We start from the raw sequence: 144,179 nt of genomic DNA on the forward strand, positions 1-144,179 counted from the left end.
GCATCTAGATTGGAAAGGATAGAGTACAACTGTAGTTGTGGATGATATGACCTTCTAATTAGGAACTCTGCAGAAATCTGCCAAGCAAACAAACAAAAATGTCAGAGCTAATAAGTGAGGTCAGCAAGTTTGCGAGAAATAAGATCATCAATTATATTTTATACGCTGGCGATGAACAGTGCAAATATTGAGTTAAGAAAATAATTCCATTTATTATAGCAACAAAAAGCTATGTAGATGTAAATTCAACAAAATTACTGTAAGACTTGTTCACTGAAAATGATGAGACAACTTTGAAAGTAATAAAAGACATAAATAGTTAGATATCCTGGATTTATGGATTGAAAGACTTGATGGTGATATTTCCCAAACCGATCCTACAAATTCAAGACCTTTCCTGTCAAAATCGCAGTTGCTTTTTTTTCCCCACAGATACTGACAAGCTAATCCAAAAATTTATATAGAAGTACAAGTGATACAGAATAAATGAAAATGTTGGAAGTCTCACACTCCCTGATTTCACAGCTTACTACAAAGCTACATTAATCAAGACAATATGGTACTAACAAAAAGACAATTGAATAATGAAATATGATTGAGAATCTGGAAATAAAGCCACATATCTATAGTCAACTGAGGGTAAAAGAGGAGAGTGAAAAAGCTGGCTTAAAACTCGACATTCAAAAAACTAAGATCATGGCATCCAGTCCCATCACTTCACGGCAAATAGACGGGGAAAAGTGGAACAGTGACAGATTTTATTTTCTTGGGCTCCAAAATCACTATGAATGATGACTGCCACCGTGAAATTAAAAGACACTTGCTCCTTGGTAGAAAAGCTGTGACAAACCTAGACAGCATATTAAAAAGCACAGATACCACTTTGCCTACAAAGGTTCATATAGTCAAAGCAATGGTTTTTCCAGTAGTCATGTATGGATGTGAGAGTTGGGCCATAAAGAAGGCTGGGTCCTGAAGAATTGTTGCTTTTGAACTGTGGTGCTGGAGAAGATGGCAAGGAGAGTCCCTTGGACCACAAGGATATCAAACCAGTCCATCCTAAAGGAAATCAGTCCTGAACATTCACTGGAAGGACTGATGCTGAAGCTGAAGCTCCAATATTTTGGCCACCTGATGTGAAGAGCCAACTCATTGGAAAAGACCCTGACATTGTGAAAGCTTGAAGGCAAAAGGAGAAGGCAGCAGAGAATGAGATGGTTAGATAACATCACCAACTCAATGGACATGAGTTCCAGTAAACTCTGGGAGATAGTGAAAGACAAGAAAGCTTGGCATGCTGCAGTCCATGGGGTCACAAAGAGTTAGACACAGCTTAGTGACTGAACAACAATAACATAGTCAGTTGATAGAGACACGATGCTGAGATCATTCAATGGGGAAATGTCAACAAATGGTGCTGGGACAACTAAACGTCCACACGTAAAAGAAGAAGCTGGACCCCTTCTTCACATCATATGCAAAACTTAACACAAAATGGATCAAATCCCTACATTTTAGAGCCAGAACTACAAAACTAAAAAAAAAAAAAAGGCCCCATGACTTTGTATTAGGCAATGGTTTCTTAGATACAATACTCAAAACACAAAACGACAGAAAAAAAAATAGATAAGTTGGAGTTTATCCAAATAAAAACTTTGGTGCTTCAAAGGACACTATCAACAAAGTGAAAAGACAGTTGACAGAATATAAAGTAAGTTTGCCAATTATACATCTGATAAGGCACTAGTATCTGGAATATGAAGAAGACTTACAGCTTAATAATAAAAAGACAAATAACTCAATTAAAAAAATTTTTAACGTATTTGGATAGACATTTCTATTTAATTTTGACAAATAAAGGTCATTCTGAACTCTTAATAAAATCTATATACTGACTTGTCAGAATTCGAGAGTCTCTGCTTTTGCTTGCTTCCTCCTGCTTGCTGCTTTTATTCACTCATTTAACTGATGTGTCAGGATTTTACCAAGAACTACCAGGGTCAGACAGAGGTCAGAATGAAATTGTTCAATTTTTCTACTTACTGGAAAAAAAACCCAAGAGTTTAATAGAGTCAAAAGTGATTATTCAAGTGTGTTAGAGTCACCATATGGACCCTGACTCTCTGCTCTTTTCCTGTTGCTCATCATGAGAAACAGATAAAATGTATGTGAATCTTAAAGCTATCTGTAAATTATAACTTTAAAATGTCCTTACTGACAAAATAAAAATGTTATTTATCTGCTGTAATTGAAATACAGATTAAGTGATTAAAAAATAGCTCTTGAAAATGCGAAGTGAAAGTGTTGTAAGTTTCTTAAAATTGCATGTGTGCATGCTCGGTCGCTTCAGTTGTGTCCGACTCTTTGTGACCCCATGGACAGTAACCCCCAGGCTCCTCTATCCATGAGATTCTTCAGGCAAGAATACTGGAGTGAGTTGCCGTTTCCTTCTCTAGGGAATCTTTCTAACTCAAGTATCGAACCCTCATCTCCTGTGTCTCCTACATTGCAGGTGGATTCTTTAACCACTAGGTTACCTGGGAAGCCTCTCTTAAAGATCAGGTCTCTGTTATTGGAACAATCTTTTTTTCCCTGTTTATGGGAAAGAGACAACTTGAGTTAAGAATGTGACTTTGCAGTTGGATAGATCTAGGTTTCACTTTTGGCTCCACAACTTTCTCCCTTTGCTGAAAAAGGTGAAATGTTACAACAATTATATAATTATTGAGGGATTGAGGTGGGAATTAAATAAGATACAGTTTGTGAAGTGCTTAGAACAGGAGCTGACATGGGATGACTGCTTACTGAATGGCAACAATAACCTCAGTATGTATTATTACTGTGTCTACTTAATGGTGGGCTTCTCTGATGGCTCAGCAGTAACAAATCCGCCTGCAATGCAAGAGACCTGTGTTCAATCCCTAGGTCAAGAAGATCCCCTGGGGGAGGACATGGCAACCCATTCCAGTACTCTTGCCTAGAGAATCACACAGACAGAGGAGCCTGGCAGGCTGCAGACCATAGGGTCGCACAGAGTCAGACACGACTGAAGCGACTAAGCCACAGCAGCAGCATACTAATGGTTCCAGGAACAAACATGCTAACTTCATTTATCTAACACAGTCAATAGTGAAAATTTGTTTTTCTTTGAACAATTAATTTGGCTAAACACTCATGAGAAGAATTTAGTAAAATAATTTAATTGTTAGGGACAGAGGATTGAATGATTTAATGAAAGGTCTTTGTAAATTTTTTTCCCAAAGTGAATGGATGGTTGTGAATAAGGAACTTATGTGTCATTAAATTGCCAACATCAACTAAAACATAACAGAAGAAAAGGTTCAGAAAGTTGTATCAGATATCCTGAAAAAGCCTTTGTGGAAAGAAACCAAACATAATTTTGTTTAGGAAGAAGTCATCAGTACCCAACCTTATCTGAGAAGACAAGTCAATTATTTAGCCTCTTATTAGAAGGCAAACCCTGTGAGAACAGGGTTCCTTGTTTTGTATAACAGAAGTTTGTATTAAAAAAAAAATTCAGAATAACCTTATTTACATTTAAAAACATTTTTTTTTTTAAATTAGGGAACCATGAGCTGAACATGTCTCTAATACAGTTTTAAAGCAAATACATCTTAAGTCTCTTCGGAGAAAAAATAAATGCCAAGGCCAGAGGTCACTACTGCATCTTCAGTCATAAAATTGTAACTATAGATAATACCGAAAGACTTTTACTTAAAAAAAAAAAGTACAATTAAAGCAAGTATTAAAGAGAATAATTGATGGGACATTTGCCAACTTTGAATTAATTAGATTCAGTCTTAATTTTTAAAAGTGTTGGCTGCAGCAAAATGATAGAGTAAGACATTAATGTTCCCATTATGATTCATTTCAAATTTGAACTCTTCCCAGCTCAAATCTGTTTGGTTGGTTAAAAATGAAGTGATGGTTGCAAATAACAACAGTATCCAGAAGACTATACTGGGTTCTAAATTAGCCAAATGAAAGGTGTTGTTCCCATTTCATTGTTATGAAAATCTAACTGACAGGTTCTCTAGTCTTAGTTTTAGCTTTATGAGGTGCATGTGTCTGAGTGCGTGTGCATGAACAGGAATGCCTGCTTTTAGTGAAATGGGCAGATATGAGATATATTGATTGGGTTCTTCCTGCCATTGCCTGAGTAGAAAACCTGTCACTTCTCCAAGTAGTGAATCATGTTGACAGAGAGCAATACATTTTACAAGGTTTTTTTTTTTTTCCTTTGTTCAGATCATTTGTAGTTGAAGCACATTTGCCACCTTTTAAAAGTGATCTCTGCAGCATTCCAGAGCCATTGAAATATTCGTCTTGACCTGGATAGTCAGTTTCTCTGCTAGCACGGAAGAAGATTTTTAATATGAACGTGATTTTATCAACCACTCTTTCCTTTGGACTCCTAACTTTGTTATCTGTAATGATCTTTTTAGAATCGGTGCATGGGGTGCCATATTTTGTTCAAGGTATGTACACATGAATGTAAAATTCTACAGGTAGGTAAATAATCCTTATCCTATTTGCGTTACTTTGATTTTTCTATCATTATGGCAATAATGTTTTAAACATCAATATAATTTAATCTTCAGACAACACTTCAGTAGTTGCTGTTTTAAATTAAATGTAATCTGTGATGCTGTTCTCAAGTTAATTAATTTTAACTGACACTGTACTAAATTAATTTCAACTGCATTTGTCTTTAATCAAAGGAAATCTTTTTCTTATTTCTATTTCATTATCAAAGACAGGGATGTATAAATAGTAATATAGTGCAATGCATATTTCAAAAGTATATCTTCAGGGGGAAAAAAGAGTTTCATCCAGTGAGATTACTAATAAACCACTTAAAAAGGAGAATGACTCTGAGAACATATCAAGATAACACTTGTATGTGCAGAGACCTGGGGAGAATGATACATTGGGAAATTTATATAGTACTTTCAGGAGGAGAATGTTAACACCCACATTATTCACTGACTGTAATCAGATTTCTAAATACTTAGGGTACTTATATTAAATGAAATAATGTAATTTTTGACATCTACAAATACCATGATAAATTTAGAGAAAATAAGTTTCTATTCTGGTCATATTGGAACTTGATCTTTTAAAAAAATTTTTCATTGCATTCTGTAGTGGAAATAGCTTTTAATCTGGCAATCAGTGGAGTTAGATTTAATGCTGACTTACTAGGCAAACAACCTAACCTCATTGAAACTTTTATATATGTCTTTACCTTTTAAAAATAGTAACTTAAAAATAGTGCTCTTTAATATCTCATCCAATTTGAATCTATCATCTAACTGACCTCTTTGTCAGGAAGAGGGAGGGAGACAGCCTTTGCTTTTGCTTTCTTAGGGAAACCAAGACAGAATTTAATAAATTTTGTTTACATGACTCTGGGTTGAGGAAAGGAATTAAGTTTCCTCTTTCAGATCTAATCCAACTTTACTAGACCATTTTGCCTCAAATGAGACTTTAAAAGTCAATGGAAATTAGAATAGTTCTTTTGAGAGTGGAAATAAAATTGCATAAACCCTTGTTATTTATTTATAGGGATTTTCCCTTTGAAAAACAAATACAAGCCTGGGACCTAACTGCAAGACCTAAATACAAGCTTGGGGATGAAAGAATCTGGATTTTATCCCTGGCACTCACATTTTGACTTTGGCCAGCCAAAATCATTGTACTTGGTAGGCCTTCATTGCTTTTCCTATGAAATAATGGGATTTTCAATGTTCTTCACAGCATAAATGTGTGAGGAAGGAAACATCTGGCCACTCACAGAAGACTCTGCAAAATGAGGATGTTAGTGGTAACAGTATTATAACTTCTGATATCATGTATGTGAAATACAGAAAAATCCAACTCAAACTTTTTACAAGATTACAAATAGATAACATCTCTGACCCCAGAATACCACACACTGATGTCCATATATCATTGGCAACATATAGGAAAGGTTTCTCTCTGGGACCCCTTGATCTCAGTTTCATTATACGTAAATAGAGAAGGCAAGTTATTGGGAAGTTTATTTTCTAATCTAAATTGTCCAGGATTAGAGTGAACTTCTCACCGTTTTTCAAAGCAACTAAACGTTTGACTTATTTTAGTCTTTTAACACACTGTTTTCAAATAAGCGTTTGTCCACTGACAGACCACAAAGGTGGGGTCACCATCCTCTGTGTCAGATACCATCCAAGACCAAGAACACAGTCTGCCAGCTTTCCTCTGGTTTTGGGGTCACATGAAAGCATAACTCATAAGCCTGAAACTGGACAAATTGCCCACTGTGAAATGAACAGCAGTGAATGTCATGACTAGAAAGACTACTTAAAAATTTTTGGTATATTATCATTTGAGGGTGTTCCAGGTTTCTTTCTGGCAAAATTTCTTATCTATATCTCATAAAAAGTATCACATTCAAATGTCAAGCAAGGATACAACTGCGTCTTTTACGCTTCAGTGTCTCAGGTAGTAATGAGTCTTTTCTTTTTTTTTTTTCCTATATATTGCAAAAGTAATCACTCTCTCATTTCTGAGTAACTTTGCCATCCTTTTTGCTAAAGGGACATCGGCACTTGGGCAGGTTTTTATTCAAACAGTTTCTTTATCAACGCTAACTTTTAGTTCAAAGACAGAAATATTAAAATTACATGCATTTTTTCTCTTAAAGCTGTATCTGTTTTAAGACTAAAAATAAAAATGAGAAAAAAGACTTATTTTCTACTATTTTTCTTATCTTTCTAATGTCTTACTTTAGAAAAAAAAATTTTTTTTAATTTCTTGAAAAAACTTCTCCTCAGAGTTTCCTACAAAAGGTGGTTTTCTTAAAAGGTAGTGACAAGAATTACTGAGGACAGTGTGTAATCACTGGAAACCAAATGGGTAAAGAATGGTAAATACATTAATTTTCTCTTTTGAAAAATGTTCCACTTAAACACACAGAGAAGGGGACTGTAAATTAAGCCAACAAAAGGTTCAGAAGGTAACATTTTCTAGTTACCTTCCTCCTAGTTTTATAAATTCCCTAAATTGAAGGCGAGGAGTCTGTTTCTTTTATCACAGTTCTCTTTATAAAACAAATAATCATTATCACCTGGCTACACAGTGTTCCTCATTTTTTCAATGAAAGCATTTTAAAATTATAATTTAACATTTTAATAAATAGCTATAATAAAAATTGCTACACTATTGCATAGTCATATCTTTCTCTTAAACTAAATTATTCCTGAGGGTCTTTGTTTAATTGATGTTAAGCAAAAGTTCCACTGATAGTCTATTATTTTAACTACTCAAAGAAAAGAGTACCCCAGAATTTCACAAATAATTTCTATGCCTATGAAGTAATGGAAATTGAGGAACTTTAAAATTGAGGAAATTGAGCAACAATAAATGTGTTTGTCAGTGTAGAAACTTTTGATGATGCCACCTACCCCAAGTCATTGTATTGTCTTTCTCAGCAAATCGTTTATTCCTTTAATTAGCCATTTAGTTATTTGAGTTCATTAATTGACATTTTGGAGATGCAGGGAATAGGAGACAATTTAAAGGAAGAGTCTAGTTAAATTATGAGCCATTTCTCTAACTGAAGCCTCAATATTCCCGCTTTTAAATTTTAAACTCACTAATCTATCTTTTATCCACACAATATCAGTTATTATGACTGAAATGGAGCAGGACCTTGTGGTCCTTGACCCCCAACCCCCTTGCCCATGTCCTCAGACTTCCTTTTTTTTTATGGAAAAACTTTAGACAAAGAATAAGTTTAGTCGGAGAACTGAGAAAATGAAGAAACAAAGGGAAACAGTCAAAGGAAGCCCAATAATAATAATGTAGTCTTTAAGCATAACCAAGGACCTTTAGTTCCTTCTCAAGGGCTATAGATAATATTCTGAGCCATATCCTGTGAGCTGTCTTATAGATACTGAAATATCAGGTGGAGAAATTAACTACCTGACGACCAGACTGTAGTCATGAGATAAGCAGCCACAATTCTGAGAACTGGCCTCAAAGAAATGGAAACAAACTGATGCTGGAACTGAAGATTAACAGTACCTAAAATAAGCAAGATTACACTGGTCAGACCACTGATAACCAATTTCAAAATGACTATCAGAGCTGACATGTTTATGCGCGTAGCCCCCTCCCTCAGCCTGTTAAAGCTCATGCCTCCTGACAATCAGGGGGCAGTCAGACATTGGACAGGTCTCTGCCCTCCCCAACCCTCCTGGTTGCTGGCATCCAAAATAAAGCAAACGTTCCTTCCACTAAGCTGGCCTCTTTAAATGGCTTTTGAGTGGCAGAAGCTAGACCTGGGTTTGGTAACATGAGGAGAAAAAGAGAGGGAAGACTGATCCTATAAAAATTATATAATAAAGGTTTGATTATTTTAGGCCACCTTACAAAGTTCATTTTGTTTATAAGGCACTAATTATTATTTTAATTGCATTACAATCCTGTTGAATCTTCATTTTTTATAGCTTGAATAAAGTCTATTGTCCTGATTTTTACTCCAGAATCAAAATATTTAGGAAAATTTGGTTGATTTTTCTGTTTTTAGAGTGCTGAGAGAGTGGGTTAGGAGGTAAATGGACAGAGATGTAAAGCTATGATCACAGAAAAACTAGGCGCCATCTGACCACTTCCACAAGGTTGCCTTCGATGGTTCAAGGCAATTCCCAGAATACAAAATGGCTCATATTTATATGTGCATAAAATCTCAAAGTCAAATTTTATATTTTTATCTTAAAAACAACTTTTAATTTATATTTCTTATGTTAAACACAATAGTAGAAAAAAATTTTAAATACAGATGAAAAAACAGAAAGTACAACTTTCTGTAATTCTACGAAGGCAGAAATAATTACGGGTAAATTTTAGACTGTAAACTTCCAGATATATTCTCCATCTCTGCTTCTTTCTCTTTCTCACAATCTCTCTTTGAGTGTTCATATACATTCAATGATTTTTAAAACAGCTTGTCTTTTTATATTACACATCTCTCTCTATACACATTTTATTGGCAAGTACACACACTTTCCAGGTTGTGCAGTGGCAAGGAATCTGCCTGTCAATGCAGGAGATACAAGAGACTCAGGTTCTATCCATGGGTCAGGAGGATCCTCTGGAGGAGGAAATGACAGCCCACTCCATTATTCTTCCCTGGAAAATTCTATGGACAGAGGGACCTAGGGGGTTACAGTATAGTCCATGGGGTCGCAAAGAGTCGGACGTGACTGAGCAACTGAGCACACATACACCTTAATAGTTACCTGTGGAATCTATTTAATCAGAAAGACATTCAAGTGACACAGATTGAAAAGAGCTTTCACTACACTGAGGTAATTATTACAGGAAATGAATTGCTTCCAGATAAAGAAGATGCAGATGGTGAAGAACTATTGCTGGCTCTACTGAATAAAAATTTTGGCTTCCAAAGACCTTCCAACATTGGTGAGTTAAGAATAATGTCAAACATTATTTATTCCATCTTCTGACCTGTTTTCTCTACATGTTAATTTATACTAAAGAAAGCAATAATTACTGATTTAAAGCTGCACTAAAGGCTCAAGTGTCTGTTATTTCATATTCATGCTAAAAACAATGGCGTTATTAAAAAACATTAAAATCTTGTTTTGTTCAATTAGAGTATTCTAATGGGATTAGTAATTGTCGAGTTACAAAACAGTTATCTTTACTTATATTTTTCCCTCTCATCTATGTTACTCCCCACAGGTACAGTTAATATTTTCTTTTACTAAATGCTTCCAGGGTATTATTAAATGTTTTGAAATAAGTTTCCACTAGAAATCTCTCAAATTAACTGTGGTTTTGTGGCACTTATTTTGCAATCAGATTCTTTCAATTTGGGAAATGACTGGAGTAGAAACCATTGAGAAATTTAGGCTCCACCAAAGTTTTTATTTATTTTTTTTCTTTGAAGTACAGGATAATCTGATTTACAATTACGCAACAGATTGGTCTCCAAGAAATGATAGATATTGTCAGAAATTTAGCAAGTCTAACCCGAGAGACAGTATGACAATATGATAATGTAGTGCTCTCTCAGAAAACATCTGTTCTAAAAAAACTGTCTATTCATGGGACAGGGTACTGGTTAAAAGATAAATACTTAAAAATACAGGATTTAAAAATTAGAAATAAGATGTTTCATTGAGGAAATTGAACATGATTATAAAAAGAAAAATCTGTACTCAAATTGTAAAACCCAGAGACATTACTATTAGTATTTTGGGAAATTTCCCTCTTGATTAAATTTTACAGAAAAGATTTGTGGCCTGCCTTTTTTTTTTACTTAAGATTTTTTCATGAGAATGTCCCCATGCCAGTGTAAAAATTTACTTCTAAATAGTAGTCCTTATTAGAACTATGGAAAGTCCCTATTTAAGAAAACTCTGTATTTATGATAGAAATTAAATGCTTGCTCATTATAGTACTGATTATATTTCAACATTACAGACACTGAAAACATATTCGGGGCTTTGTATGAGAGATACATGGGTGATCTCAAATCATACAAAAAAAAATACCTTGTCTTTCTGAATGTGTGACCTGAAGTGAATTAAATATTACTTGCAATGTATACTTTTCATATGACAAATGTGTCTTGCAGATATAGAACTGGCTGACAAATTGGAGGAACTTAACCAGGTGAGAATGTGAAACACATAAAATCTCAATTTTCATAATTATTATAAGACAATTTATTTTGAAACAGTAGTTTTTAAAATTATTAATAACTGTATTTTAAAACTATTATTCTTGCTAGAAAAAGAGTGAAGTAATTCACTAGGAAAAACAATCAAATTCTACTAAAAAAGGAAGAAAAGGAAAACAAGACAAAACTATAACTGAAGTGATCATGGGATAAAATGTCTAGAAATCTGGATTTTAGATCCAGTTCTCCAATTACCTAGGAGACCATGGAAGAATTAAAATTCTCTGGATCTAAATCTCCTCATCTGTAAAATAGGAGACTATAATTAGATTGGTGGTTTTCAAAAGCTATTATTACTTTGCAAAGTGGAAATATTTTTCTCCAAACAAAATTGTATGTGTTCCCAGTAAATGAAACATATAAAAGTGGAGCTGTTCTGCTTGAAGCAGCTAGTTTGGGAGGAGAGGGAATGAAGTGCTGCATTCTTGACCTGTCTTTGGCCTTGGTACAGGGAACCCCTTAGCAACCTTATCCCCCAACTTCTCTCTATGAGGAAAATTGGAAAATTGTTGCATTAGATTGTTTCTTAACTCTTTCAAACACAACTGCATGCAAATTCATTATCATATAAACCATGTGGCTGTGAGAGAGAAGTATGCCCCATCAATTATTAGCAGCTAGGACACGGATACATGCAGAAGCTCAAGCTGAATTCTGTTTTGATAGTTAGATCTCCAGGGTTTAGGCAATCAGTGATCTTGATAAAGATCAACTTGGCTTACACTCTGGATGGAAACCTTAGGGTCTTAAAATACTCCTTTCCCACTAGGAAGGACAAATATTTCAGGAAATTCAAACATACACATAAAGTCTTTGAAACTCCTTGAAAAGGACTGGTCATTTTGGGTGACATCAAATCAAGTCCAGCTACACAGGCTGTGTTTACAGGCTTCCCATTAATGAACACTGAGACTTGACTTCCTTCACCATAAACCTGTTTGTTCCTGATTGTCTGTTGAGTCATGGACCTTTCCAGTCAGTTTCTAAATGCAAGTTTCCTTTTATTTTTCTGTTTAATTATTTTTATTTTTTTATTACTCTTATTTCCTTTTCTGTTGCTTTTTCCTCCTTCCTTTTGTCCATCTTTCCTTCTTCCTCCTTTTCTTGCTCTTTCTTCTTTCATAGAAAATGGTATTGTTGTTATTAAAGACTAATAATTTTCATATTCGATTTTTAAAAGCTGGAAAAGCTGAAAGAGCAGCTCATGGAAGCAAAGGATGCTGAGATGTCCTATGCGATAGACGGTCTATCTTCTTCCCATCCTAATAAGCGAGGTAAGTTTTCACTTCAAAGTCTTAACATTGAATTCTAAGATTACTTTTGCAAGTATTTCTGAAAGGGAAGAAATTAAGTTGACACTTCTTTATCTTATGTTGATGATCAGATCAAAGCTCTTATTAAAAAAAAAAAAAATTCCAATGAAGGCTTCCCCAATGGCTCAGACGATAAAGAATCTGCCTGCAATGTGGGAGATTGGGCTTCAATCCTTGGGTTGGGAAGATCCCTTGGAGAAGGAAATGGCTACCCACTCCAGTATTCTTGCCTGGAGAATTCCATGGACAGAGGAGCCTGTCGGGCTACAGTCCATGTGATCTCAGAGTAGGACATGACTGAGTGACTGAGTACACAGACATTCAAATGAAGGCATTAAATGTCTGTGAACTCTGTCACGCATACAACATGGTGAGCAAGGTCATATATTCCAGATTTAAGTAAAATTAGACTTTCATTGTTTAAAACTGTGTCTCCCCCTTGCTATTTTGCTTTAACACTGGAGAGTAAAGAGTACTCTCATTGCTATAGCACTTAGTCCAGGTTTTGATTCATAATATTTAATTTTAGAAAGATCTGTCTTTTGGATCCCTATTTCTTTTTATAACATTCCTGGAAAATTCTTGTTTATGAAAAAATTGCATATATGTCTCTTTATTCATGTTGTGATATGAGATTTGCTAAGGCATGTTTTATTCATTTTCACTTGTCCCCTTCCTCTCAGGTTTGTCTTTAACTGCTGTAAAAAAGCGGTTTTTACCATGGAAAAGGATGAAACAGCATTCTTTAGACACAGCATATACCAGACATTTTATATTTTACTATCTCAGGTTGTTATGGTTAAGTATATAGAGTCTAAAGTTAGACAGCCTGGGTTTAAATTGTAATATTGATATATCCTATATGTGTGACCTTGGGAAATTATCTAACTTCCTGTGCCTCATTTTCTTTGCCCCCAAATACAAATAATAATAATCATTTTTATGGGATTGTTAGGAGGATTTTATAAGTTAATATATGAAAGTCACTTAGAACAATATCTGGCATGTAATCAGTACTATGTAAGCCCTACTTTAAAAATTCATTTTGATCATTATTACTATAATTATTATTTTATTTTCATCATAATCACCATAAGATAGCTATTACTATGCCTATATTATAGATGGGAAAATTACATCTCAGAGGGGTTAAGTAGCATGCTGAAAATAACCCAATTACTAAGTGATTTAACCAGAGAGCCTGAAGGACATTGGTAGAGGATATATTGGAAGGTGGAAGGGAGAGAATCTTCCGGCTTTTTAAGGACTTTAGCTTTTATTAACGGTCATACTGGGTAAGACTGAAGCAAAATGAGAAAGGGGTGGCAGAGGATGAGATGGTTAGTTGACATCATGGACTTAATGGACATGAATTTGAGCAAACTTCAGGAAATAGTGGAGGATGGAGGAGTCTGGTGTGCTTCTCTCATTCCTTATAATCAATTCATATAATCAGAGTCGGACACAACTTAGTGGCTGAACAATTATCATATGGGAAATCACTGAAAATTTGGGGCAAGTGAGTGCTAAGATTCAACAGAACCAATCTTGATGTTTAGTGGAGAATATACTGCTGCTGCTGCTGCTAAGAGTCGCTTCAGTCATGTCTGACTCTGTGCGACTCCATAGACTGCAGCCCACCAGGCTCCTCTGTCCCTGGGATTCTCCAGGCAAAAACCCTGGAGTGGGTTGCCATTTACTTCTCCAATGCATGCATGCATGTTAAGCAGCCCACTAAGCTGCTCTGTCCATGGGATTCTCCAGGCAAGAACACTGGAGTGTATTGCCATTTCCTTCTCCAGAATACACTGCAAAAAGGAGCAAAAATGCAAGCAGAGACCTTTAATGAGGCTAACTAAGGATCTAGATAATAAATGGTGGTAACTTTAATTAGGGTGACAGTAGTGAATTGATAAGAAGGAGTCTGATACTAGATATACTTTGAAAAAAAAAAGTCAACAAAATTTGCTCTAAAATTATATATGAGTTGTGAAAAAAGAGGAAGGTTTGTAAAAGACTCCAAGGTTTTGTTCTAAGTGACTAGGGATAAAAGGGCAATTTCTGTTTATTGAGGGCTTCCCTGATGGCTCAGAAGGTAAATAATCTGCCTGCAATGCAGGAAACTCAGGTTTGATCTCTCATCAGGGAAGATCCCCTGAAGAAGGGAATGGCTACCCATTTCAGTATTCTTGTCTGGAGAATCCCATTTCAGTATTCTTGTCTGGAGAATTCCATGGACAGAGAGTTGGAGGAGGCAACATGGTGCAAGGGTTTGGTGATGGAAAGAGTTGGTATAGAGATTTGTTGAATCTTTTCATAGTCAGTATGGCCTAGGCTATGATATGTTACAAATTTTAGTCCAAATCTCAGAGACTTAATATAAGGAAATCCATAAAGTTCAATGTACATAGTATTAATACAAGCCTCTTCTATTTTGTGACTGTGTCATCTAGATTGTTGCTGTAACTTGACTGCCTCCAAGATTACCAAGATGAAGGAGAGGGATAGAGGCTGAATCTCAGCCCTTAGTTGCCTCAGTTCAGGGACATGCATCACTTCTACTGATCCACTGCCTTTAATTAGTCACTTGAGCTGCCACCAACATATTGGAAGAACAAGCTAATAAAAGTTAGAAAGCACTTATAAAAGTACATGGGGAGTACCACCTCCACCACAGTCAATCCTTTGGTCTTTTCTTAACCACATAGACTGTACTCAACTGACTCTCTATTAGAGACAACCCCAAATTCCTTTCACTGCTGCACCCTGAACAAAGAACAGGCTCTCCAGGAGATACTAATTTTTGTCAAATACAATGTGGCTCCACTTCATTCACAGACTTATTAGCTAAAAGGACAAATTCAGTAATTAGCATGGGAATAGGGAAAGGATAACAACAATCAGTCATCATATTCATAAAGGAAAAGAACATGAGACATGAGTGGTAACCTCTAGCAATTCTGAAATCCCACAGGGCAAATATTGTACAGGTCTCTTACTCTGGAGATGGAGAAAAGTTTCTTGCTTAGGACCTACTAGTGTGTAGGAGGAGTCTTCTGTCCATTGTGCTGTTTCCCCTGGCTCCATCTTTTCCGAAGTTTTGCTTTTTTTTTTTTTTTTTCATTTTTCATCCCTCAACACAGCTTATGTGCGTTTAGGGAAGTATTCTCTCTGAGGCCTGAATGGTTTTCTCAGGCCTCTTCCTACTCTCACAAAGTTGGAGGCCCAAGGTTTATTTCATTTTAAAGTGTCAAAGATGTTTCTAGTTCTAGGGTTTATGGTGTCTTTGACAATGATTTCTTGTACCAATTTAGACAGCCTCTCAATTATTGCTACACAGTTTTTAAAAAACTATTTTAACTATTTTGTATTATCACCCCCAACTGAGTTGCCTTGAAGAATATATTTTGAAAAGTAACACTTAATCTAATTTTTTGCCCTGAATTCCTTATTTCAATTGATACTTACCTGACTTCACTCAGAATCATTTTAAATCCCTTTTATAGTTTTGGTATCTAGAAACAGCTCTTGAAATATTTCAAGGTCTTATATTTCTGAACTACCTTTGTTTCATTTTTATTTATTTGTAAAGACACCATTTCCCCCTAAGCTTACTATTTCTTGTAATATCTGGCTAAGTGTATCCACCAGAAACCTAAACATACTGCCAATGTTCTATTTCCTTACCTTTTTCTTCTAGAAGTTCCAGAGGAACACATTCTGAATCTGAACTGTTATAGATGTCAGTTTTACCACACATTTTGCTACTTTGAAAAATGACTCTTCTTGTTTCCAGCCTGTGACATCAATTTCCTTGTCTGCCATTAATCAGTTGCTGAGGCTGTGCCATGACTTAGCTTCCTCTTAGAGTAGCACCCTCCTTCAAGTTATTAAGGTATATTTGGGATAAATTAGGCAAACCACATCAGCAAAATAACCTTAATATTTCAGTGGTGTAACTTGGTTTAAGATTTATTTCATGTTTACATGAAGCCTTGTGTACCTTGGTTATTTTCCTTCACTTTGTGCCTGCACCACGTGTTCCGATGGCAGGATAGGAACGATATGGAGGAAAACGCATCCTTACCTTCCCAAATTAGGCACATGTTTTCAGTCTAACTTAATGGGATTAGGGGAGCACCTGGAAAATGCTCAGAAACACAATGAACAGTTGGAGAATCCTATCTCTACTATAGACATTTTGAGCTTGTTATGCCATGTATAACAGAATCTTCCCAGTAGTAATTTGAGTAAACCCCTGAGTATATAAATGTGGAGCTTAGGGAAGTAGCCCAGACTGGAGATCTAAATATGACAGTTACCTGCATGTCAGCATGGCTTGGTATTGTGATGAAACTCTCTAGGGAATCACTCTAGGTAGATATAAAACAGAAGATATTGAGGACAAGTGCCAGGTCACACCAAGGTTAGAGACTGGGCAGATGAGAGAGAATTAGCAAAACAGACTGAGAAGGAGCAGCTACCGTGGAAAAAGGCCACAAGGAGAAAAATGCCTCAGATGTCAAACAGAAAAACTGTTTCCAGAAAGACATAGTTCAGCTGTTCCTAAAGCTATGGTAGGTCCAGTAAAATGAGAGTTGAGACTTTTCATCTGAACAGGAATGGGAAGGGTTTTAATTATTTCAACAAGAATTATTTGATGGACTTTTGGTTAAGGAGAATATGATAAAATAACAGAAATGACTAACAACAGACAACTCTTTTGAGGAATTTTGTTCTGAAGGGTAGTAAAAGTTGGAATATTAGCTGGAGTAACTTGGAGGGGTCAAGGAAGCTTTGTGATTATTTTTAAGCAAGGAGATATTAAAGCATTTATGCATGTACTAGGAACAAATTAAATATTTGTAGTGATAAACATATGAATTAGATGCCCAGGCTGGGTGACAGGAGCAATCCACATCACATCTGTCATTTTTATTGGGATAACTAGAAACAGTCTACCATGAACAACAATATATGAAGGTGAAATGAACTCAGAGATTCAGCTTAAAGCTAGAGTATCTTAAATGTCTGTGAAATAATGTTATCTGTTTAATCATTTAATATATACTTGACAGACACCTGGTAAATCCTTCCTTTCATTAAAGATACAACTGTCCAACACCAAGCATCATGCTAAAACAGGAATTAGAAGAGAGAACCACAAGAATGCTGGCTAGGGTGTCCCCCCCCCCCCCAACATAAATGATAAATGATAGATAAGCAGTGAGGAGTTGGTTCTACTGGTGATATCATTCATGATTTCCTTCAACTGGGAAGTATATTCCAGTGCACCAGAACCAAGCTGCTCTTGAGATGCAAGTCTTGGATATGTGTAGATTTATATTTTCCTTCTTGATTGAGATATCCAAAGATATCCAAAGGGACAGAAAGGGACTTTCCAAAATATAAAAAGAATATTGGATTAGAGGACCAAGCTCCTCAATTTACTGTCTGAAAATAAATTTCTGCTTTCATAGGATTTGAGTGTGTTTTGTTGAAAGAAAACTCTGGCTCTTTTAGGAATGAAAAGTAAACTCTGAGTACTATCGTAACACTCTGTATATATGTGGTCATGAGCACTAAGGCAACAGTTTAAAGAGTAAGTGGAGTTAGGGAGAGATACCCGGGCAAGAAGATAGACTTTTATTATTTATGGCAAAAAGTGTCTTAACTGTCCTATGAATTTTCAACTCGTTTTTATTGTGCATCCCATTAATCAATAGTGAATCAAAGACCTATCTCCCCAAGGTCTTCATTTTATAAAACATTTAGTTTGAAGGAAATTAGAGAAATTTGTAATTAATTAGATGAAGCTGACGTTAAGTCAGACAATTGATTGGGAACAATCCACAGAAGATTTAAAATCACTCATTCATGCATTTAAAGATTAAAATGCTGCTTGAATTAGTTTGACTTTTTTCTGAAGAATCACTTTATGATCAGAATGTGAGACTCAATTTGACAATCAAATTACATAAATATCATTTGGTGGTTTGCAAAATGAAGTTTAAATTCTCTTCCTTCTTTTTCCTCCAGTAAATAGAAGCGTATTTATCACTGATTTTGCTTATTTGCTTAGTCCTCTTTGGGACTTCAGTTCAGTTCAGTCACTCAGTTGTGTCCGACTCTTTGCGACCCCATGAATTGCAGCATGCCAGGCCTCCCTGTCCATCACCAACTCCCAGAGTTCACTCAAACTCACGTCCATTGAGTCGGTGATGCCATCCAGCCATCTCATCCTCTGTCATCCCCTTCTCCTCCTGCCCCCAATCCCTCCCAGCAACAGAGTCTTTTCCAATGAGTCTTTTTTCAACTCTTCACATGAGGTGGCCAAATTATTGGAGTTTCAGCTTTAGCATCAATCCTTCCAAAGAACACCCAGGACTGATCTCCTTTAGAATGGACTGGTTGGATCTCCTGGCAGTCCAAGGGACTCTCAAGAGTCTTCTCCAACACCACAGTTCAAAAGCATCAATTCTTTGGTGCTCAGCTTTCTTCATAGTCCAACTTTCACATCCATACATGACCACTGGAAAAACCATAGCCTTGACTAGACGAACCTTTGTTGGCAAAGTAATGTCTCTGCTTTTGAATATGCTATGTAGGTTGGTCATAACTTTCCTTCCAAGGAGTAAGCGTCTTTTAATTTCATGGCTGCAATCACCAACTACAGTGATTTTGGAGCCCAGAAAAATAAAGTCTGACACTGTTTCCACTGTTTCCCCATCAATTTCCCATGAAGTGATTTATGCCAACTCTAAATAGAAAGTAAAAGTCGCTCAGTCATGTCTGACTCTTTGTGACCCCATGGAATAGTCTACGGAGTTCTCCAGAATACTGGAGTGGGTAATCTTCCCAATCCAGGGATCGAACCCAGGTCTCTCCCAACTACAGACAGATTCTTTACCAGTTGAGCCACCAGAGAAGCCCTTCTAAAATAGAGGAGTGCCTCTAGTAGGATGGCCTATTGTATTTTTTGAATTGTATTACATACATTATAATGTAAAACAGAGCTGTCCATTAGAACTTTCTTTAATGAGGTGACCGTTCTCTAAATTTGCACTGTCCATTATGGTCATCTATTGAGCACTTAAAAGTTGGTCTGTATTATAGAGAAGCTGAATCTTCAAAAATTTATTTAATTTTAATTAATTTAAAGATCCATATGAGGCTGACTACCACTAAATATCTGTTTTAGAAAACTTCCTCATACTCAGGCATACTTAAACTATTTTATTTAAATGTAATATTTTTATCAAAACTCTTTCTAATGAAGAATTGTTTTGTTTCTTTTTCAGCTTGTTTTTGGAAATACTGTGTCTAAAGTTTTTGCTCTGGGTGCAAAAAAGGATTAAGAATTAGAAAAAGTTATATATCTGCCCACTCTACTGTTTAAAGATTGAAGCTATTTTAAGCATAAAAAAATAGTGGCAGTCTATAAAGTTTGTTACATGCTCAAAGTTTATGTTGCAAATCGTAGTGACAAATTAGCTGCACTTGAATGGCATGGACTATCAGAATGACTCTGTAGAGCTAAAGTTGAGAGTGCTGTATCTATTGTATGCTTTCCATAAATTCATTGTCTACATGTCATTTTGTTCAGTGATGACTAAGCTGTTGAGCTAGCAATTAAAAAATTTAAAAATTGCTTTGGAAAATTATATTATATTGTCTGAACCTATGTGGAAAATATGTATCTTTATTCTTTCCCTTTTTTGTGTGTGTGATTCTGCTGGCTACTATCTCTTTTCTGTTCATTAGGATAACTGTCAATAAGACTCCTACTACCAAATGACTGCATTACTAGGAAGCAGAAGTCTTGTTTATCGGACTCTAGGAAAAAGTAGTACTAGGTGTTTGAGAGAGAGATATTAAGAAAATTTTCTTACATAACAATTTGCCTTTGGGCCCCTTAATTCTTATCTCTGCCTTCACCACAGTATCAGAAATTGAGACTTTTAGCATGTCAGTGAGAGACTAGATTCACTGTACTAAAAACATCAAACAAAACATAAAACTCTTTGAGTTTTTTTCATTCATTTCTTTCTCACATCTTCACATTAAACTGCTCTTATTTATCTCTGAACAAACTTATTTAATCAGTTCAAGGCTGGGAATCCAACTTCACTTTTATTTGCCACCTGTCACTTTTATTTGACACCAAAACATTGTCAAAGGAAGTTTATAATTAAAAAATATCAATGGTAGACTATCAATGGCCAGATAGTCTATGGGCATTCCTTTATATCACAGTACAAGGGAAATGTAGTTTATCTACATATGCTAATTGTGTGGTTCTTAACAATAAAACTATCTCATGACCTAGAATGAGCGATATTAAGTGAAAAACAATTTAAAAATTCATAAATCAGACCAAGTTGAGTAATATACCTGTAGTGCTTTAAATAAACTTGTTAGGAGCCACTTGAATGTACATAAATACACAGTTGACTTAATAATGCCTGAATGTTTCTCACATATTTACATCTGCTGTGAACACAAGCATGATATTATTGTAAACAAAGATAAAATGTCTGTTTTCATCATCTCATGTTTATTAACTTTGGTGCAGTTGAATGATATTCAAGCATTTTTAAACGTTATGGGTAATGTTATTTAAAAAGTTTCTGATACTTTTTCCTTTTAGAGAAAGTTATTAATAGTTTTTCTTATAATTTGTTATTTTTTTAAATTTGCCTTAAGAAGTTTAATTCCCCAACAATATCTGTAAAGTAAAGGTAGAATTCCCTAGATATTTTTTGTTTTTGTAGTCAGCAATTAATATCCCCCATGAAAAATTAGTTATGTAATCAACACCAAAATTCAGAAATCCCTATTCACTTCTCCATGAAGCTTCACACAGGAACAAAGAGGAAGAAAAGGTAATCTATTTCTTTGAAACTAGATGAAAAGTCCCTTTAAGCTGGTAACTTTCAATGACATATAGCTGGGTTTAGTAATACACAATACATTATACAAATTGATGAGATGACTTGTCATATTCTTAAGAGAAATTATGACTTAATTTCCTGGTATGTTAAACAAATATTTTAAACTAGAATACCGCTCATGATTTTCTACTCTATATAAAGTAGTGGTAGAAATTAAAATATGAAATCAAATAGTTACAAATAGAGAAAACATTTTTCTTTTTTTCTTCATGTAAGTCTGGTGTATATGCTATGAGACAAATGCATTACACATTAGAACAAAGTGTAAATCAATATATTGTGACTTCTTACTTTAGTTAAAATGGAAGCCCATAAGCATAATTTTGAATTTAAAAATTAAAGTAGATAGGAAATCAATTTTTTTAATCCAACTTTAAGTCTTTACCATGAGAAATTTTTAGGCTACACTAGGTTTTAATACCTTTTGTCAAAGCATGAAGCAGCAGCACCCAGTTGGATTGGAATAGAGTGGAGTGTTAATCACTGACATGTCCAACTCTTTGTGACCCCATGGACTGTAGCCTGCCAGTCTGCTCTGTCCATGGAATTCTCCAGGCAAGAATACTGGAGTGGGTAGTCATTCCCTTCTCCAAGAGATCTTCCTGACCCAGGGATCAAAGCCAGGTCTTCTGCATTGCAGGCAGAGTCTGACAAATATCCAAATGGAAGAAAAATGAAAGAGTTGCTAAGGAATAGGATACATTTCTATAAATCATCACAAAGTTGGGCAAGATAAATTATAACTTAAATAATTCTTTCAAATAGTAAGTCCTGCAGGATCTTTGTCTGTGTACCACTGCTAAATTTCTAGTGCAAGACTATGAACAGAAATCAAAGAATCTGTGAGCTTTCTCAAAATTTACTTTTCTTTGCTAAGGTTCCTCTTTTACAATTCAAAGAATAATTCATTTTCAGTTTTTTTTTTTGCCTAAATTAAATGTAAAGATTTTCAGCAGTTAGAAAATTTCTCCCCCAAAGAAACTACATACAAAATCACTTTGTGTACAATGCTAACTATATATGGTCATTTCTGTGTTTGAGTTTATTTTATTCTTTGGATTGTATGTTGATTTATTTTTAGTTAAGATCAACAACTACTCACTTCTCTCTTCTTCCAGTATAACTGAACCTTCTCATTACACTCTTCCTTTTTGGCTAAAATAAACCTTTCTCTACTGGTCAAACTTTTTTTTTTTTTTTCTCACATATCAGGTCTGCTTGACAGTGATTACTAGAGTTTAAAGAAGCATTAGAGGCTTTTTCAACTTCTGCTAATTTATGCTAAATCTCTTGTTCAAGTGATAAATTCTCTGTATGTTTTTAAAGCATATACAATGCATAATGGACTTAGGCACTTAAATTACAGCAACAATGCAGTTTTTGCTGAGGACTGCTTTGCAGAATACCAAACCTTGTGCTTTCATAGGCGAATTAAAAATAATTTGAATCATTTTAAAGAAATCATTCTCAAATGTATTATACTCTTCAATGCTTTATTAAACACAATATATGAAACAGATTAAATGGATTCATAGATGGGTGGTTAACATTAAGAAGAATTATTGTAATGTGCTAAAATGTACTGTGCTTCAATTAGGTGAATTGAACTGGCCCCAAGAGCTCTGGTGGTTTCCTATTTGACTTCCTCCACAATTTCATCTGTTATTTCTGTAAATAGCTCTCCTAATCAGCCACCGCTACTCTTAATTAACTGTAAGTTATAATTTAGAGAAATGGAAAGCTGTTAGGGGACACGAGATAGCCAAACTTGGCAAATGAATAATATTATTTGATTCCTGATTCTAAGTCAGTGTGCTCTGACCTGCAGTGTTTTTCAATTTATTGGGAGAATAAAATTTATGGGCTGAATTACTGCTGGTTTTTCTTGCTCAGAGAGTTTTTCTCTTATATCTGGAACTGGGATTGTGTTTTAGTTGGTTGAACCGAATTGACATTTGAATGTAAAAGAAGCCTAATTTCATAATCATTACCCAAGAGGCTCACAGAGAAAAGATAAGAGAGGAATAAAAGTCTTCAAGAGAAAATACACAGCATTGTCTTTCCTTGTTCCCCAGTGATGATCAAATGGATTGTACCTAAATTCTACTGAAATAAATCTGTCAGTCTTTAGTTATTATTCCTCAATTTCATATATGTAAATGGTAAAGGCACACAGAAAGCATTATCACTGTATTGTGTTTGTTAAAAAGTAATGTTTAGGGTATAGTAACCACTCATGAATAACTAAAATATATATTTTAAAAATATCCATGCATTGAAATTATCTGCACAATTTAATTGAAGTTATAACAATACTGTGATGTGATAAACAGAAGTTCAAGCTCTGGAAAGGATGACAGAAGTTTCCTTAGAAGTTTAATCATTAAGAAGTGTGAAGAACTTCACCAAAATATCTTCCATGTTTCTGTGACATTTCACCCAAGGAAGTTGTGTCTGCAAAAATGAAAGTTGAAAATGTTATAGCTAATGAGACCTCTGCATAAGGGGAAATCCATCAACTTGAGAAGAGCTAAAACTTTAATTACATGAGGTTTCATTATAGCTTTTATTTAAGTGCCATGTCTTTTATTGCAGAGACAATAATGTAAAATGATAATTTCAGATAAAAATTTATTAAAAAGTGTATTTTAAATGTAACAAGTAGGTGCTTATGCTGAACCCACACCTCCTTTCTTCTCCTACCTCTATTTCTTTTGAGTTTCCAATCTTAGGTCAAAGGATGTTGCCATTACAAGGGAAAGATAAAGAAAATTTGATTACTACTTTCTGTTTATTGTTAACATGTCGATAATTGTTGTATATTTTGCTCTTTTTAAAGGATCCAAATATATGCTGGCATTTAAACATAATATTTCTGTTATTTGAGAGGTATGTTGCTTTGTCAGAATGATAGTGTGTCAATATTGTTCTAAAATAAAAATTGTCAGTATATTGCAACAACATGTGTTTTACATTATTAAAAGTCTTAAGGCACTGTGGCAGCAAGGGGTAGCACAATTAATGATCATATTTACCACATTTCATTAAGTTGGCATCTTGTTTCAACAGCAGAGACCTAGAACTTTGCTAACTGCAGCTAGAGAAGCTACAGTGCCTTACCACTCTGAATTTGAGTTGCTTAGAACTGAAACCTATTAAAAACTCAGAACTTTGGTCCTATATATTACCAATTTGAGAAGGACATTGTGTAAAAAGCAGATTAGGATCCTTTCCAAAGTGTGTATCAGGAAGAGACGAACATTTATTCTGGAAACTAAGTAACACACAGCAGCTGTATCTAGACTTGACCTCAAACCAAGAAAAACTTCCATGTTAGTACCAGTTTCGTTATTAGTGTGAAGACTTACAGTGAAACCCAGAAGGTGAAAACCCACAAATAAAACTGCCCCCAAAGAGTGTATATCAGCTCTCACAGAAGTGAAACAAAGATTTTCATAAAGTCTGAGATACTATTTCTGTTTGTTTAAGAGATGGATAATCAGTGAAGTCAACAATAACAATTTAGCACACAGATCTTATGGGCTATGAAGAAAATGTTGGCTTACAAGTCCAGAGGCTGAGACCTGGAGCTTGCTTTGTCCAAAAGTGTGTAAAATTTTGGGCAGATCAGATTCTTCTCAAAGCCTGTGTTCTTATTCATTTACAAAAATGATTTAGGTTGAAGGAGACTTTATACTCTTGAATCTCAAATGATTTCATTGCGTGATTATGTGAAAATTATTTAATTATTCATATTATCTATTAAATGATTCACATATTACATCTATTTAATTCACAGGAATATTGTGACAATAAGAAATAACACAGCAAAAATAATTTTGAAAAGTTAAATGGAAATTAAAAATGTATTTTCATAGCCTTTATTATTCTTAAAATATAAAGACATGAAACTTTACATGAGGAAGTCAAAAAATGTCTGAGAAATCTTGGTGATAGTGGCAGGCAGTAAAGAATAGAAACAATGGTTGAGCAGGTGAACCCACAATGATTGAAGAAAGGGAAAGAGAAAAATGTATGATATTAAACTCTTTTCTCAACATATTTTTATGATGTTACTATCTTTAGGTTTTAATAATAAGGACAGTGATGGGGATCTTCCCTAACCAGGGATTGAACCTGGGTCTCCTGCATTGCAGGCAGATTCTTTACCAACTAGGGAACCCCTTGATGCTCTATAAAATCTATTAAGTAAGGGACATAATATATTAATTTGGATTTCACATAGCAATGATTCAGAAAACATTAATTCAACTCCCTTTGCATAGTTTAATAACTCTCTGGAGTTTTTATGGTCTAAAACATATGTAAAATTTATAGGAAAAATGAACTTCCTATATGACTTTTATGTCATACATGAGTTTTGGTTAAATTCAGAAATATTAAAATGGGTGATAACCCAGAGTTGCAAAGGTGATGGGATATATGTGGAAACCAACTGAATTTAATTATTTTAATCTCAGTGTCATAATGTTCTCAATATATCAAGAAACTGCAGGGTTGTGGTCCCGATTTCTAGGACTTATTTAACTTTTAATAGCAATTAGTTCCTACTCAAATATAATGTGGTGATTTTTTAACATCCCTGAAGAGTAACCGTTCTTAGTATATCTCTAGAAATAAAAAAATTTCAACCTGAGTTTTGAAGATGGTGCTGCTCGAAAGGCAGTGTCATTGGTTATTTTCAGTAAGTCCTCCAGTAGTTATGGACATTCAGTAACTTTGCCACTTCACTGACCAATGATTCCATACAGGGAAAAATTATTTTAATTGCCATTCTGTGAATGAGATAGTTGAGGTAAAATACTGATTTTTCATTGTGATTGACAGTATTTGATGAGGAGGCAAAACAGCATGACAAATTAAGAGGGTCAAGGTTAATGTGATGCTCCTGGGCCTCTTCATCATTGGTCTGAGTATTATCTTGAGAAAAGCAAAAAGCAGAGTTTTCTCTCTGTAGTCTGAAATTGTCAAAACAGTTCTGAGCTGTCTTAATATGTTTGGGAGATAGGATGCACCCTCTCTGTAAGCCTTATTGGGAGTGCCTACATTGTGTGTCCAAAAAATATTTACTGTTTAAAACATATAATATGTACAATTAAATACATTTAAAATATAAGCTAATGATTTAAGCTTTCTGGAATTGAATTCTACTTGTATCACTTACTAGCTGTGGGGCATTGTGAGTTAATTAATATAAGCTTTCCACTTACTTGTACAATAATAATAATTATTATTGAGCACAATTCTAGGTGCTTAATGTATACCAATTCATTTATCCTCAGGACAATGCAATGTGGTTGAAATTATTATTATCCTCATTTTATGAAGGAGGATTTCAGAATTTAAGCAAGTTGCCACAGCTAATAGATAGATGACCTAGGATATGAGCCACAAAACCGGACCTGTCCACCTGGTATTTTACCCCTTATACTGTACTACTTTTCAAGATATTGGAATAGTAATAGTACTTACTTTATGGAACATGATGAGTAAATAAAACTAAGTATAGGGCTCAGCAAAGAGTTAATTTTCAGAACTGTAATATAAGCTCTTCTCACTTGCACATATTATGTGTCTAATACAATTTAGAATTAGTACAGGCATCTAATTTAATCTTCACAACACCCTTAATGTTATTATCTAAATGTACAAGCTGCAGAGAAATAAATTATTTTGATGGAAATGAGATAATGACTGACAGACCAGGATTTGGATTACATGTCCTGATTTCATGCCTGATACCCTTTCTGCTATATCATTTTCTCTCCTGGTTCATGATGATAATTGGGTAGTTTAGTTATAAGCAACAAGATGTATATCACCAGAATGTGTCTTCTTAATAATAGAGGGATTGCTACATGTTTATTTATATTTATGAAAATGATTTAATGATAATTAGGACTTTAATCTTTGTTTGCATATTAGTATTTAATATGCAAGTTTGTGAGAATAAGTTTTCTTTTTAGGGCAAAGTAGATCTAGGCATTGTTTTTTAACATCATTTAAATTATTTAACATCAATGTACTAATCAAGTACAGAAATGTTTGAAAAACTGAGTTTATAAGCCAAGAGATACAAAGGGGGATTTATAAACCAAGATGGATCAATTAGCCCACTTTGAAATATTAATCAAAGCTTGCAGGTATTGTTATTTCTTCAAATTTTACTCACGATTGGAATCCATTAGCCTCTGGAATTTGAAAGCCGGTTTCTTCCAATCCGATCCATAGGGATACCAAATCGCCTTTTTGGATGATCTACTACTTTCCTGAAATAAACCAAAAATAACATATTTAAGCTAATGTCCAATTAGTTTTGCTCTTTTATTTCCCGCAGACTTGGGGGCTTTCTTCTGGAGTAGGAATGACTAGTAGTTCTTATTCATCAGCACCCAGTATGTGTTAGACACTATCTCTTATCTTTTGGACATCTGTTGAAGTAGGTATGCCCACTTCCATTTTACATCTGAGGACACGGATGCTTAGAGAAATTAAACGACTTATTCAAAATCAAATAGCCAGATGAAAAATAAGATCTTACCAGCATACCAATCTGATAAGTGCTTAGTTTGGGTAAGTCCCTTTCCCCTCTTCAGATTTTGGTGTGTTCCTCTGTCACTTGAGGGAGGTTGCACCAGGTCAGTCGTTTTCCCTAACCTCTTCCTTACAATGGTTTTCCTGGGGAAGGATGCTGGTGGAAGAGGGACAGATGCTGAAGCCAAGACTGGATATGGAGTAAGTGTGCCCCTCAGGTCTTCACTCAGATTTTACGTAGAGAAGCTTTGTGTGTGATAGTCTATATTTGTTATATATGTTCAAATATTGTTTTTGGGGAAAAAAACTTCGTTATTAAAATAAAGTCAAAAATTTTACAAGAGGCCTTACAATTTGTGTGTTTTATGAATTATCTCTTTAAAAAGACACATTTTAATTTGATTTGTTATTGCCATTACTTAGTTCTATCAAGTCAAAATGCTAACAGGAAAGGTCCCAGAGCTGTGAATGCATAACTTTCACTGGCCTTGGATTTTAAAGACGTTTTTATCTTCTTAAGAAAGATAGAAATAGGGAGAAACTAAGAAAGCCATGTAAGTAAGTGACTTGTCTCACAGCTAAGGGGAATTGACTTAACAGATTTGTTGGACTTTTTATTGACATAATATGCATACAGAAAATAGGATATTTTGTAAGTGAACAATATGAGATATATACAGATTATAAACATAATTACTACCCAGATCAAGAAATAGAACATTACCAGAAATCAAATATTTTTGAATAGGAAAGAGTCTTAAAGTTAATTCTTACACCAAACATAAGAATATCAACTCCAACTTTTGATCAGCGATGACACAGCTTATCACTTGAAAATCTCAATGAAGAAGATCTAATTGCCTCTCAAGACAACTTCGTCAATATTCAACAGCTTAAAGAGTTTCAAGATTTGTTTCAGAGCATTTTCAACAGTTTTGTTTTTTTTTTGGTTCTTTCTAATTACTTGCATTATATTGTCAGTATTAGACTACATAATTTAAACACTAAAACTACATCATCTATAAAGGCTTCCCAGGTGGAAAAGCGGTAGAGAATTCAAATGCCAGTATAAGAGATGCAAGAGATGTGGGTTCAGTCCCTGGGTTGGGAAGATCCCCTGGAGGAGGAAATGCCAACCCACTCAGGTATTCTTGCCTGGAAAATTCCATGGACAGAGGAGCCTTGCAGGCTACAGTCGATGGCGTCTCAAAGAGTCGGACACAACTGAGCGACTGAGTAAGACGATATACTGCCCTTCTGACCTAAACAGTTGTAAGATAATACATAAATTTGTGGGTTTTTAAACCCAGATGTTTGTGTTAATTCATTACCACAGCAATAAAAAACTGAACATGTTTGTTTGTATGATTTAGGGTTGATGTCTGAGTGTATTACAGCTAATGCCTAAAAACATGAAGCAAATGTGATTTTTATTCCTTGAGTCCTCAAATTCCTTCATGAACAACTCCCATTATAACTCCAGGGAAGAGATGAGGTAGAAGCCATCCTGGGATAGAGAAGAATGCTCTGGGGAAGTCCCAGACGATAGAAGAGGAAGTGAGAAACCAGCACTTCCAGGTGTTTAAAGGACTGATGAGAAGAGAAAGGAAATGGCAGCTGGGGAAAGAATAGTGGCCCACATGTGAGCTGACCTCTGAAAGCTTCTGTGGAGTGGATACTGTCACCAGAAATAATCCTTTTACTTTTCTAGAGAAGTGTGATGGTTTCAGGGCTTCCTAGGTGGCTCAGTGGTAAAGAATCTGCCTGCCAACGCAGAAGATGCAAGAGGGGTGGGTTCGATCCCTGGGTGGGGAAGATCCCCTGGAGTTGGAAATGGCAACCCACTCCAGTATTCTTGCCTGGAGAATTCCATGGACAGAGGAGCCTGGCGAGCTGAAGTCCATGGGGCCGCAGAGTCAGACACGAGTGATCACTGCACAGCACAATGCAATAGCATGATGGTTTGGTTTCATGCATTATTATAAATTAGAACAGAACATGTATGGGTCCATATTACCGATATATACTTTCAAAAGTGAAAGTAAAAAAATGAAAATAACATGTTTTTCTTTCTGTATTACAGTTAATCTACTTTTCCTGCTCAGGTAGATGGGAGGGCGCTACAGGCTTTCCTGGTGGCTCAGACAGTAAAGAGTCTGCCTGCAATGCAGGAGATCCAGGTTTGATCCCTAGGTCAGGAAGATTCCATGGAGAAGGAAATGGCTACCCACTCCAGTATTCTTGCCTGGAAAATCGCACCAAAGGAGGACCCTGGCGAACTACACCCCATAGGGTCACAGAGACACTACTGAGCAACTAAAACACACAATGGTGTGATAAAAAGAAAATAAACTCTTTCTCCTTCCATCTTCCCTCAGTCCCTGTTCTTTCCTTCCCTTCTTTCCCCCAGATTTGATCCAAAAAGTATTAGAAATCAGGAGATATTGGCTTGTATTCTATTTATTTCTTCTACTTACCAAAAATGAGAATAGCTAAGTCAAATAATTTCTATATACTTTTCTATCAATTCAGAAGCAAAATGGCAATCTAACATTTATCTTAACATTTTTGCTGATATGAAATATATATAACAATACTACACTCTTTAGCACATACACTGACATGAATGAAGAGTGTGTGAAACTTAAATGCTAACACAGAAAAATATTCTTAGGACCAAAAGGGAAAGCCATACTTTCTAACTATCTAGTCCCTCTTGTGACAAAATAATGGAATGACACGGCTTATATATTTATTGAAAACAGTCCATCTTTTCCATTCTAAAATATTCTGAAAGTAGTTTAAGGATACAGAATATAGAGCAAAGTAATATAATGAGGATGGATTACTTTAAATATAACTTTAAACTTCACACTAAAATATAGACAGAGTCATTTATATTCTTTGATAATTCAATTTCTAAAGATGTTCACCATTCTAAAACAACTGTTGGAAAGCTTGTGTTTATACTTTTTGTTTAGAATCACACATATCAAAGATTCTATAAATTTATCTATGTTCAGTGTAAAAAAATAAAACAAACATCCTTATTGATAGCACCAAACTAAGAAATAAAATATTACCATTACTTAGAAGTCCTCAGTGTTCTTCCTCCCAAATTGATTCCCCGCCATAACTTGGTCACAGAGGTAATCTGAAGGATGAATTTTTATCTAATAGTTCCCTTGATTTTCTTTATAATCTATATGTATTCTTTAAAACTCTCTTGGTTAGTTCAGACGGTTCTAGAATTTTATTTGAAAGAAATGATGTGTGAATTCTTCTTGACTTCTTTCAAAAAATGTTTCATGTTTTCAGATTTGTCCATGTTGACTTGTGTAGATATAGTTCTTTTATGTTCACTGTTGTATAGTATTTCATTGTATGGATAATAAATATGCACAACTTATTAACACATTTTACTGATAGTAATTTGAGGTATTTCCTTTTTTTGTTATTATTGTTATGTACTGTTCAGCTAATTTTTTTCATTTACATGCCTTTAATGTACATTTGAGGATTTCTCCATAGTAAATTCTTAGAATTGCTAGCTATTCTTATACTTAATTTTGTTATATAATGCCATACTGTTTTTCAAAATGGTACCTATTTACACACCAGAGAGCAGTGTATGACAATTTCTATTGTTTCAAATCTGTGCCAGCCTTTGCATTGTGGACTTTTAATTTTGCCAGTAAATTTATATCTGTAATTATTGATGGAGTTATACTGTAATTTTCTTTTCTTACTCTTTTTACTTACTTTACTCTTACTCTTTTACACACATGGTTTTGGTGTCCAAATAATGCTAATCTCGTGAAATGAATTGAGAACTATACCTTCTTTCTTAGGTATTATTTTGTTATTTATTTAATTGTTTTATGCTCTGAGACTATGTTCTGTATGAAAATCAAGACTTTAAAGATGTTAAGGCTTATTTTGTGAACAGATACTTATTTAACAGTTGTTTCATGTGAACTTAATCAATTTTTCTCACCAATTGTAGGATACACAAGAACTTTTATTGATTCTGCTTAAAGTTTTGAGTTTCAAAGAAAGAAACTTAGGAATTAAGTTTAGTGGAGAGAGTGTTCTCACAAAACAATGATTTGCTGCTACATCTTAAAAGGACAATAAAATATCTGGACTCTTTCAAGAAGGGCATATAGCTCCACCAACATTGAGTAACATCAAAAAGGGAAAATACAGTAATGGCTAACAGAGGATGCTCATTTAAATAGTTCAGTAATTGGACTTCCCTGCAGATTCTGAGGTTCCACTTAGCTCCCTGGTGGGAGAACTAAGACCCTGCATGCTGTGTGGTGTGGCCAAATAAACAGTTCAATAATTTAAATTAATAAAACACAGAAGTAAATATGTATAAAGTTTAGGTGCATATAGTAGCCATGCTCCAAGATAAACTCCCATAATTCTACTATAATGCAGTCTCCTTCCACATTGAACAAGACGGACCTCTGTCATCAGTAGCATATTGTGGAAATGATTTCTAGAGCTAAGTAATGAAAAATGCTGCAGCTTCTGCCTTGCTTTGTTGGATCTCTAGGGGAAATCACTTGCCACTTTCTAAGGCCATCCTACGCTCCTTCAGAGAGGTTTACATGACAAGGACCTAAGGCTTCCTGCCAAGAGCTAGCAAGGGCCTGAGACTTCCTGCCATTAGCCTTGTGAGTGGGCCATTTTGGAAATGGAGCTCCCCAGTCCCCATGCAGCCTTCAGTTTATTGCAATCCTGGTCAGCTTCTTCATTGTAACCTTGGGACAGACCCTAAGCCAGAATCACTCAGGCAAACTTTTCCTAGATTTGTGATGCACAAAAACTGAGTGAGAACATAAATGTGTATTATTGTCTTGCTGCTGCTGCTCAGTCACTGAGTCATATCCAACTCTTTTTAACCCCATGGACTGTAGCCACCAGGCTCCTCTGTCCATGGGATTCCCTAGGCAAGAATACTGGAGTGGGTTGCCATTTCCTTATTGTCTTAAGCTGCTGTATTTGAGTAACTTGCTTGCATAGCAATAGACACCTAATACAGTAAGACTCAAAGGGCTGTGGGATTCCACAAGAGAAGAGATCATAGCCAAATTTGAGGGTTCCAGGAGGAACTTATGGAACATATGAAAACAATAAAACAAACGGTGACCCCCGAGTCCTGCAATCTTGTTTATCACAATTTAAAATTATAGAATTAATAAATGACATAGGAAGTTAGATATAAATATAAGAGCTTAGAAAAACTAATATATGAGACAGACTAGTATGAAGGAGACTCAGCAAGGGCCTGTAAAAAATGAGAATGAATGAAAGGTTAACTTTTAAATGGATTTTTAAATTTAAAAGAGACAACTGGGTTTTCAAATTCAAATTCCAGAATGTTCTGATGAAAGACCACACAAATCTGAGTGATGATGTAATTTTTAGGGACCAATACATAATGCCCCCCTTTTTTTTTCTGAATCCATCTTTAGACACAAAGTAGAAATGATATGAATGATCAATGCATAGAAATCAAAACATCATTTTGTTTAAGCTGAATGTAGAATAAAACTTCAATTTGCATTTAAATGACTTTCCTACATTTCCTCTGAGGATTAGACTGATTTACACAATTAGTCCTAATTATCAAGTAAAAACAAGAAGAAGAGGATGAGCTGAACATGCTCAACTCTTCCTCCCAAATTAACCTATCTGGTGCATGATTACTTCTCCTTTGGGAAAGAATGAATAAAGGATTAATGCTTGGGGTCAGTATTTTTCTAACTGGAGTTCTTCTACTTGGAAACATGAGGCTGGAAAATATGACTTAATAAATGGGATATGTTTGGAATGATGAAAGAAACTGCTACTTCATTAGCACACAGTTGACTTACGACTTTTGGAGTTCTACCTCAAAAGTGGTAATTCAATCTTGAGTAGATTCTATTAAATTTTTGATGATGGTGCTGACTAGGCATAATGTCAGCTTCTGAAATATTATTCCCCAAACGGACCATATTAACAGGCATTCAGAAATAAACCAAGAGCTCTGGAATTAAATAGCGAGATTTAAAGGGTTCCAAATCAGACATGCCTGATTTGGAAGCTACTGTAGATCTGTAGGACTAGGCGGAAAGGATTTTCATTTACTTGGCTCATGAGCCTCTTTTAGGGACTAATGACACTTGGAATTTCTATCCAGCAAATGAATTTACACAAAAATGTCTTCTATAATTTTCTTTTGTGGGGAGTGGATAATGTACATTTCAAAACCCATATATGGAATTAAGCATTATCCCTTTTGGGGGAAAGTTTTAAACCTTCATGCATGAGTTAGGTTAGAAGTAAAAGGTAAAGGAACTGTTTCTTTTCATGGACCTGAGTTGGGGTGTAAGAGGCAAGCAATAAAGAACAATTATTGGGGGAAATGGCCCAAGATCAATGTTCAAGGGCATTTCCTATAGAACAGACAGACTTTTGAATATAAAGAAGGAAACATGAAAATAGGGCATCACATTCTGAGTTCTTTCTCTGTGTTCTTCACCATGGAATGGAGCCCATTTTGAACTATCTGCTTTAGACATTAACAATTAAAAGCTGGAAAGAAGTAAAAACTCATGGAGTAACTGGATTGGCCTTAGTCTGTGGCATTGTTTTACAATGAATTAAAAAGGTGAAATCTTAGGATTTTTCACCTTTAATCTTTGGTCAAGAAGAGCAATTGTGTCTGAAAAATTGAAGTTGGAATTGCTCTTCTCAATTTAATTTAAACTTTATGTCTGGCTTAGGATAGAATCATATGTATCATTGGTACAGTTTTTCCAAAATGATTTATTTAATGTAGTCATTCTAAGTGAATCTCACTTTTTCTGGCCTTGGACAAGTGCCTTATTCACACATAATTTAATTTCTTTATCATAAGCAGTTTGTTTCTCTAGAAAGTCATTGGACTTGAGGTTCAAGAACCTGGCGTTCTAGCTAGATTATAGCCAGGAAGTCACTTTATATCTGTGAAAATATACCAATAAATAGGGGATAATATTTTCTTAGGGTGTTAGGAATTTTAAAAACCCAGTGTATTGGAACGTTAAAATGGGATTCTTTCTGTCACAGTTTTGGCTGTGGCCCAGAAAAACTGAGGGGGATAAAAGGATGGTATTTCCTCTTGCATTCCAAAGTAGGGTGCTAGAGTTATGCAGTATTTGTAAAGAAGGTGGCTATAAACTATTTTTCCAAAAAAAAAAAAAAGATTGATACTGAAGAGGTAAATAAGAATTTCTCTGGAGCAAGTTACTGGAGAACAGGGACATTTCCCTCTTTTTTCATATGGAGAAAGGGCTTCAAGAAAACCTTGTTTCTCAGTCAGTCTCTATGCTTTGGCAGAGGAGCCTGGGGGCTGCAGTTCATGGGTACGCAAAACAGTTGGACATGCCCGAGCAACTAAACAACAACAAATACCCTTTAAAGCAGGGTAGACCTCATAGAACAGACTGAAATCTAAAGGGCAGGAAGCTGTGAGAATTGGCTCAATTCCAGAGTGAAGAGATGGTTACATAAGCAACAGCTTTACTTTCAGTGACCAGAGTCAAGGATGTGGGTTTTCTGTGGAACAGATGTAGAGCAAGCATGTGGGTAGAGTTGGCCTAGGTTAATTATAAAAGGAAACTTCCCCTGCTTTTGGCCAGGGGTTATGGGTGATGTGGTCTCAGCAGGACGCTGGTGATGGTGCTGTCAAATGAAGAAACCAAGCGAATAGGATGAAGGTGAGGAGCAAAACTGATCTGCTGAAAGAGAAGCATTGCTGGAGGCAAGGGTATTTATTGTCAGTGTTCACGGTGGTTATGCAGTGACCCCAGAAAAACAGCCCATGGTGAGGAGTCACTTTGAGCATTCACTGAGGGCAGAGAACATAAATGTCAAGTCATGATAGTATCAATAAAGTAAGACTTTGCTTCTACAGCCCAGAGTGGTAGGGGAAGGGGTGAGGGCAGACTGACACAAACTCTTTCCCACTGCAGCTTTCCAGCCTGAAAAGGAGAAACATTTTAATACTTATAGTTTGGTCTAAGACTGTTGCTGAAGCTGCAATACTTTGTCCACCTGATGTGAAGAGTCGACTCATTGGAAAAGACTCTGATACTGGGAAAGACTGAGAGCAAAAGGAGAAGGGGGTGACAGAAGATAAGATGGTTGGATGGCATCACCGACTTGAGCAAACTCAGGGAGATAGTGAAGGACAGGGAAGCCTGGCATGCTGCTGTTCATGGGGTCGCAAAGAGTCAGACAGGACTTAGTGACTGAACAACAGCTAAGACATATGAATAGTTATTTTAATTACTGAAATAAGATTCTTTTTCTAATATAAGTGATCAGAAAATTTTTTGTTATTTCAATGTGACCCACAGAGTCATAGCACCTTCTTTTATTTTTACCCAAAAGATAGAAAATAACAACTCCTATTGAATGTGTTTGAATTCATGTGGGTGAGGAATAAAGTTGCTTTTCTATTTATGTTCTATAAAGTCCTTCTCTTTCAATTAAGTGATTATAGAAACAATGTTAAAAGCAAAGTGTTTATTGACCTGAATCTATAGAATGTATGTAACTGTGCTGGGTAACTTTCATCTGTTCTTCAGATACACTCTCTGCCTTTTCAGTCTAGGAAATTAACCTTTCTGGATCCCACAAACATTCCTGTACTCCCTGGCTTTGGTCTGGGGCAGGCAATGGGCAACCTTGGCAGAAGAGACTGGAAGGAGAGAGGAAGTGAAATCAGGATACTTTTCCACTTGCTCCCTCCTTGCAAGCTCACTTCCTCTTAACTGGAGGTCATAGCTTCTCCCAGGGAATCTGACTCTTCAAAGACCAGGTTCCTGGGCTATTGTGCCATACGGTATGATGTGCCTCTCCCAGAATTTCGTAGTGTGCCTTCTCAAATTTTCCTGTTTCAAATGTCCTGCCTGTTTCCTCTGGAAACGCTGACTGACACCATGATATTACTTCCTTTCCTGACCTCAAAATATTAATGGGAGAATTAGAACAATACAGTTGTGAAAATATTTACCCTAATTAAATTCAAATATAAAGTATTATTATTGTTAATATTTTACAAGGCATTTTCAGTTTTGTGTGAAAAAGAGAGAGAAACCACTTTTTAGAAAAATTCCAATATCTTCTAATATTAAAGGTCATTCAAATAGTAGCTATTATTTTCCTAGGGAAGTTGTGGAAGCTACTTCCTCTTATTTTTCATAAACTGAATGGCCTCTTCAGGCTTTAAACAAGTGAACTGAATGGAGAAAATAGTTTGGATTTCAAAGCATAGTTGAGATAACCCTGCTCTGAGAATTAAAGTAACTTGCACATTCAATTGAAAATGAAGCTAATATCATAATCAGGTGGAATAAATATTGAATATAATATAAAATAGGAAACAACAGATGATTCTTTGCTTCATTTTATTATGATCTGACGTAGACTTTGTCCTGTTTTCTATGCTTGTTTTCTTTTTTATTTTTCTCTAGGTGTTCATTCATTCTTCCATTTCCATCTCTTATGGACCTTTCCAAAAGCAGATTTAAAATTTTTTCTTTTCTGAATATTTTATAGTAACTGAAAATAAAATAATGCATTTCATATGCTTGAGACAGAGCTTTAAAATCTGGGGTCATGTACCAATTTGTTACAACATTGCTTCTGTTTTATGTTTACTATTTTTTTGGCTGCAAGGCAGGTGGAGTCTTATCTCCCTGACCAGGGATAGAACCGGCACACTCTGCATTACAAAGCATATTATTAACTATTGGACTGCTAGGGAAGTCCCAGATTCCCTGTATTGTTTCTGGTCATTTCTCTGTCTTCTCATATTTCCTGAAAATTGGCAGGTGGAACTTGAGGCAAGAATTTTCTTTTGCAATTCTGTTATATAAGTAGTACTGAGTTAGTCCAACATAGGGCGTATCATGACTTGCTCTTTTTTCTCTTGTGATGCTAGCAGAAAATTGACAGTCATTGTCTAGAGCCATCATTTCATTAGGGTTTGCAAGATGGAGACATTCTAATACTTTTGTTCTTCCTTCACTTATTAGCTGGAATAATTATATAAAGGAGAATTTCGACCTCATCTACTATGTGTATTGTTTCTTCATTGCTTTAGCTGTACAAATTTTATAAAGAGAAAATTCCACCTTTTCTTCTTTGTGTTTGCAAGCAACTATTTGTTGTAATATCCTTTTATGCTCAGTTAATAGCCATGAAGCAATCAAAAACTTACTCTACATTTTATATGCTTTCACTACTGTCCCTAAATTACTTGATATTTTGCTATATCTATATTGTCAGACTGCATAACTATAATACGTGGCACTCTTTTGTTTTGCAACCATCATTACACTCTAATTCTAAAGTTATGCTTGCACCAGTTCTTATGAGCATAACTCTAGAGTCATTTTGACTGAACAAATTCATCTAGTAACTTCCTCAGGAAGTACTACTCATGTGAACAATATTCCCTAATCTTTTAAACAGTTGTAATAGTTTATTTTTAGCCTTCAAATGTGAAATGCTGTTTAAATGAATATTAAATGTTCACCAATTTCCCCTTATTGCCTATAAATTGAGCTATATTAGGTAGATTATATCTCCTGATATCTTAAAGAAATTGTTATGATGAAACCTCTATGTAGATTATATATATTTATATTTATGCAATATTATAAATTCATATACAAGTTTTACATAAACATTTACATGTTGATTTTCAAATTATTTTGTAGACTGCTGCAAGATCCAGGAATCAGAGAAATTCTGTTTATTAGAAGGCACAGTCTTTTCTCCACTTATCCTTTGTTCTTCCATATTCTTCTTTATAAATTGCTTTTAAATGTATCTCTTCTTGCTTTGTGTTATAATTGGTTAAAAATACTTCTGCTTTTAATTGGCATGTGATTTATTTGAGGGACAGAGATTATATTTTTCTACTTTTTTCCACCATAGTCCAACACAGTGCCTAGAACATAAGTGAAACTAACTTGTATTTGTTAAATTAAAATAGGATCTGAATTTCAAAATACAGGTGTGAAATTTTTGTCAAGTATATGTAGGATAAATCTAGTCCCAGAGTGATTTTATTTCCTAGTGTTGCTTTGAGAATCTTTCAGAACAGAAGCCTAGCAATTGCATCCTGTATGTTGAAAATCAAAGTGAAAGCAAAATCATTCACCAGGAACAAATGTGACAAGTCCTAGAATTCCAAGTGACCAAGAAAACTGGACTAAAGGATATGTAGATGAGTGCAGGAAGAAATGAGGTGTCAGTAAATGAAATTCTGCACAGGATTTCCTAAGGAGTTTGCTTTTATCTTGTAAGCAATGGGAACTTTTCACGAAGTGTTAGATAATTCCTCTGGTAGTAAAAGATACAATTGGTGATCTAAAAAAGTGAGGATGGTGGTGGAAGAAGAGATGAGGGAAGACTGGAGAAAGAAAAGGTGAAAAGATCATTTAGGCCAGAATTAGGAAAGTCTTCATGTGAAAGGCTATCTTGGAGATATTTAACATATAAAACAAACAAGATTTAAAGAATTTAGTGATAAACGCAGTGTTTCAAGTGCAGAAAAGGAATCCTGTGAGCAAAAGGAATCCTGTGAGGAATCTTGTGATCCTAGTATATTCCCCAAATTCCAGACTATGGGAACTGGGTAGTCTCTTGGGCCACTGCTAATATGAAGTGTCTAGCACTTTCATGCATTGGAGAAGGAAATGGCAACCCCCTCCAGTATTCTTGCCTGGAGAATCCCAGGGACAGAGGGGCCTGGTGGGCTGCCGTCTATGGGGTCCCACGGAGTGGGGCACGACTGGAGTGACTTAGCAGCAGCAGCAGCAGCACAAGGAATAGATTTTGAAGAGGTATAAAATGAATTAAGTTTGGCATGACTGCTTTAAAGTACTGACAATTGCTCACTGATTAAAGAGAGATTTAATTACTTTAATTTTATTATAATAATTAACAGTTTGCAAAGTTCTCATTTGATTTTTATGGAAGTAAGTAATTATCCCCACTTTCCAGATAAATAAGCTGAGGATCACAGAGTGTAAGATCCTTATACAAATCACATGGCTAGAAATAATAAGAAATTTGACATAGACATATTTGTTTTGACTCTAGATCCTGAGAGATCTTCACTACCTTCTTGGTATAGGAGAGGAGACTTACTCATATCATTTGGAAAGCTTTGTAACAAGGGTAAAAATAAAAATGGAATTCTAGTTACCTCTATTAAAGAGAAAACTTAATTGACTGGAACATTTATCTCACAGTGTATACTTCTGCTCTTACCTCCCAAATGCTGTATGTCTTTAGTAATAATTACTTTATATCTACATGCAACAGAATCTTCTTCAGAAAATATTTTGACAAAAATATTAGTGCATATTGTGCATATTAGTGGCAAATTCAATTTTAAGTACTTTGATAATTCAAGAATGGCAGTCATTTTGCTTCCCAAACTTTATTTCCAAAATGATGCCTTTAAACTCAGAAATGAGCTAAGATACTTTCAAATCTGTTTACCTACAAGACTTTCATTGTACTTTTTTCTAGGTAGAATTCTCCCTGTTTCTCAACCCAGTGTGGAGAAATTAGAAAATGAAAATGTTCCTTCTCCAAGAATGCACTTACCTCTGTTTACCTTTATGACTTACAGAGCCAGCTGAGAGTCTGTCCAGGGGAGAACCAAACCCAGAGAAGCTTCTTTTCTTCTTTGTTTCAATCACGTCATTCTCCAGAGACACAAGTTCATCAAGAAGTAAGAGTTTTGCTGCCAGGTCAGTGGCCGACTTCGCTTCTCTGACTGTGGGTGATGACTGAACACCTAAGACTCCAGAATCAAAGGCCTATTGGGCAAGAAAGGTGAGTCCATTCATTAAGAGAAAGAGTATGCATACAATCATCTATCTATATTTGGATTTTACTATTTTTCAGCTGACATGTCTCAAAACTTGGTTTCTCACGGAGCTATGATCCAGAGAGAAAGACTTTTGAGGAGAAAAACACATAGGGTTGAAGCTTATCCAAAAGAAATGAAAATAACACACACACACACATATATACAAAGAAAAAAAGGATGAACTCCAGACCTGCCTCTAAAATTTAGTATATTAACTAATTATTTTTTCAGATTCTTTCCCAGTAACAACTGCATTCTTATTACTCTAACAGCGTTTTATCTATACTTCTTCCATCTCTACAATTATTACATTTTCCCCTGTATTATATTAACTAAAACATATGTATGTTGCATATTAAATTGTGAGTAACTTGAAGTCAAAGACTATGTCTAATCAGCTTTTTGTTTGTGCTATTCATTCCCTATTTCAGTATTTTTCTCATTATTATTGCACTAATTAGTACATTTCTGATGAATATTTATTGAATGAATTCCAAAAAAATATAAACCTCTTGCTGTTTTCTTTTCACTACTGATTCATTCATTCAAACCACTAAACATCCACTATGCAGGTCCTGTATTTGACCGAAGAGATACAAAAATAAGAAAAATCCAATCTGTGCTTTGAGGGAGCTTACCATCTCTACCAGTGTGATTTACTAACAAATAGCAATCAGTATCTACGGCGAGTCAGAGCTATCCCAAGAATTTTATTGTCCCATGTCAAATTTCTTTGTTTATTTACACATACTGCCACTTGGTAGTCCATCCAAGTCATAAAAGTGTGTAAGTGTCTGGTTTATGAAGTCTATCTTCCTTTCTCAGGCCCAATCACAACATTTAAAAAAAATGCTCCTATTAACAATCTGGAGTCATTCTGTAGTCCAGGGGATATAACTTCTTTCCTAAGAGTTTGAGAATATTCCCCTCTGAGAAGAAACATTAACTACAGCTGACTCTTGGTGTGAGCAGGACTTATCTTTTTTCACATCCTGTCTTTGTTTTTGAATTGTTTATCTCATTCTCTTTCTCTTCCGTTCATTTTTTTCTGCAATAAAATGAAAGAGTAGCACTTTCTAAACCTTTTCATCGTCGACTCAAACATTTTTCTTTTGGAATACTTGCAGTCTGCCTCAAAGCTCTTGATACTAATGGCCGCTGAACTTCTTTCCTAAACAAGTCAAATCTGCTCTAAATATGGCTAGTTCTTCTTGGAAAACTCCTCTTGCCCTGCTCTTTCTGATTCCTATCAGGAGTGATTGACATCAGATCCTCTTGGCAGCAGAGGATGAGGCGGTTAGATATAATCCCCAGCTCAATGGACAAGAATTTGAGCAAACTCTGAGAGATAGTGAAGGACAAGGGAGCCTCGTATGCTGTAGTTCATGGGGTCTCAAAGAATCGGACACGACTCAGCAACTGAACAACAGCAACAACCTCTTCACTCAGTGCACACTCTGAATCCTCATATAATTCATTTGTTCCCTCTCTCTGCCTCTTTTCTGTTCTGTCCTGAGTACTGCCATGAAGTAAATTATCTCCAAACACTACTTTCATCATATAAAAAAATTAAAAATCTGTATAACCCTTTGTTACTTACAGTGCAAACTCCAGAACTCCTTTTAAAAAATCTTAACTTCAATTACTTCCCTGCATAAGCTTGGAAGCATAGAAACTAAAGAGGGAATAATCATGAGAAAGAAATGATGAAGATCAAGAGAAAAATCACAGGGCAAAGTTAAGAGATCTTTTATTATCTCTGAGAGTCCTCCGAAAAATATGTGTTAATTCTTCCTACTGATATACATACAAAGTCAAGTTTTCTTTCGTTTTAAAGATATTCCTAATCCTCCAGAAAAAAGGCACAAACCTTTTATAAAACTTGCCCTTCAGTAAAATGCGTTTCAGATTCTCACTTCATGCTATGTAAGCAAGTACAAAGAATGCATATTTCTCTTAAGATCAAATGATCCAAGTTAACCTTTCTCTGTGTCAGGATGTCCTCACATTTCTTTTCCTTTGTAGTTTAGTATTGGCAGCAAGAAAATATTTATAGTGTGATAAAATTTTGGCCAAGTGACTCAAATCCTGACATGTAAACAACTTTAAAGTTCACGTAAAAGTACTTCATCTTTATATAATTCATTCAATTATGTATGTATATGGCTGAAATTATAATGAATTTTCTCCTAAAGTTTTTGGTTTATGGAATACCAATCTTTGTTGTGACTTACAGTTTTTTTTTTTCTTTTAAAGATTTATATACCAGGTTTTCTCTGAATCCATTGTGAGGACACAGCATAGGAAGAAATGTCTATTTACTTGATTTTTGTGTTATTGAAACTTCTCCGTATTTGTCAGCAGCACCTGCTACTGACCTTAGGAAAAATGATTTAAGTTCATTAAAAAACATGGCCCCTAGTTTCCATTACCTCTGTTGTGACACCCACTGAGAACACTTTTCCTGAGCTCCAGAGCATCAGTGTCATAGCCAGGATAAAATGTGCACTTGCTAATCTCCAGTCCAGCATCTAAGGGCCACACACAACAGGGTTAACATTCATTAGTTTGACATATAAAGATAGGAAACAAAAATGCCTGTAAAGCTTGTTATAGGCAGGTAATAAACTAAATTATTCAGCTTCTCTACATTGGAGTGCACCTTTGCAACACTTAAATTATACTTAATAGAGGCTGTCAATCTCCCAGAATGAATTCTATCAAGGCTTCATTTCCATGGAAACCTAGACTGGGGTCGTACAGCTATAATCATAATTTAACTAAAAAAACCCCGAGTCTGAGAAATCTAGTTTGTGGACCCTTATTCTTTGTAATCCACAGGTTACAACATCATGTATCTAAGGAGAAATGTGTTAAATTGACTAGGTATGATAAACCAACCCCTGCTGGGGTTTGCAGTGAACAAGACAGAATGTGCTGCGTCTGAAAGTAATTTTATATGAAATTTCAAAAACACCACTGTTCCAATAGTAGAATATCTTTATGTCCTGTGATTTAAAAGGATTTTTTTGAGCAAGATTCAAAAGGTGAACTTCATAGAAAAAATTAACAAATTACACTATATCAAAATTGAAATTTTCCATATGATAAGGTACAGTAAACAAATTGCAATAAATAACAAATTACAAATGAAATGTATTTTGAACAGATATAAAAAAGCAAGATTAGCATTTTAAACATTTAAGTAACTGATAAATAAAATTTAAAAAACAGACACAATTAAATAAAAATGGGCCAAAGTTTATAAGAAAACATGTATTTGAAAGTTCATAGCCTCATTGTTTATAGCAGTGAAAAAATGAATCAACCCAAGTACCTTACTCAGAAGGAAATGGATTTGTCAGTTGAGTTACATTCATACTGTGGACTTAAAGCAAACGATTTAAATATATGTGTTATCTATAGTTCAAACAAACGATGTAAATGTTATGTGTAATTGTATGCATGGACTTAAAACAGAGCAGATTTGAGGGGAGATTAGAAATTCTAGAACAGTATATATGCCATGCTACCATTTACCTAAATTGGAAATACATAAAGCAATTTCCTGTATTTTGAAATCTATACCTATAATTAAAATAGAGACCAACGGAAGTTGATTCATGACTGATTGCTTCTGGGGAAAGTGGGGGAGAATATAAGATTATGAAGAAAACATAAGGGACTCAGGTTTTACCTGTATATACACAGGAAAGCAAATAAGTCAAAAGGTTGCATTTATTAATTCTGTGTAGTAAGCACAAACGTGTGTCATTGATACTTTTATGAATTTTTACATTAATAAAGCACTATAAATCCAATTAAAGCTTATTTACAATATAGATTAGACCTTCTGGCTGCCAGTCTGACAGCTGGTTAAAATGGGAGGCCTTGTCCTGCTGGGAAAAGATCCCTGGCTTTGGGCTACCAATAAAAGCGACTCGACTTCTCCACTTAACGCATGACACTGGGAAGTCCCCCAGTTCATCATTAATAACAATTCTCAGCAAACTTCTGTTTCCTTAAAAAAGAAAAAAAATCATTTGGAAACCTGCAGGGAGCAAAAAGAAGAATTATTCAATCTGAATACTTGGATTTGAGACTCATATTTGCTTTAGTAATAGTATGGCCTTGCGTGTGTGTTACTTAATCTGTTGAAATTTATTTTCCATACTGGTGAAATGAGGAGTAATGCTGACTTCAAAAGAACTTTGAGAGGTTGGATTAATTCATGTATAAACTCTCCACCGCATATATTGTTCAGTTGCTCAATTGTGTCAGACTCTGTGACCCATGGACTGCAGCACGCCAGGCCTCCCTGTCCACCACCAACTCCCAGAGCTTGAACAGACTCATGTCCATTGAGTCAATGATGCCATACAATCATCTCATCCTCTGTTGTCTCCTTCTCCTCCTGCCTTCAATCTTTCCCAGCATCAGGGTCTTTTCCATTCAGTCGACTCTTCACAGCAGGTAGCCAAAGTATTGACGTTTCAGCTTCAGCATCAGTCCTTCCAATGAATATTCAGGGCTGATTTCCTTTAGGATGGACTAGTCTGATGTCCTTGCAGTCCAGGGGACTCTCAAAGGTCTTCTCCAACAGCACAGTTCAAAAGTATCAGTTCTTCGGCTCTCAGCTTTCTTCACAATCCAACTCTCACATCCATACATGACTACTGGAAAAACCATAACTTTGGCTAGGTGGACCTTTGTTGGCAGAGTAATGTCTCTGCTTTTTAATATGCTGTCTAGGTTGCTCATAGCTTTTCTTCCAAGGAGCAAGCATCTTTTAATTTCATGGGTGCAGTCACCATCTGCTGTGATTTTGAAGCCCAGGAAAAGAAAGTATGTCACTGTTTTCATTGTATTCACATCTATTTGCCGTAAATTGATGAGAAAGGATGCCATGATCTTCATTTTTTGAATGTTACTCTCCTCTTTCACTTTCATCAAGAGGTTCTTTAGTTCTGCTTCACTTTCTGCCATAAGTGTGGTGTCATCTGCAGATCTGAGAATATTGATATTTCTCCTGGCAATTTTGTTTCCAGATTGAACTTCATCCAGCCCAGAATTTCTTATGATGTAATCTGCATAGAAGTTAAATAAGCAGGGTGACAATATACACTCTTGACGTACTCCTTTCTCAATTTGGAACCAGACTGCTGTTTCATGTCCAGTTCTAACTGTTGCTTCTTGTCCCGCATACAGATTTCTCAGGAGGAAGGTAAGGTGGTTTGGTATTCCCATATCTTGAAGAATTTTCCACAGTTTGTTGTGATCCACACAATCAAAGGCTTTGGCTCAGTCAGTGAAGCAGAAGTAGATGTTTTATCTGGAACTCTCTTGCTTTATCTATGATCCAAGAGATGTTGGCAATTTGATCTCTGGTTCTTCTGCCTTTTCTAAATCCAACTTGAACATCTGGAAGTTCATGGTTCACATACTGTTGAAGCCTGGCTTGGAGAATTTGAGCACTACTTTGCCAGCATGTGAGATGAGTGCAATTGTGGGGTAGTTTGAACGTTCTTTGTCATTGCCTTTCTTTGGGATTGGAATGAAAACTGACCTTTTCCAGTCCTGTGGCCACTGCTGAGTTTTCCAAATTTGCTGGCATATTGAATGCAGTACTTTCACAGCATCATCTTTCAGGATTTGAAATAGCTCAATTGGAATTCCATCACCTCCACTAGCTTTGTTTGTAGTGATGTTTCCTAAGGCCCATTTGACTTTGCATTCCAAGATGTCTGGCTCTAGGTGAGTGATCACACCATTAAGATATTTTTTGTATAGTTCTTCCGTGTATTCTTGCCACCTCCTCTAATATCTTTTACTTTTATTAGGTCCATACTGTTTCTGTCCTTTATTGTGCCCATCTTTGCATGATATATTCCCTTGGTAGCTCTTATTTTCTTGAAGAAATCTCTAGTCTTTCCCATTCTATTGTTTTCTCCTCTATTTTTTCACATTGATCTCTGAGGAAGGCTTTCTTATCTCTTCTTGCTATTCTTTGGAACTCTGCATTCAGATGGGTGTATCTTTCCTTTTCTCCTTTGCCCCATAGCTTCTCTTCTAAATAGAGCTGATCATGATTATTTCTCTAAATTAGGACAGAAGAAAACTAACAGGAAGAAATGTAAAAGTTATCTGGTAAAAAATACCAACCAAAAACTGCATTACTTATTCTTTTAGAAAATCAGGCATTGAATCTTATTTTTCCTTCTGATTTTGCTGATGTGTTTGACTTTCCTCGGCAAAAGGTAAGATATATTAAAAATATAACATTTTTTTACAATGATCTCATATTTCTGGCATATCTTTAAAAAAGTAACTCTTCTATTCACTCAAAGATAAGCTTATAATTGTGATGTTTTCTTTCCACTCTTTTTTTAAACAGTCTCAAAATTTTTCAATTTTATAAGCTTTCCTGTGTGGACTTTCTTCATCTATTTTTATGCACATTTTACTAACCAGGTTTCTCTTCATCTCTGCAATCTTATAAATGGCACAGGATGATGGGTGTTTATAATATTGATGATTATGTCTGAGGCATATATTTTTGTTCTTGGGTGTATATAGGAAAAAAGTCATAATGTGTCATCTTACAGATAACCACATCCTGATTATTTGGATAGGGAGAAATAAAAATAAATGCTGAGTTTAAATACACACATTTAACGGTTTAAAGCCATGCTTGTAGCCAGTTAACCAAAAGGCCAAGTTCCTAAATATGGCATTTGGTACACTAATGAAAACAAACACCCTGGCACCTGCCACACAAAAGACATTTGATTAACTTGTTGAAACTTGATTGCTACAAAATTAGAAACAGGAAATTATAGGGAGGGAAGGAAAAGACCAGGTTGAGCTCCATTTCCCTATTTTGTTGATAGTGGATAAATTTTGTCCATGACTAAAAATCTACTCAGCACCATGTACACTGCGAATTCCAGAAAGAACATTCAGAGGATGTTCATTGTGTGAATATATGACAGTGGAGGCACCTGGAGTTATTTTTTGTACAGCCATAATTTTCACTGAGAAATTTTTGAATAACAGTTCTCCAACGCGAGGAGTTTCCAAATAGACAGTGGGCATGAGCTCTACCTTATAAGATTAGGCGTGTACTTCATTTTCAGTCCATTGGTCTACCATGTCTACATATTGTCACTAATGATATTGCTATTGAATAAACAAACGTCTTACATTGTGTAACATCTTAACCTTTGCTTCAAAGATTTTTCATATGCAAGAACTCACTATACCCTGAAGGGATCATCCAATCTGTGGCTGGAGTTGTGGTGGGAGGAGGAAGACCTGATGGTTTGTCACTGAAGTTTGGGTTGCAGATAGACATTTATTATAGCCACAAGGCTTCCCTTGTGGCTCAGCTGGTAAAGAATCTGACTGCAATGTGGTAGACCTGGGTTGGATCCCTGGGTTGGGAAGATCCCCTGGAGAAGGGAAAGGCTGCCCTCTTCAGTATTCTGTCCTGGAGAATTCCACGGACTACAGTCCATGGGGCTGCAAAGAGTCGGACGTGACTGAGCAACTTTCACTTTCATATATATTTCTTTAAAACATTGACAGTGCACACTGACATGTTAAAAATTCTGATATAATTTATTTAAAATAAGATTAAATGAGAAGTCTGCTAAAACAAAAAAGATGTTTGCATTATTGACCATCAGTGCTGCAGTGAGTCATCGTTATTATGAAAAATAATCTCTAAAGTGGACTGGGCTAGGAAAAGATTGGCAACCATTCTTTGAGGGCTGGTATTGAAGAAAACCAAATCACTCAGGTTACTAAGGCAATTTCTCAACAAGGTCTGACTTAGATATAGTGGGTCTAACCATTAGAAATTCATGAGAGGACTAAATTTTTAGGTTTAGTCTAGATAATTCTTTGGATGTTTTATATTACTAATTTCTTAATTGGAAATATACAAAATAGACTCTACCCACATTACTTTCAACAGAAATTAAAGGCTTAATTAAAGATAAAGTACTTAAAAAAGTAATTAAACTTAAAAATCCTCTCCCACTGTGACATGGCAGGCATTTAAGTGAGATTTAACAGGACATGTTGTGGAAGGTCCCTAGTTCTATCACTGGGAAATGGCCTTGTGAGCCTGCACATAACACTCCTCAAACCTTCTTTCTCTGAAAACAGGCATGGTCTTCTAGGCAAGTGGTGGGTCACCTTGGTCCCACAGTAAAACTGAAAAGCAGAGTAAATTCGAAAGCATACCCTTTGCATGCTAAGTTGCTTCGGTTGTGTCCGACTCTGTGTGACCCTGTGGACTGTAGTCCGCCAGGATCCTCTGTCCATGAGATTCTCCAGGCATGAATAATGGACTGGGTTGCCATGCCCTTCTCCTGGGCATCTTCCCAACCCAGGGAGTCTCTTATGTCTCATGGTTGGGCAGGTGGGTTCTTAACCACTATTGTAACCTGGGAAGCCCGATATTGTAGGCTACTTCTACAGTGTAGCGTTTATCCTTCTCCATGAAGTCATGCTCACCAGAGTCATTTTAGTAATGGAGGAAAGCTTCCAGTATAGCAGATAATAGAGTAACTACCTTTTTTCTTATTGTAAAGGTGCATCTAAGGGACAATGGTTAACACAAAGTCTGTATGATAGAGACCTGAGCTAGGGGTTCTGAGACTCAGGCCCTGCTCTTGCTTGGCTGTTATTTCACTATACGATTTTGGGCAAATGACCTCTAAAGTTGCTTCTAGCTTTTGTAAAGACTGTTGTTGAATCCGACTCTTTTCTGATGGAAGCACAGACACTATATGTTGTTGGTGTAGGTTTGGCTGAGAAAACCTTTCTGCCCTCCCTCAAATCAGGTGGGTCTATGCATAAGACTTTGCATTTAGGTTTTCACATAAAAATACTTCTCATTAATTTAAAGTATTTCTAACTGAAAAGAGAGGGCCTTCAAGTCTTTGATTTTAAGATTTCATTTGCAGTGATTCGATTTTATAAGTGTATTTTAAGAAAGAAAAAAATGCTATCAATTAAGTTATGACATGCAATCAGGTGTAAGGGCATCCCTGTGTCTCAGTGGTAAAGAATCTGTCTGCCAATTCAGGAGACACAAATTTGATCCCTGTGTTGGGAAGATCCCCTGGAGAAGAAAATGGCAACCTGATCTAGTGTTCTTGCCTGGGAAATCATATGGACAGAAGAGCCTGACAGGCTACAGTTCATGGGGTCGCAAAAGAGTCAGACAAGACTGAGCGACTAAACAACAACAACAGCAATCAAGTGTAAGGTGTTCCAATTTTAGAGAGGTTCAAGATGCACAGAAGGGATGAAATAAGCTATATCTATTTACTTTCAAATATTTACTTCAAGTTTTTTTTCTCATCATTCTTAAGACAGTATACTCAGTTCCCCCACACTTTAGAAACAAAGATGTTAGAGCTGAGGGAGGATCCAGATGCCCTGGTATGCAGCAGTTACGTCTGCTTTTTGGGAGTGAGAGAAAGGATTGTGCAATATTTAATGCATTATTAGCTGTAAATTTTAAAAAATCGCATAATGTTGGGAGTTCCCTGGTAGTCCAGTGGTTGAGAATCCAGCTTACAATGCAAGGGACGTGGGTTCAATCTCTGGTCATGGAACTAAGATCCCACTTGCCTCGGGGCAACTAGTGTTGCCCAGGCACAGCCAGTGTTCCCCAACTAAGATCCTGCATGCTGCAACTAAGACGTGATGCAGCCAGAAAATGACTAAATTTTTTTAAAATCACATAATGTTAAAAAATTTAAAGATTTGACTGAGTTCCTGTTCCTCTGTATTTGTTATTAATAGTGTGTCTATCAAGGTAAAATAATCATTTGACTCTTTTCAGAGTACTCACAAGTCTTAGTTTTAGTGGATGTGCCCAGTCTTTTCAGTTGTGTCTGACTCTTTGTGACCCCATGAACTATACTCCACCAACCCCATAGACTGTATATAGCCACCAGGCTCCTCTGATCGTGGGACTCTCCAGTCAAGAATACTGGGGTGGGCTGCTGTTTCCTACTTCATATATTAATGGATACAAAATTAATACAAAATAATTTTAAATACAAAAGTAAGACTTTTTGATAATAGGAAATTTCAGATATATATAGAAAACATATATTTCTGTGACGGTGAGGAAAACTCAGAATCAGACTTGAAGGATAGGGATAATTCTCCTTGTTGTGCTAGTTAACCTTGAGCAAGATGCCTAAACTGTCAAGTTGTCTAATAAACCTCATGTATGATCTCACATTTTAATTAATTAAATTTGTTTAATTTAGAATTGTTTAATTTACAAATGGCACAAATCATTATGGATTTGCCTTGTTTGCTGAACAAGAGCAATAAAAACATGTACTTTTATGTTTAATATTTTTATTGAGAATGTATAAAGATATACATTTATCTGTAAAAAAACACTGCATCATTCTTATTTTATCATAGGTAAAATTTTTCAATGGAAACTCTAAATTTTGCCTGAAACCATTTTGTATAAAAATAATTATTATTGAGCCCAAGGCAGGTATTTGAAGTCAAGTCCTTCCAGGGAAAGTAAAGCTTATACCCACAATGACTTAGGGGACTTGGGGCCATCTTTGACGTCAATCAGCAAAGTCTATGTTAAAAAATCAAGAGGATACAGAACAGTTTGACATTATAGGCATAATCTTAATGTTTCAATGAATGACATTCGAACAGGCATTAAGGTTGTTTCTAGTTTTCACTGATGAGGGAAGAAACCAGGTACTTGAGACACTCTCCTGCTGGAAAGCAGAGACTTGGACGCTGGAATGTCTCCTTTATTGGTGCTGCCATGCCACAACCTTTGGTGCAGTCGGCTCCACAAACAAGAGAACTAATCGTGGCTAAGGCACTTAGAACTTCAGGAGTGGGTATTACTTTCAGATCCTCTTAAACTCAAATACTTAATTTAAAGTCATTGAGGATTTTCACCCAAGAGCAATTGAACTACAGCTGGTTGCTTCTATCACTAGCATATACATTGTCTATATCATTCTCACTGAAATACATCTGAGAAATACTTGGTGTTTATTTTATTTAAAATTCTCTGTGTAAAATTTGCTCTTTTTAGTAGATTGTGTGATGGGCATTTGCTTGATATATTGAGTATGATTTTGAAAAGAAGGTGCAAATTGAGACTGAGAAACTTAACATTTCATTTAAAAAAAAAATGAAAATGTCAGGAATGCATTCTTTCTCATTTCTCATTGTTCTTCCATCAGCGGTAGTCAATTTTCCGAAGTCACAAAGCCAGTTAGAAGAGCCAGAACAACAACGTAATGCTTTCAGCCTCTCAGTTTCATGCTTCTTCAAGTTTAACTTATTTGTGGAAGTATAAAGCATTTTCCCATCTCCAAAACAAATTGCTTATAAAGTCAGATGTGTATGGATGAGGTGTTCTTAAGGTGGCAGACACCTGCATTTTAAAATGACTTTCCCTGAGTACTACAAATCAGGAAGAATGATAATTTACTAGTATACATGTGTTAAGTGACTTTATTCTGTCTGGCACCATTTTTGTTCTTTTTCAGACACTATTGTCTTCCAAAATCATAAAACTTTGTTGTTAAACCTCAATTTTTTTTCCATTTTGAATTTTCAACCATACTGCTAGTATCTTTCTTGCACACATTTAAGAAGTTAGAAACCTACCATGATATTAGTAAGATCACATTATTAAAAAGCCCAGATAAGTAAATTATTTAAATGTTGCTGTAAATTCCTTGAGGGCAGGAACTATGTCATGTTCACTATTTTATCTCAGCACCCAACATAATGCCTGGCAGGGAGTCAGTATTATGTGTTGAAAGAATGAATGAATGAAGCCGCCCTCTGTGGTAGGTAAACAGAAAGGAGGGACAGATACTAAGTGATATGGAAACTAAGGCTTAGTCATGGGAAGAGATTTGCCCAACTTTTATACCTACAATAATATGTGATGAAGTTATGCCAAACTCCTGGTATGTCTGTTCATATTTCACATCACAGATTCTCATTCTAATGAGAGGGACATGTGTCCTTATTCCCTAATCATTATTCCAGTAAAGTTTAAGATTTCTCCTTATCAAACACTAATTTGCATTCTGATCCGTGAAATATTGTAAATTTCTTCATAGTAAATTATATCCTCTAGAAATAGAAGAGAACTTCATGTATGATTGTTAACAGTTAATAATGGGAGAAAAAAGAATCTTCAAAACTAGAGACAGGGAAATGTAGATAGACTTGCACATACACATGCTATTTGGTCATTTGATACAAGCCATTTTTATGTGGTATGAAAAGGCATTCAGAGAGTAAAGTTGGATAAATGTAGTTAAATATGGCATATATATGCATCAGGATAATATGGACTATTACCACCTCCTTCACTTTTTACTCCACTTTGTAATTGCATATACTATTTAATGGGCTTCCCAGGTGGTGCTAGTGGTAAAGAACACATCTGCCAGTGCAGGAGACATGAGAGACGTGGGTTTGATCCCTGAGTCAGGAAGATTCCCTGAAGGAGGGCATGGCAACCTGCTCTAGTATTCTTGCTTGGAATTCTTGCCTCTGTCCCATGGATAGAGGAACCTGGGGGGCTATAGTCCATGGGGTCACACAGATTTGGACACAACTAAAGCGACCAACCTAGATAGTATATTGAAAAGCAGAGACATTACTTTGCCAACAAAGGTCCGTCTAGTCAAGGCTATGGTTTTTCCTGTGGTCATGTATGGATGTGAGAGATGAACTATGAAGAAAGCTGAGCGCCGAACAATTGATGCTTTTGAACTGTGGTGTTGGAGAAGACTCTTGAGAGTCCCTTGGACTGCAAGGAGATCCAATCAGTCCATTCTGAAGGAGATCAGCCCTGGGATTTCTTTGGAAGGAATGATGCTAAAGCTGAAACTCCAGTACTTTGGCCACCTCATGCGAAGAGTTGACTCATTGGGAAAGACTCTGATGCTGGGAGGGATTGGGGGCAGGAGGAGAAGGGGACGACAGAGGATGAGATGGTTGGATGGCATCCCTGACTCGATGGACGTGAGTCTGAGTGAACTCCGGGAGTTGGTGATGGACAGGGAGGCCTGGCGTGCTGCGATTCATGGGGTCGCAAAGAATCAGACACGACTGAGTGACTGAATTGAACTGAAACTGACTTAGCCGGAGAAGGCAATGGCAACCCATGCCAGTCTTGCCTGAAAAATCTCATGGATGGAGAAGCCTGGTAGGCTGCAGTCCATGGGGTAGTTAAGAGTCGGGCACAACTGAGCGACTTCACTTTCACTTTTCACTTTCATGCATTGGAGAAGGAAATGGCAACCCACTCCAGCATTCTTGCCTGGAGAATCCCAGGAATAGAGGAGCCGAGTGGACACGACTGAGCGACTGGACTGAACTGAACTTAACTGAAGCGACTTAGGAGAAGGAAATGGTAACCCACTCCAGTGTTCTTGCCTGGAGAATCCCAGGGAGAGGGGAGCCTGGTGGGCTGCCGTCTATGGGGTCGCTAAGAGTCGGACACGACTGACGGGGCTTAGCAGCAGCAGAAGCAGCAAAGCGACTTAGCCTGTATGAATACTATTTAATAAAATAGTAAATTACATTTCAATTACATTAAATTAGACAATATAATCGATGAAAAAATACTCTAAAATATAAATAAAAGCCAAAAATATATTTTGTAATACTCAACAAGATGCATTTATTGGGTATATGCTATTTATTAGGCACCAGGGATATAAACATGAATGAGACACTCTTTCTGTCATCCAGTTGCTCACAGCCTGGCGGAGATGAAAACTCCTTGGCCACTGGCTCTGCCCAGCCAATGATTTCCTCCTGCAAGAGCAGACTCTTCCTGTAATTCTTTCATTTCCTTCAAGTACAGTTGATTATGTCTGCAAGGTACTTTATTATTTTGAAATCTGTCTATCTCCTTTCATCCTCCTAATAGTCAAGCTATGATTTATATGGAAAATATTATAATTCTATTTTTTAATAGATTAACTGACCCAACTCAGGTTACTTCCTCATCTCCTGACTCCTGGTATTGTAGTTATACTTTCTAATCCAAAAAAAGTGAGTTAGTAGAAAGAGACTGGTTGTTCTTAAGTTACACAGACTTGAATATGACTCTTGACTGGAAATGTTACTTAGCTTCATTGTTTTTAATATATTCACCAGGAAAATGGGGCAAAAACTTACTTTTTAGGCTTATTGTAAGGACTAGAAATAATACAGGTACAGGGACAGGCATAAAGTGATAACTTATTAAATAATAGCTATTATTATCCTGATATTAGGCGCTTCCCTCCTAGCTCAGTCGGTAAAGAATCTGCCGGCAGTGCAGGAGACCTGGGTTCCATTCCTGGGTTGGGAAGATCCCCTGGAGAAGGAAATGACAACCCACTCCAGTATTCTTACCTGGAGAATCCCATGGAAAGAAGACCCTGGCAGGCTACAGTCCTTGGGGTTGCAAGAGTTGGAAATGGCATAGCGACTAAACCACCACATCCTGATATTGCCTTCTAAAAATGGCAACTTGTCAAAATATTCTTTTTATTCTTTTATTTTTATGAAAAAATTTTATCCTTGTTCACTTTAAGGAGTAAAATTGGACGTTGGAATCTAGAATTATAGAATAGTGATAGAAAATAAAATATAATGAAATAACATTGACTGAGGGAAGGAAATTTTACTAAAGAGTTATAAATGGCAATTACTTTTAACATTTAATGTTATAGTATACTATGTATTATCATTAATTTCAGCCATAATACTTCTATTAAAATATTAGTGTAAAACTATGAACAATATCTGGCTTCCCAGGTGATACTAGTGGTAAAGAGCTTGACTGCCAATGCAGGAGACATAAGAGATGTGAGTTTGATCCCTGGGCCAGGCAGATCCCTTGCAACTCAGTCCAGTATTCTTGCCTGGAGGATCCTATGGACAGAGGAGCCCAGTGAGCTACAGTCTATGGAGTCGCAGAGTCAGACATGACTAAAGCAACTTAGCAAGCATGCACGCATGAACAATATCATAATGAAAAGAAAACAAAGGGAAAAATCTGTTATACTTAAAATATAATTATTCTTCAAACTCTTATTATATTAACCAAAGTAAAATTTTAATTGAATTTTAAATGATTTATATTTTGTTTTATGGTTCATAAAATATCTCTATTATTTTTTTTTAAAAAATCACTAATTATGTTCAGTCATGGTTTTCCTACAGTTTTTGTAATGTTGACAGTATAGCATAGTGAGGCTGTGTAATGGAAGTGGAGCCAACGTGGTTGTTATGGTAGTTAAGGACTTCACTACAGGAACTGGACTGTACACAAACATGGGAGCAGTCAGGAAGGGATGGACTATGGAAGAGGAAGAGGAAGAGATGTCACTGTTTAAACATCTTAGTGCCCTGGCATGGATGGACAAGTCAGAGTTTGCAAGGAAATTCAACCACCAATGTGGGAACACAGGGAAGTCATGGAGAAATCCATGGAAAGGCTCTTGGAGAGGACCATGCAAAGCCACAGCTCTTACTTGGTGGGCCAATAGCCAAGTTATCAGTGGTGGCCCAGCTGATATTTTAAAGGTGCATTTTTCACAATGGTTAGAGCCTTGTATCTTAGGAACATAGAGTTTTAGAAAAGAAGGAGGCTATCATCAGCAACTGGAATTTACTATTTTCAGTAAGGGCTTCTCTGATAGCTCAGTTGGTAAAGAATCCACCTGCAATGCAGGAGACCCCAGTTTGATTCGTGGGTCGGGAAGATCCCTGGGAGAAGGAATAGGCTACCCACTCCAGTATTGTTGGGCTTCCCTTGTGGCTTAGCTGGAAAAAAATCCACCTGCAATGTGGGAGACCTGGGTTGGATTATTGGGTTGGGAAGATCCTCTGGAGAAAGGAAAGACTACCAACTCCAGTATTCTGACCTGGAGAATTCCATGGACTGTATAGTCCTTGGGGTCACAAAGAGTTGAATACGACTGAGAGACTTTCACTTTTCACTTTCAGTCTCAGTAAATGGAGAGAGCCAGACTCAAAGGTAATTAACTTGTCTAAGCAAGAGGAGATGAAAGGGAGATATAAAATGGATGGAGAGGGGGTAAGCAGAAGGAGGCATGGCAGAAGAGTTGGTTCTGGAGGGAGTGTGTGCTTTGTGCTGAGACCAGAGCTGATGAGGCATCAATAAGGGAGAAAAGGCAAAACTGAGTAACAGCCAGTTCATGCCGACCAAAGCACCAGTAATTACTGGCCAGTGATGCTAACCACTGTTCCTGTGAGCTGCCCTGAGAATTATTTGGAGAAAGGAGGAGAACTCAGTTAAAAACATCTCTAATCAGAGAGATCTTCAGGGACATAGAAATTGGCCCATGTAGAGAGGTGCCCAGGGCAAGGAGGGAACTTGTGTCTCCTCATTTGTATACACACAAACTCTAGTTTTACTAGGAAAGAAGGAAGCCCCTGGGAAGCTGTGTAAAAGCTGATAAAGCTGGGACTGAGATTAGAAGGCTGTTTTCCTGACTCCAAAGCTTGTGTTCCTCTGATAACATGGAATCTAAGCAAAGATTGTCTGGTGGGTACAGATCACAGTGGATGAATTGTTGGTAAGAAGGTTAAATTAGATGATGTCTAAGGATTAGCCCCAAGACTCTGTGATACTGATTCTTCATTCTCTAATATAGGGAAAAATGATAGATGTGGGAGCTTCCCAGGTCATTCTCACATTCAGTATCACTGACCCTTTTAGTTCTTTTGTCTTTTTCAATGATAACAAAATGTAATGGAGCACCACTCTGTGCTTAAGCTTGCCTGAAGCTGCACAACTGCATAATGACAGAGTTGGGGTAATATTTTGAAACTGCTCAATTTGAGTTCTGTTCCAATTTAATTTTATTAACTAATGTTCAAATCATGAAAATATTTGAATAAGTTAAAATTGCACCCCTAAGGTCCCCAAACCTAGTCTTTAAGCATAACTGCTTCTTTATTGCCCATGATTCATTGTATTAGAATCAGTTAAGAACCCTGAGAAATAAAGGGAGAAAGCAAATAACCTTAAATACCTAAATTAACTTGCTGAATGAAGCCACATTCAATTAACTTATAAAGAGGAGACTTGAATGCGTATCTACAGGAAGCTCTCCTTAGAAAAGTTCTGTAAGAGTGCTGAAGAGTAACACCAAATTAAAGAGAAGACACAAAATGTGCTTGATGTTTGTGGGAGACCATTAAATATACTGCTATCAATTCTATAGCTTACTTGAGCACTGAAATCATCGTAAATCATTGTTTATCTAATTTCTAGAGAGATAACTCAGAAATACATAGTAGTCACTTTCCTAAACCTATGGAACCTATAATTGGAATTCAAAAGAGTCATATTTTGTTTTGCTAGAACTGAATTTGTAGACTGTACACTGTTTCCACAGATGAAAACTTGAAACAACATTTTAAATTTTTTCTTAAACAGAACTCAAGCATATGTTTCAGATTAACACTTAATTCAATCATTAATAGCAAGAGTACTTCAAATACTGAAGAATAAACATGACCTAGGTCTATTTTAAACTAGGTTATTAGTATCATATTTGCCTATTTGGGTTCATAAGAATAAAAGCACTGGATAGTATAGGTTTGAAGAACATAGAGCATATAATTTGGTTAATATAGGGATGTTTCTTAAGTTCTAATTTTAACAGAAATAAAGATAAGAGAGAAACTTTCTTTTCTACCTAGGTTTTTAGGCCACTTTGTAACTTTAAAAATTTCCTAACACTGGACATATTTGATAAAAGCAAAATTAATATATCTAACACTCTTATAGGATCATTATTTTGAGTTCCTTTTCTCTTTATTTTGAAATAGAATATAAAAGCAAAAACAATATAATAAATACAAAATGCCTGAGCAAACAATTATCTCTACCCTAAGTTTACATTACAAAATATCTTAGGTATTTTACTCATTTTAGAGAGGATAATATTCCCCAAAACATTTCTAATTTTAACAAAATCAAGATATAATCAAAGCATTTGAAAAGTAATCAAAAACTTAAAAAAAAACAGTTAAAAGGAAAAAGCCTAACTCTTTATCAGCTTTTATATTTAACTTACCTTGTGAAAAATCAGGAGAGTCTAACTTTAGAGTCCTGTCTGTGCAGTTTCTCCCAAACTCAGCTCTGATGGTGAGTTTTCTGTCTGAGTTTTTATAGTCTCAGTTATACACCCCTCACTCCAATCCCTGCCTTTGCTTTCTCTTACATCATTTCTACAGATTTTCCACTGAACATTTTCCCAAGCTTCTTCTCAATCTCTCTCTCTCATTCTTTTCTCTCTCTCTTTCTTCACCTCTGTCTCTCTTTCTCTGTTTCCATCTCCTATTCTTCTTTTTCATATTTATTCTATCTATTGTTTTGACCATGGAATTTAAGTAGCAACGGGAGCATCAGCTCTGGAAAATTTAAGTATACATTTAGTATTGCGTTCAGTCTTGGACTCATCACCTCTTCCTGAGGTTTCAGTCCAGCTCTGATAATTACAAATCACATTTGCGAAATAAAATGCACTAATATTCATTAAATAGAAAGTCACTAGGCCATTTCAAAAAAAGATTTAGGGAAACAAAATCAGAAACATAAACTGATTTATTGGTGTATATTTTGGACTCTTAAATTAAATGATCATGTGTGGAAATGGTGACTAGTTTCAGCCTCAGTCAGGTACACAGCTTGAAACTGACAGCTACTTCATAATTAACTTTGCTATACTGGGAAGGCTGTCACTTACAAACCTATAAATACTGAACTGTGACATGTGGGCTATAAATGCATACATTGTACTCATTTTCATCTTGCTTTTGTTCTCTTGTTTTTTAATTTCCTTTTAACTAAACATTCTTGCCTCTGTCTGAAAATTTCCTTCATTCCCATTTCTCACTAATCACATTTGAAACTTTACATACATGAGTTATAAAAAATAAGTTATTAAGTCCTTAAAGGAATATGTTGTCAGATCATTATTAGCTCACTTAAGTCACCAGTAGATTCCCACTTGACAGATAGAGACTGAGGCTAGGTAAATGATTTAATGAAATCACACAGCTAGGAAGCAGCATTAGAGCTAGATTTCAAATACAGATCTTCTTAATTCCATATCCAGTTCTTTTCCCACAACTTCATTCTGTCCCATTATTTAAGAAGTTAGAAAAGAGAATCCAAACCAGATTAATTGGCACAAATAGAAATAAATTTGTTCTTTTGGTTTTACTTTAAAAGCCATTTTCAAAACTTCTGGCTAGTGTAGGAACTATTACATGGTTTACTTAGATCTAGATGGAGAACTGACCAGACTGTACTGAATTGGTGGGACAGTAAAATGCTTCATTTTTATGAAGGGTTTCCAGGGATAACATATGTCTCAACAAGCTTGAAATTTGAGTAGTTGGCAGCAATAGTTCACAAGTCAAGATAAAAATACAGCCTAATCGTGGATCCTTGTTTAGACATTACTGCAATAAAACGATTATGTTAACTTGAATCCACATGATGGAAAACTCTCAATATAGATTTAATGGATTCGTCATAATGCTACTAGAAGCTGATATTCTTGATGTACCTTCTACCCTTATTTGAAAGGCCTCCCTTAGAGTGCTGACAAGTGATATCTGTGGCTGATTTATTCCAGATCTATCCCTGCTTAGACAGTCCAGAGATTCCACCCTATTTGTGGATTTTGTTGACCTAATTCAAAAATTTGACTTAACTGTTCTGTAGCAGTAGAAATAGCAACAGTTTATTCCAGGAACATAACCATGGTACATTTAAGCCATTTATACAGGCTTCTCCACATTATAAAGCCCTATGTAAATTACTTATACATTTATACATAATAAAGAAAGTATTACTTAAAAGAGAGAGTAGAAATAGAAGCATATGAAGACACTGAAGGAGAAAAAACACCCAGTAATAGAGAGACTAAGATGAAAAAGGGAAAAAGTATTACTAAAAACTTACATCATTATTTAATTATCATAATAACCTTATTGCTGCTGCTGCTAAGTCGCTTCAGTCGTGTCCGACTCTTAGCGACCCCAGAGATGGCAGCCCACCAGGCTCTGGGATTCTCTGCCGTCCCTGGGATTCTCCAGGCAAGAACACTGGAGTGGGTTGCCATTTCCTTCTCCAATGTATGAAAGTGAAAAGTGAAAGTGAAGTTGCTCAGTCATGTCCCACTCTTAGCGACCCCATGGACTGCAGCCTACTTTCCATAGTTTATTTAGCTCTTTGATTTCTCCTTATAATGTTTTTAAATTTCAAAGAGTACTAATCTTGTATTTATTTTGTTAAATATTTCACTAATTGTTTGATATTTTTTATGCTATTACAAATGTAGCTTCTAAAATTTCAATATCTAAGTGGACATCTCTAGTTTACAAAAATACAATTGATTATTGTCTATTGATCTTTTATTCTGTGACCTTCTTAAACTTATTTATCAGTTCTAGTAGGTTTTTATAGATTAAACAGGATTTTATGTAGGTACATAAAAAACCTGGTTCAGGTAGGAAACCTGTTTTGAATCTTCAACTTGCATGTCTCTCATATTTTTGTAATTGTTTATTGCCTTATCCAGCCCCTCCAGTGAAATAGTCTATAGAAGTGGAGGGTGAAAATCCCCACCTTGTTCCTGATCTTGTGGTTAAGAAGGTATTAATTTTTCACCATTAAATATGATAATGTAGGGTTTGTATAACTGCCCTTTATCAGGTTGCAGAAGTTCCCTTCGGTTATTAGTTTTCTGAAAGTGAATTATAACCTTGCTCTTCTGAGATAAATTCTACTTGATCACAATGAATACATTTAAGGGTATTTATTGATGAGGGAGGTAGGCTTTTTATTTCCTTAAAATGTATTTTTCAGCTTTTGGTATCAGAATTATGGTGGTCTTACAAAATAATTGGGAAGAATTATACCCTTGTTTTAGTTCATTCAGGATGTTATAATGAAAATACTATAGACTGGAAGGCTTAACAACAAACATTTATTTCTAATTTTCTGGAAGCTGGGCAGTCCAAGATTAAAGTGCCTGCAGATTTGGAGTCTAATGGGAGCGTATTTCCTGGTTCATAGATGATGAACTTCTCAATGTTTTCTCACATAACAGGAAGTGTGAGAGACATCTGTGGGGTCTCTTTTGCATGTATGCTCAGTCTCTCAGTTGTGTCCGACTCTTTGAGACCCTATGGACTGTAGCCAACCAGGCTCCTGTGTCCATGGGATTTTCCAGGCAAGAATATACTATAATGGGTTGCCATTTCCTCCTCCAGGGGATCTTTCTGACCCAGGAATCGAACCTGTGTCTCCTGCATTGGCAAGTGGATTCTTTATCACTGAGGCATCTGGGAAACCCATTGGGTCTCTTTTGTAAGAACACTAATTCTATACACGAAGCTTCCACCATTATGACCTAATCACTTCTCAAAGACCCCCCCACCCCCCATCTCCTAATACTATCACATTAGGGGTTAGGATGAAAAGTGAAAGTGTTAGTTGCTCAATCCAACTCTTTGAGACCCTGTGGACTGTAGCCGCCAGGCTCCTCTGTTCATGGGATTCTCCAGGCAACAATACTGGAGTGGGTTGCCATGCCCTTGCCCAAGGGATCTTCTCGACCCAGGGATCAAACCAGTGTATCCTGCTTGCAGACAGATTCTTTACCCTCTGAGCCACCTGGGAAACCCCTGCAATTATTGATATACTTATTTTTAAAGCTACAATCTTAAAACTGGTGTTTTTTGTTTCATCTATTTTCTACTATTCTACTTTAATTTGGATTATTGTTAATACCTATGTTTAAGTTGTTGCTATAGATTTACAATATGCCAATCATTATATTGACACAGCTTTCCTTCAAGTCATATTTTTCCACTTCACATATAGGGTAACCATCTTTTAATAGTATAATTTCATAGTATTCTTTTTATCCTTTGTAGCATTATTGTCACACTTTTTAATTTTCGCTTTTATAAACCCAATTATTTTTTTCTATATTTATTTTACAAAGTCAATAATTTTTAGTGATTAAAAATTTTTTAAATTTCAGTTCAGTTCAGTCTCTCAGTCGCATCTGCCTCTTTGCGACCCCATGAATCGCAGCACGCCAGGCCTCCCTGTCCATCACCAACTCCCAGAGTTCACTCAGACTCACGTCCATCGAGTCAGTGATGCCATCCAGCCATCTCATTCTCTGTTGTCCCCTTCTCCTCCTGCCCCCAATCCCTCCCAGCATCAGGGTCTTTTCCAATGAGTCAACTCTTCACATGAGGTGGCCAAAGTATTGGAGTTTCAGCCTCAGCATCAGTCCTTCCAATGAACACCCAGGACTGGTCTCCTTTAGGATGGACTGGTTGGATCTCCTTGCAGTCCAAGGGACTCTCAAGAGTCTTCTCCAACACCACAGTTCAAAAGCATCAATTCTTTGGCACTCAACCTTCTTCACAGTCCAACTCTCACATCCATATGTGACCACTGGAAAAACCATAGCCTTGACTAGACGGACCTTTGTTGGCAAAGTAATGTCTCTGCTTTGGAATAGGCTATCTAGGTTGGTCATAACTTTTCTTCCAAGGAGTAAGCGTTTTTTAATTTCATGGCTGCAGTCACCATCTTCAGTGATTTTGGAGCCCCCAAAAATAAAGCCTGACACTGTTTCCCCATCTATTTCCCATGAAGTGATGGGATCAGATGCCATGATCTTCGTTTTCTGAATGTTGAGCTTTAAACCAACTTTTTCACTCTCCTCTTTCACTTTCATCAAGAGGCTTTTTAGTTCCTCTTCACTTTCCGCCATAAGGGACACATCTTACAAGGTAGGAATTATCCATAATTAAATCATCGGGAAATACGATTTGGAATATGTTCGAAGTCATGCAGGTATAAAGGTGAGAGCTAGGATTTGTGCTTGTGAGTGACTCCTCCAAAACTTTTCTTTAAAACTTCTTCAATATTGCTTTCCACTGTGCTATACCAATGATGCTGAGAAGTCAGCTTGACAGTCCTGGGTATCCCTGATATTCTGGAATGATCTATTTAGGCCATCAACTTTCATCATTGTGGAGAAGTCATGTCTTTATGAATTATATACCCTTTAAATTCATCTCTACAAATTCACACTGGGAAGGATACTCAGGTATCAAAATATAAATAAACTTTGCTCAATATGCAATAGGAAATAAGACAAGTAAATTAGAACCTCTTAAGTAAGTAGGACAGAGAAGGTGATGGCACCCCACTCCAGTACTCTTGCCTGGAAAATCCCATGGACGGAGGAGCCTGGTAGGCTGCAGTCCATGGGGTCACGAAGAGTCGGACGCGACTGAGCGACTTCACTTTCACTTTTCACTTTCATGCATTGGAGAAGGAAATGGCAGACCACTCCAGTGTTTTTGCCTGGAGAACCCCAGGGACGGGGGAGCCTGGTGGGCTGCCGTCTATTGGGTCGCACAGAGTTGGACACAACTGAAGCGACTTAGCAGCAGCAGCAGCAAGTAAGTAGGAAATGCCACTGCTGGACTGTACCCGTCAGACTTACATTCCTGTACTTGCCCAGCTTCAGGACCAACAAAAGAGCCTGGAGTCTGAGACTGAGAGGTCAACGGCTTAATGGATGGAGGAGCTTACATGTCTGAAACAAGGTCCGAGAGTGACACCCCACTGTGTGTGGCAGATGGTGCAGGGCATGGCAGGAGACTTCTCTCTCTCTCGAGGGTGGGGAGAAGTTACCAGTTCTGAAGGAATAGACATCAAGTAGGTTTACATGTTGGGTTTTCCTGGTGGATCAGTGGTTGAAAATCCACATACCAATGTAGAAGTCATGGATTCAACCCCTGAGTTGGAAAGATCCCCTAGAGAAGGAAATGGCAACCCTGTCCAGTATTCTTGCCTGGGAAGTCCCATGGACAGAGGAACCTGGCAGGGTCTATGAGATCACAAAAACGTGTCCATGGGGTCACATAAGAGTAGGACACGAATTACCAACTGAACAACAACAGCAACAACAATGGGCTCACTGGTTACTGGAAAACCAGGAGAGAGGCACACCTCTCACCCTTTCCTTTTGGTAAGAATTATCACTAGTGGGGGCCTGGGGCAAGTGTGTAGAAAGGTCAGTCTTGTGAGCAGGGTATAGGTGAGGCATGCACTGGTTGAGCAGGGGTTGTATGGGGAGCAAGAGAACAGCCACCTTGGGTGGCCTGACTATACAGCCAGTAACAAGATTATTAAATTCTCTTTGTTGATTGTTGTTCAGTCATTAAGTTGTATCTGACTCTTTGCACCTCCATGAACTGCAGCACACTAGGCTCCCCTGACCTTCACTGTCTCTTGGAGTTTGCTCAAATTTTTGTCCATTGAGTTGGTGATGCTATTCAGCCAATTCATCCTCTGCACCTCCCCTCTCCCCCAACCCAACCCTGCCGCCTTTTGCCTTCAATCTTTCCCAGCGTCAGGATCTTTTCCAATGAGTCAGCTCTTTACATCAGGTGGCCCAAGTATTAAAACTTCAACTTCAGCATCTGTCCTTCCAATGAATATTCAGGGTTGATTTCCTTTAGGATTGACTGATTTGATCTCCTTGCAGTCCAGGGGACTCTCAAGAATCTTCTCCAGCACCACAATTCAAAAGCACCAATAAAGCAAGACTTCAAGTAAGATATCCAGTGCAAATTAACTATAATATGAATGCTTAAAAACCTCTAACATAGACAGTATCCAAAGGATGAACGTAATCATCCTACTCTACTCTATGCGTGTCAGATTGTATTGTACTTTGAGAGAGTTGCAGACAAATTAGTGTCCCAAAATGAGGACCCAGCTCAGGGTGGTATCTGGAAGACAGTTGCTTTAAAGACCATATAGAAGAATGCATAAGTTTAATTTGAGGGGCAAAAAATAAAAACAAGCAAACAAACTATAGAGGGTCCTAATATTGATTATGGGTCATAAAACACAGGAAGAGAGATTTTAATTCAATAGGAACAAAGCACTGTCTACATTTTATTTAGATCTTTTGACAATAGAATTATTTCCCTCAAAGAACAGTTAGTCCCTACATCAAAAAGAAAAGTGAGTCTGTTGAGTGTGTTGAAGAAAGGATTGCACTTCTAATCCCTTAGATTAGAAGACTAGTAAGGTTCTAAACCTGTGATTCTCTTAACAAAAACTGAAAAGTATATATTGGTATGAACATATATTCAAATATACAGAGTGACTTGTTTATATCATCTGTCATATATTGATCAAAGTTATTACCATGTGTAAGTTTTAAATATAAAGCACTCTCCTTAGTGTGGTTGCCAGACATATTGGACAAGTTAAAATAAACTTTGACTTGATATTGCCCATCTTTGCCCTAAAATCAATTTATATCTTATTACCTAAACAAATACACTGGTTGAATAAAATATACATGTAATATGTGATACAATCATTAATCTCTTTTGCTTCAGAATTAGTTCTCTTATTATATTTGCTCACAAAATTATAAATATTTTCACTCTAAATGGGAGTAGATAGGTATAGGCATGAATGTAAGTCCTTGTCAAGAATATTTCTCATCAGATTTCACTCATCTCCCTAGTTACTACCGCCATATATTAAATAAAAGTAATTTATTCTAACCTCAGGCAGATGGTTCTACAGTAATCATTTTTTGGTTTTTAATTAATTGTTTTCTCAAGCAAAAAAGTATATAAGTTTAGTTTTCTCTGTCTTTTTAATAATGAATTCAAATTGAGGAAGGAGGAGGGGATGACTTACAAGTGACTTTGAAATTCTTTAAACACTAAATTTCTTTTCCTTTTCTTTCCTTCCAAATTTCAAATTAGGAGGTATATTGAAGAATTCAGTGTTTAGGAATCAGACATACATTTTAAAATACACTCTGTATTTATTTATGAAAATAAATATTTAAATAAAGGTTAAATACATATTTAAAATTTATTAAGTACTTACCATGAACCATATACTGCTCTAAGGGGTTTTACATGTATCCAGTCCGGTTCAGTCGCTCAGTCGTGTCCGACTCTTTGCGACCCCATGAATTGCAGCACGCCAGGCCTCCCTGTCCATCACCAACTCCTGGAGTTTACCCAGACTCACGTCCATCGAGTCAGTGATGCCATCCAGCCATCTCATCCTCTGTTGTCCCCTTCTGCTCCTGCCCCCAATCCCTCTTTTCAGAGTCTTTTCCAATGAGTCAACTCTTCTCATGAGGTGGCCAAAGTACTGGAGTTTCAGCTTTAGTATCATTCCTTCCAAAGAAATCCCAGGGCTGATCTCCTTCAGAATGGACTGATTGGATCTTCTTGCAGTCCAAGGGACTCTCAAGAGTCTTCTCCAACACCACAGTTCAAAAGCATCAGTTCTTTGGCACTCAGCTTTCTTCACAGTCCAACTCTCACATCCATACATGACCAATGGAAAAACCATAGCCTTGACTAGATGGACCTTTGTTGGCAAAGTAATGTCTCTGCTTTGGAATAGGCTATCTAGGTTGGTCATAACTTTTCTTCCAAGGAGTAAGCGTCTTTTAATTTCATGGCTGCAGTCACCATCTGCAGTGATTTTGGAGCCCCAAAAAATAAAGTCTGATACTATTTCCATTGTTTCCCCATCTATTTCCCATTAAGTGATGGGACCAGATGCCATGATCTTCGTTTTCTGAATGTTGAGCTTTAAGCCGACTTTTTCACTCTCTACTTTCACTTTCATCAAGAGGCTTTTTAGTTCCTTTTCACTTTCTGCCATAAAGGTGGTGTCATCTGCATATCTCAGGTTATTTATATTTCTCCCGGCAATCTTGATTCCAGCTTGTGCTTCTTCCAGCCCAGCGTTTCTCATGATGTACTCTGTATATAAGTTAAATAAGCAAGGTGACAATATACAGCCTTGACGTACTCCTTTTCCTATTTGGAACCAGTCTGTTGTTCCATGTCCAGTTCTAACTGTTGCTTCCTGAGCTGCGTACAGGTTTCTCAAGAGGCAGGTCAGGTGCTCTGGTATTCCCATCTCTTTCAGAATTTTCCACAGTTTCTTGTGATCCACACAGTCAAAGGCTTTGGCATAGTCAATAAAGCAGAAATAGATGTTTTTCTGGAACTCTCTTGCTTTTCCATGATCCAGCGGATGTTGGCAATTTGCTCTCTGGTTCCTCTGCCTTTTCTAAAACCAGCTTGAACATCTGGAAGTTCACAGTTCACGTATTGCTGAAGCCTGGCTTGGAGAATTTTGAGCATTACTTTACTAGGGTGTGAGATGAGTGCACTTGTGCAATAGTTTGAACATGCTTTGGCGTTGCCCTTTTTTGGGATTGTATCAGCTTACTTAAAATCATCACAACAATACTCTGAGGTTAATTCTTTTATTATATTCATTTTGAAAATAAGGAAACTGAGATATATTTAGGTTAGTCAACAGATTCAGTTTGGTTCAGAGGCCAGATTCTTGGCCGTCACTTTTTATTGATAGAGAAAGTGCATTGTGCCAAGAAAGTGACAAGTGACAATTTTAGCTGGAATAGCAATAGGTTTTAGCCATAAAAATTAGGAATTAGTAAAGGTAATATTTTCCTTTTTGTTTTTAAAAGATATTTATGACTAAATGCTATTGTTTATTTTTATGTTTTCCCAAAATTAATATAACTCTGGGGGGAATATTTCTCATCCAGTCTTGTTCTCTTTCTTTCATTTTCTCTCCTTCTGTTAGACACACAAACACATATTCTAGCGTTTTTAATGTTTTTATAACTTTGTGCACTGGAGGCCAGTAGATACTTAGTGGAGGCAAGTAAGTTATCTTTTTCTACACACAGAATCTTTACGTCTACAAAACGGCCTCTACAAAACTGAACTTCCAGCTGCTAGCATGATTTAATTTAGGAATATCCCACAGGTTTTCCCTTTGCATATTAGACGTAAGATACTCCCTGGAAAAATTACCCCTGGCTACCATTTGGTCTTCCTTGGACTGGCATAGTTGGGATTGAAGAGTAAGATTGTCTTTGTCCTGTACAGGCCCTGGACAAGTCTTATATTTTCTGGGCTTCTAGTTCCTTCGCTGTGAAATAAGGAGCTTTTTCAAGTGACCCCTACGGCATTTTCCAGTTTTCAAATGTCTTTGACTCACTAAGTCAGGTAACCGCTTATCTGCAAATGTGCTTACATTGACTACAGCGTAGGGTGTTCATTTCCACAAATATTTCCTTAGAGTCTTTTGTGGACCAGGTCCTTAGAAAGTCAAAGTGTAGGATAAAGAATTTGTATGGGATAGCCCGCATTCTCAAGTAACTTAAGGTCTTGCAGAGAAGAGTGTTAATTTGAAAAATAACGACATTTCAATGTGATTAGTGCTATACAAATAGTGTAAGAACAGTTTTATGGAAGCATATTTTAAACATGATTTGAGAGATTTACCTTCTGTCATATTATTTTCGTTTCCAGGGTGCCTGAAGAGTGACTGACGGGTCTCACCCTAACATTAAGTATGTGCACATGTTTTCTGAATAAGGATGTATCTTACCATCTGCAAGTTAAGACTAGAAAAAGCCTTCAAGGTCTATGCTATTATGATTGTAAAGGAACAAAAGTAACTTTTTTAATATTCAAGATCCATATTATTTTTCAGGGTCCGTCGATGTAAAAAAAAAATGAAGCTGTAAAGTCCATTCTTAATATATCTTACTTATAATTATCACCATGAGCTATTTTCTTGAATAGATGCATGATACTGGATGCTTGGGGCTGATGCAGTGAGACGGCCCAGAGGGATGGTACGGGGAGAGAGGAGGGAGTGGGGTTCAGGATGGGGAACACGTGTATACCTGTGGCGGATTCATGTTGATGTATGGCAAAACCAATACAATATTGTAATTAACCTCCAATTAAAATAAATAAATTTATATTAAAAAAGAAATAAAATGTGCTTAGCCTTCTTCCTTTATATTTTTTAGTATATTAAAAAATTCTGTTTTTCAAAAAAATTTTCTTGTCTATGCCACCCAGCATGTAGGATCTTAGTTCCCTGACCAAGGATCAAACCTGTGCCCTTCACACTGGAAGTGTGGCTTCTTAACCACTGGAACACGAGGGAAGTCCCCAAATGTTCTTTCTTACTCTTCACATTGAGCCTTTGTTTCAGCATTTGTGAATCTTGTTCATTATCTGCAATAAACTCTCACTCACTAGTCTGCAAGATATTAGAATTCACTTACCTGTCAATGTGAAGCAGAACTATATACCTCTCACTAAAGCATACACTTTAGCCTTAAATCTAATTATAATTGTGAAAATGGTAATGAACTTGAAAATTAAGTTGTGGAATTTCATTTTGCAGAGTTGACAGTGGAAATCAAGGCTGTGAGCAAAGCCATCCTTGTTCCCAGTCTGTCCCATAATAATTTCCAGCTTTATCCAGTCCTCTCTGAGCAGTACTGGGGCACTAAAATCTCATATTTATTTTTTACTATATTTAAAGTCTAGTATGAAATAACAACAAAAGTAGGTTAAATCATTGGAAGAAAAATTACTTTCATTATTTACATAAAACAGAGTGAAGTAAAAATCACTCAAAATGACGAACATTGAAGTTAACTATTACTGCATTAAAGATTACTTAATTAAAAATTAAAAATAATGTTTAGCTAGTTCAGTTATTAAAAGTTTTAAAACACTTTTTCAAGATTTGAGTTTGTTAAGCAACAAAACTTCCAATAACATATTTCTCTTAATTATTTTATTCATGGATCTTTGAGCACAACCTTATTAAATAATTATGATTTATTGAACTTTGTCTCATTGAAGAAAAATTATCTATCTAATTATCTATTTGGTTATGATTATTTAAAAGCCTCATGATCCCCCATCCCCATTCCTGTGGACCGAAGGGTGATATTTTGATTAAGGAAAAGGAAATTGGAACAAAGAATAGCTCATTTCCATATTACCAAAATAGGTGTCTAGTAATAATCATAATAATCCTTAACATTTGTTTAATTCTTCCTCAGAGTCAGCACTCTGCTAATAGTGTCAAGTTCTTTATCTTGTTTCATCTTCAGGTAGTTTTAAGAGATGATATTATTATTATTAGCCATAAGTTTGCAAAGCACTAACTTTGCTATGGAATGTTTAAATGCCTTAAGAGAGGTCACAGCTAGTAAGTGGTAAGTGGTGGGGTGGAGGGAGCAGGGGGAGGATTCAAACCTGATGTGTTCACAGTCTATATTCTAACTACGTATCATAAGCCTCTTAAATATAAATAATTTCTACTCACCCTTTTACCTAGAGCAAGTTATCTAGAAAGTATCTTTTCATTCTTTCTTTTCTTTTGGGAAACTTGCTAGGATGAAGAAAGCATCTGCAAATATTAAGACAAAGTATATGGAAGAGGATATACTGATCACATATGTGTATAAAAATCTCTTTTTAGAAACAGGGCTGGCTAGATTAAGGAAGGAAAAATTGGAGGCAGGGCTGTAGAATCTGGCCCAGTGTCTGTTTACTTTGGTCCAAAGAATTCAAGATCCCAAGGAGAAAGCTCTCTACCGATGCAAGGGCTATTGGTATATCAAACTACTCTGAAATGTGTCTGTTGGAAATGTTTTTCTACATTTACTGTCTTAACATTAAAGTTTTATTGATTGAATTAACTCAGTAAGCAAAAATTGGTTTTTAATTTAGGACTTTTTTTTAGCTCATTTAAAAATACTGATTCTGGGATCAAAACATAATATCTTAAAAAATGGCTTTTACTTTCTCAAAAACCTTGTTTTCTCTATCAACATGCCCTTATTGGGGCAGAGAAAAAACTTTGACTTTCCAAATGCTTATTTTAAAAGATAGGTTTGCACCTACTATAAGAAGGAATTTGCTTCTAAGGACCCTGTAAATAGGATAAGTAGATTTAAACTAATACATGGAAACAAATGTAAAAGGTGGTTTTATTTCTGGCATATTGCTCATATCTCCTAATAAGAAGAATGAGTTCTTCTTCTGTTCTTCTGAGGTTCTATCAGATGCTGCTGACATACAAAACCCTTACCTGCCTTGGGTTTGGTTACCAGACCTCAACCTTGCTCCATTTCAGGAGCATTTCCAGATCACTTCCGTTTTGTCTCCTCCACAACTTTTTATCCTTAGTTTTTCTGGTTTCTCAAATCACAAGTTAGTTTTGTTACTCATTGTCACTGGTCACCTTATTATTTGGAAAGACTATTTGGTTTTTAAATTTCATTAAATTTTAATCTTTGATTCCTGACTTGTGGGATCTTTCCTCTATTTGCAAGTTATCAAGGTAAAAGTTTCCCATTTCTAGCTCTATTTCAGTTACAGGGAATGTGTCCTATCTGGAATCACCTTCACTCATACTCCTTCTGACAAAGGGATAGAAGTTATTGTTTTCTTCACCAGTATGGAGTAAGATATGTGAAGAAAGTACAGGGGTAGGGTTTGGAAAGAACTAATGTGAAAAGCTTAATTTATTAACTAAATATTAAGTTATAATTGTGGAATTTAATTAGAATTATGGAACCGACTCAATGGACCTGAGTTTGAGCAACTCCTAGAGTTGGTGATGGACAGGGAAGCCTGGAGTGCTGTAGTCCATGGGGTCGCAAAGAATTGGACATGACTGAGCAACTGAACTGGACTGATGGAATTTCGTTTAATTCCATAACTAATTTGCCTTCAAAAAAACAGTTGTCTTACTTCCTATTACATAGATCTTATTAATAGAGAAACCAGGTATGGTTGTTTTGCACTCCAGACTTGGCTGAATTTCAGGAAAAAATGCAAATCGTGAGCTAAATTTGTATCTTTACAGGTTTCACTTCTATCTGGGGATGTACTTTTTAGATAAATTATGAAACAGGATTTTGTTCTGTGGTTTAAATTCTGATGATTAATATATTTTGGTCACATGATAATAATACCTTACATTTGCCTTGAATTCCATCTTGAGGGGATGTATCTTTTGGATAAACATTAAATAGAATACAGCACATCAATATTTTTGAAAAGACTAGATCCTCAAGAAGATATAGTCTCCTACACACACATACACGTATTTCTGTAGAAAGTGGATACCAATACTTACTCTGTAATACTGTAGGAATGATTAAATTTAATAATGTATGTAAAGCAAACGTAAATACTTAGTATGTATTCAATAAAATGATGACTATCATGATAGTTTCACATTCAATTGAATTTTATAAAATAGGTAGTATTTTGAGGTGGTTACTCTCATTAATCAAATTATCTCATGAATTTTCAATTGAGGACTCGAGACAAAGTGAAGATAAATGATCAGCTCCAAAACACATACCCAGTAAAGTGTAGAGATTGTTTTGAGTTTTGAGCAAATTGTTCTCTCTCTCAGATAATGTGCACATTGGAAAGTATCAGCAGAGAAATTAAATGGTTGATCTTTTTCTAAGTAACTGCAAGTTAATGTAGGACTAGGCAGTGATGCAAATAAAGACACTCTGATGGAAGAGACTCTGGCAACCGAGGCAACTCCCTAGAGTTCATTAAAGACAAGAGAACAGTTCTGTATTGTCTATCAATGAATGTCTTCTGTCATAGCCAAGAGATGGGCCACGCAGACTGAAACACCTCTTTGAACCAAACTACTGTAACAAAAAATATGAAATGGTAACTATTCCTCTGTGCCTGAAGCATAATGAAATGCATATGTGGTACTGGGGTGAGGTATTATGAGATAAGATCCAGAAGGCAGATTGGCTCATTTAACAAATTCTAAAAAAAATTTCTCAACTATGTTCCAGAGCTAGGCTAAACAAGCCAGTTCTGCATTTGAGAAACTTAATCCAAGAGAAGAGAAAAATAAGCACACTCTTATAACAAGTGCTATGGCTGCTGTAAATTCAGGGAGAGCATGAAGGAAGTCACTTAATTGCCTTTGCCTGGAGGGTGGAGGGTGGTTTCATAACGTAGGAGGTACATGAGTTAAGATATGAAGGATATGTACAGTACTCAGTGATGAGAACCACAGAGAGGTATCTGTGGATGAAAGTGTGCATTCTAGGGGAAAGCGCTATTATATTTGGGATGGAATATACAATAACTGTATAATTTCTTAATATCAGCAATGGAAAATAAAAAAATCTTAACAAATAACAAGATGGCCATGTAATATTTAAGATAAATTTAATGCACCTCTCATACCAAGTCCATATTTAATGCATGCTTGCCTCATGGATATTAGAACATTTTATCATAGACCTGGGTTTTCAAATCAACCTATGAAATGATCAATAATCACAACTTGCTTATTTTCATTGAGCTACCTAATACACTCCATTCTGAAGTCAGGAGAACAGAGAAGTATGAGCTATATATAGTTGGAAAGGCTAAAAACCTCAGTAACTAGAACAGACATTTGCTTATTGGCATAGGTACACTGAAGGATGTTCTCTCCTCACATTACTAACATGTCAGGATTTTTAACAGATGTTATTAAGACACCACAGTAATGTGGAGATGTATGTAAGCTGAGAGCATAATCACTATGAGGACTGAAGGCTGATGATTTGACTGTGTTGAAATTACTCTGGTGCCCCTCTAATTTGTCACATGACTTAATGTCTAACTCCATTATTTGGTTTTAAAAACCTAGGTTCTTGATGATTTCTTTTTCTTTTCATGAAGTGGATAATGATTTGTAAACTGACTCTTCATGTTCCTAAACCACTGAGCATTTAAAAAATTAGTTTCCATGAAATAGATGTGGTTTCAAAGGAAGTCTTGGCTCAAGCAGCTTCTGTTTGTGGACTTTGACTACCAGGATATCCATTGAATGAAAGATGGTGATTTCTAAATTATTCTATTTTTACTTTGATATCCTTTCTTAACTCTTTGGTTTTCTTCATGCTACTTCCCAGGATCTCCTTCTTGTTTGTCCTCATGATATGTTACCACTAGCAACTGTTATTACTGGCCCTCTTTTTTCCATCTGCTACCAAATCTTAGGGTAAAAGTGGAAAAACCTTGCAAGTATAATTGCTCAAGGAGATATTTCCACACATATTACTAGGGGCAATCTTCAGCATTCTTTTTTTTAATATGCTGAAACATGATAATCAGGTGAAAATTGAAAAATGACCTATATTATTTAGCCTAAACTAAGCCAAATAAATTAATCTTAATAATAAAGACACAACACTGGATTTTCCTGTTGTTCTTTTGAGTGGATTTAATTCTCTTCATTTCTATGAAAGATTGAACAAAAACATTAACTGAGTGCTTATTTGTACTAGGCACTGTGTTAAGTGCTTTGAATATGATTAGACAGTCAGAATAAACATTCTGCTCTTAAGAAATTCACCAGTTAGAGGGAAAGAGAGACACACATACAAAGATGATTTTTTAATAAGAATATAAGAATAACTCACATGAGGCAATGTTAAATTTCTATTCTGGGGGTAGAAAAACAAATTTCTTTTTTATGTGTGAGAGATTCACATATTTTAGCATAAACTGTCACTGAAGATTTGAATATGTCTGGGACATGTCTGGAGATCAATAGTAGGGACTCATCTGGAAATTCTTCGCATGATAAACCAAACAGTTTTACAAGAAAGAACTCTGAGTATCAGAGTGGGTTGAGATGTGTAAAAAAATTGATTCAAATCTCTTTTGGAGAGGGGATTTTTCTTTGACTGTCTCTTACATGTTCTTGAGTCTTAACGCGAGGAATAAAGAAAAAATAAGATCTGAGTCCCTAACTTTCTGCTTAGGGACAGTGCAGAACTTGCTGGGTAGAACTTTAGCTATAGAGTCAGACTCTGAATATGAACTCTGCCATTTTCTATCTGTGTGCTCATGGGTAGTTTAGTTTAGCTCTCAAAATTTTATTTTCCTCTTATTTAACTTGGAGATATATATGGATTTCACTGAGTCAAGTCTGACTCTTCTGACCCCATGGACTGTAGCTGTCCATGGAATTCTCCAGGCAAGAATACTGGAGTGGGTAGCCAGTCCCTTCTCCAGGGGATCTTCCTGACCCAGCGATCGAACCCGAGTGTCCCACATTGCAGGCAGATTCTTTACCATTTGAGCCACCAGGGAAGCCTGTAAATACTGATATTTTACCTTATAAGCATATGATAATGGTTAATATTCACAAAAACCTAATGAATACCTAGTCTGTAGAGTAAATTATTTTAGGCAAGGAAATAAAAATAAAAGGAAAGTTAGATGTGAAACCTGCACTTTAAGGGAAATAATATTGATTTGGGGAATAGAATAGGTACATGAGATCGTTTATACATATAGTCTCAATTAAGTCATGTAGATGTATTATGAAGTCTACTGTTTTAGCACTGGTTAAATATCATAGCCTTTAAATATTTGTTCAATATTAATTTAGAGGAGATGCTTGATTATTGTGTCAGGGGAGGGATCTGGGCCAAAGAAGAGACAACAGCTGGTACTATTTCTAATCTAACTACGCAAAATAGACTATTTTTAAGAGGAAGAGATTGAGACACCTTTATTTGTCAAGGTCAAGTGCTGAAAAAATTTGTCAGTTGCCATAGAGGTTGATAGTATGCTTATTTCAATTAATGAAAGTCGTGTCATAGCATACTCCATATTCTGATTATGCATATATATTTTCCCTTATATATAATTATACATTCCTATATATAAACCTAATATATAACACATATATGAAAAGAATGTAGAAAAAATTTATTTGTGGAGTTGAATTATCACAAAGAGAGCATCTGTGTAATCATCACCCAGTTCAAGAAATGGAATATTACCAGCACCCATTCTACCTTCATTCACTATTTCGTGCCTGCCTCTGAAAAAACTGATGATAATGCCAATTTCTAATACTATTCTTTAGTTTTTGAGTTTTGTACAAATGGAAGCATATAGTATTAATATACATTATCCCTGACTGAGTTCTTTTGATAAATATTAGGTTGGTAATATTTAAATATGTTGTTGCTTTTGGCTGTAGTTTGTTTATTTTCATTACCATATCAGATCAGATCAGATCAGTCGCTCAGTCGTGTCCGACTCTTTGCGACCCCATGAATCGCAGCACGCCAGGCCTCCCTGTCCATCACCAACTCCCGGAGTTCACTCAGACTCACGTCCATCGAGTCAGTGATGCCATCCAGCCATCTCATCCTCTGTTGTCCACTTCTCCTCCTGCCCCCAGTCCCTCCCAGCATCAGAGTCTTTTCCAATGAGTCAACTCTTCGCATGAGATGGCCAAAGTACTGGAGTTTCAGCTTTAGCATCATTCCTTCCAAAGAAATCCCAGGGCTGATCTCCTTCAGAATGGACTGGTTGGATCTCTATTCTAATATATAAATGTGTTCTCAGTTAATAGCCATCCTTTTGCTGTTGGATTCTCCACAGTTCTTGACCATTAGGAATACTGCTGCTATGAGTAATTTTGCATGTATCTTTTTGATGCTTCTCTGTATGATTTTTAAAACATTGTAATACTGAGTGGAATTCCTTTGTCATAAAGTAGGACATGTTACTTCAACTTTAGTAGGAAATGCCAAGAGTGTGTGCTCTAAATTACTTTGTTTAATCATTTTCTATGGATATTTCAGTGCTTCCCTGGTGCCTCAGTTGGTAAAGAATCTGCCTGCAATGTGGGAGACCTGGGTTCCATCCCTGGGTTGGGAAGATTCCTTGGAGGAGGGCATGGCATCCCACTCCAGTATTCTTGCCTGGAGAATCCCCACGGACAGAGGAACCTGGTGGGCTACAGTCCATGGGGTCACAAAGAGTATCAGACATGACTGAGTGACTAAGCATGGATATTCCAAGAATTTTTGAAAGAAGGTATTTCTACAGGTGTTGCAAATATTTCAGTTGGATCAAGTTTGCTAACCACATTGTTAAATTTTTTTCTATATTTACTGGTTTTCTCTTTTATATTTATTCTATCAGCTAGTGAATAACTTGCATTAAAATATCCCCTTATCATGTATTTGTCTATTTCTCTTCCATACATATGTTATTTTTTGTCTCACAAATTTTGAGACAATAACATTGTGTGCAAATGTATATCTTATATCTTTATAATCCTAGTGGGTAACTTTTTACCATTTGATGTGTCTGACTTTATTTTTAATAATGATTGTTTTGTACTAAAGTTTGCTTTGTCTGATACTGATATAACTTAAAAGCTTTCTTTCAGTTAGTGTTTGTATTCTATATCTTTTTCCAAATTTTTAAGTTCAACATTGCAGGACCTATATATTTTTAAAAATGCTTTGTGGGACTTCCCTGATGGTCCAGTGGTTGGGGGCTCTGTACTTTCACTGCAGAGGTGTGGGTTTGATCCCTGGTGGGGGAACTAAGATCCTGCCATTCTGCATGATGCAGCCAAAAACAAATAAATAAATTAATTGATTAATTTGAAAAGATTAGCTCTTTGGAGCTCTGTTGTAAAAAAAACAAAAAAGTAAAAAATGCTTTTTGTAGGTTGTATATTATTATTTTCTGAGTCTTACAAAAAAAAAATGAAGTCTCTCAGTCGTGTCCAACTTTTTTCGACCCCATGGACTGTAGCCTACCAGGCTCCTCCATCCATGGGATTTTCCAAGCAAGGGTACTGGAGTGGGTTCTATTTCCTTCTCCAGGGGATCTTCCCAACCCAGGGATCGAACTCAGGTTTCCCGCATTGCAGGCAGATGCTTTACCATGTGAGTCACCTTAAATTAGAACACTTAGTCCACTTATAAGCATTAATTCTATTGATATAGTTGTTCTAAAATCTGTCATTTTCCTATTTGCTTTCTATTTATTTCTCCTCTCTCTTATCTTGTTTTCACCTTCTGCTTCTTTGGGGTAGAATACATATTTATCTGGTTCCATTTTTTTCTCTGTTAGGTGAAAATTACTTTTTATTATTATTTTTGTAAATACTTTAGGAATACGATATCCTTGACTTAGTCTAAATTAATTGGCACTTATACCTTAAAAAACTAAGGGACTTAATACTTTTAACTCCTTTTACTGCTACATTTCATCTATAAGCAGTTGATAAGTATTTTAATTTTATTTCTCTCTATATATCTAGCCTAAGACATTATTGTTTGATATAGTCAATCTTTATTTAGACTCACCTTGATATTGACTACTTTTATTGCTCTTTATTCTTTCTTATATCTATGATTTTCCATCTGAAATTATTTCCCTTCCACTTAAAAAATACTCCTTGTAATTAATTTTGTCTGTTGGATAATATTCTCATAATTTTTAGTTATATGAAGATAAGTTTATTTCACATTAATTTTTTAAGATGCTTGTTTTTATCATTTTGTTTTTCTGGGTACAGCAATCTAAAGTTTTATTTATTTTATTTTAGTACTATAAGAGTATATGTTATTGTTTTTATTTTATTTTATTACTTCTGCTGAGGATTCAGCTCTCAGTCCAATTATTGCTCTTTTGAAAATATTTGTGTGTGTGTGTGTTTTTAGCTTCTTTTATGCTCTGTTATTGTTTCAGGTTTTTAGGAATATCAGTTAAATGTAATTAGGTCAGAATTACTTGGGTCACTTGGATCAATTACTTGGATCTCTTGGATCAAACATACCTTCTTAACTTTTGTGTCATTTATCATGGTAGAATTCTCCTCTATTATGTCTTCACATATTGCTGCTGCTTTTCTTCTCTCTTGTCTTTTTCTGAGATTTCAATTATACTTATCTGAGACTATCTCACTAGATCTTCCTTATGTCTTACCCAACTATTACGCCTGTTTCACTCACTTTGCTCAGTGATTGATTAGGGTTTATTTCTTCTGATTCACCTTCAAGGTCACTGATTCTCTCTTCAAACCTACTTATTCAAAAGATTTTGAGTTATGTTTTGCTTATTGTGTGCTTGGTTTTAACTTTTTCCTTTTTTTCTTATTTATTAGGAATATGTATAGGAGTCAGGTGCTATATAAGAGTAAGACTGCAGATGAAGACTCAATATTGGGCCATATTGCTTATTATGGCAAATGCAAGTTCTGCTTTTATGAGAGTATTGGCAGGCAATTGGCACAAATTAAGTTAGTAAGGATAGAAAATTATAAACCATTTTTATGATAGGAAAGTATTATGATAGGAAAAATACAGAAAGCAAAGAGGAACAAAAGAGCCTCCTGATGAAAATGAAAGAGGAGAGTGAAAAAGTTGTTTGAAACTCAACATTCAAAACACTAAGCTCATGGCGTGCAGTCCCATCACATCACGGCAAACAGCAGGGGAAAAAGTGGTAGCAGTGACGTATTTTATTTTCTCGGGCTCCAAAATCACTGTGGATAGTGAGTGCAGTTGCAAAATTAAGACGTTTGCTCCTTGGAAAGAAAGTTATGACAAACCTAGATGGTATATTAAAAAGCAAGAGGCATCACTTTGCTGACAAAGATCTGTATAGTCAAAGATCTATGGTTTTTCCAGTAGTCATATAGGGATGTAAGAGTTGGACCGTAAATAAAGCTGAGCGCCAAAGAAGTGATACTTTTTTTTTGTCTTTTTTTTTTTTTTTTTGTACTTTACAATATTGTATTGGTTTTGCCATACATCAACATGAATTTGCCACGGGTGTACACGAGTTCCCCATCCTGAACCCCCCCTCCCACCTTCCTCCCCATACCATCCCTCTGGGTCATCCCAGTGCACCAGTCCTTTTAAAGTGGTGTTAGAGAAGACTCTTGAGTGTTCCTTGGACTGCAAGGTGATCAAACCTGTCAGTTCTAAAGGAAATCAACCTTGAATATTCATTGGAAGGACTGATGCCAATACTTTGGCCAACTGATGTGAAAAATTGACTCATTGGAAAAGACCCTAATGCTGGGAAAGATTGAAGACAGGAGGAGAAGCAGGCAGCAGAGGATGAAATGGTTAGATAGCATCACTGACTCAATGCACAAGAATTTGAGCAAACTCCCGGAGACAATGGAGGACAGGGGAGTCTGGTATGGTATAATTCATGGGGTTGCAAAGAGTGGGGCATGATTTAGCAACTGAACACCAACCACAAGGGAGCAGAGGCAGAAAAATCTAAGCTAGTCTGAGGATTCAAGAAATACTTCTCTAAGGAAGAGTAAGCTAACCAGTCATAAGAACGGACATGGGTGATATGTATTCCCAAGGGCAGAAGCAATGTAAGGAAAATCTGAAAAGTGAGCATGTGATCCATTTGAAAGTCTTGATATTCTCAGTCATTGACAGAGGTTATCATAAAGGAGTAAGTGGCTTCAGGATGTTAAAGAAGAGACATACAGATCACTACAGCCTCACTGATCTTGGTAAGAAATTGCTTTATAACAAAGGCAATAGGAGACTATTGAAAAATTTTAAGCACACGATAAAAGTGGTCCAGTAAATGATTTGCAAAGATGGCACAGTTGGAAGGAGATTAAAGTAGAAGAGAAATACACTAGATACAGTAAAAACACGTATAAACCTTGTATATAAGGGAGGAATGTTAGTAACAAATCAGAGTAGTAGAAGTAGGGACATGAAGAACTGGAATCACTTGAGAGCTAATTAAGAAACAAAATGACAGAATGAGGTGGTTTGTTGGTAGGATGGATACTGTGCCATTCAAATCCACTTTTTAGACTGTGCTGCTGCTAAAAAGCCCTAGCTTCAGCTGGGAAGATCTCCCTTGCCCAAGGTTGTACCCCTTCCTACATGGCCACATCCAGTGAATAATCAGTGTGGGGATATAAATATTCATCCATGATTAACCATAGGAATGGGATGGGGACAGCATCCCAGCCCAACTATTCCCTCTACACAGTCTTGTTTCCTTCTTTTCCCTCCAATGCCCTCCCTTCCTTCCCATCCTAGTCGCACTTACTAGTAAACTTCTGAAAGCTAGTTTCTGCCTTAGAGTTTGCTTCCCAGAGAACCCAACCTGTAACAATTGGTTATGAGGCTGAAGAGTGTAATGAAGAGTGATGATTTAATAGACTTTTGTCTTGAAAACTTTCAAGATTTCTGTCTTGAAAACTGGATAATAGATAGGTTATTTAATGAGATAGAGAATCCCAGAAAAAAAGAGGGTGTATTTTAAAATGAAGTTGTAAGTGCCCATGTGACATCTAAGGAATTATTCAGGCATCTCTTAGCTCTTCAGGTCTGCATTCTAGGAGAGAAACCATGGAGGTTGAGAGTAAAGGAGGTAGGTAAGGAAATTAGAGAACTGATTACTGTTTGAAATGACAATTAAGTGGATGACAAAATAAATTGACTAGAATATGAAAACAAAGCATAAGCTCTGAATTCCACTGTGAAGAACTGTAATTTGGCACAGTTTTTTTTTTTTTTAATTTGAATTCTTATAAAAATGACAAGAGTTAAGATGTCATGTCAGGCTAGTTCATTTTAACATGAGATTTACATTTCAATACTTTGGTAAAAATACCTTCTACCTTAGCACTCTCTGCCTGTTTTGAGCCCAGTTGAAATGTTCAGTTCAGTTCAGTTCAGTCACTCAGTCCTGTCCGACTCTTTGCTACCCCATGAACTGCAGCACGCCAGGCCTCCCTGTCTATCACCAACTCCTGGAGTTCACTCAAGCTCACGTCCATCGAGTCGGTGATGCCATCCAGCCATCTAATCCTTTGTTGTCTCCTTCTCCTTCTGCCCCCAATCTCTCCCAGCATCAGAGTCTTCTTCAATGAGTCAACTCTTCACATGAGGTGGCCAAAGTATTGGAGTTTCAGCTTTAGCATCAGTCCTTTCAAAGAACACCCAGGACTGATCTCCTTTAGAATGGACTGGTTGGATCTTCTTGCAGTCCAATGGACTTTCAAGAGTCTTCTCCAACACCAAAGTTTAAAAGTATCAATTCTTTGGCACTCAGCTTTCTTCACTGTCCAACTCTCACATCCATACATGACCACAGGAAAAACCATAGCCTTGACTAGAGGGACATTTGTTGGCAAAGTAACGTCTCTGCTTTTGAATATGCTGTCTAGGTTGGTCATAAGTTTCCTTCCAAGGAGTAAACGTCTTTTAATTTCATGGCAGAAATCACCATCTGCAGTGATTTTGGAGCCCAAAAAAATAAAGTCTGACACTATTTTCACTGTTCCTCCATCTATTTCTCATGAAGTGATGGGACCAGATGCCATCATCTTAGTTTTCTGAATGTTGAGTTTTAAGCCCACTTTTTCACTCTCCTCTTTCACCTTCATCGAGAGGCTTTTTAGTTCCTCTTCACTTTCTGCCATAAGGGTGGTGTCATCTGGATATCTGAGGTTATTGATATTTCTCCCCGCAATCTTGATTCCAGCTGTGCTTCTTCCAGCCCGGCGTTTCTCATGATGTACTCTGCATATAAGTTAAATAAGCAGGGTGACAATATACAGCCTTGACGCACTCCTTTTCCTATTTGGAACCGGTCTGTTGTTCCATGTCCAGTTCTAACTGTTGCTTCCTTACTTGCATATAGGTTTCTCAAGAGGCAGGTCAGGTGGTCTGGTATTCCCATCTCTTTCAGAATTTTGCACAGTTTATTGTGATCCACACAGTCAAAGGCTTTGGCATAGTCAATAAAGTAGAAATAGATGTTTTTCTGGAACTCTCTTGATTTTTTGATGATCCAGCAGATGTTGGCAATTTGATCTCTGGTTCCTCTGCTTTTCCTAAAACCAGCTTGAATATCTGGAAGTTCATGGTTCACGTATTGCTGAAGCCTGGCTTGGAGAATTTTGAGTGGAGAATTTTGAGCATTACTTTACTAGGATGTGAGATGAGTGCAATTGTGTGGTAGTTTGAGCATTCTTTGGCATTGCCTTTCTTTGGGATTGGAATGAAAACTGACCTTTTCCAGTCCTGTGGCCAATGTTGAGGTTTTCCAAATTTGCTGGCATATTGAGTGCAGCACTTCCACAGCATCATCTTTCAGGATTTGAAATAGCTCAACTGGAATTCTATCACCTCCACTAGCTTTGTTCATAGTGGTGCTTTCTAAGGCCCACTTGACTTCACATTCCAGGATGTCTGGCTCTAGGTGAGTGATCACAGTATCGTGATTATCTGGGTTGTGAAGATCTTTTTTGTACAGTCTTCCGTGTATTCTTGCCACCTCTTCTTAATATCTTCTGCTTCTGTTAGGTCCATACCATTTCTGTCCTTTATCGAGCCCATCTTTGCATGAAATGTTCCCTTGGTGGAGGTTCGTGACACTGTACAGAAGACAGGGGTCAAGACCATCCCCATGGAAAAGAAATGCAAAAAAAGCAAAATGGCTGTCTGGGGAGGCTTTACAAGTAGCTGTGAAAAGAAGAGAAGTGAAAAGCAAAGGAGAAAAGGAAAGATATAATCATCTGAATGCAGAGTTGAAATGTTAAGTCCAGTTAAATGTTAAATCTGCAGTGCTCAGATTTAACCATCAAAGGGACAAATAAAGTACTTCAATTCATTTGACAGAAATCTAACAGGAATGCATCCCAAAATAAATGTCTCTGGATGAAAAAACATTACAATACAGTCGAAGTTTGATCCAGTATTTTAAGGTCAAGAGCACATTTTGTCTTGTGTTTTATTCTCAATTCAAAACATCTGTCTTTATTAATAATGTGGTAAAATGGATCATGTAAGATTTGGTGCCAAAGGATTGACTCCCTAAAAGCCAAAAGAGAAGATACTCTTTAGGTGTTTCTTTGGATCTGCTGTGCTGAGAAAAAATATTATATGTGTATTACTATATATAAAAATTATTATTATAATTTATTTATATGTATAAATATATAGATTTATATTATATATATATAATTATATATATATATATACCTTTACCTTTGCTGCAATGAGAATTGAGTGATCTGAAAATTTTTGCTGCATAGAAAACTATCTCAGTCATTCATGACTTATTTTTTATTGACCAAAAACTAGATCATAGACTCAATTTTCTAAACCAGGGAAGATAAAACAAGACCTGTGAATGAGAACTCTATCTGAGTGAATAGAATATAGTTTTTCCATTTTATTTGAGAATATACTAGATACACAGAAGATAGAGATTGTAATTTTGGATCAAATAGAAGCTCAGAACCAACACATGGTATTTACTAATTAAAAAGTATTTATCTGCCTACCTTGGAAAACAGTGGACATAGATCATATTCTTCCAGTCTTGGAAAGTAGAGTCCATGGTGGGTAGTTTGTTTGCCCCTCCAGAACCTCTATTCATCTTTCTCTGTTTGCATTTTGGAGAGAGGCTGAGTTCTAAGCTAAATCAGTTGGTTCCCTGTTCTCTAGCATTCAGGTGATTTTGAGCGGTAGCTTGTCCTCCAAGAGATTTGGCGAATGGGAAAAAAGTATCTTCAGGTTTTTATTGCCCCAGTCAGTTTTCCTCAGGGGTTATTATGAGCTAGCTGTCTATCCAGCAGGTCACACCTCCCAAAAATGAGCCTTCCTGCTCTCTCGAAACTCACTTCACCTGTTTCCCATGGGACTCAGGACGGTGGCAGAACTCCACTGTTGTTAGCCTTAGGATATTGTGCTGTCCCTTACTGTTTCCCTACATCAGATCCATGGCTTTGACAAGAATCCATTTTGAAACTCTCCTCTATTTACTCAATTTGAAAGTGCCATTTTTTTGTTTCTGCTAAGACTCTAGATTGAACTACTCACATAAAGGTTAATACATTATTCTTAATTGTTCTTCAAACCTCTTTAAAATATTGGCATCAGCAGTGCTATTTAATCAATCTTAAATGCTATGCTTAAAGTATTTTTCAGTCCTCTAACTAGGTTTCAAAACAGAGTTGACCCTTGAGCAAAAGTGTCCACTTTTGAACTATTTGGTTCCACTTTTATTGGATTTTTTTCAGTAGTAATTGCTACAGTACTACATTGTTCATCTGCATCTGTGATTGGTTGAATTGAAGATGTAAAACTGTGGATAAGGAATTGCTAAGGAAGAGTGACTATAGATTAAAGGCAGATTTTTGATTGTGTGAAAGGTCGGCACCTATAATCTCAGCATTGTTCAAGGATGAACTGTATATACATTCATTATAAATTGAGAATTTATTTTTTAGTGCTTACTTGGGTGCACGTAACTTAGCAGAAAGATGTATCAACCATTAAACCAGCTCTCCAGATGCTGGCAGTAGATTAGGAAACATGGAAAATATTGAATATTGTAGATGACAGGCTTTGGAAATTTAGCACATGTACTGTAGTTCTGATTTCTAATTTTATATTTGACTTTGTTTTCAGTGTTTCTTTTGACCTCATTTACTTTTAGTCCATGTTAGTGTTGCTTTACGTGCTTTTGTTTTTATATTTTTCTGGTTAATTTGGGCAGCTGTATTCTGATTGTAATTACTTCTTTATTTAAAACAGTTTCCTAGTTTACACAATTTGAACACTATCTACTGTTTCTTGCTTTAAAAGAATGAGAAATTTGTGTACATATATCTTCCTACCTTCTCTGCTTGCTTCCATCATCTAAATTTTTTTTTAGTGGCATGCTTGCAGGGTACATCCTCTTCAATAACTGTAATTTTAAAAGCTGTTTAATATTATTAATATTTAAAATAATTCTGTGCTTATATAGTTTTCTTTTGTAGCATAACTTCTCCCATTTAGAGTTATTTGGGATCATTGGTTTTTTTTTGGTGGGTTTTGATATTAATACATTTTAAGGGCTCTTTTTATACTCTAGAGATTGTTTTGTGCCATGTGCTCAGTCGTGGCCGACTCTTTGTGACCTCATGGACTGTAATCTGCCAGGCTCCCCTGTCCATAGAATTTACCAGGCAAGAATACAGGAATGAGTTGCCATATCCTCCTCCAGAGCATCTTCTGGACTCAGGGATGGACCCACATCTCTTGGGGCTGTTGCACTGCAGGCAGATTCTGTACCTGCAGAGCCATCAGGGAAGCCCATGTTGCAAATATCTCCTCCTAGCCTTTTCCTTTCCTATTAACTCTGCCTGTGACATTTGTCGGGCTTCCCTGGTGGCTCAGCAGGTTAAGAATCTGCGTGTAGTGCAAGAAACCCAAGAGATACGGGTTTGATCCCTGGGTTGGAAGATCCCCTGGAGGAGGAAATGGCAACCAACTCCTGTATTCTTGCCTTGGACATTCTGTAGACCCAGGAGCCTGGCAGACTACAGCCCACTGGGTCACAAAGAATCAGGCACGACTGAGCACAAGGCACATGGTATGACATCTGTCGTGAACACAGCTTCTGAATTTTAAGCTAGTCAAGTTTATCAAACATATGCCTTGTGATTTATATTTTTAAAATTAAAAAAGAAACTTCATTACCTTTATACTTTTATTGTTCATATTTAGTTTAAAAATTCACCTGTAGTTCTTAGTGTTTTTTTTTTTTTTTACTAGCTAGTGAAACAGTACGCAAAATACCAGACACCGGCATCTCGTCCAAGGCCATGGGAATCATGAACTCCTTCGTCAACGACATTTTCGAGCGCATCGCTGGCGAGGCATCGTGCCTGGTGCATTACAACAAGCGCTCGACTATCACATCCAGGGAGATCCAGACCGCCATGCGCTTGCTGCTACCTGGGGAGCTGGCCAAGCATGCCATGTCCGAGGGCACTAAGGCTGTCACCAAGTATACCAGCTCCAAGTAAATATAATATGCCCAGCCGCTGTTAACGGAGAAGGCAATGGCACCCCACTCCAGTACTCTTGCCTGGAAAATCCCATGGACGGAGGGCCTGGTGGGCTGTAGTCCATGGGGTCGCTAAGAGTTGGACACGACTGAGAGACTTCACTTTCACTTATGCATAATACCATCTGCTAAGGGGTGCATGTTTTCCTTTCTGATATGTACTTATAATAACTAAGGTTTACTGAGAACTTACCCTATGCCTACAGCATTCTAAGTGCATAGTTCAACTAATTTTATAAAAACCCTATAATGAAGACTTTAAAAAAATAATAATGTATGTATTTTTAAAATTTCAGATTTATTGAGATATAATTTACATATAAAATTGTAAGCTATTTAAAAGATACACTGTGGTGATTTGCAATACCTGCAAATCCTCCCATTTAGTGAAAGGATGTGAAAGGATTCCTCCCATCTAGTTATTTAACCACACCCATCATTTTACATGTTTACCTTGAGGAAACGCCAAGTGAAATAAGCCAGACCAATAAAGAAAAATAACTGCATGGTATCACTTTTATGTAGAATATACAATTTTTTAAAAAGTTAAATTCAGAAGGATAGAGTATAAAAAATTATTTGGTGGGACCTGGGGAAGGGGTGGGTAAAAGTGTACAAACTTTTAGGTGTAAGATGAATAAGGTCAATATGTTCTTTATTACATATTGTTTACTTGTTTTATTGCTTTCCTTATCTTTTGGTTTAAACATAAGTATAACTCATATCTGGAGAAGAAAATGGCAATCCACTCCGGTATTCTTGCCTGGAAAATCCCATGGACAGAGGAGCCTGGTAACTAAAATATGTATTACTCACATGGTATATATATATTTCCTTCTTATTATCATCTGAATGTTCACCATCCAGACTTATTATTTGCTAAGTGGGAGAATGAAGGGGTGGAAGTGGGCACAGGGGGCAGTGTCAGCTAGCGTAAATTTTTAGAACATGTTTCACATAATTTGTGGATATATTTAATTTGAGTCAGATTACATTCATGAAGGTCATTATGTCTCACAGCAAACCCTCATAGAATAGAATTCTCTTCCATTATTTAATGATTATTTGTATCTTCTCAGTCATTTAAGTTTAGGGCAGCATAGCTGATTTAACATGAAGATCACATCTTTGTGCTGTCCCTCTTATAGGTTCATCTTCCCTAATACTCTGTTGAGTGGAAATAGTGACTTGTGACCCAACAGGAATTGCTTCTCTTCCCTTGTGGCTCATTGATAGCTCTCATTTTCAAAACTAATTATTCCAACAAAAGAATCTTGATTATGTTGTTTAGAAACTTCTCATAAACTTTTAGTAAAATCTGTAGACTCCTTAATTCCAAAAGCAAATATTTGTTTTAATGTACTCCAATGATTTGCTTCAAATTCTGGTATTAGCATGAAATTTTGTGAAATTTAAGAAAATCTGCAATGGCACCCCACTCCAGTACTCTTGCCTGGAAAATCCCATGGACAGAGGAACCTGGTAGGCTGCAGTCCATGGGGTCGCAAAGAGTGGGACATGACTGATCGACTTCACTTTCACTTTTCACTTTCATGCATTGGAGAAGGAAATGGCAACCCACTCCAGTGTTCTTGCCTGGAGAATCCCAAGGATGGTGGAGCCTGGTGGGCTGCCGTCTGTGGGGTCACAAAGCGTCAGACACGACTGAAGTGACTTAGCAGCAGCAGCAGCAACACTTTAGTTAATAATTTCCTCTTGTTTTTATTGTTACAAATATTTTCTAATTTTCCTTTGTATGGTTTTTTAGATACACCCAACACTTAAAAGTAGATATTTAATTTTCAAATACGTGGGTTTTTAAAGTATCTTTGATATTAGTTTCTCATTTCAATGTTTTCTTCTCTATAATCATCTGTGTTTTTTAAGTCTTCTAACTTGAGGCTTTCAATGGCTAAATGAAAGATCTCTTTTGGTAAATGTCACAGCGCACTTGAAAATATGTGGCTTATTTTCAAATATCTTCTGATATTGATTTCTAACATAATTCCATAATTTTTGAGAGTTTGATATTGAAACCCAACTAAAAATCTTAATTTATCTACTTAAAAAATAATTGTAATATATATAAGAACTATATGTAAATTTGTTCTGTATTTTCCAAGTCTTCTGTAAATGTATTATTATACTTTTGTAATTTAAAAAATCAAAAGGAAAAAAATCAAAAAGAAAAAAAAGGGTACTTGATTACATTTGAATAAATATCCCCAGAAGGCAAACTGTATGCTCTCTTTTTAGGTTATTTTCCTTTCATGCCTAAAATTCATTATTTAAAAAATCTGATTTTTACTAGCATTCAAAGATAAATTGGTTGTTTTTCTCTTAATCAGTCAGACAATGAAGATTATATGTTGGAAATTTCATTTTCTTTCAAAACCTTTGTTGTTTGATGTACCATATTTTAGTGAAAAGGTGAATTTGTCTCATTTAGTATTTGGTATACCAGAACTTGGAGAAGGAAACGGCAACCCACTCCAGTACTCTTGCCTAGAAAATCCCATGGACTGAGGAGCCTGATAGGCTACAGTCCATGGGGTTGCAAAGATTTGGACACAACTGAGCGACTTCACTTTCATTTTTCACTTTCATGCATTGGAGAAGGAAATGGCAACCCACTCCAGTGTTCTTGTCTGGAGAATCCCAGGGACGGTAGAGCCTGGTGGGCCGCCGTCTGTGGGGTCGCACAGAGTCAGACACGACTGAAGCGACTTAGCAGCAGCAGCGGCAGCAGCCTACTGTAATCTGGGGCACAGTTGAAAACACTAGGTGTAGGAAATCTGTGTCCTATTCCCTCAGTTCAATCGCTCAGTCATGTCCGACTCTTTGTGACCCCATGAACTACAGAATATCAGGCCTCCCTGTCCATCACCATCTCTCAGAGTTGACTCAAACTCATGTCCATTGAGTCAGTGATGCTGTCCAACCATCTCGTCCTCTGTCGTCCCCTTCTCCTCCTGCCCTCAATCTTTCACAACATCATGGTCTTTTCCAATGAGTCAGTTCTTTGCATCAGGTGGCCAAAGTATTGGAGTTTAAGCTTCAACATCAGTCCTTCCAATGAATATTCAGGACTGATTTCCTTTAGGATGGACTGGTTGGATCTCCTTGCAGTCCAAGGGACTCTCAAGAGTCTTCTCCAACACCACAGTTCAAAAGCATCAATTCTTTGGCTCTCAGGTTTCTTTATAGTCCAACTCTCACATCCATACATGACTACTGGAAAAACCATAGCTTGACTAGATGGACCTTTGTTGGCAAAGGAATGTCTCTGCTTTTTAATATGACCAACCTAGGTTGGTCATAACTTTTCTTCCAAAGAGTAAGTGTCTTTTAATTTCATGGCTGCAGTCACCATCTGCAGTGATTTTGGAGCCCCCAAAAATAAAGTCTGTCACTGTTTCCACTGTTTCCCCATCTATTTCCCATGAAGTGATGGGACCAGATGCCATGATCTTAGTTTACTGAATGTTGAGGTTTAAGCCAACTTTTTCACTCCTCTTTCACTTTCATCAAGAGGCTCTTTAGTTCTTGATCACTTTCTGCCATAAGGGTGGTATCATCTGCATATCTGAGGTTATTAGTATTTTTCCTGGCAATCTTGATTCCAGCTTTTGCTTCATCCAGTCCAGCATTTCTCATGATGTACTCTGCATATTAGTTAAATAAGCAGGGTGACAATATACAGCCTTGACCTACTCCTTTTCCTATTTGGAACCAGTCTGTTGTTCCATGTCCAGTTCTAACTGTTGCTTCCTGACCTGCATACAGATTTCTCAAGAGGCAGGTCAGGTGGTCTGGTATTCCCATCTCTTGAAGAATTTCCCACAGTTTGTTGTGATCCATACAGTCAAAGGCTTTGGCATAGTCAGTAAAGCAGAAGTTGATGTTTTGGGGGAACTCTCTTATTTTTTCGATGATCCGACAGGTGTTGGCAATTTGATCTCTGGTTCCTCTACCTTTTGTAAATCCAGCTTGAACATCTGGAAGTTCACAGTTCACGTATTGCTGAAGAATTGGCTTGTAGAATTTTGAGCATTACTTTACTAGCGTGTGAGATGAGTGCAATTGTGCGGTAGTTTGAGCATTCTTTGGCATTGCTTTTCTTTGGGATTGGAATGAAAACTGACCTTTTCCAGTCCTGTGGCCACTGCTGAGTTTTCCAAATTTGCTGGCATATTGAGTGCAACACTTTCACAGCATCATTTTTAAGTCTTATTCCCTAGACCTGCAACGAATGTCTGCATAACCAAATTATCCATTTCTCTGTTCTGGGCCTTGGTTTTCTTATATACAAAATAGAGAGTGGGCCAGATGGTATCTGATTCTTGCTCTTAAATCTATGAGTTTGGGGTGTAAATATGCTATGGAATTAAAAGAAGAAAATTAAAAAAAAACTTTTTCATTTTTCCCTTGAAAATTCAATGGCCATAATTTTTATATTGAGTGTACAAGATTTCAAGTTAGCAGGCAATTGCCTGGAACATTTAAGACACTGTTTTAGCTATCAAACTTACATGATGAGATTTTCCTGGAATAAAGTCTACCTAAACAAATTTCCAAAGCACTCTATGGGATTCTAATCTGTGTCTATAAATTATTATACAGACCTAAGTGTTTAAGAGTCCAAGTTATTTTTACAAGTTGAATTGACATTCAAAAGTATGCCATGCTTGCAAGCCAGTAGCTCAATGAACAACTGCATACACATGATGTTTTTAACTCCTTTTATTCACTATTCAGACCACCAAAACACTTACATTCTAAATGTGATGTTTGACATTGTAATCCAATTTAGAAATGTTTAACTAGTAGAAATAATAACTGCCCTGGTAAAGGCATAAATGTTAAATGAGCTTCCTCATAAAATCATGTTCCAGGGTTGACATGATCCTGTGGCATGCAGAGAGTTATCATAAAATGACAAGCAAGACTAACTAGGTGTGAGAGATTGTTCCAAAAAAATTTCCAACCTCAATCATTCTAGCTAATTGAAGAACAAAAATAGGGTAACTTCTCTTCTGTGTTTAAAATTACAGCTTTATTGTTTGAAAGCTTAAGCAAAACCCATGATCTGTGTCTGGTGCAATCATTTCAGAGTCACTGGAGGGGAACAGGAAAGGGTGAATACGATACCAGGTACTTTTCTGGCTTCTCAAATATGGGATAAAATGATAATCAGGTAAAACAAACCTAGAATAGACTAAAACTGGCCTCTCCTCCAAGGGAATTTCCAGTTCGTGTAGTCCTAAGTGATAAACAAAAACAGCTTGGTCTGGGAAGATAATTTTTGCCAAGAATTTGAGTTTTGTAGCTGCTAAGTTGCTGCTAAGTCGCTTCAGTTGTGTCCAACTCTGTGCGATCCCATAGACGGCAGCCCAGCGGGCTCCCCTGTCCCTGGGATCCTCCAGGCAAGAATACCGGAGTGTGTTGCCATCATTGAGGTTATCACTTTAATTGATGATGTTTAAAAGTATGGCATTGAAATATGTATATCATGTATGAAACGAGTCGCCAGTCCAGGTTCGATGCACGATACTGGATGCTTGGGGCTGGTGCACTGGGACGACCCAGAGGGGTGGTATGGGGAGGGAGGAGGGAGGAGGGTTCTGGATGGGGAACGCATGTATACCTGTGGCGGATTCATTTCGATATTTGGCAAAACTAATACAATATTGTAAAGTCTAAAAATAAAATAAAATTAAAAAAAAAAGAAAAAAAATAAAAGGATAAAGACATATACTCAAGGTCAAACACTAAGTTGAATAATGAGAATTGCAACTATAATATTTCTTGTGTTTGGTGAGACATTCTTGGGCTTGAGTTTTTGCCCAAAACCTGCATTAATGAGTAATTGTACACTGTCCTGTTATTCCTTCAAGCCCTTTGTCCAGGTGCTTGTAGGTCACTAGCTGATATCTACATTGCTCTTTGAACGGGACTCGATATCAAATTTGGGATGTGGTACTATTTATCCACGTTCTTTCTCTAAACTCCTCTGGATTCACCCTTCTCATGTTAAGTCCTTCCACATAAAATACACAGGCAAAAGAAATCTTTCAGCTTATTTTCTGCCATCAGGAGGGGACTCAGCACTAATACCTCATAAAGGCTATTTGTTTTCACACTAAAGTAAGGAGGCCCTATGCTAGATACATAGCTATATCACAATGATAGAAATCTATCACCAGAAGTACACATGTTGAAGAAAAAAATTCTATAAATTTCAGCAAAATATATGAAAGAAAAAAAAAAACACAACCCTTTCCCAGATTTCCATATACTTACAGAATAAATAGATAGGAGAAATAAGATAAACAGATAAGAATTACAATAAATATAAAATGATCAATTCTCTTCTTCCAAAAATAGACACTTTTGAATTGGGTAAAATCAGGTTAATAAGTTAATGAAAAAACTAACAACAACAACAAAAAACAATTAAACACTATTCTGAAGAATACTTATAATTTTTAAAAAGTTGAAAACAAAGTTAAAATTAACATAGTGTGTGTGTGTGTTAGTCTCTCAGTCATGTCCCACTCTTTGCGACCCCATGGACTGCAGCATGCCAGGCTCCTCTGTCCATGGGATTTTCCAGGCAAGAATGCTAGAGTGGGTTGCCATTTCCTTCTCCAAAATATAACATATGTCAGGCAAATTCTAATCTATATTTAACAAATTCTAACAAAATACAGAAACATCAAATGAGGGAAAGAAGATATTTTTATTGTTCTCTTCTGAATTTTTTTAATTTCTTCAGAATATATTGCTCTTTGTGTTTACTACTTTTTAGATTTTTTAAAATATACTAATTTTAGGAGGTTTTGAATCTAGGCATATGAATGGGATTTTATTTAGGGTGTGTGTGTGTGCATGTTGATGGTTTTTGATACCTAGTATCAAAATGATTGAGCAGTTTTCTGTCTACAATTTATGATTTAGAAAAGTTTATGTAAACATAGGACCTATTTGTTTCTCTGGGTCAGAATATATCTTTAAATATACTTTCCTGTTCATTCTATGGTGTTGAATTTTCAGTTTTACAGCCATATTTGGTATAAACATTACTCATTTATATCTATATATTTAGGTTTATATAGATATATAGCTATAAATGAGAAACACTTATATATTTTAAACATCTATTTTGCTAGATTTTAAAATATATTATAATAAAGTTTAAAGGAGTAGTGCCTCATTCGCTCATTTGTAATTTCATAAGGAACCAACATTATAGAACAAATTGTAGTCTTCTTTTCTTTAGAGATATGAGAGGATGAAAATCTATGTATTTTAACCTGCTAGGCTTGGGATTTGGAATTTGATAGAAGCAAACTATTTTATGAAGTCCTTATTCAGGGGGCATTTGATTTCTGCAACTAAATGTATGCCTTGTGGAAGTCAAGTATTACTCTTTTTTGTTGCTGCTCCTCCTACTTATAAATTAATAAGTGCAAGTTGCTAATTCTCTGCCTCAGTCTTCTACATTTTCTGGAATTGCAAACTCCTCAAAGAAAACCACTTTTTTTTTTTCATTTTATATTCTCAGAGCCTAGCACGGTACCTGGAATATATTAGTTGATCAATATATGTTTATTATTTGAGCTATAAACTGATGAAGTGTAGAATGCAGGTTAAATTTCATATTTTTTGAATAATAGTCAATATAAATGATGATAATGGTTATCTACTAAGATTGTAAATTCAGAGAATGGAAATATCATCGTATAAGAGGTGAAAAGCCAATTACAAGAATATTAATCCCTGCTTCTGAAGGCCTCATATGCTGGTGCCATTATTACCTTAAATCCATATATCCTTGTCTATTGCCAACTTTTGTGTTTACTAAACTTTGCCAGTTTATTGAAGGATTATGTATTGAAGCCAGTTACCCTTAGGGGAAGTCAGGAAATCAAACAATCACTTGGGAGCTATTTATAAGTTTGGGTTAGAGAGTGTTTTACAATTCAACAACATCCTGAGTATATCATACCATGGCTTCCAGAATGTAAAAAGGCTTACTCATCTATAGATATTTATTGCTGTTTAGGTGTCCTAATTTCATGCCATTTCCTGTAAGCCCTTTACATTTTTCAGGAGAAGAAACAATTATTTTGTCTTTCTTTTCAGACATTTTTTACCAGTTACAACCTTAAAAGGAATTTTTCACCACTGTACTTAGAAGATTTATGAGATGTGGGAGAATCTTGGCCTAGGAAACTGCAGCTATTGGCAGAGCTACTAATTCTTGTAGATGGAAAGTGGACAACATTTGTTTTAGCCAAGTGTTTGAACAAAAACAAGTGGGTTTCCAACCTTAGCTAGGTGCTGGGTTATCTTGTCCAATTTTTTTCCTCTTCTGAGTTTTAATGTTGTTGGTTTATATGATACACAAGATTTTAGACTACTGTATTACTTTATCTCCTAGGTCACTACTTGATTTCAAGTGACTTCATATTACCTACTTTGAAAACTTTACTCATGTTTAAAGAACAGTACACTTTATCTTGCTATTCTTCTCTGGCTGAATAATTGATGAGAAGAAATTAGAAAATTTAGGTTGTTTGAACGCTACAAGAATAAAAATATCTTTTGGTGCAATAGTAGAGAACCTGTGAAATTAAAGTGCTAGTTTCAGATTTTGAAACCATTTAGAGACATGAAAAAGAGTGCTGCTCCCCTCCATATTTCTGGACCTATGAAGAAAGCATCAGTGTAGGTAACATTGTGGCATTCAGGGGACACTTATCACATCCTAGAATTTTTAATAGGTATCTCCCTCAATGTTCAATGTGGGATTATACTGTTCGAGCTTGAATGTTTATAATCTGGGATGTGCCCTTCTCTAGTTATGGTAAATATTATTTGGTTATACATGCTTAAAGCTGTAGAAATTTAGAGGAATTCTAAGCCTCCAATAAATGGTATGACTTCACCAAAAAATTATATATGTAATTTACCTTTATATAAACAAATATTTATGCATAATAATATAATAAATATCTCTGAGACATAGTTTCCCACTTGTAAAGGGATTCAGTGATTTCTAATGAAAGAATGGAATCTTCATGGCAAGTGCTAGTGATGAGCAGTGATGAAACTGGAAGAGAGGAAAAGTGAAAGTTGTCTCACTTACGGGTATAAAAGAAGAAGAATATTAAAAAGGATATGAATAAGGTATGTAGAATTGTGAAAATACCTCCGTATCATTAATTATCAGGCTCCAAGCGTTTGGTAAACAGTTTCCTCTGAAATCTATGGTGCAAATTTTCACCCAAATACCTTGGATGATTTTACTCTTTGCTGGTCTTGGATTAAATCCTAATTCCCAATGAAGACAAATTTCATTCAGACTTGCTGGTCCTTGAAACACATCATTTTGGTGCTTAGCAGAGACGAAGACAGTGAACAGTGGTTTTGTTTTGGTTGTGTAATATGACATTTGGTCACTTCACCAGTCCTCACATCTGGTTCCAGTTTGAGATGAAACCACTTAAACCTCATGCACCCACTGAGACCTATGGTTTTGTTACAAACCTTTGTCACAAAATTTACAAAAATGTATAAACACAGGAAAAACTGGCCAATTTTGTTTTAAAGTTTTGGTTTATTCCTTTGAGTTCAAATGAAATAAATCCAGTAAGAACTGAACATCAAGAAAATTATTCTAACCAGACCAGACACCAATGTGCCACAACTATCCTTGAAAATCAATATATAGGTACTAGCATTCAATATATTAATAATTTTGTGCCTATTTAATGTTGGCCTAATAGGATATTAACCAATTTCTATTTTGGGCAACAGTATTTTACATTTTATTCCTGATTTGGAAAAACAGGATAACTGCTTTCATTTTTTTGATATGTGGATATTCATAGTGAAATTTTAGTTATAGTTTGCCTTTTTCCTTCTTTGTATGGAGTCATCACACTTTCAGACATGAAACAAATCTTACAATTATCAAATATGTCCATATCCATCTTGCCACTATACAAATGTGGAACTGGATTCAAAGAGAATCTAAATGCTGGATGATATTGGCCAGGCTCTGGTTTTGCCCAATCACATAATTGTTAATCAGTTTCAGTTTATGAGAATGTAATACTGATGAGGCCAATGTTTCCAACTGGGTTACTAGAAAGGAAGGCTCATTATGTCCTCTTAATGGGCAAGTATTTTAACCACAACATCAATTTAAGTTATCACTCATTTTATGGGAGATCAGCGTGACCAAAAAAGTTCAGACTTATTAAAAAAAAAGAGAGAGAACATCATTCACTGTCTTAAACACTGGCAAACATGCTTACTGTACACAAACAAATATACACACATACAGACAAAACCTCTGAAAGTACACAATTAAAACTTTTAGTGAATACTCATTCAGTTCAGTTCAGTTCAGTCGCTCAGTCGTGTCTGACTCTTTGCGACCCCATGAACCACAGCACGCCAGGCCTCCCTGTCCATCACAAACTCCCAGAGTTCACTCAGACTCACGTCTATCGAGTCAGTGATGCCATCCAGCCATCTCATCCTCTGGCGCCCCTTCTCCTTCTGCCCCCAATCCCTCCCAGCATCAGAGTCTTTTCCAATGAGTTAGCTCTTCACATGAGGTGGCCAAAGTATTGGAGTTTCAGCTTCAGCATCATTCCCTCCAAAGAAACCCCAGGGCTGATCTCCTTCAGAATGGACTGGTTGGATCTCCTTGGTGTCCAAGGAACTCTCAAGAGTCTTCTCCAACACCACAGTTCAAAAGCATCAATTCTTCGGTGCTCAGTCTTCTTCACAGTCCAACTCTCACATCCATACATGACCACAGGAAAAACCATAGCCTTGACTAGATGGACCTTTGTTGACAAAGTAATGTCTCTGCTTTTGAATATGCTATCTAGGTTGGTCATAACTTTTCTTCCAAGGAGTAAGCTTCTTTTAATTTCATGGCTGCAATCACCATCTGCAGTGATTTTGGAGCCCAGAAAAATAAAGTCTGACACTGTTTCCACTATTTCCCCATCTATTTCCCATGAAGTGATGGGACTGGATGCCATTATCTTAGTTTTCTGAATGTTGAGCTTTAAGCCAAATTTTCCACTCTCCACTTTCACTTTCATCAAGAGGCTTTTTAGTTCCTCTTCATTTTCTGCCATAAGGGTGGTGTCATCTGCATATCTGAGATTATTGATATTTCTCCCAGCAATCTTGATTCCAGCTTGTGTTTCTTCCAGTCCAGCGTTTGTCATGATGTACTCTGCATATGAGTTAAATAAGCAGGGTGACAATATACAGCCTTGACGTACTCCTTTTCCTATTTGGAACCAGTCTGTTGTTACATGTCCAGTTCTAACTGTTGCTTCCTGACCTGCATATAGGTTTCTCAAGAGGCAGGTCAGGTGGTCTGGTATTCCCATCTCTTCCAGAATTTTCCACAGTTTATTGTGATCCTCACAGTCAAAGGCTTTGGCATAGTCAATCAAGCAGAAATAGATGTTTTTCTGGAACTCTCTTGCTTTTTTGATGATCCAGTGGATGTTGGTGATTTGATCTCTGGTTCCTCTGCCTTTTCTAAAACCAGCTTGAACATCAGGAAGTTCACAGTTCACATATTGCTGAAGCCTGGCTTGGAGAATTTTGAGCATTACTTTACTAGCATGTGAGATGAGTGCAACTGTGCGGTAGTTTGAGCATTCTTTGGCATTGCCTTTCTTTGGGATTGGAATGAAAACTGACCTTTTCCAGTCCTGTGGCCACTGCTGAGTTTTCCAAATTTGCTGGCATATTGAGTGCAGCACTTTCACAGCATCATCTTTCAGGATTTGAAATAGCTCAACTGGAATTCCATCACCTCCACTAGCTTTGTACCCATAGGAAAAGGGTCCAAATCCCTTCGGTTGCCATTCCAAATTACTCACAACTGCCTTCAACTTCTAAGTCTGGCCTTATTTCCCACTATGCCCCCTCTAGCATCCATGCTAAAATGTACCCAAAACAGCACTATCTACTAGACATGTCATATTATTGCACTGCTTAGATATTAAGCTTTCTCTTCTCTCTACTGAGCACACCCAGTTCTACCTTCCTCTGCTTGGAAAATGACCACTCCGCTTTCAACTAACAATTTTGTCTTCAGTTAAATTTTTCCTTTATCCCTCAATTTTGCTCATTGCAGAACCATCAGAATTATTTAATTCCCTTTCGTGTCTATATAACATTTTGTGCATATCTGTGACACAGCGTTTATCACATCTGGTCAAAATTATTTACTTACAAGCCTGTCTACCTGATTTGAATGCCAAATTCTTGAGACCATGCGTCCAGTCTGTATGTTTCTTTATACAACCCAACTTCTCCTCAGTTTTTGCCTTTGCATTTTTACTCCATAAGGTGTTATCAGACTGCTTATTTTTCTCTCCTACTTTCAGTTTCTGTCCACATCCCCTTCCCCTGATTACCTGTTTCAAAATACTTATCATGGCACTTTTCCTAAAAATTTCAGCATATCTCACATACTCTAAGATGAAATCTGTGGCCCTTATTTCATATACTGTAAATTAATCATTTTATCCTGATTTCTTTACCGCTTTGTAAATGATTTCATTTTTTGGTCTAACTTTGACCAGTCACTTTGAGGAAAACAACTAGACTTTATCAAATATGAGTAATCAAAATATCTTCAAACTTATCAGCTCCAAATCTGTCTTCCTTGTGTCTAAACTCCAGTATTTCAGGAACTATACTTTTTAGATCTTATCATGTTTTCACTGTACTTATATCCCTTATGTCTTCAAATAGTTTAGAATTCTTCCATGCATCATACTGCCCCTCAGTTCAGTTCAGTTCAGTCGCTCAGTCGTGTTCGACTCTTCTCGACCCCATGAATCGCAGCACGCCAAGCCTCCCTATCCATCACCAACTCCCTTAGTTCACTCAGACTCACGTCCATCGAGTCAGTGATGCCATCCAGCCATCTCATCCTCTGTCGTCCCCTTCTCTTCCTGCCCCCAATCCCTCCAAGAATCAGAGTCTTTTCCAATGAATCAACTCTTCGCATGAGGTGGCCAAAGTACTGGAGTTTCAGCTTTAGCATCATTCCTTCCAAAGAAATCCCAGGGCTGATCTCCTTATTGCCCCTCACTTCATACTAATTTCACAAAATTAAAGTTGATTAAATTCATTACTGCTTCTGCAATCATAATGAGTAAAACATATTCTTTACTTAATGACACCACTTTTAAATACATGCCTGCTAATCTTAGACATTTTACACTGACTTATAGTCCACTTAGGGAAACGTCCATTTTTTCTTCCTACTTCTTTAGAGGTCTCCTCTAAATCTTCTCTATAACCACCTCCTTTCTGGCTTCACTCTCAGCTGATAAAATTGCCTTCTATTTCATTGAGCAGCAAAAAGCAATTAGAAAAAAAAAAATTTCTACAAACATTTGCTATCCCATCTGTGTGCGTGCTCAGTCCCCAAGCTGTGTCTGACTCTTCTGCGACTCTGTGGACTGTAGCCCACAAGGCTTCTCTGGGATTTCCCAGGCAAGAATACTAGAGTGGGTTGCCATTTTCTTCTCCAGGGGATCTTTCCTACCCAGAGATCAAACCCACATTTCCTGTATGGTCAGGCGGATTCTTCACCAGGGAAGCCCCACTCAGAGGAGTTCAGTTCAGTTCATTTCAGTTCAGTTCAGTCGCTCAGTCGGTGTTTGACTCTGCGACCCTATGAATCACAGCACGCCAGGCCTCCCTGTCCATCACAAACTCCTGGAGTTCACCCAAACTCATGCACATTGAGTCGGTGATGCCATCCAGCCATCTCATCCTCTGTCGTCCCCTTCTCCTCCTGCCCTCAATCCCTCCCAGCATCAGGGTCTTTTCCAATGAGTCAACTCTTTGCATGAGGTGGCCAAAGTATTGGAGTTTCAGCCTCAGCATCCTTCCAATGAACACCCAGGACTGCTTTCCTTTAGGATGGACTGGTTGGATCTCCTTGCAGTCCAAGGGACTCTCAAGAGTCTTCTCCAACACCATAGTTCAAAAGCATCAATTCTTCAGAGGAGTTAACTTTCACTAATTCTTCTCTGTCTTTTCTGTCTTAATTCTATTTTAGTGAAGTTTTAATTATTACCACTCCACTCTAACTGTTCTTGCTAAGTCACTAATTACTTCCCCAATACCAAATGCTATGGGGACTTTTCAATTCTTATATTACTTAAATGCATTTGTTGGTGTTGATTACTCTATGTTCATTAATCTATTGGCACACTAATTCCTTTTGACTCACTTTTTACTTCCTTCATCATTAGAACTCCTCTCCTTGCTGATTTTTCCTCCTCTGTCTGGCCTCTAAATCTGTAGTACCTCAGGACTCAAACTTCATCTTTTCTCACTAGATTTACCCCACTGTTCAGATAATCCAGTCACAAGGTGTTAAAGGCCATGTATCTTCTGATGACTCCCCAACTTTTATTTCCAGCCAAGTCATTTGCCCTGAACCCAAGACCCATACATTCAACTGCCCATCAAAATCTCTACTTAGCTACAAATTGGCATCTTAAACTGTGTTTATAACTGTCATTTAGATTGTCTAACAAATCCCTGTTCTTCTGGGGTTTTCCTCTTCTGAGTGAATGTCAACTCTATCCTTCTAGTTACTTCAGCTAAAAAACTTGGTGTCAATCTGACTCTACTTTTATCAATATTTGACCCATTGTTAAACTTTATTGTTCAAAGTATTTCCACAATTTGGCCTTTCTCATCACTTCCTCCATCAAGATCCAGATCCATGTCACCACCACCTCTCACCTGGATAATGTCCATAGCCTACTGCTTCTGTTTCATGCTCATCTTCTCACCGCATGAGTCATTGTGTCTCTTGGCAGTGAAATTCAGAACATTCTACCATTTTGTTCATTGCCTTCCACTGGCTTCCCAACTTGCTATCACCTACCAGATGCTCATGTCTATATCCTCTCCTTCCCAAAGCACTTCTGCAACCTCATTTCCTATCACTTTCAACTCATCCAATATTGTAGTTACACCTGTCTCTGTACTTGAACATTCCTAGTATGCTCTCACTTGAGGGCATTTCTACTGATTGCTTCTTCTGCTCTGATTCTCTTCCCTTGGTGTTTGAATGAGTCACTCTCTCATGTCCTTTAGGTCTTTGCTATAATGTCACTTATTAGACGAGTCTTTCTTATTACTCTTCGTGAAAGTTTAACTACCTACAAACTACCTTCTCTTCCTCTCTGCTTGATATTCCTCCATAGCATTTACTATCACCTTGCAGTCTGTATTTACTTATTTATTTATTGTCTATCTACCCCTCCCACCAACTGAACCCCTCCATAAGAACAAGAACTTTGTCTCATTCATTACTGCTCACTAGCAGCTAGTATGGCTCCTCTTACATAGTACTTGCTCAATATTCACCAAATACATGAGTGAATTAACAAATTTCACTTCATTGTCTCATATATAAGGCCAGTATCAACCACACTTAGTTAAATGCTGTTCACTGCATTCCATAAAGTGTCTTGTATTTTTCCTTCTGTCATAATCCATTTTCCAGAACCTCCCTGTGCCTCTATTTCCATACTCAACTCATCTATATTTCAAGGCTCAATTTATATGCCATATTATATGAAAATATATTACTGACTAGAAGGTATATCAGTCCTTAGATGATCCAAACCATTTTATAAATGTGATATAATATGCTTGGAACTTTTAGTGCTTTTCTTCTATCACTCTATAAATTCTTAGAGAGTAAGTACTAAGTCTATCCTCCTGTCTACTTTCTGCTTTAATTCCAGACTCTAGAACATAGGAGTTCCTCATCCATTGCTGCTTGAATAAATATAAACATCAAACCTTCACTTCCCTAATGTATGCAAAAGTATACAGAAATCCTTACCATGACTTCAAATCAGGGCTTTACAAAATAAAATCCAAACTACTTACATATACTACACAAATTTAAAAGATCTTCCTACATAATCTTAAATGATCTTGCTAAACCCCACAATTACACTTTGGAGCACCCCGCACCTCAGTCACCATGCTTCTGTTCTACTGCCTTTTTTTTTTCCCTGGAATCTTTCAACCTATATTCCGCCTTAGGATCTTTGCCCTAACTGCATTTGTGCTTGGATTGTTACATGGCTGTTGTTTTGTAAATTGGTTACTCAGGCATCAGCTCCAACATCACCTTCTTATATATGACTCCCTTCCATACCCACTTAACCAAAGGTCTCTGCCAATTTCCTCTTTATCAGATAGCCCTGAGTTATTGTCTTCATAGCACTCATCACTATTTTAAATTATTTTTTGAAATTTGTTTGCTTGTTAATCAGTTGCATTTTATCTCCTCTCTTCTCCAACTTCTTACCTTCTCTCTTCTTGTAACCCATAGATCATAAACCTGCAACGTGTCTTGTATGGACAGCATGGACCATTTGCCTATTTCACTGCAATGTCCCTTGTGCCTGACACTGTGGCACTTTTAGGAACTAAATAAATATTTGTTATATTTAAAAAAATCCATTGCTCTGCTTGACATTTCAAAAAAACGACTATATTTATCCTTCGTTAATGGCAATGTTCCAGCATGTATTAAGCAGGATTTCTTGGTTGCTTTTCCCTGCATCACAGGAATTCATATATTTTTCTAAAGAAGGAAAGTGCATCTGGAGTATATCTCTTAAGATACTCACTAAAGGCAAGAGGAGTCTTGAAATGAGTTGCAATTAACTCATAAAGTCACCTCTAGCCCTTTTCATGTGTGAAAGACAAGTGTAGTTCCTGAAATAAGCGCTTATCTTCCTCTCATGGACCTATTTTGTGCTGATGAACTCAGACAACATCAATAGTTTGTGAGGACAAGATAATCTGAAAACATTCCCCAAATCTCAAAGAGAGAACTATTCCAGGATAGGAATATACACAGTAATATTCCAAATCACTAATATTTAAGAATGCTATTATCTTGTGGCAAATGCAACTTTCACTGTTTTTGTGTGGATAAATTTATTAAAATCTTTTTCATGAGACCAAGAAAATAGTCTATATAAACATATAGAACTGACACCATGGAAACAGATTCATGATGAAAGGTTTTATACTTAGATGTCTTAATGGTTTTCCATTATGGTTGACATTTGCTGAAGACAAATGGAAACAACTTGCTTTAATGCGAAGCGTTCTGGGATCCTCCCAAGCAGGCACAATCTTTCTGTCTCTCTTTTTTTACAATATGTCATTGTCTGCTGCTGCTAAGCTGCTAAGTCACTTCAGTCGTGTCTGACTCTGTGCGACCCGGTAGACGGCAGCCCACCAGGCTCCTCCATTCATGGGATTCTCCAGGCAAGAACACTGGAGTGGGTTTCCATTTCCTTCTCCAATGCATGAAACTGAAAAGTGAAAATGAAGTCGCTCAGTCGTGTCCGACTCTTAGCGACCCCATGGACTGCAGCCTACCAGGTCCTCTGCCCATGGGATTTTCCAGGCAAGAGAACTGTCTACTCTGTATTATAATTATGTCTCTTTACTCCAAAGAATGTATTAATATTTTTCCATCATTTTAAATTACCATCTATAATTTGAAGTGAAAGTGAAGTGAAAGTGAAGTTGCTCAGTCGTGTCCAGCTCTTTGTGACCCCATGGACTGTAGGCTACCAGGCTCCTCTGTCCATGGGATTTTCCAGGCAAGAGTACTGGAGTGGGTTTCCATTTTCTTCTTCAATAATTTGAAGCATATGGAAGGTATTCAATAAATGTTTGTGGAATATACAAATAACGTTTGTGTATGTGGTTTCTTTTTATTCCTCAAAGGTCAAAATTCCCAGAGAAACAAGTTGAAAATGATTGCATTTTTTTTCATTAAACTTACTTCCAGAAAGAGAAACTTGCATAAAATCATGTAGAACTTTGATTTCCAGATTCCTAGAAAGCCAAAATATCTGTCTAGCTTTGTAAGTTTTAAACAAATACCACAAAGTACTTAGTGTTAATTTATAAACCAGTGGAGGAAAGCCCATCTGTATGTGTACTCCTTTCTATACGCTAGTATACAGCTAAGCAAGATGATTATAGAACACTTAGATGTGGAAGAGTGGCATATAGACACATAAAATTGCATGGCAACCAAGCAGAATCAGTAGTTCTAGGGACGGGAAATTTTCGGTTTGTTCAGGAATGGCAGGTTGCCTGTTTTGTTTAGAGAGGAGGTTGAATAAGGAAAAGCAGTGCAGGGCACTTGGAGAAGGAAGTTGCAGACTGTTCCAGGCACTGGGCTGTTTGAGTGAGGTTTTTGGGTTCACTTCTCAGGCCATAAAGAACTCTTGATGGTTTCTGTGAAATGTAGTGATGTGATCAAAGATGGGCTTTAGGAAAATAATCAGGGAGTATACGCTAGAGACAACTGATGGAAAACCTTTTCATAAGCTTTTTGCAATATTTCAAGTAATTTTTTTTCATATGGGGAAGTATATAAACTAAGATTTTGTTGCTTTTTGATACCCAAGATAAAAGTGACAATAATGAATGGATTGTACATGTGTATTTTTCTGTGCATTCATGCATGTATTAGCTGTATTTTGTTAGAAATATTGCTGGCTACCTAGACTTATAGACTAGAGCATTTGACAGTATATAAGATTTAGATCCCAGGTATAAATATCAGAAAGTTTTTGTTTTAATGGATCGCATGACTCAGAGCCTAGTCACAAAATCAATTTTAAATTTCATCTGATTTTGTTTTAGGAAATTTCATTATAAAGTTGCTAATGACAATTGATCTAGAGTAACGATTTAGCATTATGTGACTATGTCAGATGTGATGTCCATCCTCAGAATAAAAGATTTTCACAGCTTTTTGAAGAATCTACTATCAAAAGAAAACAGGTATCAGGTAAGAAGATTTAATTAACGAGTCAAGGTAACTATACCATATGTGTGTGCGTGCATGCTAAGTTGCTTCAGTCATGTCCTACTCTTTGCGCCCCTATGGACTGTAGTCCACCAGGTTCCTCTGTCCATGGGATTCTCCAGGCAAGAATATGGAGAGGGTTGCCCTGCCCTCCTCCAGGGGATCTTCCTGACCAAGGGATTGAACCCACTTCTCCTGTGGCTCCTGCATTGCAAGCGGATTCTTTACCTCTAAGCCACCTAGGAAGCCCAACTATACCATACACAGGCCAGTAATATTATTTAGTTATTTTCTGAAAGGATGGACATATTAAGAGAGTTGATTTTATAGATTATATAGCTCAAAGCTCAAACTTAGGTACCAAAAAAGTCTTCTTTATTAAACTGTTATTGAATCACTACTAAATTCTGATCTCTTGTCAAATATAAAGTGCTACAGAACCTTGCCAAGAGAAATACCTAAGAGACTAGGGTAGAAGTTATAGGTTTCCAGTTAGGGTTAGTAGCTTATTTTATTATTATTATTTTTTTGTCTTATCAACACATGCATCAACCAGTATTAACTTATCTCTTTGCTTTGTATTTATTTTTAGTTGAGGAATATATGCCATGCAATTTACCTTAGTCTTCTAATCTTGACTTAGCCTGGTATGCTGCAGTCCATGGGGTCACTAAAAGTCAGACACGACTGAACGACTTCACTTTCACTTTTCACTTTCATGCACTGGAGAAGGAAATGGCAACCCACTCCAGTGTTCTTGCCTGGAGAATCCCAGGGATGGGGGAGCCTTGTGGGCTGCCATCTACGGGGTCGCACAGAGTTGGACACGACTGAAGCGACTTAGCAGCAGCAGCAGATATAAAATTAACTACTTTGAGTGTACAGTTCTGTGGCATTTAATATATTTACATTGCTGTGCAACCATCATTATCATCCATCTCCAGAACTTTGTCATCTTCCCCAATTGAAACTCCATGCCCATTAGATGCTAACTCCTATTCCGTCCTCCCCCAGTCCTTGGCAACCACCACTGTACTCTGTTTCTAGAAAGTTGACTACTCTAGTTATCTCATATAAGTGGAATCATACAGCATTTGTCTTTTTTGTGACTTGTTGTTTTGCTTAGCATACTGTTTTCAAGGTTTATCTATGTTGTAGCATGTGTCAGAATTTCCCTCTTCTTAAAGGCTGAATAATATTCCATTGTATGTATATACCATATTTTGTTTATTAATTGTGTTGCTTCCATGTTTTAGCTATCATGACTAATGCTACTATGAATGTGTGTACAAATACCTGTGGAATACCCGTTTCAATGCTTTGGAGTGTATACCCAGAAGTAGACTTTCTTAATGATACAGAAATGCAATGTTTATCTTTTTGAGAAACTGTCATACCACTTTTCACAGTAGTTGTATATTTCCATTCTCACCAGCAATGTATGAGGATTCCATTTCTCCACATCTTGGTCTGTTTTAGATATACACTAGCTATTTGTTTTACACATGATAGTGTATATATAAGGTCCATCTAGTCAAAACTGTGGTTTTTCCAGTAGTCATGTATGGATGTGACAGTTGGACCATAAAGAAAGCTGAGCACTGAAGAATTGATGCCTTTGAACTGTGGTGTTGGGAAAGATTCTTGAGAGTCCTTGGGGCTGCAAGGAGCTCAAACCAGTCAATCCTAAAAGAAATCAGTCCTGAATATTCATTGGAAGAACTGATGCTGAAGCTGAAGCTCCAGTACTTTGGCCACCTGATGTGAAGAACTGAATCACTGGAAAAGACCTTGCTGCTAGGAAAGATTGCAGGCAGGAGGAGAAGGGGATGACAGAGGATGAGATGATTGGATGGCGTCACTGACTCAGTGGACGTGAGTTTGAGCAAGCTCGGGGAATTGATGAAGGACAGGGAAGCCTGGCCTTGGTGTTGCAAAGAGCAGACGTGACTGAGCAACTGAACTAGTGTATACATGTCAGTGCAACTCTCCCAATTCATCTCACCCTCCCCTCCCTCCTTCCCATGTCCACATGTCTGTTTTCTACATCTGTGTTTCTATTTCTTCCTTGCAAATAGGTTCATCTCTATTATTTTTCTAGGTTCCATATGTATGTGTTAATGGATGATGTTTGGTTTTCTCCTCTGACATACCTCTCTCTGTATAACAGGTTCTAGGTTCATTCACCTCACTGCAACTGACTCAAATTTATTCCTTTTTATGTCTGAGTAATATTCCATTGTATACATGTATCACATCTTTTACCACATCATTTCAAGTAAGTAACTGAGTGATTAAATAATTTTAAAAAATCAGTATAGTAAGAGATTTGATCTATTCCTTCTTTCCGTTAACCATATGAATGCTACCTTGAAGCTGTGAATGGTGTTCATCCCATGTGGCTACAGCGAGTTTTGTTGCGTGATACCAAGTAGAGAAAAAACAAAGAATACTAACACTCACAGTATTTTACTGATTGCTCTGTGTATCCTTACACATTGTCTACCTGAATATTGCCTAAAATAATGAACCAAAAAAAGGGTAAATAAATATGGGAGGAGGACTTACATATCTATACAAAAGATAAGGTAACTGAAACTCAGATTACTAATTAATGAAAGAATTAGTCTTAAAGATCTTTTAATTTCTGATCTGTGCTCTCTCCACTAGTCAAATATTATGACCCTCTGTTTATAGTTTTAGGCCCTCAAAAGCTGGACTCTTAATTTAAACAAGTATCTTAGAAATTTCCGTAATGGTCCAGTGGTTAACACTGTGTGTCCACTTCAGGGGGCCTGGGTTCGATCCCTTGTTGGAGAACTAAGATCTTGCATGCTGTACTGCCAAATAAATAAATATCTGAGATAAATCAAAAGCCTTGGAACCCACTGTCAATTGTTTCTAACACTGGCCTCCTTCCTGCATCAAAAAATGTTTCTCCATTATTGTGTTTATTTCATTTGATTCCTCTTGCCATTGGTTATACACACCTGCCCTTTATAGCTCATCACTCATTGTGGCACAGAGATGATTCCTTACCCATCACCATGAGTGCTGAATACATTGCTTGGCATATATGTTTGTTAAATTTTTTGGCAGGAGCTCGAGAGACATTATCAATTAATTTAGTTAAAAGCTTCAGAGGTATCATTTGTTTTCCAAATTGTAAGAGTATACTATATTTCTTCTTTAGTATAGTGATGGTTCAGAGGATAAAGAATCTGCCTGCAATGCAGGAGACCTGAATTGGATCCTTGGATCAGAAAGATCCCCTGGATAAGGGAATGGCTACCCATTCAAATATTCTTGCCTGGAGAATCCCATGGACAAAGGAGCCTGGAAGGCTACAGTCTATGGGGTCACAAAGAGTCATATATGACTGAGCAATTAACACTTTCATTTTTACAGTGGTAAAGAACACAGACTTCAAGGAGATCCAACCAGTCCGTTCTAAAGGAGATCAGTCCTGGGTGTTCTTTGGAAGGAGTGATGCTGAAGCTGAAACTCCAGTACTTTGGCCACCTCATGCGAAGAACTGACTCATTGGAAAAGACTCTGATGCTGGGAGGGATTGGGGGCAGTAGGAGAAGGGGACAACAGAGGATGAGATGGCTGGATGGCATCACCGACTCGATGGACGTGAGTCTGAGTGAACTCCGGGAGTTGGTGATGGACAGGGAGGCCTGGCGTGCTGCGATTCATGGGGTCGCAAAGAGTCGGAGACGACTGAGCAACTGAACTGAACTGAACTGAAAGAACACAGATACAGGACCAAAATGCTGGGACACGTATCTAGATTCTGCTGCTTACTAGTTGTGGAAAATTTGGAGTTACTTTTTTAAAAATTATTATTTATTTATTATATTAAGGAGGGGGTGGTAATGTAGTACTTCCTCATATGTTATGAGGAGTGGGTAATATTTATAAAGCAATTATTATAGTATCATGTGGCAGAGCACATGATAAGCACTATCATGGTTAAACACTGTGCTGCTACTATAGTTGTTGATTTCACCTTGGCACCTTCAGAGATGTAGTGATGCTTCCTATACAGATTTCACTGACACTTGTTCCATGAGAAGAATGCTGGTTCTACATTTCTGAAAAATAAGCCTAACTCTGAGGCCTCCATTTTCTTGATGAATGTAACACTCTTGCTTGTTGCTTCATATTTTGAGGTCTGGAAGATATGTGCATATCTCAGAAAAAAGACACAGAAACCAAACATCTGCTGCTAAATGATAGGGAAGTAGTTGCATTGAGATATTGGTTCTGAACCATTTTGTGGTCACAGGGCATTCTGCTTTTTCATGGTGGAGAGTAGTAACCTACATAAGACAAAGAATTACCTATCTTTTCCACCTTTTTCTATTTTCGATTTCTTGCCATTTTGCTCTTTTGCAGGAAGAGTCAGTTTGCAAACTCCTCTAGCAATGACAAGACTTCCTTTCCCCTGTTTGTGTGTGTGTTAGTCACTCAGCCGTTAAACACAGTCTGAGTTGGAGGCTTTGAAACAAGATAAATTCTCCATATAAACTGAGAAATGGGAGCTTGACTCACTTTTTGGTGACAGAAATGATTAATTCATTCATTCAGTCAGTATTTTAGCAAGCATTATTTTTATTTTTAATGTCTTCTCTGAACCTGAGTTGGTGATGGACAGGGAGGCCTGGCATGCTGTGGTTCATGGGATCACAAAGAGTCGGACACAACTGAGTGACTGAACTGAACTGAACCTCTTTTAGGTATGGGGCTTGAAGAGACAAATAAGAAATATGAAAGCCTTCCTCCCAAAGAATTTAATTTGGTGAAGATTTAAAAAATTCTCTCATGTATTTTAGCCAAATGCACACCAATGCATGGCTCCTAGGTCAGACAAATAGCTCTTGGATATTGATGGGTGCAGAAACAGAACAGAGGGCTGTGATAGGTCAAATGTGAACTCAATTACCCAAATTTAAGTGTTACCTTCTGTAAACAAATAGGAACTTACCAGAATGTTTCAAGACTAAACTCAAAGAAATCATTAAGTCCAAGTTGAAGTACTTCTTTAAAAAAAAAAAAAGAAAGAAAGAAATCAGTTCTTTCTCCTTAGAATGCTAAGACCCTCTCCATCCCACTACTTCACTCTTTACCCACCTTTCTCGAGACCCTTTTGCTCCCCTTTCTGAGAGACACACACCCTGAGATTTGCCTATCTTGATGAGCAGACCCGGATAAGGCAAAGGCACCCCACTCCACTACTCTTGCCTGGAAAATCCCATGGATGGAGAAGTCTGGTGGGCTGCAGTCCATGGGGTCGCTAAGAGTAGGACAAGACTGAGCAACTTCCCTTTCACTTTTCACTTTCATGCATTGGAGAAGGAAATGGCAACCCACTCCAGTGTTCTTGCCTGGAGAATCCCAGGGACGGCAGAGAATCCCAGAGCCTGGTGGGCTGCCATCTCTGGGGTTGCACAGAGTCGGACACAACTGAAGCGATTTAGCAGCAGCAGCAGCAGATGAGCAGACCTGTCAGACCATTTCTAGAGTCCTAGGCTGTAAGGGACTAGACATAATCAGTAAAACTGTAACATATGAGAAAAAAATGACTTTACCACAGAGAGTAATGTTTATAGGCTGCAGTAACACTCAATACTAGAGGTCGGAGTAAAGGTGGGGCTCCCAAGGAACAAAGTCCTAAACCGATAGAGTTCTACATTACTTTATTAGGACACTGAGTCCAGACAAATGCAGGGGATATAAATTTCTGTGTGGAATATGAAAACTTGGGGACAGAGCCAGATTGTTCATGGCAACAGGGGAGTGGCTGGTTGCTTTTGTGAGTGTCCCCCAAGCTGACTAAGAGTATTTAGTTAGCTCCTGAAAATAAATGGCAACAGCCATCCCTGACCAGCATTTATTATGTGGCAAGAACTGTTCTAAGTTTTTACATGCATTAACACTTTCAATCCTCACAGAAATACCTCTGATGTAGGAACTAGTAATATGATCTCCATTTTATAGATGAGGAAAATGAAGTCCACAGAGTTTTAGTAACCAGCTCAAGTTACACAGATAATAGTAGAGTCTGATAAAGAATCTACCTGTGATATAGGAGACTCGGGTTCAATCCTTGGGTTGGGAAGATCCCCTGGAGAAGGAAATGGCAACCCACTCCAGTATTCTTGTCTGAAAAAATCCCATGGACAGAGGAGTCTGGTGGGCTACAGCCCACAGGGTCGCAAAGAGTCGGACACAACTGAGCATAGCACAACCTGAGTCCAGTCTATGTTATTAGCCACTCAACACGTTGACTGCTAAGGTTGTCGGATATTTAAGGAATATTTGCATGAAAGGGCTTTCAACTTATTAGCTTATCCTGAAGACCAACTTCTATTTATGCTTTGAGTATGCATTGAAGTCTGTCTGTCTTGGACCACTTCAGGCTATGCTGGGTACCCCTTTCATCACAACCACAAAGTTTAGAATGCCTTGCTTTAGAACTGTGACTTACTTTTTGAATTCCCAGTGCCTGACACAGCAATGGGAGCTAAAGAGGAACTTGTAAAATGGCAGAATGCAGTAGATAGGATATTTAAGCATAAGTGGTACTTCGAGATCCAAAGAAAATTGAGTACAATGTTAATAATGTATAGTTTATGACCATTCTAATAAGCAGTTGGTATTTACACTAAATGTATGTTCAACATCATGATCATTTATTGTACTCTTCAAATTTCTTCAGAGTTTATAAAGCAGACAAATATTAACTACTACTTAAATATTAATGCTGTTAATGTTTCAGTATTAGATACTAATATTAATGTTTCAGCATGAGATAATAGTACTGTTAATATTTCAGTATTAGATACTAAGACCACTAGAATTTTGCCCCTAGAATAATAGAATCTACTTTATCATTTACATAAAACAAAATTCTTCTATTTTCCTTTAATCTATCCACCCATTTATCTAGTTGTTGTTTGACAATTCTCTGTAACTGATGATACAGATTGAAACTTTTCCTTTCTTCCTGTCAAAATTAATCCTAAGTTTGAAATTCTTGTTTCAAAGTTAGTTGTCACCTTGAGAAGTGACATGATAAATAATAGAATGATGATAATTAATAATGGCTCAATATATTTCAACATTGACATATCATATATTTGAAAAGGAAAATTTTTAAAGAAAACTCAGAATTATACCTAGGTTATTAATCTTTAAAGCTATATTCACCATTCAATAGGTAGGCCCTACTGATGTCTTTGACACACACAATGTGAAATTACTATGTGTATCATATTTTCACTTCCCTAAAAATTCTCTGTGCTTTGCCTATTATCCCCCAACCTCAACCCATGCCCTAGCCACTGGAAACCACTGATCTTTTTATTGTCTCCATAGTTTGATTTTTCCAGAATTTTGTGTAATTCTTTTCATGGCTTGAAAACTCATTTTTAGCACTGAATGACATTTAAGTCTTTGGATGTATCACAGTTTATTTATCCATTTACCTACTGAAGACCATCATGATTGCTTCTAAGTTCTGGCAATTACATTCTCAGCAATGCTTTAAGTAATTTTTGTTATTAATTACAGTAGCATTCAAATACATTTGAAAAGTATTACCCCCTAATATTCAACATATTGCTATATTTTGTCTAAAGAAAAACTGTGACAAGCATTTTAAACTTTTGCACTGGTAAATTTGGAATGATTGATACAGTAGAAAGAATCCAGGACTTGGAAAGTTTGTGTATGTATCTGGATCAGTCAGTGAGTTTATTGTCTTCTAAGTAGAGATATGTGCTTGGGAAACTGACCTGATGTCAGATTTTTGCTTGATTATGAAGCCAGCACAGAGTGTGTGATATTAAAGGAAGCTAGCAATAAAATAGATATCTAATGGAGAAAGTTTTGTCACGAATCTCTTTCGAAATGATTCTAGTCCATTCTTACACTTGGTTCTTCTTTTTTCTAATTATTATGGAACATCAGTTCAGTTCAGTCACTCAGTCATGTCCGACTCTCTGCGACCCCATGAATCACAGCATGCCAGGCCTCCCTGTCCATCACCAACTCCCGGAGTTCACTCAAACACATAGACACCTGATAGATACCTCCTTCCACCAAGGATATAGAGATGAGAAAAATAAAGTAGTTCTCTAGCTAAAACTAACCATCCTTTATTGGAAGAGGGCAGAATATCTCCTAGGTTTAATCAGTTCAGTTCAGTTCAGTCATTCAGTCGTGTCCGACTCTTTGTGACCCCATGAACCACAGCATGCCAGGCCTCCCTGTCCATCACCAACTCAGGTTCAGAGAAGACATTAAAAATAATGCTTGCTAAAATACTGACTGAATGAATTAATTAATCATTTCTGTCACCAAAAAGTGAGTCAAGCTCCCATTTCTTAATTTATATGGAGAATTTATCTTGTTTCAAAGCCTCCAACTCAGACTGTGTTTAACAGCTGAGTGACTAACACACACACAAACAGGGGAAAGGAAGTCTTGTCATTGCTAGAGGAGTTTGCAAACTGACTCGTCCTGCAAAAGAGCAAAATGGCAAGTAACCAAAAATGGAAAAAGGTGGAAAAGATAGGTAATTCTTTGTCTTATGTAGGTTACTACTCTCCACCATGAAAAAGCAGAATGCCCTGTGACCACAAAATGGTTCAGAACCAATATCTCAATGCAACTACTTCCCTATCAATTAGCAGCAGATGTTTGGTTTCTGTGTCTTTTTTCTGAGATATGTACATATCTTCCAGACCTCAAAATATGAAGCAACAAGCAAGAGTGTTCCATTCATCAAGAAAATGGAGGCCTCAGAGTTAGGCTTATTTTTCAGAAATGTAGAACCAGCATTCTTCTCATGGAACAAGTGTCAGTGAAATCTGTATAGGAAGCATCACTACATCTCTGAAGGTGCCAAGGTGAAATCAACAACTATAGTAGCAGCACAGTGTTTAACCATGATAGTGCTCATCATGTGCTCTGCCACATGATACTGTAATAATTGCTTTATAAATATTACCCACTCCTCATAACATATGAGGAAGTACTACATTATCACCCCCCCTTAATATAATAAATAAATAATAATTTTTTAAAAAGTAACTCCAAATTTTCCACAACTAGTAAGCAGCAGAATCTAGATACGTGTCCCAGCATTTTGGTCCTGTATCTGTGTTCTTTCAGTTCAGTTCAGTTCAGTTGCTCAGTCGTCTCCGACTCTTTGCGACCCCATGAATTGTGGCACGCCAGGCCTCCCTGTCCATCACCAACTCCCGGAGTTCACCCAAACTCATGTCCATCAAGTCGGTGATGTCATCCAACCATCCAGCCATCTCATCTCATCCTCTGTCGTCCTCTTCTCCTCCGGCCCCCAATCCCTCCCAGCATCAGAGTCTTTTCCAATGAGTCAGTTCTTCGCATGAGGTGGCCAAAGTACTGGAGTTTCAGCTTTAGCATCATTCCTTCCAAAGAAATCCAAGGCCTTAATCAGTGTTATTTAAAACTCTGAAGAAATGCCACACTAACCTAAGCCCAGGGTAACAACAAAGTAGCATTTAGAGAAGCAAATTCATGAGGTTGTAACAGCACCATCATTCTGGAAAGAGAGAGAGAGCAAAAAAGAAATTAGATCAAGCCTGGCTGATGCATGTGTGTGTGTTTGTGTGTGTGTGCTCACGTGTGTGCGTGCATGTGTGTGTGCACATGTGTGAATGGGCTCATGCAGCACACCCACTGAGAGGAGGTGCAGAGTTTGGGCACAGGTATTCAGCCCTCTTTCTACAGGGAAAGTAGATGCCTGAATATGCTAAAATTAATTTTTAATGATTTAAACTAGTTCTGAGTTTAAATAGAAGCTAGGACTGCAAGGAGATCCAACCAGTCCATCCTAAAGGAGACCAGTACTGGGTGTTCATTGGAAGGACTGATGCTGAGGCTGAAACTCCAATACTTTGGCCACCTCATGCAGAGTTGACTCTTTGGAAAAGACCCTGATGCTGGGAGGGATTGAGGGCAGGAGGAGAAGGGGACGACAGATGATGAGATGGCTGGATGGTATCACTGACAGGATGCACATGAGTTTGGGTGAACTCCGGGAATTAGTGATGGACAGGGAGGCCTGGCGTGCTGCGATTCATGGGGTCACAAAGAGTCGGACACGATTGAGCGACTGAACTGAACTGAACTGAGGTACTTAAAATGCTCTACCACAAATGACACAATTTAACATATTATTCTATTGGCCAACCTTTTAAATTCAGTTAACAAGAGTCTGTAGCTAAGAGTTTGATAAACTATTTATTACAAAGTCCAAAGTAATTTTAAAAAATGCATTTCAGTCCTCTCCGAAGATGCCTTTTTAAATAGGTGACTGCTGCTGCTCCTGCTAAGTCACTTCAGTCGTGTCTGACTCTGTGTGACCCCATAGACAGCAGCCCACCAGGCTCCATCATCCCTGGGATTCTCCAGGCAAGAACACTGTGGGTTGCCGTTTCCTTCTCCAATGCATGAAAGTGAAAAGTGAAAGTGAAGTTGCTCAGTCATGTCCAACTCTTAGTGACCCCATGGACTGCAGCCTACCAGGCTCCTCTGTCCATGGGATTTTCCAGGCAAGAGTACTGGAGTGGGGTGCCATATGTGACTATGTATACCCAAATTCTAGGCCAATGTTTTAATTCTTGTATCTTCTAGAAGACAAATTCTAAGCACAATGTAATTTCTTAAAGTAAAAAATAGGTATCACATACTTTTTCATTGAGTTTGAAGACAATGTTTATAAAACATTGTGTAAAATTTGCGGTTGCTGTGCAAAAATGTCTTCCTGAATTCAACTGTGGGAAGAAAGAATTGGATGGTTTGGTGAATCTTCCCCATTTTTAATTCATTGAGCATATTTCTTTTTTTCCTTTAGCAAGTATTTTATTTTCCCCAGTATATGCCACTGTAAATTTATATAGAAAAGAATCATAACTGAAAATAATTCCCAACTGCCCTGACTTCCTGCTAAAGAAGAAAAAGGAATATTTGCATTCCTTTCATTTTGCAAAATAAATTTAGAAAGGAGACTCTATCTAGGTAGCCTGTGTTTTCAGTCAATGATTCTGACATAAATATGCTTTAATTATATTTAAAATGTTTCTCTCTTATACAGAAGATATTGTATATATATTCAGGTGTTTATTACAACATACATTTGGATGAAAAATAAAATTAAATGGATTTCAGCCAAGCAAGTGACTTCATAGCACAGATCTAAAGTTCTATTGGTACTGGAATAAGTGTATGTTATAAATGGGAAGTTTTACAGTGGTTTCTATTCTATTTGGTGGAGAAGTTAAGTTTCAGGCTCTTGAAAACAAACCAGAAGATAGTTATATATGTTGTGACTCTCTGTTATGTATAAACTATTCACTTTGCTGTATAGCAGAAAGTAACACAACATGGTAAATCAACTATACTCCAATAAAAAATAAAAATACAACCGTGTCTGTTCCTAAAGGAACAGAACTACTGTTAGAAAAGCACTTAAGCTTTGACCTTTTCTTTTGCCAGTGATAAGACCTGGCTTTCCAGAAAGGCAGCTGGAAGTTTAATATATCTAGGTGCTATAGACTACAGACAAGCAAGTGCAAAGAAGATGACCACGTACTATTAAGCAGTCTGAAATGCTATCATGTGAGAAAGAAATAAAAATGAGGCCTCTAAAATAACCTCTGACATTTTCCCCTTTTTGTACTCATTTTAAAGTAGGCCTGCATCATATCATACTTGAACTTTTATAATATCCTTCTAATTTGCCTTCCTCTCTCCAACTTCAACATATGTCCAGTCACCCTCTTTGCCACCAGAATTATGTTTTCTAAATTAGGAATGTAGTAAAATTACTTCCCAAGTTGGTGAAGCAATCTATCAACTCTTGGTGAAAGTTCCATCTTCTTTCCATAATTTTCTCTTCAACTATATTACTATCTTTTTCTTCTTTTTTACCCTAACCTACAATAATATTTAACTGTGTATCATTTATCAAGTGTTCTTGGCAAATGCATCTCATGTATCTGTGAAAAAATTTAAATGCTATATATTATATATTTCCTTCCTTCCAGTTTGCCTAAAAATTTTTGGCCCTGCAAAAAAAGTATAACCTCTCATGGTCTTTTCATTTGGATTAATTACTATTAATATTTTGTCACATTTTTTTTCTCTCCATGTATATGTTTTTCTCCTTCTGCTGCTCTTCCTTCTTCATATTATCAATGAAACATTTGGAAGTAAGCTACAGGCATGATGTCCTTTTGCGCCTAAATAATTCAGTGTATATTACCAAAGAAAAGGATATTTAATTTACATTCAGTTCAGTTCAGTTCAGTCGCTCATTCGTGTCGGATTCTTTGCGACCCCATGAATTGCAGCATGCCAGGCCTCCCTGTGCATCACCAACTCCTGGAGTTCACTCAAACTCACGTGCCTAGAGTTAGTGATGCTATCCAGCCATCTCATCTTCTGTCGTCCCCTTCTCCTCCTGCCCCCAATCCCTCCCAGCATCAGAGTCTTTTCCAATGAGTCAACTCTTTGCATGAGGTGGCCAAAGTACTGGAGTTTCAGCTTTAGCATCATTCCTTCCAAAGAACACCCACGGCTGATCTCCTTTAGAATGGACTGGTTGGATCTCCTTGCAGTCCAAGGGACTTGCAAGAGTCTTCTCCAACACCATAGTTCAAAAGCATCAATTCTTTGGCCTTCAGCTTTCTTCACAGTCCAACTCTCACATCCATACATGACTACTGGAAAAACCATAGCCTTGACTAGATGGACCTTTTTGGCAAAGTAATGTCTCTGCTTTTGAATATGCTATCTAGGTTGGTCATAACTTTTCTTCCAAGGAGTAAGCGTCTTTTAATTTCGTGGCTGCAATCACCATCTGCAGTGATTTTGGAGCCCCCCAAAATAAAGTCTGACACTGTTTCCACTGTTTCCCCATCTATTTCCCATGAAGTGATGGGACCAGATGCCATGATCTTCATTTTCTGAATGTTGAGCTTTAAGCCAACTTTTGCACTCTCCTCTTTGACTTTCATCAAGAGGCTTTTTAGTTCCTCTTCACTTTCTGCCATAAGGGTTGTGTCACCTGCATATCTGAGGTTACTGATATTTCTCCTGGCAATCTTGATTCTAGCTTGTGCTTCTTCCAGCCCAGCATTAAAACATAATTTCCAAATTAAGGTAATCAGTAATGCAATAATATTATTTAATATACAGTTTGTAAAACTTTTCAAAGTTGTGCAGTTTTGAAGTTCTGATGGCTATAAGTAAATTTTGACCCTCTTGGGGAGAATTTATAGAGACCAATTCACATGGGAAATTATAAATAAGGCATTGGCTAGTATTTGAGCTCTTACTGCCCTATATTTGGTACAATGTTGATGATGATGACTCACTGGAGAAGGAGAAACTACCCAAAGAAATATAGGTACATGTTTGCAGGCAGATCCACCACACTAAACAGGTCCTCTAGCCCTTATGTTTAAAACTGATGAAAAATGAAAAGATGCTATCATGAAAATGGATCGGCAAATGCCCCATATTAAGGTAGATTCTTTTTTTGAAAAGCTGTCATTATGTGATTCAAGTTCAAATAAGACAAAGATCCAAAATCCTAGTCTCAGATGGAAGCAAAATGGCCATGACTGCTGAATGAAAGTTCTCTCAAAGCTGGAATAGATGGTGTCACCCATGATGACTTTATCCCTCAATATATAGAGTTTTGGGTGGACAAAACACTGGAAATTCATTTGGTTGGGTTGCAAGCAGTTGTTATGTAGCACAAAGTGGAAAGTGGATGCACTTGCTTCCTGGCATATAGTAGCTCTCGCCTACCCTTTTATCCTGCTTTTGATCACTTTAAAAAGAATAATACTGAATTCTCTGAGGAAACTATAAGCAAAATGAAAAGACGGCCTTCAGAATGGGAGAAAATAGTAGCAAATGAAGCAACTGACAAAGAATTAATCTCAAAAATATACAAGCAACTCCTGCAGCTCAATTCCAGAAAAGTAAGTGACCCAATAAAAAAATGGGCCAAAGAACTAAACAGACATTTCTCCAAAGAAGACATACAGATGGCTAACAAACACATGAAAAGATGCTCAACATCACTTATTATTAGAGAAATGTAAATCTAAGCCACTGTGAGGTACCATCTCACACCAGTCAGAATGGCTGCTATCCAAAAGTCTACAAGCAATAAATGCTGGAGAGGGTGTGGAGAAAAGTGAACCCTCTTACAATGTTGGTGGGAATGCAAAATAGTACAGCCACTATGGAGAACAATGTGGAGATTCCTTAAAAAAACTGGTAATAGAACTGCCATATGACCCAGCAATCCTGCTGCTGGGCATACACACCGAGGAAACCAGAAATGAAAGAGACATGTGTACCCCAATGTTCACCGCAGCACTGTTTACAATAGCCGGGATATGGATGCAACCTAGATGTCCAGCAGCAGATGAATGGATAAGAAAGCTGTGGTACATATACACAATGGAGTATTACTCGGCTATTAAAAAGAATGCATTTGAATCAGTTCTAATGAGGTGGATGAAACTGGAGCCTATTATACAGAAAGAAGTAAATCAGAAAGAAAAATACCAATACAGTATATTAATGCATATATATGGAATTTAGACAGATGGTAATGATGACCCTCTATGCGAGACAGCAAAAGAGACACAGATGTAAAGAACAGACTGTTGGATTCTGTGGGAGAAGGTGACGGTGGGATGATTTGAGAGAATAGCAATGAAACATGTATGTTATCATATGTGAAATAGATCGCCAGTCCAAGTTCAATGCATGAGGCAGGGTGCTCAGGACTGGTGCACTGGGATGACCCTGAGGGATGGGATGGGGAGGGAGGTGGAAAGGAGGGTCAGGATGGGGAACACATGTACACCCATGGCTGATTCATGTGAGAGTATGGCAAAAACCACCACAATATTGTAAAGTAATTAGCCACCAATTAAAATAAAACATAGATAAATAAATAAAAAGAATAATACTTAGGGGCAGGACAATTTCTCCCTGTCCCCAAAGTGGACTAAAGTTCAAATGCACTGATTTCAATATGCTAAAAAATATCCGAAAAAGGAGAAACTCACACTTTTACAACTCTATTTGCCGCAGGTGCCAGAAGTCAGCATCCTACCCAGTCCCCTTGTGGGAGGAGGTCTTTAGATTCACCTTATGGGAGTTTGGGCAGAGTTCACGATGTGGAAGGGAAACTAAGGTGACCTTGTGGAAGAGTATCTTTGGGCCAACTCGATGAATTGTTGTTGTTTATCATACAACTAAATATATGACAGGGATTGATGTTTGTATGCTTTTATTTCCCAACTCCCTCTGTGACCAAGTGGACTCTCTCAGTTGGACAGAGTCACATGTAGAGAAGCACTAGTACCTTTGGCGTCCCACAGTCGTAATGACCACTTTGTGACTGATGATTTTGCCAGCTACAGACTCAGGCAAGTGAAGCAGCTCCACTGGGAGGCTCCCCTTGAGATTTTGGACTAACGGTCCCTCTGCCATATCTGTCATGTCCACTTTGAAAATTAGCTGTTAACTTTCTATAGAAATACCTGACTCATGGGTTCCTTGTTAGTCTTCAGCCTGGTAGGCTGATAAGGTGTGTCAACTTGAACACATGAATAATATGGTAGGAAGGATTCAAAAATCTTGCTTATCAAATGGAAACAGTATATCAAAGAATGCAGCTAGCTTCATCCCAAAGGCATCTCAGCTTTACCTTTTGCATTTGGGAGAAAGTCTATTTTACACTCTGCTGTCTCATGCAAAGTCACTAGCTTAATGAAGCCCTTGATTCACAGAGGTCTCCCAAATACCTAGTCCATGTACACTGCTGGTTGAGCTAAACTGCTATTCAACAGTGTGTTCTGGGCTGCTACAACTATTCAACTGTAGGTGCTAGAAATGGAGAATCCAAATTGCCTGTGTTTGCTATTCTCTGTGGGCAGAAATCAAGTCCTTTCTCATAACTCTGGCCATATTCCCCTGAAGGAACCTTGCTATATTTGGTTCAGTTGGCCATGATAGAGCAGTTTGGTCTTCCACTTGAAGAAATACAGATTAACAGATTTAAGATACTCTTATTTGGAACTTGGAGAAAGCAATGGCACCCCACTCCAGTACTCTTGCCTGGAAAATCCCATGGACGGAGGAGCCTGGTAGGCTGCAGTCCATGGGGTCACTAAGAGTCAGACATGACTGAGCAACTTCACTTTCACTTTTCACTTTCATGCACTGGAGAAGGAAATGGCAACCCACTCCAGTATTCTTGTCTGGAGAATCCCAGGGACAATGGAGCCTGGTGGGCCGCCGTCTATGGGGTCGCACAGAGTTGGACACGACTGAAGCGACTTAGCATAGCATAGCGTAGCATATTTGGAACTATGTATTATTGAAACAAATTGCAATTTTTAAAAACAAAATGCTAATATGCTACCCACTGAATGCCCCTAAGTAACGTACAAGAGCCAAAGTGGATGACATAATGAATCTCTGTAAGTTTTACAAAAATGTCTTTGTCCTTACTGCACTTGAACTCTCTTGATCACAGGTGTGGCATGAACAGGTAACTGCTGAAAAATAAGTTTTATAGCTATGGGATAAACCAACTTTGCAGCAATGATGGTGAAATAATAAACCAGGTAGTTCTGGAAGGAACAATAAAAACCTCCAGAATATAGCAGAAAGAGATACATTAATGATCTTTTTTTTTCTTTAATATCCACCGCTGTCACCTTCCTCATGGAGGAAAATGGCCTGCTAAGACTTCCACACTGTTGAAAGCATCTTAACTTCAACAGGAAAAGGTGACAAGAAATGTGCCCTTGACTTTAGCTGAAGTGATTGATGATACCTTTAAAGGTTCATTATTCTTCCTATCACAGTGAGTGAAGGGAGCCAGACACGCATAGGACACACTGTATGATTACATTTATATGAAGTTCAAGGGCAAGCAACAAGGAATCTATAATGCTAGAAGCCAGAATAATAGTTACCCCAAGGATAAAGGCTGGATTAACTGGGAAGAAGCCGAGGTTATTTTCTGGAGTGATAGAAATATTCTGTATTCTCATCTCTGCTGTAGTTGAATGTGAAATTCAAACATCTGTACACTTTAGATTTGTGAAATTTAATATATTCACGTTATCTTCTATTAAAAATGTTTAAAAAAAAAAGATTTCTAGGGGGATATCACTTTTTCCTTCCCTTCCATCTAGTGCCAGAGATAATAAATTCAAATTCTTATTGACTGTGCCATGTGTCTGCTTTTGATTCACCCTTACTTTCTGTAGAGCTCTTTGGGGTCCTAGTTTTAGCTGAAGAATGGCAACTTGAGAGTTTCCTGAAATTCACCTTATGCCCCCATATCACATGTAGTCATCAAAGTGCCTTCTCAGAGGTTTGGCAGACACTTTCAGGGTAAATGGCTATACTAACGCTATGCATCCCAGGATTTCTGTTTTATTTGTTCATTCTTCTCAACATATTCCTATTTTTCAGATCACTTTAAAATGAGTTTTATTATTTATATATTTTTAAAGTCTTTATTGAATTTGTTACAATATTGCTTCTTTTATGTTTTGATTTTTTGGCCATGAAGCATATCGGATCTTAGCTCCCCAACCAGGGATAGAACCTGTACCACCTGCATTGGAAGGCAAAGTTTTAACCACTAGACCACCAGGGAAATTCCTTAAAATTAGCTTTAAAAGATGTCTGTGAATGTGCATTTCATCATTATGTGGTTTTATTTAAAAAGGTCACCCTGGCTATCTATGCTCTAGTAAAAGAGTGACTCTTATTCTTAATTTTCCTTCAAGTGAAGTGAAGTTGCTCAGTCGTGTCCGACTCTTTGCGACCCCATGGACTGCAGCCCACCAGGCTCCTCCATTCATGGGATTTTCCAGGCAAGAGTACCAGAGTGGGTTGCCATTTCCTTCTCCAGGGGATCTTCCCGACCCAGGGATCGAACCCAGGTCTCCCACATTGTAGCCAGATGCTTTTACCATCTGAGCCACCAGGGAAGTCCTCTGTGCTTTAGATCTTTTGTTTTCAAGCTCAGTTTGAACAGGAGGTTTTTGTTTGTCATTTGTTATATTGCTCTTGATCTCTGTAGTCCTTGCATCCAATATAGCCATTTTGCAGATACACTCCTGTATCCTCATCTCCCAGTCTGGTATGAGATCCAGTATTTACAACTGGGCCCTTCTCTCCTGTGACAAAACCATGAAAAGACTTATCCATTCACTGAACACCAGATCTCTTGACCCATGTCCTATATGTATGGCTTTGTTTTCTTTCTCTCACCAACCTATTTCTACTGGAGAAGTAATCACAAGTGGGCACAGTGGTTTAGCCTTCCTCTTGGAGCAACCAGTTCTGGCTTCTGATTTAATATAATAAACATGGCTTGTGTCACCTGACATACATATATACCCTGTAGTAGATGAAATTGACTGTCTCAGTCTATTCTTGGTATCAGAGCGCAGAAAACACTGGCTGAAGTCCACAGTTGCAAATTTTTGTTTTGGTCAAACAAACCTGTTTCTGTTTGAAGTTTTTAGATGTATATTTTATCAGTCATTGTGATATTTAGACGGAAGGGAGCAATAGAAAGTGTTATCTGACAGTGTGCCATCTGAATTCAAATATCTGCCTCTGGAGGGATCTGCCTCTGGATTTTTGTAACTGCTGATCCCTCCACAAGAAATGAACAGTAAACCATTACTTGGTCTTATGCTCAGACCAACTGCAACCTGTTTGGGAAACACTTCTCCTCTCATTTCCCTTAGGAAGATTGAATAAGCCTTAACCTTAAATCCTCATTGCATTTTAAACATGTCCTTTTTATAGATCTTATCATATAGTGTTACCTTGTTTTCATGCATCTTTTCCCTATGAAATGCTGAGTTCCTTGAGAGCAGATATCATATCATGTTCAAATCTGAATCATCTGTACATAGCAATGTGCCTTCTAAAGTAAGTACTCCAAATACTATTAAAATTAATTAGCTAATTAATTAAATACTGCAACTTAATTTCCAGAGTTTTATAATCTGACTTAACACAAGTTCTGCATTTTTTTCCTACTCTGGTTTTAAACAGCCACCCACTGTGCCAGCTAACTTATTGCCTCTTTTCCCAAACATGCTGTGACATGCTTATTCCGTTTCTTGGGCTTTTCTCTTAGCTTAGAATGCTGTCTCTCTGCTTTGAAAATTAGTAGTGGATGTGTGGTATATTTAGCAACTCTCTATTTACAGCAGTATTTTTAAATCTTGAAATGCAATGACCAATGTATACATTTTTAAAGGACATATAAATGAAAAGCCTCAGAGAAATTGTAGGGAAACTAGGGGAAGTGATTCAAACCTATGTGACATTAAACACAAGTTCAAGTTTCATTCTGCTTGCGTTGGTCTGAATTTCACAGAACCGGCTGATAAATGCCAGTGATTTCATGGGCAACAGAGAAATATAATGTCTGATGGGCATCATGCTCTAGTTTGCTTTCCAGAGGTTAGAGGGCTAAGGAGCTTATTTGGAATTTGCTGTTGCAAAACCACACAAACATTATGCTGACGTTAGTGTCTACAATTTGACTAAAATGTGTGTTTAAAAAACCATGTGTATGTTCCATCCAAACATGATATTAGATAAAACAAGTAGCACTAGAGCAACTGTGCATGTGCTTAAAGCGGATTCCAATGTGGTGTTTGGATTCATTCTACACAGTTTTCACTTTACATTTTAAGAGTGTGGCAGGATGCAACCAAAAATGGAATTTTGAATGCTGAATCTATTAACTGGCTTGTAATTTTGTGAGTGACAAGTTTCAGATAAAGGAGGAATATTCGCCTTAAAAAATACATTACATAGGAAACTCAAAGTGACTGATCAAATTCATTTCTCCCATTACTTTTAACAGCTAAATTTATGAAAGTTATACTACAAATGAGATTTAATTTAAACTTAGTAAGACATCTCAAAACACAGGAAAATAGGTATTAGATGTTTGCCAAAATATCTAAATAGCCAAAATAGCCAAAATTAGATATTTGGCTAAATCTCTGTTAGCTACAGATGATTAATAAGTATTTGTCAATTTACTATTATCTAATCTGAATAAAAATATATCTATAGGTAAATATAGCATAAAATTTTAAACCTAGAGAATTTGAATGTGTTTGCCAGGATTTCAGCTCCAGCTTCACCACTCTTGGCCAAATTACTTTTATACTCTGTTTAAGATACTTCTTGCATAAAATCCATGTCTATAGCATAGTATATTTTAAATTAAATGCAGAATAGAATATATGAGCTAATTTCACTTACACATATATTTTATCTAACAATATTGTATGTGTACATCTGTGTACATGTATACATGGTGTTGCTAGAAAATGAAATTAGTTTATATAAATATATGTATATGAGTTTATAAACATTTAGACATAAAATACATATACCTATATGAATTCATAGGTATATATGTGTGTGTGAGTGCTTTGAACAGTAACTATCTGGTTTATAGTAAATAATATAAGCATTACTAATTATTATCACTAATATTGCCATTATGAATGACTATCTATGTTTTCAGCTAAGGTAACCATCTCCATTTACACTTCTATTCACATCCACAGTAGCCTACTCCAGTTCATTCTGTTTTCCCTTTCCCTCATCGTCGTCTTCTACTCTCTACTGGATATTTTGCTATCAGCATTCAAACTTGCTGACACTTGTACCATTTTAAGCAAATGTCTTTTTTATACAAAGTGCCACAGCAATGGAGGACAAAGTGCTTTTACTATTCCAATAAATGATACTGAGACAGCTGGAAACCTGTATTAAAGTAAATTTGACCTATACCTTAGAGTTTACCATTTCCAAATGGATTGCAGACATATATGTGAAAGACGATACATGTTATGACACAGAACAACAGGAGAACACCTTCATTACTGTGGATGGGCAAAGATTTTTTTAAGTAAAACACAATAAGATACTAATCATAGAATTAAAGACTTGAAAAATTGAACTCTATTAAAATTTAGGAGTTCTGTTCATAGTTCAGTTCAGTTCAGTCGCTCAGTCATGTCTGACTTTTTTCGACCCCATGAATCACAGCTCTCCAGGCCTCCCTGTCCATCACCATCTCTCAGAGTTCACTCAAACTCATGGCCATTGAGTCGGTGATGCCATCCAGCCATCTCATCCTCTGTCGTCCCCTCTTCTTCCTGCCCCCAATCCTTCCCAGCATCAGAATCTCTTCCAATGAGTCAACTCTCTGCATGAGATGGCCAATGGAGTTTCAGCTTTAGCATCATTCCTTCCAAATATTAATAGAGTGAAAAGCAACAGAATTGAATACAATGATTGTAACTCATATGACAGTGTAGTTTATATTTAGAATATATGATGAGTTCCTATAATTCAGTAAGAAAAAGACAATAAAATTACTGGCTAAGCACTTCAGAGGAGGATATTCAAACAGACAACAAAGTATTCAAATGGTGATCAATTAAAAGGAAATGAAAATCAAATAAAATACTACTTCACACTGATCAACTAGAAATCAAAAGATAGACAATATTTGCTGTTGGTAAGGATGTGGAGCAATGGGAATTCTCATACACTGCTGCTGCTACTAAGTCACTTCAGTCGTGTCCGACTCTGTGCGATCCCACAGACGGCAGCCCACCAGGCTCCCCCATCCCTGGGATTCTCCAGGCAAGAACACTGGAGTGTGTTGCCATTTCCTTCTCCAATGCATGAAAGTGAAAAGTGAAAAGTGAAAATGAAATAACTCAGTTGTGTCCGACTCTTAGCGACCCCATGACTGCAACCCACCAGGCTTCTCCGTCCATGGGATTTTCCAGGCAAGAGTACTGGAGTGGGGCCATTGCATGGAAATATACAGTCACAATTACTTGAACAACTCTTTGTTAGTATTGATTAAAGGTGAGCTTATGTATAACCTATGTCCAGTGATTCTAGTATACTGGTTTACATTTTACTTTATTAAAGTCTGTTTTTTTCAACAGAACCACGAGAAGAAGGAATTTTATGTTATATTTGTGGCTGAAACCTAAGTGCCTAGAATACAGCCTGGCCCAATGTATACACCTGGTAAGTCAGCTGGTAAAGAATCCACCTTCAATGCGAGAGAGCCAGGTTCCATTCCTGAGTTGGGAAGATCTGCTGGAGAAGGAAAAGGCTACTCACTCCAGTATTCTTGGGCTTCCCTGGTGGCTCAGCTGGTAAAGAATCCTCCTGCAATGCAGAACATCTGGGTTTAATCCCTTGGTTGGGAAGATCTCCTGGAGAAGGGAACAGCTACCCACTCCAGTATTCTGGCTTGGAGAATTCCACAGGCTGTATAGTCCATTGGGTCTCAAAGAGTCGGACACAACTGAGTGACTTTCACTCACTCATTGCCTACATTTGGTAAAGAGCTTTCAATTCCTGTATTAATACGTCAGGAGGTTTCTGAATGGGAAGGCTTTTATTTAGCACACAGTATCTTTTGCCCTTATGATTATTCTTCTGTGATTTGTCAGGACAAAGACTTGGTTCTACCTAAAAAAGCAGTAAAGTTATATCAGTATAAAATGAATAACTATAATAATCAACACTAATTCTGATTTAAATAACATCAGTATGTCAAACAAAAATGATAAAATATAGCATTTTTAATCTTCCAAGTCTTTTAAAGTAACTCTGAGTCATAATTTTATTTTTATGGCATCTCATTAATGTAGACAGTGAATTTGTTTATTAGTATTTAATCCAACTGGGACCTAGGTAATTGATTCTGGAAAAATTTAAACTGAGTGTGTTAAAATTATTATAAGGATGGCATTGGGTAGATTGATTAATTGATTGAATATTGTAGCCTCAGAAAGATGTTAAAACTGTAGAAAGAGATTTATATCAGAAATTAGAAAGCCCTAAGTAAGTTAAGTCTTATGGTTGACCTTTGTTATGGGTATGAAAATTTCCCTGAGAGTCTTTTAGAAAGCAGCCAAGAACAAATATTTGTGGAACAGCTGCAACATAAATAAATTACAATTAAAGCTTTCTCCTCCCAAGTTTGGGGTTAAAAAATATGAATTTTGGAGGGTTTTTGTTTGTTTGTTTAGAATTCCATGATTTGCTATGACATACATAGTGCACAATCATTTATACAAGTCGAATGAGAAATTTACATTAACAATTTTCATGAAAGTGAAGGTTTCTCAGTTATGTCTGACTCTTTGTGACCCCATGTACTATACAGTCCTTGGAATTCTCCAGGCCAGAATACTGGAGTGGGTAGCCTATCCCTCTCCAGTGGATCTTCCTGACCCAGGAATGGAACCAGGGTCTCAAATTCTTTTCCAGCTGAGCTACCAGGGAAGCCCCCAAATTTTCATGAATTAACACAAATAATATTTTCCTGAATTAACACAAGTAATATTTTTCATGAATTAACACAAATAATATTTTTTAAGTATTTGGAATTCCCCAAGTGTAAGTGTGTTTAGTATTAGGATGAAATGGTTGGATGGCATCACTGACTCAATGGACATTAGTTTGAGCAAACTCAGGGAGATAGTGAAGGACACGGAAGCCTGGTGTGCTGCAGTTCATGGGGTCACAAAGAGTCAGACGTGACTTAGTGACTGAACAACAACAAATTTTAATATAATTGCATATATTTTAAGATGGAGTTACATTCAATAATTTGCTAACCCTAATTTTACTGAAATGTCTACCAGCTTTGTGATACAGTTGATAATTAGTAGACAAATACACTTAACATTGAGAGACATTATGAAGTTATTTAAGCTCTCATAAGAATTCATTTTTGGATCCAGATAATATGGAAAATGGTAATGACTATCATATAAAGTAGTTTTGATGGTTACATAAGATCAGGTTGGTACCGCATTTAGTGCTAGGCCTGCTACATGGTAGCATACAATAAATATTCATCATTATTATGTTGCAAACCTTACTGTTCATATAACTGGCTATATTTTGCAAGGAAAAGTTAATAAATTCTGCAAAAGAATAAAATGAAAATGTGATATTTTAACAGGTTTTTACTGATTCTAAACATACTAAAAATATAAGTATTAAAAAAGTGTTGTCCCTCTCCCAGGGAGCATTTTTGCTTCTGAGATTTAAAGATTTAAAAACATTTACCTACAAATTGTTCTCAGTGTAATAGACTAAAGTAGCTAGAAATTAAATTGAAGCCACACACTAGGAAAATATTCATTTTCTAATAGAACAGTTAATGTATCCTTTTATGGTCAATTTTTTAAATTAATAAAAATCTCAAGAACACTATACATGTAATTTTTTAAATGAATTTATTTTTATAGAAGGATAATTGCTTTACAGAATTTTGCTGTTTTCTGTCAAACCTCAACATGAATCAGCCGTAGGTATACACATATCCCCTACCTTTTGAGCCTCCTTCCCATCTTCCTCCCCATCCCACTCTTCTAGGTTAATACAGAGCCCCTGTTTGATTTTCCTGAGCCATACAGCAAATTCCTGTTGGCTATCTATTTTACATAAGGTAATGAAAGTTTCCATGTTACTCTTCTCATACATCTCACCCTCTCCTCTCCTCTCCCCATGTCCATAAGTCTATTCGCTATGTCTGTTTCTCCACTGTTGCCCTGTAAATAAATTCTTGAGTGTCATTTTTCTAGATTCTGTATATATGCATTAGAATACAATGTTTATCTTTCTCTTTATGACTTACTTCACTCTGTATAATAGGTTCTAGGTTCATCCACCTCATTAGAACTGACTCAAATGTGTTCCTCTTTATGACTGAGTAATATTCCATTGTGTATATGTACTACATCTTCTTTATCTATTCATCTGTTGATGGACATCTAGGTTGCTTCTATGTTCTAGCTATTGTAAATAGTGCTGCAATGAACATTGGAATACATGTATCTTTTTCAATTTTGGTTTCCTCAGGGTATATGCTTGGTCACACCGTGGTTTTATTCATAGTGTTTTAAGGATCTCCATACCTGGTGGGCTGCCGTCTATGGGGTCGCACAGAGTCGGGCACGACTCAAGCGACTTAGCAGCAGCAGCAGCAGCAGCATACCATCTTCCATACTGGCTGTATCAATTTACATTCCCAGCAACAGTGCAAGAGTGTTCCCTTTTCTCCACACCCTCTCCAGCATTTATTGTTTGTAGACTTTTTGATAATGACCATTATGACCAGTGTGAGGTGGTATCTCTTTGTAGTTTTGATTTGCATTTCTCTATTAATGAGCAACGTTGAGCATCTTTTCATGTGTTTGTTAGCCATCTGTATGTCTTCTTTAGAGAAATGTCTGTTTAGGTCTTTTCCCCACTTTTTGATTGGGTTTTTTGTTTTCCTGGCATTGAGTTGTATGAGGTGCTTATGTATTTTGGAAATTAATCCTTTGTCAGTTGTTTCATTCGCTATTATTTTCTCCTATTCTGAGGGTTGTCTTTTCACCTTGCTTATGGTTTCCTTTGCTGTGCAAAAGCTTTTAAGTTTAATCAGGTCCCACTTGTTTACTTTTATTTCCACTACTCTAGTAGATGGGTCATAGAGGATCTTGCTTTGATTTATGTCATTGAGTGTTCTGCCTATGTTTTCCTCTAAGAGTTCTATAGTTTCTGGTCTTACATTTAGGTCTTTAGTCCATTTTGAGCTTATCTCTGTGTATGGTATTAAGAAATATTTTAATTTCATTCATTTACATGTAGCTGTCCAGTTTTCCCAGCATCATTTATTGAAGAGGCTATCTTTGCCCCATGGTATATTTTTGTCTCCTTTGTCAAAAACAAGGTACCCATAGGTGCATGGGTTTATTTCTGGGCTTTCTATCTTGTTCCATTGGTCTATATTTCTGTTTTTGTGCCAGTGCCATACTATCTTGATGACTGTAGCATTGTAGTATAATCTGAAGTCAGGAAGGTTGATTCCTCCAGCTCCATTCTTCTTTCTCAAGATTGCTTTTGCTATTCAGGGTCTTCTGAGTTTCCATATGAATTATGAAATTTTTTTGTTCTAGTTCTGTGAAAAATGCCATTGCTAATTTGATAGGGATCACATTGAATCTGTAGATTACATTTGGTAGTATAGATATTTTCACAGTATCAATTCTTCCTACCCAGGAACATGGAATATCTCTCCATCAGTTTATGTCATCTTTAATTTCTTTCATTAGTGTCATAATTTTTTGTGTACAGTTCTTTTGTCTCCTTAGGTAAGTTTATTCCTAGATATTTAATTCTTTTGCTGTAATGGTGAATGGGATTGATTACTTAATTTCTTTTTCTGAGTTTTCATTGTTGGTATATAGAAATGCAAGTGATTTCTATGTATTGACTTTATATCCTGCAACTTTGTTAAATTCACTGACTAGCTCTAGTAATTTTCTGATACTATCTTTAGGGTTTTCTATGTACAGTATCATTTCATCTACAAACAGTGAGAGCTTTACTTCTTCATCTGGATTCCTTTTATTTCTTTTTCTTCTCTGATTGCTGCAGCTAGGACTTCCAGGACTATGTTGAATAATAGTGGTGAAAGTGGACACCCTTGTCTTGTTCCTTATCTTAGGGGGAATGCTTTTACTTTTTCGCCATTGAGAATAATGTTTGCTGTAGGCTTATCATATATGGCTTTTACTATATTGAGATAGATTCCTTCTATGCCCATTTTTTGAAGAGTTTTAATCATAAATGGGTGCTGAATTTTGTTAAAGGCTTTTTATTCATTTATTGAGATTATCATATGGTTTTTATCTGTCGATTGGTTAATATGGTGTATCACATTGATTGATTTGCATATATTAAAGAATCCTTGCATCCCTGGAAAAAACCCACCTTGATCATGGTGTATGAGCTTTTTGATGTGTTGCTGAATTCTGTTTGCTAAAATTCTGTTGAGGATTTTTGCATATATGTTCATCGGTGGCCCATAGTTTTCTTTTTTTGTGTTGTCTTTCTCTGATTTTGATAACAGGCTGATGGTGGCCTCAGAGAATGAGTTTGGAAATGTTCCTTCCTCTGCAATTTTTTGAAAGAGTTTTAGAAGGATAGGCATTAGCTTTTCTCTAAATGTTTGTTAGAATTCTCCTGTGATGCCCTCTGGTCCTGGGCTTTTGTCTTTTGGGAGATTTTTGATCACAGCTTCAATTTCAGTGCTTGTCATTGGGTTGTTCATAATTTTTATTTCTTCCTGGTTCAGTCTTGGAAGATTTAACTTTTCTAAGAATATGTCCATTTCTTCCAGGTTATCTATTTTATTGCCATATAGTTGTTCATAATAGTATCTTATAATCCTTTGTATTTCTGCATTGTTTCTTGTAACCTCCCCTTTTTCATTTCTGATTTTGTTGATTTGATTCTTCTCTTATTTTTTCTTGATGAGTCTGGCTAAAGGTTTGTGAATTTTGCTTATCTTCTCAAAGAACTAGCTTTTATCTTTATTAATCTTTACTATTGTTTCTTTCATTTCGTTTTCATTTATTTCTGCTCAGATCTTTATGATTTCTTTCCTTCTATTAATTTTGGGGCTTTTTGTTTTTCTTATTCCAGTTGTTTTAGTTGTAAATTTAGGTTGTCTATTTGATGTTTTTCTTGTTTCTTGAGGTAGGATTGTATTGCTATAAACTTCCCTCTTAGAACTGTTTTTGTTGCATCCCATAGGTTTTTAGTTCTCCTATTTTCATTGTCATTTGTTTCTAGAAATTTTCTGATTTTCCTTTTGATTTCTTCAATAACCTGTTAAGAAAGTGAGAGTGAAGTCATATCTGACTCTTTGCGACCCCATGGACTGTAGCCTACTATGCTCCTCCACCCATGGAATTTTCCAGGCAAGAGTACTGGAGTGGGTTGCCATTTCCTTCTCCATAGGATCTTCCCAACCCAGGGATTGAACCTGGGTCTCCCACATTGTAGGTAGATGCTTTATTGTCTGAGCCACCAGGGAAATCCCAGTAACCTGTTGGTTATTTAGAAACATGTTGTTTAATTTCCATGTGTTTGTGTTTCTTAGTTTTTTTTCTTGTAATTGATATCTAGTCTTATAGCGTTGTGGTTGGAGAATATGCTTGATATGATTTCAGTTTTCTTAAATTTATTGAGGTTTGATTTGTGACCCAAGATGTGGTCTATCCTGGAGAATGTCCCATGTGCACTTGAGAAGAAGGTGTATTCTGCCTTTGGTTGGAATGTCCTGAAGATATCAATGAGATCCATCTCATCTAATATATCATTTAAGACTTGTGTTTCCTTATTAATTTTCTGTTTTGATGATCTGTCCATTGGTGTGAGTGGGGTGTTAAAGTCTCCTACTAATATTGTGTTACTGTCAATTTCTCTTTTTATGTCTGTTAGTGTTTGTCTTATGTATTTAGGTGCTCCTATGTTGGGTGCATAGATATTTACAATTGTTATATCTTCCTCTTGGATTGATCCCTTGATCATTATGTAGTGTCCTTCCTTATCTTTTGTAATCTTCTTTATTTTAAGGTCTATTTTGTCTGATATGAGGATTGCTACTCCAGCTTTCTTTTGCTTCCCATTTGCATGGAATATGTTTCTCCATCCTTTCACTTTCAGTCTATGTGTGTCTTGAGGTCTGAAGTGGGTTTCTTGTAGACAGCATACATATGGGTCTTGTTTTTATATTCATTCAGCTGGTCTGTGTTTCTTGGTTGGAGCATTTAATCCATTTACATTTAAAGTAATTATTGATATATATGTTCCTATTGCCATTTTTTTAATTGTTTGGGGTTGATTTTGTAGATCTTTTTCCTTCTCGTGTATTTCTTGACTATATAAGTCCCTTTAACATTTGTTGTAAAGCTGGTTTGGTGGTACTGAATTCTCTTAACTTTTGCTTGTCTGAAAAGCTTTTAATTTCTCCATCAATTTTGAATAAGATTCTTGCTGGGTACAGTAATCTTGGTTGTAGATTTCTCCCTTTCAGTACTTTAAATATATCCTGCCATTCCCTTCTGGCCTTCAGAGTTTCTGCTGAAAGATCAGCTGTTAAGCATATGGGGTTTCCCTTGTATGTTATTTGTTGCTTCTCCCTTGCTGCTTTTAATATTCTTTCTTTGTGTTTAGTCTTTGTTAGTTTGATTAGTATGTGTCTTGGTGTGTTTCTCCTTGGGTTTATCCTGAATGGGACTCTTAGTGCCTCTTGGACTTGATTGGATGTTTTCTTTTCCATACTGAGGAAATTTTCAACTATAATTGATTCAAAATTTTTTTCATACCCTTTCTTTTTCTCTTCCTCTTCTGGGACCCCTATAATTCAAATGTTGGTGCATTTGATATTGTCCCAGAATTCTCTAAGACTATCCTCAGTTCTTTTCATTCATTTTACTTTATTCTGCTCTTCAGAAATTATTTTCACCATTTTATCTTTCAGCTCACTGATTCATTCTTCTGCTTCAGATATTCTGCTACTGATTCCTTCTAGAGTATTTTTAGTTTCAGTAACTATGCTGTTTATTTCTGTATGTTTATTCTTTAATTCATCTAGTTGTCTGTTAATTGATTCTTGCATTTTCTCCATTTTTTTGCAAGGTGTTTGATCATTTTTACTATCATTATTCTGAATTCTTTTTCAGGTAGTGTGCCTATTTCCTCTTCATTTATTTGGACTTCTATGTTTCTAGTTTGTTCCTTAATTTATGTAGTATGTCTCTGCCTTTTCTTTTTTTTTTTAAACTTACTGTGTTTCAGGTCTCATTTTCCCAGGCTTCAAGGAAAGTTGAATTCTTTCCTTAAAGAAAGTTGAATTCTTTCTTCCTTTTGGTTTCTGCCCTCCTAATACTGGTTCAGTGGTTTATGTAAGCCTTGTATAGGATGAGGTTTGTACTGAGGTTTTGCTTGTTTGTTTGTCCTCTCATGAACAAGGCTGAGTGAGGTGGTAATCCTGCTGCTTATGACTGGGTTTGTATTTTTGCTTTGTTTGTTGTTTAGATGAGGTGTCCTGCACAGGGTGCTACTGCTGGTTTGGTGATGCTGGGTCTTGTATTCAAGTGGTTTCCTTTGTGTGAGTTCTCACTATTTGATACTCCCTAGGGTTAGTTATCTTGTAGTCTAGCATCTTGGAGTCAGTGCTCCCACTCCAAAGGCTCAGGGCTTGATCTCTGTTCAAGAACAAAGATTCCACAAGTGGTTTGTTATGGTATTAAGTGAGATTAAAACAAATATCCACAAATGAGAAAGCAAAGATGAACCCCAGACAAATGGCAGTTACAAAATCAGGCAAATAATAATTGAAATAATGTAATATACACATATACATACACACCCATGAGCAAAGTCAAAAGAGTCCAACAAAAATAAAGTACAGTAGATTGACCCAGTGAACAAAGGAAATCAAAAATTATATTTACCTGTTAAGAACAAACTAACTAAAGCACAAAATGGAAAACAAAACTAAAGAAAGGTGACAAATGGGGAAAAAAGCAATGAAAACTAAACTAACAAATATGTTGAGAAGAAAGGAAAGAAAGGAAAGAAAGAAAAGAAAAAAAAGAATAGATATGCAAAGCTAAAGAGGCAGATGAAGATTTATATACATTAAAGATTAACTGCAAGGGGAAAAGAACAGTAGGAAAAGCAAACAAAGGAATAAATGTAGAAAAAATAATAGGTTTAAAAAATGAAAATTAAAAAAAGAGAAAAGAAAAAGAAAAAAAAAAAAAGGAAAACTCCACAGAACTGCAAAATCCCAATGTAGAGGCAGAAGTTTATAACAATAATAAAAATGTGACTAAGAAAAGAAATTTGAAAAAGCTCAAAAGCTCAATTGGATTTCTTAGTGCCAATAAAATTGACAACTATAACAGAGGGGGGAAAAAGAAAAAAAAATCCAAAAGAATCTACAGAACAAGTCAGAACATAAGAATAATAAATGTTTCTCTTGAGTCACTGCTGTCTGAGTCCTTTCCCTGGCTGGGAGTCACAGTCCACCTCACCTCCCTAAGACGCCCTCTAATACTATGCTGATTTCTAGACCTGCTGTGGGGGCAGCTCAGATTCTAATCTGGTCCTACTCCTGTGTGTTCTTGCCTCCAATGTCCACAGCTATCAGAACTAGTGTGTTTTCGTTTGTGGGAGCTCTCAATGGCCTTTTATATATTCCATAGACACAGAGTCTGCCTAGTTGATCATGTGGATTTAATCTGCAGCTTGTACAGCTGGTGGAAAGATTTTGGATCTTCTTTCTTAGCCACACTGCTCCTGGGTTTCAACTGTGGTTTTATTTCCACCTCTATATGTGGGTTGTCAACTAGGGTTTGCTCCTGTGGGGGCCAAGTATGGAGGTGGTGCAGCTACTTGGGTCTCAGGGGTTCTGACAGCACCAGGTACTCAGGAGGGTTGGCGGCTAGGGCAGCAGGAAATATAGTGATCTAGAAGGGTATGGCAACCAGTATTGGCCAATACAGTCCAAAATTCTTGCTTGGAGAACCCCCTCCCTGACAGAGAAGCCTGACAGGCCACAGTCTACAGGGTCACAAAGAGTTGGACATGACAGAAGTGGCCCTGCCTGCGTAGATGTAAGATATTTTTTGCCTGTGGCAGCTCTGCCCCAGTGAGATTGAGCATGAAAGTGGCGCAACCGCTTGGCTTGCAGGGACCCTGGTGGCACCAAGTGTTCAGGGACACCGACTGCCTCCACCACAGGAGTTATGGCCCTATCAGAGTCTTTTCTCAAGCCTCTTATAGCTGGCGATCAGAAGGCCTCTTTGACCAGTCTTTCTCCATAGCTCTGCCGTTCAGGCACTTAGAGGCTTCCCTTTCCTGGGGTCCTGCTCTGTTGTTTGGCATGTCAGGCACTTAAAGGGGCACCCTGGGTGGGATCCTACTCTGTGCATCAGGTGTTTGATGGCCTAGCTTCTCTATTGTTCAGCTGCCAATGCTGGCATGTGGGGAGAGAGGTTATGGTGATGGCTCCACCCCCTGCGTGTGACTCAGCAGAACCGCCTTGCTTCCATGGCTGCCTGGCTTTCCTCCACCAGCATTTCCTACCATGATTTCCTCCCTCTGCTGCTGCTGCTAAGTCGCTTCAGTCGTGTCTGACTTTGTGTGGCCCTGTAGACAGCAGCTCACTAGGCTCGTCTGTCCCTGGGATTCTCCAAGCAATACAGGAGTGGGTTGCCATTTCCTTCTCCAATGAATGAAAGTGAAAAGTGAAAGTGAAGTCACTCAGTCATGCTCAACTCTTAGCTACCCCGTGGACCGCAGTCTACCAGGCTCCTCTGTCCATTGGATTTTCCAGGCAAGAGTACTGGAGTGGGGTGCCATCGCCTTCTCTGGATCTCCTTCCTCACATCCCCTCAACCCGTCTCTCCACAGTCAACAGCAGCCCTTGCCCGGGGATTGCTCCACAATCCTTAAACTCCAGCTTCCAGCAGCTGTGCCTTCTAGGGGACCAGAGTTCTTGTCTGGTATATGTATGGCTGCGGCAAGGACTGTCTGATTCTCATTCCATTTAGGCTGCCATAGATCAGCTGTTTCACTCTCAGCCTTAAATGTTTCTCCTCTGACTCAGACAATTGCCCCAGTGTGGGGATTGGACCCCTGCGTCAGTTCCCCCACCAGCGGAGGGCAGGTTTAGTCTTACTAACACTCCTGTATTCCCCCCTAGTTCCTTTGTCCTACTAAGTTTTTGTGGTTCTATACATTCTTTTCCACTGGTCAGGTACTCCTGCCCACTCTCAGCTGATACTCTGCATGCACTTTTGTGTCAGACGGTATATTCCTGATGTATCCGTGGAGAGAGATGTATTTCATGTCCACCTACTCCTCCACCATCTTGTTCTGTCTGGTATATATAAATTTTAACAGTGACTTTATACCTAAGAAATTCACCTATATTTGTGGAAAAAATTGACCATATAATAGTTAATAAACAAAACAACATAAGAATTAGCATATTATTAGCTTAATTTGTTCATGAGTTGCTTTTACATTAGCTATAAATATCCTAAAAAATGGGATATTTAGCTGTTTGATATGACAAACAAGCAAGCATAATAGAGGCACTTGAAAATTACATTTAATTTTCTTGACTTAAAAGCAAATTTCTTTTCACTCTTATTTTCACATATTTTCTTTGGTTTAAGTTGGAGAGAAGGTAGTTACAATGATTCAGTATCATCTGATCCATAGCAAGCTTTCCATTTCCTGGGGAATAAGATGAGAGGAATAAGCCTATCATAAATAAAACTGATGGACATAGTCACAGTTCCTTAGCAATTAGTGGGGATGGACACAGGGAGGAGAATTATTTGCACAGAAATCAAATTTAGTTTTCAAACCGGTATTTATGATTTTGAAAAGAGCCAAGAACAGAAAAAATTTAAATAGTTATTAGGGGTTTTATGGAAACAGAATAAATGAATGGTTTCAATGGTAAGCCAGATTTAAGTATATATAAAAAAAGATAACTTAGCATTAGCAGGAAACCCGTAGATCCTAAAATAATACATTTTAAAAATGAAGACACCCATTTTTGAAAAACAATGACAAAGACAATAAAAAATTATTTTCCCATTCTAATGCTTCTCCAGAGTTTTAAGACATTACTTCTTTATTGGCTTTTTTCTTTTTAATTTTTAGTTTGACATTCAACTTTATCAGAGGTAAAGAAGAAATGTTGTTACTTCCTATAGACTTTTCTATGCTCTATTTTTATTATTGAAATACGTGTTGAGAATCTTAAATATCCAGGCAACTCCTTCTCTCTGCAAGTTATTCTAATTGTTGTTGTTATTTAGTCACTGTGTCTGAATCTTTTGCAACCCCATGGACTGTAGTCTTCCAGACTCCTCTGTTCATGGAATTTTCCAGGCAAGAATACTGGAGTGGGTTGCCATTTCCTTCTTCATGTGATTTTACTGACCCAGGAATCAAACTGGCATCTCCTGCATTGGCAAGTGGATTCTTTACCATTAAACCACCAGGGAGGCTCAAATTATTCTAACAGTATATAACAATCTTAGTATATAACAATTTTATTATAGTATTTAAACAGTATAAATTATTCACTGTCTATGTGACAATCACTATATTAGGTGCTATGAATAAGTGAAATAACTGGATATAGTTTTTGGCCTGAAGGAAACTTACAACTAAGGAGGAATAAATGAATATAAAAAGAAATTACATGCATATAAATATCTGAATATATACATATGTCTCTTCAAAGGATGAGATGGGTGATGGCATCACCAATGCAATGCACATGATCTTGGGCAAACTCCAGGAGATGGTGAGGGACAGGGAGGCCTGGCTGCTGCAGTCCATGGAGTTGCAAAGAGTTGGATAAAACTGGGTGACTGGGCAATAACAACAAATGCATATTCAAGATAGAGATGAAATTAAAAAAAAAAAAAGAGTGACATTGAAAAGAAGGATATTAAGAAATAATACTTCAAACAGTGTCCCATAAAACACAGAACAAAACTGAAGGAAGCAGAATTCTGGGGGATTTGGCCAATTCTAGGGATGAGCGATCTTATCGCTAAGTTGTGACAGTAAAAGGTATGAGAAGTGAGAGGGAGAACAGCACTGGGGATGCATACAATGCACAGGGAATGGCAGAGGAAAAGAAATTTCTGATAAATGAAATAGCATAGGAAAAAGATGGTTTTCTTAAAAAAATGAAGGCATATAAATAATCTAGTAATATATATTTATATGTGTGCATGTGTGTATGTGTGCTGTGCTTAGTCGCTCAATCGTGTCCAACTCTTTGTGACCCCAAGGACTGTAGCCCACCAGGCTCCTCCATCCCTGGGGATTTTCCAGGCAAGAATACTGGAGTGGGTTGCCATGCCCTCCTCCAGAGCATCTTCCCGATCCAATATATATATATAGCATTCTAAAAACTTCACAACAATGTAAGCAAATGCTATTAGAAGATAAGTTTGAAAAAATTTTTAAGTTGTATGTTTTTTTGAAATACCTTTGATTGTTTTTCAAAAGTATGCCCATAGACTGAAAGTCATCTTTCCCTAACATTTGCAGGGCTGGGGCAAGAGTACAGTGGAGGCATACATATCATATAGGGAGTTGTTCTCCTATAGTGAACTAGAAGACCAGGTTGAAGCTAAGAATTACTACTCACTGGAAAAGTGGTGATGCATGAAGAGCTGGCTCTTGCCCCTAAAAAGTAGACCACTCCCTGCTGTCCCCACCCCAAATTCCATTGACCTATGCCATGAGGGGCTGTGCCTGAAGGTGGACACTCCAGCCCACACACCCAATTTCTTATTATGTAGCTACAAAAAGGCACCCAGGAGTGTAATTCATCTTTGGGAGAAAGGACAGGGGGAGGAGGCCCAGGTAAGCTTAGACAGTCAGTTTGAACAAAGAATTCCAAGGTCTTGTGTGCCCAGATGTAGAAATTGGGATGTATTTCTGGTTGGATGTATCTCCTAGGTCCCTTGGATTCCTTATCCCATGGGAGGGACATGGCTGGAGGAAAGCCAGAGTGGAAATCCAGAGGATCTCTAAAGCAATATTACTCATAGAAGAGTACTGTAACTGACACCATGAATTGTTACTGGTTCACAATGAGATAAGATGTTTCACCAGAATGTAAATGAGCTACATCACTAAGCATTTGTTTGTTTTTGCTGACATTTTTCTTTTTCTCTTTAGGATGGCCTGGTAAAGAAGCCAATATTAATTTATATTCTGATACAAATTTCTTAGATTGTCATGGGTCCACTCATAAAGTGGTACTGCTCTAAAATATGGGGCATTCTTGACCAAGTCTAGAAGTCAGAGTTACAAGAGACCAATGCAAGCAGACAAGCTGATTTTCTGATGCATGATATAGTCTGGGGATCTTCCCCCGACCCAGGGATCAAACCTGGGTCTCCCACATTGCAGGAAGACTCTTTACTATTTGAGCTACCGGGAAAACCCAACATATTCTAACATTGTATTAAATATAACAACTGTTCAAGACAGTTCTGTCAGAGGCAAAGTCTCTAATGAACTCACATTATATTCTTCCCAGTAACAGCATCAGTTTAATTGAATTTGAATATATAACGTGAATATTTGGACACAAAGTTTTTATTCCATAACGTCAGTCCTAACTTTGTGTTCTGTTTTCTTCCAAAATTAGTGCTACTAGTCATAATTAAATACAATGATTATATGGAAAATATTATGGTAATCTAATGAAAAGCAAGAGATGTGAAAAAATTAAAATTTTCAACTCAGCCTCATTAACTTACAGCCAAATGACAAAAGTGATGAATTATAAGAATATGGTAGATCCTACCTGAATTCTGTAACTAGAAGCTTTTATTTAAGTACTATAGAAAAGACTGAGTTGGGGTTATAATAGTTGGTCCAATATCTTCTACATTAAAGGGATCAGAACTCTTAGCATTCAGATTTATAGAGCTGATTAATTAGGAGTTATCTCCCAGAAACTAGAGTTTTTCCTTTAGTAATCACTCTAAGGGAAGACATTTAATATATTTGTTTCTTTGTTTTAAAATATGTATTTCATGGAGAGGCTGTCTATCAAAGAAATTTAACCTCAAAAATCGTTCCCTTGACAGTTAATCAAAAGTTTTATTTAATCTTGGAAATTACAAGGTAGTTCCATCAGAAAATGAATTTAATTTATATACATTTATTTTGCACACTTTTTAGAACAACACCTGTTAGTATTTTACAATAACCATGCTATGGAAGTGTTTGATTTAATAGATTATTATTTTTTATGAAAGAGAATTCTATCACCATAGTGAACGTAGGGAGATAATTCTGAAAGAAGTTAATTTGAGCTCAACAGTTGTAGAGTACAATGCATTCTTACATGGGCTCTAGTATGCAGATTAAGGAAAGACTAATAGAGACCTCTTTATTTCTAGCTTTCGGCCCTAAAACTCATTTGGCTGCAGAGATGATCCCTCTGTTCAGGTTCATTTTGGGTTAATACTGAATAAAATATAAGAAAAGAATGCCCCCACTACAAGAAGTCAGGAAGACTGGCTATTGACCACTTTCTTTTCATAGGTGTAAACTGAGTTCTGGAGAGAGTAGGTAACTTTTTCAAGACTCAGGAAAATGAGGTCATGATTTTCTTTCCTAAATAAGGATGCACCTCTGTCATTTCTGCCTCTAAAATGAATTGTGTCAATTTAGCCACCCAAGCTAATTAAGAATAATAACCTGTGACTGAGTGAGAAGCTCATTCTGCCTAGGAAGGACCATCTAGGTCTTGGACACGCAGCTATATCATTATTCAGTTATTCAGCCAAATATATGCTGAAAAACTTGTATGTGCAAAGCACAACTGGGCATGATGAATCACAGAGAGAGAATTAAAGCATATTCAGTACCTCTACTATCATCAAAAGTAAGATAGTAAGCTTCTGATAACAGTAAGGTACTGAACATGGTTGAATCTTCTCTCAGCTATTTACAACAACATAGATAGACCTAGAGGATGTTATGGTTAATGAAAGCAAATACTCTATGTTATCACTTAAACTTGGAATCTAAAAAATAAAACAGATGTATATAACAAAACAGAAACTGACTCACAGATATAGAGAACAAACTATGGTTACCTGTAGAGGGAAGGGGAGAGGGGAACAATAAGGATATGGGATTGAGATACAAACTATTAATGTATAAAATAAATAAGCCACAAATATATATTGTGCAGGGCTTCCCAGGTGGCGCTAGGGGTAAAGAACCCACCTGCCACTGCAGGAGACATAAAAGACCTGGGTTCTATCCCTGGATCAGGAAGATACCTTGGAGGAGGGCATGGCAATCCACTCCAGTATTCTTG

General features: G+C 36.9%; 3 protein-coding genes and 1 long non-coding RNA gene across 5 annotated transcripts; 3 read left to right on the forward strand and 1 right to left on the reverse strand.

The window, feature by feature from the left end:
* The first annotated feature begins 4,259 nt into the window (after nt 1–4,259).
* UTS2B (urotensin 2B) lies at nt 4,260–19,771 on the forward strand. Of its 2 annotated transcripts, none has more exons than XM_002684834.6 (5): nt 4,260–4,499; nt 9,391–9,489; nt 10,670–10,707; nt 11,955–12,048; nt 19,389–19,771. In XM_002684834.6, exons 1-5 carry the CDS (start codon nt 4,397–4,399, stop codon nt 19,412–19,414), a joined length of 360 nt encoding a protein of 119 aa, XP_002684880.1. In that variant the 5' UTR covers nt 4,260–4,396; the 3' UTR covers nt 19,415–19,771. The 2 variants fall into 2 exon arrangements, with proteins under 2 accessions (XP_002684880.1, XP_015327589.1); XM_015472103.3 differs by having other exon boundaries at nt 9,409–9,489.
* Nucleotides 19,772–22,517: 2,746 nt separating this feature from the next.
* Nucleotides 22,518–58,739, reverse strand: OSTN (osteocrin). The gene is made up of 5 exons (NM_001098935.1): nt 58,689–58,739; nt 42,969–43,067; nt 40,269–40,483; nt 27,235–27,331; nt 22,518–23,495 (listed from the first exon to the last, which is right to left on the reverse strand). The coding sequence occupies exons 2-4, from the start codon at nt 43,065–43,067 to the stop codon at nt 27,247–27,249; spliced, it is 399 nt and encodes a 132-aa protein (NP_001092405.1). The 5' UTR covers nt 58,689–58,739; the 3' UTR covers nt 22,518–23,495; nt 27,235–27,246.
* On the forward strand, nt 35,274–69,580 carry LOC101905532 (uncharacterized). Its single transcript, XR_233306.5, has 3 exons — nt 35,274–35,353; nt 40,294–40,499; nt 69,070–69,580. It is a non-coding gene; the product is annotated as an uncharacterized lncRNA (long non-coding RNA).
* An 11,168-nt stretch (nt 69,581–80,748) lies between these two features.
* On the forward strand, nt 80,749–87,601 carry LOC614619 (late histone H2B.L4). Its single transcript, XM_024997285.2, has 2 exons — nt 80,749–80,926; nt 86,991–87,601. Exons 1-2 carry the CDS (start codon nt 80,749–80,751, stop codon nt 87,242–87,244), a joined length of 432 nt encoding a protein of 143 aa, XP_024853053.1. The 3' UTR covers nt 87,245–87,601.
* The last annotated feature ends 56,578 nt before the right edge of the window (nt 87,602–144,179 follow it).

This window comes from Bos taurus, chromosome 1 (assembly GCF_002263795.3).
Source record: "Bos taurus isolate L1 Dominette 01449 registration number 42190680 breed Hereford chromosome 1, ARS-UCD2.0, whole genome shotgun sequence".
In the NCBI taxonomy this organism is placed as follows: domain Eukaryota; kingdom Metazoa; phylum Chordata; class Mammalia; order Artiodactyla; family Bovidae; genus Bos; species Bos taurus.

What these genes read in the sequence shown, in the direction of transcription:
- UTS2B (XM_002684834.6), top strand. Translation starts at nt 4,397, where the DNA reads ATGAACGTGATTTTATCAACCACTCTTTCCTTTGGACTCCTAACTTTG. An exon ending in GGTGCCATATTTTGTTCAAG is followed by an intron (nt 4,500 to 9,390) that starts GTATGTACACAT and finishes TAATTATTACAG; the next exon opens with GAAATGAATTGCTTCCAGAT. An exon ending in AATTGGAGGAACTTAACCAG is followed by an intron (nt 10,708 to 11,954) that starts GTGAGAATGTGA and finishes GATTTTTAAAAG; the next exon opens with CTGGAAAAGCTGAAAGAGCA.
- OSTN (NM_001098935.1), bottom strand. Translation starts at nt 43,067, where the DNA reads ATGCTGGACTGGAGATTAGCAAGTGCACATTTTATCCTGGCTATGACA. An exon ending in CAGTGGGTGTCACAACAGAG is followed by an intron (nt 40,484 to 42,968) that starts GTAATGGAAACT and finishes CTTGCCCAATAG; the next exon opens with GCCTTTGATTCTGGAGTCTT. An exon ending in AGTCATAAAGGTAAACAGAG is followed by an intron (nt 27,332 to 40,268) that starts GTAAGTGCATTC and finishes GGTTTATTTCAG; the next exon opens with GAAAGTAGTAGATCATCCAA.
- LOC614619 (XM_024997285.2), top strand. Translation starts at nt 80,749, where the DNA reads ATGGGTGATATGTATTCCCAAGGGCAGAAGCAATGTAAGGAAAATCTG. An exon ending in CTACAGCCTCACTGATCTTG is followed by an intron (nt 80,927 to 86,990) that starts GTAAGAAATTGC and finishes TTTTTTTACTAG; the next exon opens with CTAGTGAAACAGTACGCAAA.